At 39.3% G+C, this 144,179-nt stretch overlaps 1 protein-coding gene across 1 annotated transcript; it reads right to left on the bottom strand.

Moving 5' to 3' along the window:
- Positions 1-29,299: 29,299 nt before the first annotated feature.
- Positions 29,300-92,813, bottom strand: LOC122111735 (protein Jade-3-like). Its single transcript, XM_042684470.1, has 11 exons — positions 92,768-92,813; positions 91,935-92,020; positions 80,304-80,461; positions 75,842-76,032; positions 72,507-72,718; positions 67,373-67,540; positions 47,291-47,407; positions 36,328-36,798; positions 33,348-33,465; positions 29,869-31,098; positions 29,300-29,828 (listed from the first exon to the last, which is right to left on the bottom strand). Exons 1-10 carry the CDS (start codon positions 92,811-92,813, stop codon positions 30,263-30,265), a joined length of 2,403 nt encoding a protein of 800 aa, XP_042540404.1. The 3' UTR covers positions 29,300-29,828; positions 29,869-30,262.
- Between the last annotated feature and the right edge of the window lie 51,366 nt (positions 92,814-144,179).

Genomic DNA, 144,179 nt, shown 5'->3' with positions numbered 1-144,179 from the left:
ATTGAGGAGTTGTTGAGATACATCTTTTTCATCAATACCGCCGGCTATTTTATTAAATAAAATAAGGGCTTTTTGTAGTTGTTTCTTCTTTCAGAAAGGAATATTTGCTTCCATGGTTTATTTCCTCTTTTAATAACAAGTTTCTATAAATGTTATGCAATATTTTGTTCATTACTTAATCAGAACAGCATCTCTTTAAGTGAAGTGTTGATGGTGAATCACAGTTTTTAATTTGTATGTCTATATACATAAAACACAGTGTCAGTTTTCTATTTTAGAGATTTTGCTTATTTAGAGGTGCTGGGCACCACACTCAGGTCTTTGAAAATCCTAGGCAAAGGATTTATCACTGAGTGACATTCCCTGTCCCTTGTTTTGTTTTTTCAACTTTGGTTTTGTTTTTGGTGTATATTTTAGAAATAGGTTCACTAGCAGCACTAGCTGGTCTTGAGCTTGCTAGGTAGCCAAGCTGGCCTCAAGCTTTACTTCTTCCTGTCCCTGCCATAGATATTTAAATGCAGTAGGTTGTTTGAAAAATGTCCTGAATAAAATTTATCTTAAGCTTCTTCCAAAATAATGAGAAAATAAGACAAATTTATTTTCTTTAATTAGGTAAGCAAAACTCAGACATGGAAAAGTGTCTGTAGTAAGTTGTTTCTGCACAGAATATTGGAAGTTGTATACTACCATCTCACAAATCCTGGTAGATCTAAGACCCCACCTGTGGAAACACAATCAGCTTTCGTCAATGTATAAGTACACCAAATGGACCTGGGACTATTGTTCCACTCGTTCTCTGCTTGCACATGAGTTTAACTTACAGAAGGCCTTCTGGCCACTAAGACAAATCATTTGATTTTGCTCTGCCATTCAGTTTGGGTTTGTTTCATCACTCTCATTGGGAGATCTAGGGCCTGAGTTGATAGGGCACACTCTGTCATAGTTTGGGCTACTGCGCATTATTCCCTTCAGGGCAATATGGATGAAAGAATGACTCCGACAGCAACATTTGTAGATGGTTGAGGTCCTAACTGCACATGAGTTTCTGTTGGCACCACTCTAGGAGACAACACAGTCCTAAGCAATGGTCTTGGTGTCAGAGTTGAGAGGTCTAATTCTTGTTTAGTCAGGACATAGTTCCTCCAGATAGTAATGTGGGATATGATAAGTACTTGTTTGGGAGAAGTTTTAAAGTGCTAAATCTGTCTTTGTGATTATGCTGTGGAGTGTGATGAGGGTGATTTTGTCTGGGTATGTATTGAGAGGGTTGGTTGAGTACACCTCTATAGTTGGTTCAGCCTCCCTGCTGGATCATGCCACCAAACAGTGAAGAAGGAAAATATTTCTCCTGGCTGCTTTGTGTCACTAGGAGTTGTTTCTTCTAAGTTGCATTAAAGTGCAGATTTCTAAATCCTATGCAGTATCAGGAACGTATGTAGCAAGAGAGAATGGCGGTGGAGGTGGTGATGTTAGAGAATTTGGTGGTGAGCCTCTTCATTGTCTCCTGCATTGTCTCCTGATGCCTTCTGGGGGCACTAGAAGTCCTAACCAATCAGGAGATCTACCCTGGCAGTAATCTCCAGTGGATGAAATTACTGCCTAGATGTGGCAGGGTATAGTGTCCAATTCTTAGATCAGTTTGTTTAATGGTGCCACCAGGGAAAGAAAGGAATGATAAGTGGAAGTTGGAGAACAGGTTGAAAGCGCTAACTGTGGCTTCCTTGGTCTGCTGTGGTGTCCTGGGTTCAGGGAAACAGTATTGCTTTCTGAGTTTCTAATGATGTTAGCAGTTGGGCAGAATACATTTTGTGCTTCAGGCTGGTGCAGTTGGGTCTTCAGGTTGCTAGAGTATGAGGCTTCCAGGAAGGGAGAGAAAAATATGTGGTCCCATATCTCTTCATACAACTGGGTGGTTTTTTTTTCCATTTCTTTTTTTTTTTTTTTTTTTTTTTTGCTGAATCTCAGGTAGTGAACTCTGAGATGATTAAATAAGTTCCATCACCAGACTTCAGTCTCTGTAAGAGGATTGAAGATTCTAGCCTGTCTTGGTCTGTGGGGGCCAGGTGGCAATATGTAAAGATCTAGTCCTATTGAGTAGGCAGTGAAAGTAGGGTATTTATTGTAATAATTGTGTTTCTAGTGGCTGTAGTGACTGATTTGTTTTCCTAGCTATTTGGGGAGCAAAGTTACCATGGCTGATGATTGCTTGAGGGCAGTCCAGACAATGTACTAGAAGCCCAAGGTTGCCTAGGGAAAATGCTGAGTCCTCATTCAAAGTGTAGTGCAACTAAAAGGATTAGGAGTATAGGTACAGTGCTTCGGTGTTTACTCAGTACTAAACCTAAAGCACCAATTTTCCCATCCTTCTGTCTGTGTTTGGTTCCTTATTCTAATTGAGAAGGTGAGAAGCAAGAGTTGCTGTTGGCATGTAGTGTGCAAATATGGACTTCTAAATTCTTCCTAGGGGGAGGGAGATAGGGTTTGTATGGGGGATGGTGAATTCATGACTGCATTTTCCATAAAGCACCACTGGGAGTACCAGAGGTCTTATCCTGGTATGAGCTATCTTCTGGTACCATTGAGGCTGAGGGAACTGCCTCCTATCCATTTGCCATCCCCTCCCCTGATTATGAAGATCTGATCATCAGTTTTTCTGGTGGTCATGCAGACAAGTTGGTATGTGAGGGATGGCAAGTGCATCTTTAGGAGCAAGAGGTTGAAAGTGCCAACTGTGGCTTCCTGCTTCTGCTATGGGGTCTGGGTGTCAAGCAGTCTGGGTTGCTGCTGTGCTATCTAATGAATTGAGCAGTTCTGTATTATATATTTCCCTTTGTACATGGTCTAATTGGGGTTCAGGCTGGCTCTTGGCTGATATGAGAGCCAGTGCATTTAAATATTATCCCGGGCTGCTTGGTGCCATGGAGTCTCTCATCTGATTTAGGATCATGCCTCCTGAGAAGATGAGCACAATTCTACCACCTGGATACAGCCTTCAAACAGTATGGAAGTTTATTTTTTTAATGTACTAACTTTTTTTTGTCGGTTATGGGGCCTGAACTCTGGACCTGGGCGCTGTCCTTCAGCTCTTCAGCTCAAGGCTAGGACTTACCACTTGAGCCACTTCCAGCTTTTTCTGCTTATGTGGTACTGAGGAATCAAACCCAGGGCCTCATGCATGCAAGGCAAGCATTCTACTATTGAGCCACCTTCCCTGTGCCCTAATGTACTAACTTTTTTTTTTTTTTTGGGTCCGGCTGTGGGGCCTGAACTCTGGGCCTGGGCGCTGTCCCTCAGCTCTTCAGCTCAAGGCTAGCGCTCTACCACTTGAGCCACAGCGCCACTTCCGGCTTTTTTCTTTTTGCTTTATGAGGTGCTGAGGAATCGAACCCAGGGCCTCATGCATGCAAGGCAAGCACTCTGCCACTGAGCCACCTTCCCAGCCCCTGTACTAACTTTTAATATATGTGCATAATAATGAAATATTAAATAGAGGAAGTGATTCCTATAAAGAAAAATATAAATAATCAAGTGGTAAAAATGAATTCAAATATTCTTCTCTCATTTTCTGTTTCTGTTTCTTTTCTTTTTCTGTTTTCTGTTTCTGTTTCTTTTCTGTTTCTTTTGAGCCCTGATGCTTTTTGAGCCCTGAATTTCTTTTGCTCAAGGCTAGCTTTTTCTGAGTATTTGTTGGTGGGAAAAGTATCACAGCCTTTCCTGCCCAGGCTAGCTTCAAACAGTGATCCTTAGATCTCACTCTCCTGAGAAGTTAGGATTATAGGCATTAGGCCCCAGGGTCCACCTTCTGATTTTTATTTTGAAACAAGGTCTTCTTATTCAGCCCAAGTGGCTTTGACCTCTCCATACTTCGTCCTCTGCCTTCATGTTGTTATGATTAACAGGTGTACACCAACACATTCATTATATTTTTGAATATTTGTCAGGTGAAATTATGGTTTTATGCTTCTGTAATGCATGTAAGATTTTAAACTATTTTTCCCTGCTTGGCTTACTCCTCCTATCATGGCTACACTTGGGGTAAAGATCCTGAGGAGTGTGGTTTGAGATCATCTAAAGAACTTAATTTTTAAATCTCATCTCAATATACAGTAGTACGAAGTATAGTTGCCTATACAAGCAGTATCTCTATGCTAATCTGGGAAAATTAAAATAAAATTGGAAAATACAGATACAGAAAATACTATTGGACATCTGACTTCAGTGGTGGAGTGCATGCCTCCGAATTCCTTTTTTTTGTCAAAATTAAAAGGCATCAAGTATTTTCTCTCTTTAAGTCTTTAGCCCACTTATTAATGGGCAGTTGTTTCTTTAAGGATTTGTTTGGGGGGGTTAATTTTTTGAGTTCTAAGTATATTTTAGATATGAGGACCTTGTATGTTGTATGGCTAGTGAAAATCTTCTCCCAGGGTATTTTTAAAATATAGTCAATATAGCTGCAACACCCATATCAGTAACTCACAGGGAGAGCATGGAAAAGCACTAACATCCTCAAGCACTTTGTTTGCAAAGGGACACTTGGGTTGCTAATTGTCCCTTGGCTTTATTATAGGCTCTCCAACCCTAAAGGACCTCAATCAGGAGTGCACTTGGAGTTTATGTACACCCACCAGCCCTTCCCTTCCTTTCAAGTTCGCCAGGAGCAAGCAGACAAGGCTGGGTTTGGACAGCACTGAGGCTGAGGCTTCTCCACCTGGTGGTGCCTGGCACCTAGCTGTACTTTCACCTCCTTGGGAAGCCCCGCCCCACCCTACCCCACCCTGCAGGAGGAGCAGGAGAACACATCTGAAGCACAGAGCCCAGCTGTGAACTGGACCTAGTGGGTGGAGCCTGGACAGGAGGCACTGGGGCCCCAACTCAATCCTGCAGAAGAGCACAAGGCTGACAGGAGGGCAGGAAGCGAGCAGGCAGTGAGCAGACACCTTGTGAGCAGCAGGCAGGCGTGCAGGAAGTTTTCAGGTAGCAGGTGTGCAGCTGGCTAGGTGTGCAGCTGCACACATGTGGACAGAGGGCCTGCAGTCAGGTGTCAAGCTGCAGGAGTGCAGGCAGTGAAGCAGTGTGTGTGTGTGTGTGTGTGTGTGTGTGTGTGTGTGTGTGTATGTGATAGAGTGGAGTTTATGTGTAGTAGAGGCTATGTATTTGTGTGTATAGGTATGGTGGAAGGAAGTTTTGTGCATCTGTGGTGGAGGAGTGTGTTGGATGGGAATGTGTGTGAGTGTGCGTGTTTGTGTGGTGTTAGGTATTGTGTATGTGCTTGTAGGTTTGTTGCAGAGGGGAGAATGTGTGTATGTGTGATGAAAGGGAATGTGTACATCTGCGTGTGGTAGAAGGGAGTGTGTCTATGCACATGTATGTGTGTTGTGGAGTGTGTGTGTATGTGTGATGGAGGGATGGAGGGGAGTGTGTGTGTGTGTGTGTGTGTGTGTGTGTGTGTATGTGTTTGTATATGTGTGTGGTGGAAGGGAATATGGAGATCAAGAAAGGAGAGGAAAAAGCCAGAGTGTAGGAGGGCACAGGGAACAGTGCTACCTGTGCTTTTGCTTGAGCTCCTGCTGTTACTGTTGCTCCTGATCCAGGGTTGGCTGCTGCTCCTGCTGCTCCTGCTGCTCCTGCTGCCACCTCTCAAATTCTGCCCTCCATTGACAGGTTGAGGGCCATGCTGGGCAGGCAATGATAGAGGTCAGGAGAGAATGAGGATTGTGTGTGTGTGTGTGTGTGTGTGTGTGTGTGTGTGTGTGTGTGTGTGTGTGTTTGGTCCAGTGGCATCTCGATGGATGTAAGTGGTACATAGAGGCTTGGAGGAATATTGGGGACCAGAACTAGGATGGCTCGTCTAGATAGTGGGCATTGTGGGGATTAGTTTTCACTCTTGAGTGGATCCACAATAAAGGTTGCTTGGGAGCTCAAGTGGAGCTCCTCAAATCTGCGCAATTCATTTCTCCAAGTCAGGTATCACAGAGGGTAGGCATGGTATGCGTTTGGTTAGGGATCCATCAAAGGGCCAGGAATCTGGGTGACTACTGGCAGACAAATCTGAAAGAAACTTACCTACTGTTAACTAGCAAAAAGCTGGAAGTGGAGGTTTGCATCAGGTGGTAGAGTCTCAGCTTCAAGCAAAAAAGCCAAGTGAGATCACAGGCCCTGAGTACAGGCACACACAAAAAAAAGCCCACTACCTTACATAATTAATATGCCCTAATGAAATAAACCTGAATTTGCAATATGAATGGAGAAATCATATTGGTATGGATTCTATAGAAAATCTAGAGATTCTTATTCAAGGACATGTGCACACATTACATAAATCCACATACATAATAATATCTATGGATTAAAAAGAACATGAATATAAGGGACAACCTAGGAGAAGGTAATGTGAGTAAGGGGCAAAGATACAGGATGAGTAATTTTGAAAAAGAATGCAAATACATATGGAAACAGAATAAACAAGCTTAATGAAAGTTGTTATCACTAGCTGCTAGGTGCAGAGAAAAAAAACTAATGAGTAATACATCCTATAGACTATATAGAATAAATGATGTACTTGGATTTCATTTCATAATACGCTTGTGATTTTCTTTGCTATTAGAGATGTGGGCTTTGGCATTTTCAGGTTCCAGAAGTTAATTTTTGTTTATTTTCTATTTAAAATAATTGCTTGAATAGAAAAGGATACAGCAAACAACTAGTATATGTCTGAGACAAATAGAAACTGTCAGACAAGTTGATGTTAGGTGAAATGAACCCCCAAATAAGGATTCAAATGTTTTTTTTTCTTTCTTGTGATTGCTTCCAACATATTTATAAGATGATTACTTTGTTACTTTGTATGTACCTCCCCCAGTGTATAAGCCCTGCTTTCACTGTATTTGATGTTGATATAATTTGTGGAGGGGAAGGGAAAAAACAAACTGCTTAAATATGGTTACAGGTGGACCCATTACAACAATGAGATGTACGAGACTTTATGTCGAAAAAAGAACTTTATGACTTTGGTGGGGTGGGTGGTGGGATAGAGGGGGTGGTAGAGGGTAGGGGGGTGGGGGGTGGAGAGGGGAAGGTAAGGTATGGGGAAACAAAGGAGGAGGCAACAATGCTTGACAAGAAATGTACTCACTATCTTGCCCATGTAATTGTAACCCCTCTGTATGGTATTTTCACAATAATTTAAAAAAAAAAGAAAAGGATACAGCATGTGGTGATGTAGACAGCTTCTACAACTTCACAGATATTCAGATGGAGTGTGAAACAGTGGGACCAAGAACTTTGTATTCAGCTGTTTTCAATTTTTATATGCTGAGTTTAACACTAGGTTTCTGTGCACTTTTTTATGAATGCTAAAGTTATTAAAGGGTAGTTAAAATAACTAGTTGAATACTGAATCATTGAAAACATAGTACATTTAAATTCACTAGTTTCAATCAATTTTAAAGCTACTGAATTCTCTTCCAGTAAGCTCTTCTTAGAAAAGCCAAGTGACTGCCACTTCATGACTTTAATCCTAATTAAATGTTCTTTCAAATATAACAATTTCAACTATTCAGCTCCATGATAGTTGTTTAAGAATACATCTCATTGTTTATGTATCACTTAGATGGATAACTGGCTTCTTAATGAAGTAGAATGAAAAGCTAGGCACAGTTTTCAAGATACATGATCATTGCTTCCTACTTGCTTTATTATATGGCTAATGATATTTGAGACACAGAGTTGACATAATGCTTTGTACAACTATTTTTTGAGGGCTTTAATGGAGACTCAACTCAGGAGCTCACACTTGCTAAGCAGATACTCTACCAATTAAGCCATACCTCACCCCATTAATTTAATTTTTTAGGCAGTTGAAAGCTGGGTGTGATGGTATCTGCCTGTTATTCCAACTACTTTTGAGACACAGGCAGTTGTGCACTTGGGCCCAGAAATCCTTGCCAGTCTGAACAACATAGCAAGACCACATCTCAAAAGAAATAAGAAAGAAATAGGCATTTGATAAGGAATTTTGCAAATACTCCTACTGAGGTAGCTATGTTAAGAAAACTTCAGAAGGCTTATTGCTATTTGAATAAATTCCACATTATTTCCATTTGTTTTGGTGGTACTGGAATTTGAACACTGGGACTCATAATTACCATGTTTATGTTCTCAATGTGAGCCAGGCTATAGTCTTATGTTTAGCTGGTTATTTTGAGGATATAAGACACTCTTTTTAAGATAGGTTTCATGTCTTGCCTGGGTGTGCACTTGGATATGATGCTCCCATGTTACTCTTGCCAATATAGCTAGGATAGCATGCACACCACCATGTGTAGCACTTCCTTGAGAAGAGAGCTCGAAAACTTTTCTGCCCTAGCTGGCCTGGAGCTGTCATCCCCCCATTTTCAGCCTCTCAATTGGCTGAGAAATCAGTGCCTGCCATTGTATAGTTTGTGTTGATGTTTTCATTTTTGAAGTTTAGTGGAGGGTTTTGGTAGATCATTGGGCTAGAACTGATGGCCTAGGCACTGCCTCTGAGCTTTTTTGCTCAAAACTAGCAACAGCTTCACTTCTGATATCCTGATGGTGAATTGGAGATGAGTCTCATGGACTTTCCTGCCCAGGCCGGCTTCTAGCCAAGATCTTCAGAACTCAGCTTCCCGAGAAACTAAGATTTCAGGTGTGAGCCATCAGTGCCTGCCTATTGTTCTCTTAATGAAACCATATGGCTTTTCTGTTCCCTGATAAGTAAAGGTGTATGGAACATAAAAACTTCAGAGCCAACTCACCAACAATTTTTACAAAGGTACTTATTGTTTGATCACCTTTTGTGGTTATCAAGAAAATTAGTCAGGCATCAGGGGCTCATACCTATAATCTAGGTATAAAGGAGGCTTTGAACTGAGTATCAGTCCAAATACAGGCCAGAAGCAAAATTCTCTGAGATTCTTATGTCCTGTTAGCCAGCAAAAGGCTGGAAGCTCAACCATGGCTCAAGTGTCAGAGTTCCAACCCTGAAAGAAAAAGCTAAGTGACAGCACCCTGGCACAGAGTTCAAACACCAGACCTGACACAAAACAAAACAAAAAACAAACACAAAAAAATAAACGAAGGGTTAGTCAAAACCCTGTGACATTTATCTAAGAAATAACTAAAGTAAATTTTTAAGCATGATGATAAACTCTGTAGGTTATTTTGAAAACTTGATAGCTGGCAACTTGGGACTCACAGGTCTAATTCTACCTATGCAGGAGACTGAGGTCTGAATGGTGATCATCCAAAGCCAGCCTGGCAGGAAAGTCCATGAGACTCTAATCTCTAATTCATCACCAACAAGCAGTAGTAGAGCTGTGGATGATGTGATGGAGTGTTAAACTTGAGCCAAGATGTTCAGGGACAGCATCCAGGACCTGAGTTCAAGCCTTAGTACTGGCATTTAAAAAAATACAAATCAGGATAGATCTGATTTTCATCTTATTTGCCATCCATATCAAAAATATTCAAGTATAATAATTTGTTTTCTTCAAATAATTTTTCTCAAATCTACATAATAACAGCAACTTACCAGAGTCAAGAGGAGGGAATGCTATTTGCTCAAAACTTCCTACTGTTACTAAGATGCTGGTGGCTCATGCATGTAATTCTAGTAACTCAAAAGGCTCAAAAGATATGAAGATTGTAGTCTGAAGCTAGTCCAAGCAAGAATGTCCTTGAGACTATTGTCTCCAAATTAACCACCAGAATACCAGAAGTGGAACTGTAGCTCAAAGTGGTAGACTGCTAGCCTTGAGTGTAAATGCTCAGAGACAGTGGCTAGTCTCTGAGTTCAAAACTCATGAATTAAAAAAAAATTAATATATAAAACCATAAACTGGTCAGGTCATTCTTGAAGCTGCTCCCTGGGCTGTCCACACTCAGTCTGCAGGGGAAACTAACTGGGGTGTGCTGATCCCAAGTAATCAATTTAGAAGGTGTCACTAGGTTGATCATGTGAGCATGTATTAAGCATGCTATTCATAGCTATATGGCTGCTAATAGGGAAAACAGCTTTCACAGATTCAGTTTTTGAAAGGAATTTATACTTCTGTTTTGATAGAATAATACTGAAATTGGTCACTTATAAAACTTGTATCTAGGATGGTTATTGAGAATATATTTCCATACTTAAATTGTTCTGGGGTGATTTAAAATACAACCTGTAACTATTACATTGAATTGTGGAGTCATGGACAGAAATCATTCTTCCCAAGGCTTTTAATTTTGAGCAACTTCACCAAGCCTGGATTCGAGAGCACTGCTAGCATCATCCCATTTTTTTAGAAAAGTATTCTGTTCTATAAATCAATATGATTTCATTTTGTGTAAATAAACTTTGCTGACAAGTTTTATGTAATTTTGATCATAATGTACCCAAAATCTCTGCAAAAAGTGGCCAGAGGATATTAACGTTTGTCTTAGTTAAGCAAAAGTTAAGTGTATGCCTTCCTGTCTTGATTATATTATTGAACACCACTAATCCCAGCTAAAATAATCACAGTCATTTTCTTTTGTATACTAAAACACAATGCTATTCAAGGTTATGAATTAAATGTTTATGGTATTGTAGCAAATATGCAGAAATAGTCATTTAAGGGAGATATGCAATTTCACTTTGTCCACTAAATATAGCATCTGTTAACCACAGACTAAAGTTTTGTATTTTAGTGAGATTGAGCTAATCCCAGGTGTGAGTTGTCTTTAAAGTTACTCATTTGGCTTCTAAATGTTTCATAGATTTTTAAAAACTGAGTCATGCTAAGATGGACATCTCTGTCATTTTAAAGGGAAATAGTAAAAATCAGAATGTATGATTTTTCTTTTTTTTAATTTAATTTTATTTTATTTGAGAACATACTGTACAGAGGGGTTACAATTACATGGGCAGGATAATGCATACATTTCTTACCAAGCATTGCAGCCTCCTCCTTTGTTTACCCTTCACCTCCCTTCCCAGCCTCCCCCCTCCCCCACACCCAATCCTTCCCCCCCTCCCCCCCACACCGACATTGTAAAGCTCATTTTTTTAAATTTAATTTTATTTTATTTGTGAACATACTGTACAGAGGGGTTACAATTACATGGGCAGGATAATGCGTACATTTCTTACCAAGCATTGCAGCCTCCTCCTTTGGTTTACCCTTCACATCCCTTCCCAGCCTCCCCCCTCCCCTCCAATCCCAATCCTTCTCCTTCCCCCCTTCCCCTCCACCCCCCGCACCGACGTTGTAAAGCTCGTTTTGGACATGACAACTTTTGTACTTCTCATTGTTGCAACAGGTCCACCTTATCCTTAAACAACTGGTTTTTCCCCATCTCCTCCACAAGTTATACTGACATCAAATATAGTGAAAGCAGGGGTTATACTGTGGGGGAGGGACATACAAAGCAACAAAGAGATAATCTTATAAATGCGTTAGAAACACATGCATGAAAGAAAAAAACATTAAAATACATATCTAAGGGTTCATTTTCCTGACATCACATTATCTGACCTTTTCCGCTTGACTCATACATATACTAGATATTGCAAATAAGGGAAACCATGGGACCTATGTTTCTTTGGGCCTGGCTTACTTCACTTAATATAATTTTTTCCAAGTTTTTCCATTTCCTAACAAATGGGGCAATGTCATTCTTTCTGATGGAGGCATAGAATTCCATTGTGTATATATACCAATTTCTTGATCCATTCATCTACTGAGGGGCATCTGGGTTGGTTCCATATCTTAGCTATGGTAAATAATGCTGCAATAAACAAATGGGATTGCATAAAGTTGCAGAGCTTCTGCAGGGCAAATGACATAGCTAGCAAGATCAATAGAAAGCCCACGGATTGGGAGAAGATCTTTACTAGCCATACAACGGACAAGGGTCTCATATCTAAAATATACTTGGAACTCAAAAAATTAAACCACCCAACAACAAATCCTCAAAGAAACAACTGCCCAATAAGTAAGTGGGCGAAAGACCTAAAGAGAAGCTTCTCTGAAGAAGAAAGAAGGATGGCCAATAGACACATGAAGAAATGTTCAACATCCCTAGCCATAAAAGAAATGCAAATCAAAACAACATTGAGATATCACCTCACTCCAGTTAGAACAGCAAAAATCAAGAACTCTAACAACAACAGATGCTGGAGGGGATGTGGACAGAAAAGAACCTTACTTCATTGTTGGTGGGAATGTAAACTTGTTCAACCACTTTGGAAAGCAGTATGGAGGTTCCTCAAAAGACTCCATATAGAGCTCCCCAATGACCCAGCAATCCCACTTTTGGGCATTTACCCAAATGACCACAAACAAGGCCACACTAAAGCTACCAGCACAACTATGTTTATTGCAGCATTATTTACCATAGCTAAGATATGGAACCAACCCAGATGCCCCTCAGTAGATGAATGGATCAAGAAGATGTGGTATATATACACAATGGAATTCTATGCCTCCATCAGAAAGAATGACATTGCCCCATTTGTTAGGAAATGGAAAGGCTTGGAAAAAATTATATTAAGTGAAGTAAGCCAGGCCCAAAGAAACATAGGTCCCATGGTTTCCCTTATTTGCAATATCTAGTATAGGTATGAGTCAAGCGGAAAAAGTCAGAGAATGTGATGTTAGGAAAACGAACCCTCAAATATGTATTTTAATGTTTTTGTTTCATTCATGCATGTGTTTCTAACGCATTTATAATATTATTTCTTTGTTGCTTTGTATGTCCCTCCCCCACAGTGTAACATGTGGAGGAGACGGGGACAAACAAGTCATTTAAGGATTCAGGTGGGCCTGTTGCAACAATGAGAAGTACAAAATGTCATGTCAAAACCAGCTTTACAATGTCGGTGGGGGGGAGGGAGGGGGGGTATGATTGGGTGGGGGGGAGGGGGGAGGCTGGGAAGGGAGGTGAAGGGTAAACAAAGGAGGAGGCTGCAATGCTTGGTAAGAAATGTATGCATTTTCCTGCCCATGTAATTGTAACCCCTCTGTACAGTATGTTTTCAAATAAAATAAAATAAAATAAAATAAAAAAAAAGAAAGCCCACGGATTGGGAGAAGATCTTTACTAGCCATACAACGGACAAGGGTCTCATATCTAAAATATACTTGGAACTCAAAAAATTAAACCCACCACCAACAAATCCTCAAAGAAACAACTGCCCAATAAATAAGTGGGCGAAAGACTTAAAGAGAAACTTCTCTGAAGAAGAAAGAAGGATGGCCAATAGACACATGAAGAAATGTTCAACATCCCTAGCCATAAAAGAAATGCAAATCAAAACAACATTGAGATATCACCTCACTCCAGTTAGAACGGCAAAAATCAAGAACTCTAACAACAACAGATGCTGGAGGGGATGTGGACACAAAGGAACCTTACTTCATTGTTGGTGGGAATGTAAACTTGTTCAACCACTTTGGAAAGCAGTATGGAGGTTCCTCAAAAGACTTCACATAGAACTCCCCTATGACCCAGCAATCCCACTTTTGGGCATTTACCCAAATGTTTACAAACAAGACCACACTAAAGCTACCAGCACAACTATGTTTATTGTAAAGCTCGTTTATGACATGACATTTTGTACTTCTCATTGTTGCAACAGGTCCACCTGAATCCTTAAATGACTTGTTTGTTCCCATCTCCTCCACAAGTTATACTGACATCAAATATAGTGAAAGCGGGGGTTTACACTGTGGGGGAGGGACATACAAAGCAACAAAGAAATAATCTTATAAATGCGTTAGAAACACATGCATGAAAGAAAAAAACATTAAAATACATATTTAAGGGTTCGTTTTCCTAACATCACATTATCTGACCTTTTCCGCTTGACTCATACATATACTAGATATTGCAAATAAGGGAAACCATGGGACCTATGTTTCTTTGGGCCTGGCTTACTTCACTTAATATAATTTTTTCCAAGCCTTTCTATTTCCTAACAGATGGGGAAATGTCATTCGTTCTGATGGAGGCATAAAATTCCATTGTGTATATATACCACATTTTCTTGATCCATTCATCTACTGAGGGGCACCTGGTTTGGATCCATATCTAGGCTATGGTAAATAATGCTGCAATAAACATAGTTGTGCTGGTAGCTTTAGTATGGTCTTGTTTGTGATCATTTGGGTAAATGCCCAAAAGTGGGATTGCTGGGTCATAGGAGAGCTCTATATGGAGTCTTTTGAGGAACCTCCATACTGCTTTCAAAAGTGGTTGAATACTTGTTCACCAAGTGTTACATTCCACCAACAATGTAGTAGGGTTCCCTTTTGGCCACATCCCCTCCAGCATCTGTTGTTATTAGAGTTCTTGATTATAGCCATTCTAACTGGGGTGAGGTGGTATCTCAATGTTGTTTTGATTTGCATTTCTTTTATGGCTAGAGAGGTTGAGCATTTCTTAATGATATGTCTATTGGTCATTCTTATTTCCTCTTCAGAGAAGTTTCTCTTTAAGTCTTTAGCCCACTTGTTTATTGAGCAGTTGTTTCTTTGAGGATTTGTTGTTGGGGGATTTAATTTTTTGAATTCCAAGTATATTTTAGATATGAGACCGTTATCCATCGTATGGCTAGTGAAGATCTTCTCCCAATCTGTGGGCTTTCTATTGATCTTGCTAGCTATGTCCTTTGCCATGCAGAAAATCTGCAGCTTCATGCAATCCCATTTGTTGTGTTTCTAGGTCTCTATTAAGGTAATTTCAGCCTGTGCCAAGGAGATCTAGGATTTCTCCTATTCCGTCCTGTAATGTTTTCAGGGTGTCTGCTTTGACTTCGAGGTCTTTGATCCATTTGGAGTTGATTCTGGTGCAGGGTGATATATAACGGTCTAGATTTAGTTTTCTGCAGGTGTTTAACCAATTTTGCCAGCACCATTTACTAAAGAGGCTGTCTTTCTTCCATTCTATTTTTTTAGCTCCCTTATCGAAGATTAGATGGCTATATGTCTGTAGGTTCATTTCTGGGTTTTCAATTGTATTCCATTGGTCCTGAGGTCTGTTCTTGTGCCAGTACCAAGCTGTTTTGATTACTATGGACTTGTAGTAGTGTTTGAAATTTGGTATTGATATTCCTCCAGCAGTGTTCTTTCTGTTGAGGATCATTCTTGCTATTCGGGGTCTTTTATTGTTCCATATGAATTTTTGGATTGCCTCTGCTATTTCCTTGAAGAATGAGGTTGGAATATTGATAGGTATCGCATTGAATTTGTAGATAGCTTTGGGAAGTATTGCCATTTTCACGGTGTTGATTTTTCCAATCCAGGAGCATGGGAGTTTTTGCCACATTCTAAGTTCTGTTTTGATTTCCTTTTCAGGTTTTTAAAGTTTTCATCATACAAGTCCTTCACTTCTTTGGTTAAGTTAATTCCTAGGTATTTTATTTTTTGTGGTGCTATTGCAAATGGAGTTTCTTTCCTAATTTCAGCCACACTTTTCTCATTGTCGGCATACAGAAAAGCCCTTGATTTTTGAGGGTTAATTTTATACCATGCTACTTTGCCAAAGTTTTGAATCAGCTTGAGTAATTTGGGAGTGGAGTCCGGGGAATTCCTTAAATACAAGATCATGTCATCTGCAAAGAGGGAGAGTTTTACTTCTTCTTTCCCTATTTGGATCCCCTTTATGTTTGCATCTTGTCTTATTGCTGTAGCTAGGCATTCTAATACTTGATTGAAGAGAAGTGGAGAGAGTGGACATCCTTGTCTCATTCCTGAGTTAAGAGGAAATGGCTTTAGTTTTTCACCATTAAGTTTAATGCTGGCTGTAGGTTTGTCATATACAGCCTTTATTGTATTGAGGAATGTTCCATGGATTCCTAGTTTTTCCAGAGCCTTCATCATAACAGGGTGCTCTATCTTTTCAAATGCTTTTTCTGCTTCTATTGAGATAACCATGTGGTTCTTATCCTTGCTCCTGTTGATGTGATGAATTATATTGATTTGTTTGTGTATATTTAACCAGCTTTGCATCCCTGAAATGAATCCTGTTTGATTCATGGCATAACTTCAATGTTTCTGAATTTGGACAATTTAGTTTGTGACTTTAAATGTGGTCTATTTAGGAAAATGTTCCGTGTGCTGCTGAGAAGAAAGTGTATTCTGATGCTTCTGGGTGAAATACTTGGTAGATATCTGTTAAATCTATGCAGTTGTTTAGATCTGTCATATCTCTGTTGAGATTTTGCCAGGTTGATCTATCTAGTGGGGACAGCAGCGTGTTAAAGTCCCCAACAATTAATACCTTTGGATCTGGTGAGATTTGAGGGAAAGTAGTATTTCTTGGATAAATTTGGGTGCTCTGTTGTTTGGTGAATAGATATTTAGAATTGTAATATCCTCCTGAAGAAGAGATCCCTTAATTAGTATGTAACAACCTTCTTTATCTCTTTTCACTAATTTTAATTTGAAGTCAGTTACTTAAGTCAGTTTATTTGAGCAGGCAGGAAGAAGCTAGGACTTTGTGATCCTCCTCCAAGGCTAGTTCAGTGTGAGTGAGATCTGCTTTGAGTATCACAAAAGAGGGAAATGGCTGTTTCCTCTAACTAGGAATTGCTGTGATGAGGGTAGGTTCTGAGTAGGGTTGAGGCCTATCAGCAATCAGTAGCTTTTCCCTGAGGGGCTAGTTCCTGAAACACTCTCAGAGCCCAGCCTGAAGCCATTCTCAGGTTTTATGTATACTGAATTTCAATTGTTTGTCTTTTACCCCTCCGGTTGCTGGTCATGCTGCCAAGGCTGCAGAGGGGAAGGGAAGCCTCTGGCTCTGTTTACCCAGTGAAGAAAGTCACTCCTCCAGGGCAGAGTTTTCTCTGCTTGGGAAGAGTGACTTTCCCCTGGGTGGAGCTAAGCTGGTCAGGTCAAGTCAGGTTCCTGTGACCTGTTGAATGATTCCTATTATTTTCTTCCAAGGCCTGAGTTGGACTAGCTGCTCGGACTTGGCCTTTGTCAGTATCAAAGATGGAGATCTCTGGTGGTGGGGGAGGGGCTAACTTACCTCTGCTGCTTCTTGAGAAGGAGTGAGGATATTTTGGGGGTACTCACGCCACCCTCTTGGTTTCTGGGCCATCCCTAGTCTGCAATCAGCAGGATGAAGATTTCTGCTCCTTGTCAGTTCTTGCTGGTGGCGAATAGAATCCACTTGCACACCGCGTCTGGCACCTTTGTCCTGTGGCGGCCTCGGCAGCAGACACTGCCACCACCGCGGACACGGGCAAGTGCTCAGATCTGTCTCCTTGACCATGCTGCCTGTATTTTTCCTCTCTGGCCAAACTCTCTGTACTGTAATGGCACACTTGGTGTGATTCTCTAGCCTAGGACTGTTCACTGGAACACTAAAACTACTTTCGATGTGGGAGCTTGTTTAGCCTCCAGCTTCTCCTCTGCCATCTCATGAGATTCTTATCTACAATTAACAAGCACAAAGCCACAAGGGAAGCTGTTGTTTAAGTAGTAGAGTGCCAGATGTAAGAAAAAAATCAGTAAGGAACAGTACCCAGGCCCATGGTTCAAGCTCCAGTATGCACATATAAATACCCTTGCACATGCTCATGCATGCCAGAGTATATGTAATTATGCACATCTTTTTAAAGAAACCTCACACACTGTACAGTTAATATGTGCTAATAAATATGTAACAGAGAAGACTCTCAGCTCTTGGCATATATGTGCCTGATTGCTTGAGAACTTGCCTAAAACTCCACGTTTCCCCGTACTGCTAACCAGGAACATAATTTGATCTAAGAGACTGACTTTCAATACGAGGTTTCCTTTGCATAAAAGAATCCACATTTCTCTCTAAGGGGATACCTGCTAGGATCAGGGGCTTTCTCATCCATATTTTAAACAAAAATTGTGCTGAGAAAATTTCTATCTAAATTGTCCCTATCCTAGCCCATAAATCAAAATGATTGAAAGTGAAGAAATTTAGTTTTGTAAATTACATGGATTGATTTTATTTCTGCTTATAAACGTTCTACGTATACATTGTGACCCTTTAGAATACTGTGAAAAACAGAATTCTAACACAATAATAAAATGACTTCTTATTGGATAAATCTTGGTGTCTACATTTTGTTTTTCTCACAAAGGATATTTTTATTGGTTTTCTTATGGAAAGAGAAGAGGACACATGTACACAAAAGAGGAGTTTTGTGTTTTGGTTTGTTTTGTGCAAGTAATGGGGCTTGAAATCAGGTCTTGGTCTCTGTCTTTGAGCTATTTTGCTCAAGGCTACTGCTCTGCCACTTGAGTCATAGTTCCACTACTAGTGTTTTGGAGGTTAACTGAAGGAAAGAGTCTCATGGATATTATTATCTGGAATGGCTTCGAATTGGGGTACTTAGATCTCAGCTTCCTGAGTAGCTAGGATTTGAGGTAGAACTCATCTGTACCCAGCTAATCACATGAAAGTTTGAGAAGCCCATCCTATACTGTTAGGTCTCCAAGAACCCAGAATCAAGCTTTCTTCCAAACCCATTCTAGAAAACACTTCTTTATTCAAAATAGAAAAATAAAAAAGCTAAAGCTAAGGTGAAGTAGAGCATTGTGCTATTGTTTGGGTCTGGGTTGGTCTGTAAAGACCATGTGTTAAAAGTATGGTAACCTGACTGTGGACTGTTGGCAAGTAGCAACACCTTCAGGAGCTGGGCATTGCCAGTGTGCCCCTCATGTCTTAATCCACTTCTGAGCCACGATGATGTGAGAAGCTTGGCTCCACTTCACATTGCCTCATCCTGTGCAGAACAGTCCATGAGATTCAAATCTCCAACTAACCAGCAAAAATCTCATGCCACAACTCACAAAGAAGTGGGCTGATCAAGTTGGGACTGAGTCCTTTGAAACAGTGGCTCAAAAGAAACTTATTGGAGAAGGGAAAGGTAATTACACAAAAGGTGGGACAAAGGGTAAACCAATACAAGAGAGATACTCACTAGACACTATGGGGGAAAGGAACTTTACAAATTGGGTGGGGAGAGATGAGTCAGAAAGGGGAAGTAGGAGAATACAAAGGAGCGGGTAACAGTATTCAAAAAGAAATATACTCATTACCTTACTTATGTAACTGTAACCCCTCTGTACATCACCTTTACAATAAAATTATAAAAAAAGAAAAAGAAACTTTTCCTACAAAAGTTTACCTATGCAGCTAAACCCAGGGCCTGATTGTTGTCCCTTGGCTGGTTTATTTAAGACTAGCACTTTACCACTTGAGTCACAGCACCACTTCTGGCCTAAGGCTGGTTAATCCGTGATAAGTTTCTCAGAGACTTTCCTGCACAGACTGGCTTGAAACAACCATCCTCAGATCTGAGCCTCTTGAGTAGCTAGGATGATAGCCATGAGTCACTGGTTCCCATTTACTTGTATTGTTTTTTGAACAGAGGCTACACCTGCACAGTGGGACCAGCACCATCAGCATCACCTAGAAACTGGTTGGAACCTTGTGCCCCACTCCGAATCTCTTGACTATGTATTTGCCAAAATATATTCACGTAACTCACATGCACATTAAAAGGGTGAGAATTCCATTCCTCTTAGTTTTGAAGTTCTAGAATCAGGGTTCAGAAATCTTTATATTCCCAATATCAGGATCATTAACATATATTTAATAAATGTTTTTGATTAAATGACTCATAAACCAGGCCCTTGTTATACAAAACCAAACATTAGTCTCTTGTTTAATTCTTCTCTTCATGTATACTCCTTGATTGGTTTTAAAATGAAAAAAAGAACTCACATGAATCTGAATTTGCCTAGGGCTCATCTCTCAAATGAAAACAAACAGCTTTCTTTACCCATTTTAGGTGACAAGGTGTTAATAAGTCTCTTGGAATTAACATGTATCTGTAGAACAAACAGGAATGCTATAGGAAGTGCAGTACCTGAGGCTCATATTGTATCCTTCATACTGAATGTGACAGTATTGAGGTAAGTGCTGTTCTGATTGTTATATCAGCATTAAATGTCAACCACAAGACACATAGTACGTGCTCACAGTTTCTCCTCTATAATATTTGCCCTTGTTTCTCCTCTATAATATTTGTATCTGTGACTATCACTTCTCAAATTATACTATTATCAACACATGTTTTAAAATATAACTTGGTTATTAAAATAAACACAAACTGAACTATACAGGAATTTCACTACATACATAGGTTACACATTCATTACATCCATTCACCCTGCTTTTTCTATGTCCCTCTTATCTCTTCCCAGCCAGCCTATATGTTCCCTAGTAACCACTCTTAAAATATACACTCAGGAGATGGATGCCTGGAAAACATTGTGCTTTCTTTAAAAGCTTTTAATACAAAAATATAAAACTCCAATTCTACCCAATTTACAAAACATATAATTTTTGTGGCAGTTTAAGTGTAAAATCTCACCCTTTCTCATGACTAGCATGCCTCCATTGAGTCATATATTCATCTTGGCTTTTAAATGGTTATTTTAGGGATGAAATCTAGTGAAATTTCTGCCCAACTCAAATCTTGACATCAATTCAAAATCCTCCAGATGTCAGGCTCCTCAGTAGCTAGAGTTACAATCATGAGCCACTAGAACATATTGATTACATAACAAGTTTTAAAACATAAACTCATGCTCACTAGTTTTTAATTACAATAACATTGTAAGAAAAAGAAACACACACACATGCTGATACAGGTTCTAAAATGTTTTAAAGTTCAACGTTTGCATTTATCTCCAGGATATGTTATCTGATGAGCTGTACCATTTTACCTGTAAAGTTTTCCCATAGATGGCAGTTGGAATTCTCAACACAAGTGTGCTTTCTTACTAAAGGCTTTGTTTCTCTGTGAGGTACAAGATCCTTCAACACTCACACATACTTTGACACTTTTTCAGTCTGATGGATTGCTTTCTGTGATAAGTCAGGGAAGACTGATACCACAAGCCTTCCCCACACTGTTCATATGTAAAAAGGCTTTTCTCCAGAATGAATTTTAAGTGTCCTCTAAAATGGCTGTGTTCCCTGAAGAGTATCTAACTGCAAGGGCACTTATAAAGTCTCTACCCAGTGTGAAGTTTTCATATACAAGAAGACCATACTGGCCAAGTGCCGGTTGCTCACACCTATAATCCTAGCTACACAGGAGACAAAGATTTGAGCAGCCCTGGCAGGAAAGTCCTTGAGACTCTTTTCTTCAATTAACCACCAGAAAACCGGAAGTGGCACTGTGGCTCAAGTGGTACAGCATTCACCTTGAGCTGAAGGGCTCAGGGACAGCCCCTAGGCCCAGAGTTCAAGCACCACAAACGACAAAAGAAAAAAAAATACTTTGATCTATAGGCTTTTCCACAATGAACACTCCTCAAAGGTGGTTCTCTCAATGTTTATTTTTCAGATATCTCTTAAGATTGGATGGATGGTTCACATACAGTGGCTTCATAAAATACTTTACAATCTGATGTGGCTTATCTTATGTTTAATAAGGCATACAACAGTTTTGCGTTTGATTTTTTTTTACTTTATTTGTAGTTGTGGCTTAAGTGGTAGGGCACCAGCCTTGAATGAAAAAAACTGAGTACCAGTGCTTAGGGCCTGAGTTCAAGTCCCAGTACTGCCACATGTGCATGTGTGCACATGCACACACACACACACACACACACACACACACACAAACACACACACACACAGAAATAAAAACACCAAAAATGCTGTGATTAGGAATATATATAAACATTAAGGATTGCTATGTCCTCTTGATGCATTCACTTTTGTAAGGTATTAATCTCTCCAGTTTCTTAGGGTTAGCATGGTATATCCATTTCCATATTATTAATATTTTTTATGGGTCCTGGGGCTTGAACTCTGGGCCTGGGTGCTGTCCCTGAGCTACTCAGCTCAACGCTAATGCTCTACCACTTTGAGCCACCACACCACTTATGGTTTCTGGTGGTTAACTGGAGATGAGAGTTTCACGGACTTTCCTGCTTGGGCTGGCTTTGAACCGCAGTCCTCAGATCTCAACCTCCTGAGAAGCTAGGATAACAGGCATGAGCACCAGCGCCTGGCCATACTACTATTTTTAATATAGGTTCTCTTGCTATAGATCCTAGATAGGCTTCAAACTTTTCATCCTTCTGTGTGCTGAGATCATAGGAATGCACCATTATATTTGGTCCTGATCTTTCAGTCTCACAGATTTCCCTGCTTGAGCTAGTTTTGAACTGTGATACTCAGATCTCAGCCTCCTGAGTAGTTAGGATTGCAGGTGCCAGCCACTGACGTCTGGTAGCACTGAGGTTTGAAATGAGGGCCTTGGGCTTGCCAGGCTAACACTCTACAAGTTGGACCACATACTCATTTCTTTTTGCTTTAGCTAATTTTTAGACAGTGTTGTCCTTGGAATCCAGTCCTCCTGCTTCTACCTTCTGAGTAGCTGAGATTACAAGCATAAATCACCAGCACCCAGACTGGTTTGTTTTTCAGATAGGGTCTTGCTAACATTTTTGTTATCAAGTGCCTGGGCTGCCATGCACCCATTTTAGGCTTCCTGTTGCCATTAAGATGACAGATGTCATCCTAATTATGATGCACTGCTTTGAATGAGAAGGGGTACCAGGAACTTTTCTGCTTGAGCTGGACTTGAACCATGATCCACCAATTCTAGCATTTTAACTGACTAGAATTATATGTGTGAGCCACCATCACCCAGCTCTTTCAAACATCTTCTTTTTATTTTTATTTGAGATAAAATAAATTTAGCTTTGTCCTGGATGGCCTTGAATGCTTCACCCTCCTGTCTCTACTTCCCGAATAGCTGGAATTAGAGGTATATTGTCACTATGCATGGCTCAAGAAGGTGTTTCCATTAAAAGTGTAAGATAAGGTGCTGGGAATGTGGCTTAGGTGCTTTCATATCATTTTTGCATGAAGCCCTGGGTTTGATTCCTCAGTACCACATAAAGAGAAAAGGCTGGAAGTAGTGCTGTGGCTCAAGTGGTAGAGTGCCAACCTTGAGCAGAAGGAGCTTAGGGAACAATGTCCAGGCCTTGAGTTCAAGCCCAGGACTGGCAAAAAAAAGTTGTATAAGTTAAGGAAGACAGAGGGTGTAAATATGATCCACATGTACACACAAAAGGGTGAATGTACAACACCAGCTTATTATAGCCCAGATGAGCCTGGCAAGAATGAGGAAATGTTCTTGAAACAGTAAGAAGCACTTGGTCTTGTGCCCAGTATATACATTTTCTTTTTCTTCTGTGATAGATTACTACCAATTTAATTGTTTTAAAACAATACAAATGTGGCCTGGATTACAGGTAGTTCACAGGAGGCTACTCAGGAGGCAGAGATACACCATGGTTCAAATTCAAACTGGGCATCAGAGTCTATGAGACTCTGATGTCTAATTAACTACCAAAAAGCTGGTTGTGGAACTGTCTCTCAAGTGGTAGAGCTCTAGCCCTAAGCAAAAACACTCATAGAAAGTGCCCAGGTCCTTAGTTCAAGCCTCAGTAATGGCATAAAAACCCAATACAAATCTATTCTCCTATAATTTGGGAGGTCAGAAGTCTAAAATCACAATATGGCCAGGGTTGAGTTCTTTCTGGAAACTTCTTGGATGTGTTTGCTTTTTTTAGTTTCTGGTGGTTGTTGGCTCTAAGTTCTTCACACTGCTCCAATTTCTTCTATAGTCATATCTTTTCTTAGTGACTTGCACCCTTCTGCCTCCTTCTTCTAAGTATCCTGGCTGGCCCTAATTATACAGGAAACTGTTTGGACTCACAGCTATTGACTTTATGTTTGCAAAGTTCCTTTAACTCTGTAAGGTAATTAATATTCACAGATGCAGATGTCTTTGGAGAACCATGGCTTAGATTGCTATAGCCAGTTTACAAGTTGGACAAACTATGGAGAAGGCAAGTCCACTAGGACTTAGATATACTGTATATGTTAGTCTAGATTGCCTACACTTGTATGGCTTATACTGTTCTTTAGATACAAGCCTCTCAGCAGTTAGCCTTTGTGCAACTAAATTTGGCTTAATGGTAGGGATTAAGTTGTACCAAATCCATGATTAAACTTCCACACAAGTTGCTTTCTTTGGAGAGAACCTGAGAAAGATTGCTGAGAGAGGGAGCTCTGGACACAGGAGTCAAGCAAAGTGATCAACAGTATGAGTTGTATAGATGACAGGTTCTAATCCTGACTGTTGTAAGTGTAGGGCGCTGACTCCCTTAAATATTTGGCTTCAGTTGTCACATGACAAATGGAATTAGCAATGTCATCTCCACATGAGAAATTGGGGATAGTTAAAGGCCTGGCACAGAATAAGGACTCCATGAATATCGGGGCTCTGTGTGTGTGTGCACGTGCGCACACGCATGCACACACACGTACATTTTTATTGAGGCTTGAACTCAGGGCCTTGTGCTCTTGCCTTTTTTGCTCAACTTTGGCACTCTACTTCTTGAGCCACAACTCCATTTCCTGGTTTTAACTTTCTTGAAGGCTTGACTGCTTCCAAGCATGTTTTTCTGGCTTGTCCTACCAAGCATTTTGATCTTGGTTGTGCTCCTAAGAGGGCTGTCCTTGAGCTTTCTTGCGTGAAGCTAGTGCTCCATGAGAGCCACTGGAAAGTTCCACTTCTGGCTTTGTTTTTTTGTGCTTAAATTGGAGATGAGTATTAGGGACCTGCCTGCCCCAACTTGCTTTGAACCATGATTCTAAGATCTCACTCTCTGAGTATGTAGTATTACAGGTGTGAGCCACTGGCACTCAGCCCAAGTAGTTGTCTTGAAAGTGACCTTTAGTCTGGTCTTTGCCTGTGTGTGTTACATTCCATTTTTGAGGACCAGAGAACAACTGCATAAATTCTAGCCCAGAGACTACAGGCAGCCCTGTTTGACTTCCTGATGCCTACACACAGCTATGCAGTCAGCAAATGTTACAGCCAACAGCAGCTTTGTGAATACCACCATTGGGTTTATCCTTCTGGCTACCCTGCAGATCTAGGAGGGGCAAGAACTTAACCAGAGATCCTAGTTTGCAAAGTAGACATGAATTTAGGGTGACATTAGAAAAAAGTCTGTTAATAGTATCCTGGTGCCTATGGCAGGCTTTTTTGTTTTTGTTTTTACTGTCATGGGACTTCAACTTGGGTACTGATTGCTGTCTCTGAGCTCTTTTGCTCAAGATTATCATTCTACCACTTTGAGCCACAGCACCACTTCCTGTTTTTTGGTGGTTAATTGGAGGTAAGAGTTTCAAGCTCTTTCCTGCCTGGGCTGGCTTCCAATTAAGATCCTTAGATCTCAGCCACCTGAGTAGTTGGGATTATAGGTGTGAACCACTAGTGTCTGGCCTATGAGAAGCTTATTCAAACCAGGAATAGTAATTTTTCATCCATTAAGATCTAAAATGGTGAACTGTCCAACTGGAGGTGTTTTTGAGGCTGAAGTGATTAACTCAATGCAATTTGTGTTTCTCCAAATTTCAATAATTTAGTTTTTTAATTATGTGAGAAATGACTAAAATGAGATGCATGATTTGTACATGTGCTGAGTAGAAGGTCATTTTGTAAGTGCTCTCAACTCTAGCTATCTCTCCATCATTTTTTTTCTTTTGGAGAGGGTCCTGGGGCTTGAACTGAAGGGTCTACATGTTGCCACTGAGGGTTGTATTTTTTTGTTGGTGGTGGGGCTTGAACTCTGGACCTAAGTGCTGTCTCTGGGCTCTTCAGGTCAAGGCTAGTCCTCTACCACTTTGAGCCACAGAGCCACTTCTAGTTTTCTGGTAGCCTTTCCTGCCTGGGCTGGCTTTGAAATACAATCCTGAGTTTTCAGCCTCCTGAGTCTCTAGGATGCAGGCATGAACCACTGGCGCCTGGCATGCCAATGAAGTTTTTTGCTCAAGGCTAGTACAGACCACTTAAAAGACATAGTTCATTTCTGGCTTTTTTCCCCCTCTAGTAGAATTTTGGTGATAGTCTCATGCACTTTCCTGCCCAGGCTGGCTTTGACCTGTGATCCTCAGATCTCTGCCTCCTGAGTAGCTATGATACTAGTGCCTAGCTAGTTTGGTTTTTTTTTTTTTTTTTGGAGGGGGGGGGGTTGGTCGTGGGGCTTGCACTCTGGGCCTGGGCTCTGTCTCTGAGCTCTTCAGCTCAAGGCTAGTGCTCTATCACGTGAGCCACACTGCCACTTTGGTTTTCTGGTGGTTTATTGGAGATTAGAGTCTCATGGACTTTCCTGCCTGGGCTGGCTTTGAACCATCATCCTCAGATCTCAGTCTGCAGAGTAGCTAGGTTTACAGGAATGAATCACAGGCTCCAGGCTTCACTAGCTTGTTTTAAAAACTAATCATTGATATTATATGAAATGGAGAAAGGGTGAAAGGAGTAGTGTGGGGGAGAGAAGGACTCTCAAGGTTTGGGATAGTCAGGCCGAGAAATGTTCACAGCTCAATCCACCTAAACAAGATGAAAAGCCCAAGTTTATCAAGATGATTCATGTATTTAGGAAGTATGAGGTATAAGAATTTAGCAACAATGAAAAAGCAAAATATCGGACTTTGGATTTGTAAGCTTCCTTAACTTTTTTTTTTTTTTGGTCAGTCATGGGGCCTGAACTCTAGGCCTGAGCACTGTCCCTCAGCTCTTCAGCTCAAGTCTCAGTGCTCTACCACTTGAGCCATTTCCGGCTTTTTCTGCTTATGTGATGCTGAGGTATAGAGCCCAGGGCCTCATTCATGCAAAGCAAGCACTCTAACACTGAGCCATCTTCCCAGCCCCAACTTGACTCATTTTTAAAGACGATTATCCTGACATCTTTCAGCAATAGAATCTGCTCCAGTTTATGAGGAAGAAAAATCAATGGAACTCCCAGAAGCTCTGCATAGGACTTACAATCCCAAGTGATAGGTCTTTATTATAAAGGAAAAGTTACTTTAAAAATATTAATATATATGAGCTGGGAAGGTGGCTCACATTCCCAGGCTAGTGCTCCATGTGAGCCACTGGAAAGTTCCACTTCTGGCTTTTTCTTTTGTGCTTAAACTGGAGGTAAGTGTGAGAGACCTTCTTGCCCCAAATGGCTTTGAACCTTGATTCTAAGATCTCACTCTCCCGAATAGATAGATTACAAATTGAGCCACTGGCACTCAGCCCAAGTAGTTGTCTTGAAAGTGACCTTTAGTCTGGTCTTTGCCTATGTGTTACATTCCATCTTTGAGGACTGGAGGACAAGACAACTGTACAAATTTTGGCCCAGAGACTGCAGGCAGCCCTGTTTGACCTCCTGATTCCTGTGTATTAACATAATACATGATGCCTAATGTATTAATAAAATCCAAAGTTCATCTTTCAGTGGAAATGTACACATTGGTATAAACCCAATTGGGTTTGTTGGCTAGTTATGGCTAACAAACTGTAGTTTCAGTTCTTTAGAATGAACTACGAAAAGAGAAGAAAAAGGGGAGAACGCTTTCATCACTACTGATTTACCCAATGACCTTTCACAAGTTCACTTTGCTAACATAATGAAAATATTTATGATAGCTTCTGAGTACCTCCCAGGATATCACATAAATCCTATATTATTATATGTAGAAGACTCCAAATGGAACAAACACTGTAAAGAATACTTACTTATATGATCCTCAATTTACTGAATTTTTCTGAACCTTGTCACTTTAGATAGGACCCATCTCTCTGGTGATTCCTATTGATGATTCTAAGGTCTTTATCTTCCCAGCCTGATGAAATCATAGTTTTTGGGTAAAGTCCAAATAAGTACCTAGAATTTTCCTTGGCCCCCTGTATTGATATGAATCATGAATCTGTCTTTTTTTGCTTGTTTGAGATAGGGCCTAGGTATGTAGCTCAGCTAGCCTTTAACTAACAGTCCTCCTTAGTCAGCCGTCTGGGTGTTGGGACTACAGATATGTGCCACTATAATCAATTTGGGCTTCTCAACATTCAATTCCTCTGTTTCTAAAAACTCAATTCCTCCTCTTCATTTATCTCCCCATCATTAATTTTTCTTAGTGAATATAATTTTAAGTATAAAAGGAACACGGTAAGGTTTTCTTAAAACAAGTATGCTAAAATAAAAAAATGACAGTAGTTATTTTCATAATTTAATGAAAAAGTATTGGTAAAAAAGGTAACTCTGAAAACAGATTGTAGTTATATCTCAAAAAACCAGACTTTCTAAGATAAAAATTAATAAAGGCAAGAGGTAATACTTCAAACAAAATGCAGCAAATGCAATCTGGGGCAGTTGAAATATATACAATGGAAGACTCCTTCATTTATTTAGAAAAATGCTGCAAAAATATTATTACTATATTTCCCTGATTGAAATGATGCTTAGTCAACATTCTCCCATGGCACTGCATATGGAAAGTGAGTGAAACATATTGTTCCCAATTGCTTTCTTTCCCATGCACACAAAATGGAAAGGCATGACAGGATGAATATAAAATCCTATATTGGCCTCTAACACCAAGAGGCCTTTTCAACATAATTTTCTTAAATTTTGTTACCATCAAAGTGTAAAATTTTTATCCACTAGTCAGGTGTAGGGGCAAGTTCTCGCTACCATTTTTCCATTCAAACACTCTACATCATGCATGTCATGGCATATTCACACTTGTACATAGGTACAGAAGAAATATTCTGAAGACAGCCAAGCAACAGGTAAAACACAAAAGTTTCCAGAAAGGGATAAAAGCATAAGAACCTTTTTTTGACAAAGTCAGAACAAAAGTGGGGTGAGAAAAAGTGAGTTGAGTTTTCTGTAGCCACCGAACCAGCGTAGGCTTCACTCACTGGCACCTGATCAGAACCGGGCTATTTCACCAGTACAAAACTTTAGAAATTGAAAATGGCCTCTTCTGTCTGAAAATTGTCACTACATTTTTCCAAGCTAGAAAAAAGAGAATATTGATTTAAGGCTAATAACAAGAGAGCTGAGCATCCCAGTTTACCTCACATATTAAAACTTATATTTTGCCCCCTTTTTAAAATGGAAGCAAACATGTTTCACCCCTTCCCCTGAAGTGTAATTATTCTCTTCCTCTAGAAAGACGGAACCAAGGCTGAGAGTTTTGGAGCAAGGTATACAAACAACCTGTGAAAAATGGCTCCAACCTTTTTGTTTGGAAAATTGCCTTGGATTAAAAAAACGGACACAAAGTTAAATTATGTCCATGTAATAAACACATGAATTCAAATTGTTTGAAAATAAAAATGTTTCAAAATTAAAACAAATAATAATAGTTAACCTCTGTGCGCTTCATTATATTTTCCTTATACCTCAATAAAATTTTTGATAAACATTAAACGAGGAATACAAAAACTGTCAGCCAAACTCATTCGAAAACAACACAAAAACCCTGATCTGGTACAAATATCCCAGAAATTAGCTCACTTTGGGAAAGACTGGGATTCTTCACAAATCCCTAAACAGAGAATCAGAGCATCTTCCTTGGAAGTAGTACATGTGTACTTGTGTAAACACTATTACAAGTTAGCCTTTTATGCTAGTTAGCTGGGTAAAAGAGTTATGAGTGTGTCCCCAACAAGCAGGTCTAAGAACAGGCACTGGACACTTTAAGCATTAGGAGAACTCCACCTTTCTGAAAGCAAAGGAAGAGAATAGTGAGCTTGACAGTATCTGACAAAGATGATCTCTCCTAGTCTCTCCTTTGAAGAGGTTTACAGACATCAATACAGTTAGAAACTTTCCAGAGACTGGAGCTCTGGGAATCATATTGTAGTTTCAAATAGTAAGTAGATTTAGTGTCTGATAATCATGGTCTCTTGTAAACCACTGACAATTTAAGGACCCTTAATACATAAAGAGAGACCACTAGCAATGTAAGGACCCTTAATGCATAAACTTAGCAGTACGTTAATGTAATTAGAAAGCTGTCCCTGTGTATTCACTGAGCAAATAACTCAGGACCTAACTGTTTCCAAACCAACTTCTGACAAACCAACCTCCAGACATCATCTGTAATTCTTACTATGTGCTTGTAAAAATTAAAAGAGTTGAAACCTTTTCAAATACTGCAATTCAATTTACTGTGGAAAAAATTCCCCTTTCCTGTATGTCCTCCTAATATATGCCAGAATCCTTTGGTGTTTGGATTTGTCCCAGTAACTGGGGCAAATATTGGACTACTGGCAGTTTCTAATCATCTCTGCATTGAACCATGGGGAAAAGGATGTACCTCACTTTCCCTAAGGAGGACTTTCAGAATCCTAAGGAGGACTTTCCTTGTCTGAGCTATCTTTGTTTACAAGGGCTTTTTCCTTACTTCCATCACTTTCGCTCTCGGAATCACTCAGTTCCAAATCTGGGCAGTAACCATCGGTCTCTGGATATGCCGCTTTCTCAGAGGATCGCCTAAGAAGCTTCCTACCCCGGAACTGATCTTTAGGATTTATATTCTTAGTTGGTTTCACATAGCATTGGGGGCCGTCAGTGCTCCTTCTGCATTTTTTGGTGGTTTCTTTAAAGGATCTGAATTTTTCCACAGTTGATTTTCTAAAGCTACTCTGACCAGCTAAGTGGGAGCCTACCATGGGCTCCTGGTTATCGAGCATCTCACTAGCACTAGCTTCCTGGATGACATTCATAGGCAGATTGTCCTTAAGGCCATCTGACTTGGCAGACTTGGGGCTAGGCTCACTATTTCCATTGTTGGCACGAGACTGTCCATAGAGGACAGCCTCAAAGACTGGAGACTTCTCCACCTCCACTGATGGCCCATGAGAAAGCTCAGAAGATGGAGATTTCTGAGTAGGACTGGGACTGTTGGCTTCATTCTGAGAATGGCTGTCCAGCAAACAGTTATTCTTGCTTTCTAGCAGAGGCCTTGAAGACGATTTCACTTGCAGGTCCAGTGGCTCTTCAGGCACCTGTAGGCTTCTTTTACCGAGAGTAAGCAAGCCACTGTCAGGAGAGCAGGGTCGATGATCAGTCTCTATGGTGCCATTTCTGCAATCTTCTGGTATTGGTCTGGCCCCCGAACTTAAGGCAACTTTTGATGGTGAGGAAAATAGTGCGTTCTCCAGTGCATCTGTCAAAGGAGATCCTGAGATGGAAAAGAATGATTTGTTTTAACAACTGATTTAAGTAATAGTTTATGTGCTTGTGGCAGAGGGAGTTGATGGACCCACTCTTCCTAGTGTTCACCAAAGATCTATCACGGTGTAAGTGGTGAAAGTGGTACTGGAGGATGGGGTGAAGGGTAGTAGTCTCAGTAGTGCAACTCTGTTCCATGGCTCCCAACTTCCTTACCTCTCTTTTCCCTATCTGTAAAAGGATTACAAAGACTAGTATGCTGCTCCTTGTACCCCTAGTCTGCCTCTTTCCCCTCCAAATACAAGGTCACTAGCAGGGGTTTGCAATTGACACTGTCTACTTGTGTGTCTTGGCTTATACAAGCATAGGTAATGCACGGCACTGCTAAAGACATGCCTTGAACATGGACATCTCAGATCCTATCCCTCCCTTCTCTCCTGGCCTTCCTCATAAATGCAGCACAGGTTTTGGTCAGGAAGAGTACATGTATGTTGTAACCTGTCATTAGACATGGGTGGTTCCCATGAAGTTTAAGCTCTTAGCCTATAATAATATCCTGAGTACAAGTTACCATGGTAGAGATTACAGGGAGGTTTTAATGTAAGAATCAGGTAAGAATCACATTCCCACCTTTGGCCAGTTCCCTGGCTATGTCATCATATGATCATAGGTCTTAATTGTGTGAACACTTCCAAATTAAAAAAATATATACTACCAAAAATTCATCCATGCATATGGACTTAACCCTTGCCACTATCATCTTATTGAAGCTTTGCCAAAGATGTCTCCCGTGGGCAGTGTGTGAGACCCACAGCCCCCATTTCTGCCACCTGTTGATGTTGCCAGCCACTCGGAGGCTATGACTTCTACAATAAGAAGCCAAATGTCTAAAGTCTTCTCTTCAGCACACAGGGGCTTTTCCTTGCTGTTCTTTGGTTCTTCTTGCTTTGCTAGCCAGTCGCATTGTCCTGTAATACTATCACTGTCTCCTGCTATACCACTGTGCTTCTTCCTGTTATCACTCACAAATACCCCAAAGCCTCATTTGGCTGAGCCCCGGCAGGAGCTGATTCTGCATACCTATCTCAGTGACCCCTAGTGGCCTAGGCTGTTACTTATCTGTGTTAAATGAGAAGCACAGAGGCTACAGGTATTACTGAATGTGACCGTCATTACTTCAGCTAGGCTTCCATACAAGAAAGGATCCTGTCTAGCTTAGATCTTAGTCCCTAGTAGGTGCTCAACAAATGTTAATGAATAAATGAAAAGATAATATATATTTCTCTTAACTTCTGGCTAGGATTTTATAAACTATTGGTGAATAACCCTGGAATTAAATCCTGTCTAGGAACTGAGATTCAATCTTATCATCATCATCATCATCACCACCACCATCATATTATTATTATCATAACCATACCCCAATTTCCAGCTTTTTTATGGTTAACTGGAGATAAGAGTCAGACTTTCCTGCCTGGGCTGGCTTTGAACCACTATCCTCAGACCTCAGCCATCTGAGTTGTTAGTATTATAGGTGGAATCTCAACTATTGAGATTTTTTTTTTTTTGCCAGACTTGCGGCTTGAACTCAGGGCCTGGACACTGTCCCTGAGCTTCTTGTGCTCAAGGCTAACACTTTACCACTAGAGCCACAGTGACACTTCTGCCCTTTTCTGCTTATGTGGTGCTGAGGAATTGAAACCAAGGCTTCATGTACACTAGGCAAGCACTTTACCACTAAGCAACATTCCCAGCCCATATTGAGATACCTTAATGAATTAGATCATTACAGAATAAGTTCATGGCTCCAACTAAAGGCTTCAAACATCTGTTTGGGGTTTAGAGACTTGCAGTTTCCAATTCTATCCTGAGATTTCTGGCCTCATAAGACAACATGAGCTATGTTCACATCAGGACTGGACAGAAGCAAATGAAATATCTGACAAGAACTTTAAAATATTTTAAGTGGAACATTTGACAATATTAAATTATTAAAAAGGACATAACCAGAGTCTATATATTTGCTAGGACATTTTTTTTGTCGGTCATGAGGGCTGAATTCTGGGCCTGGGCAGTGTCCCTCAGCTCTTCAGCTCAAGCTAGCACCCTACCACTTGAGCCACAGCACCACTTCTGGCTTTTTTCTGCTTATATGGTACTGAGGAATCGAACCCAGGGCCTCGTACATGTAAGCCAAGCACTCTACCACTGAGCCAACTTCCCAGCCCCCTGCCAGGACAATTTTAACAAACAGCTTACCTGTAGCAATTTCGTCGTGAATTATCTGGGCCTGCAAGTTGAAGATCTGCTCCTGTAACTTATTCTGTGTGAGTTTCAGCTTCTCTCTTCGGCTTATCATGTAGCACAGATTTTGAACCTAAAAGACCAATCCCCAGAAAATAGATGTTTGTCACAGTAACAAAATTTGACAGTTAAAATTGTTTAAAATGAAGATGACTAAGATTGAAGAAGGGGATAGGTAAGAATGATGACTGACTTCAAGAGCCACACAGTGAGAGAATTCCACAGGAATTTCTGCAGTCATCATGGGGCATTAATTCCATATTAATCAGTAGCAAAAGCAAAATGCTCCAACGCTGCCTTCTGAAATCTGTTTTCTTTTGCAGCAACTTTGAGGTTTAAACTCAGGGCCTTGTACTTACTAGACAAGCATTCTACTACTTGATCCACACCCTTTGGCCATCTTTTTCTAAGCTATTTTCTCATAGGGTCTTCATGCTTTTGCCTGGGCTAGATTTGGATCATAATCCTACTATCTATGCCTCCTGTGTAGCTGGAATTTCAAACATGTACCATCATGCCTGGTGTGGTGAAAGGGGGTCTCACCAGCTTTTTCCTCCCAGACTGGCATTAAGACAGCCTCCTCTCAGTCTTTGGGGCCTCCTGAGTATCTGGTAGTATAGGTGTAAGCCACTGTGCCCAACTTTAAAAGTCTATTCTTTCTGTGGTGTTACGAGCTTAATATTTACATGCACAATCAGAATGGGAAGAATGTCTACTGATTTAGCCTTCCCTTTCAGTCCCCAAATACAGATGATGGGAGTGGAGGAGAACGGTCTGCTTCTAAGATTCAAAGTAGCTTCTTATTTTTGTGCTGGTCCTGGGGACCGTCCTTTAGGATTTTGCTCAAGACTAGTGCTCTCCCACTTGAGTCACAGCTCCACTTTGTTTTTCTTAGTGGTTAATTGGAGGTTAGAGTCTCATGGACTTTTCCTGCTAATGCTGCCTCTGAACTGCAATTCTCAGATCTCAGTGTCCTGAGTAGAAAGTGGCTTTTTTGCTCATACCTTCAGTTTAGTCAAGTTTCCACACTCACCAGCGGGTGACCCCTCACCTGTTCTATGATCTAGTTTATGCGTTTATAAATGGAGGTGGTTAAGTGTTTTCTTCCATAAGCAGGTTAGGATTAACATTTATAAAATGTTTAGAAGAGTGTTTATAACAACAGTAATACCAACAGGGACTCTATGTATATCTTAAAATTTTTCATATTTCACTGAGATAAAATGAGGGAGAGGGTGAAACTGTTCAAATAGAAATGTGCTCAGATTGGGTGGTGGGAGGGTAGGGGGGAGGTAGGGAACGGATGTGAATGGTAAACAAAGGAGGAAGCTGCAATGCTTGATAAGAAATGTACGCATTATCCTGCCCATGTAATTGTAACCCCTCTGTACAGTATGTTCACAAAAAAAATAATAAAATTTAAAAAAAAAAAAAAAAAAAAAAAAAAAAAGAAATGTGCTCAGGTTGGGAATGTGGCTTAGTGGTAGAGTGCTTGCCTAGCATGCATGAAGCCTTGAGATTGATTCCTCAGTACCATATAAACACAAAAGGCCAGCAGTGGTGCTGGCTCAAGTGGTAGAGTGCTAGCCTTGAGAAAAAAAAAAAAAAAGAAGCTTAGGGTCAGTGTACTGGCCCTGAGTTCAAGACCCAGGACTGGCAAAAAACAAAAAACATATTTTTTAAGGTCTCATAGTTTTTGGAGTTTTGGTAGCAGAAGGGACCCCCCCCCCCCCGCACCTAGCCATTTCTATAACTGCACAATCAATTTAAAGATTCTTCAGGGTAAACATAGCACCTAGTTTACCTTTGAACTCCTATAGCACCTAACTTAGTGGGCACTTGAAGAATATATCCTGAGTTAAATTATCTGGTGGTATGGCTGTCAACCTGAGGTGGTGCTGACTGCCACAGGCTTGCAGGACTCTGGAGCTGTCCTTAGCTACGGGCCACACAACTACGTGTGGGGAGTAGTGGAGGCTAGCAATGCTGCCACGTATCTTATATTACCTCCTATAATTGAAAGCAGTGCCCCACAACATACAATCCATACTATTCAGTCTAAAACACCCAGAGTGCAGCTAGCACTTTCCTGCACCTAAAGTATACTCTTTCCTCAGCTTGCAGTCTCTAAATTGTGTAAGTAAATACAGTCAAGCCAATTTGGGCTCAAAATGAACAAAAAGTAAACTAAAGCTGGGTGTGGGTGGCTCATGTCTGTAATCCTAGCTACTCAGGAGTCTGAAATATGAGGATCATGGTTCAAAGCCATGCTGAGCAGGAAAGTCAGTGACACTCTTATCTCCAATTAGTCACAGGAAAAGGTGGAAGTGGCACTGTGCCCCAAGTGGTAGAGCATAAAATAGATGAGCATAAAAAGCTTAAGGACAGTGCCCAGGCCAAATTCAAGCCAGGACCAACAAAAAAAAAAAAAAGAATATATAATTTTAAAAAAACAACAAAAATCATATACATGAGGCCTTGCCAATCCCCTGAATGTGCTAATCAAAATTTCAAAGGTGCCCCAATGTCTCCAGACCATAATAAAATCAGAAGACAGGCAAAGACCCAGGAGTGCACAGACTTTTGAGGTGGTTCTTTTTTTTTTTTTTTTTTTGGTGGTGGTGGTGGTGGTGGGGCCTGAACTCTGGGCTTGGGCGCTGTCCCTCAGCTCTTCAGCTCAAGGTGAGCACTCTACCACTTGAGCCACAGTGCCACTTCCAGTTTTCTAATGGTTTATTGGAGATAATAGTCTCACGGACTTTTCTGCCAGGGCTGGCTTTGAACCGTGATTCTCAGATCTCAGCATCCTGAGTAGCTAGGATTACAAGTGTGAGCCACCAGCACCCAGTGAGGTGGTCCTTTTTAAACTGGAAGTAGGACTTTCTATTTTTATGCAGACTGTGATCTATGCACTAGTCAGAGCCAGTCTCCTTACCTTCTCCAAGTCCTGCCGCAGGTGCATAAACATTCTCATGCGAGTGTGAATATTTTCTTCTTTTGGCTGTAGCAGGGTGTTTTCTTCTTCCAACTTTGGAGGAAATAATGGTTTGTTGAAGTTGCTTTTGCGCTTCAGTTTCCAGTAGTTATAGATAAAGTCCACAGTTTCCACAGATAGTGCTAGTTCTGCAGCCACATCTTCTGCTTTCACAAAGGAATAGAACTCTTCTTCTAGCTCACGAAGCTTCTGTGCCCTCACGTTATTTTTCTCACTCTTGGTCTGGCTCAGTTTGGCAGCTCTGTGGTTGTAGGGCTCAACCTCCCCAAGTGACTGCCTGTTTTGGCTGTGCTTGAGACAGAATGACTTGAATTTTTCTTTGTTGCTATCATCTTGGATCCTCTTCATCTCTAAGTTGTGCTCAAAGGCACAGGTGACATGAAAAGCTATGGTGCAGCTTTTTACAGAGCACTGTGGAAGAAAGGATGGTTAACGGCAACAGATTTAGGGGTGGGGGGCAGGGAGAGCCCTATGTCAAGCATATACTGAACTTGTAGGAAGCCAAGGAAAGACAAAGAAAAGGTATGACCATGAAAATTATTTACCATGTACCTAGGAAACCTGTAAAAAATGTGTCCAATTCCCATTTTAAGGTTTCAGCTCAAGCATTTAAACCTTGAATTTTGAGTTTTGCTGGGCCACCTTCCTTAACTCCTAATCAAGTTATGTGATTTCTTTTCTGGACCTTTCACATTACTTTGTATATGATCTTATACTGCTACTTTTTGCATCATACCTATAATGTAACTGTCAAATCCTTGGCCATAGGTCTTAAAGAGAGAAGTTGTGCCATTCATTTTGGCATTGCTATCAACTATGGAATGAATAGTAAAATGCTTCTAAAAATGAAAAATAAAGTCAGTATTATTGCCATGGCAACCATGGTTCTACAATGGTTGCATCGACTGCAATAACTAAGTAACCTAACTTTTGTTCTTGTACTTATTGCCTGGTTAGCCTGGGACTGTGATCTATGCCCACATGCATCTGAAATTATAGGAATGTTGAGACAGGGTCTTGCTAACTTTTTTTGCCCGGACCAACTTTGAACTGGGATCCTCCAAATCTCTGCCTCCTGAGTAGCTAGATTACAGGTGTAAACCACTGTGCCTGGCTTGAAATTGCTCATGTAGGGCTGGAGACATGGCTTAGCAATAGAGTGCCTTGCAAGAGCAAAGGCTGGATTTCAAATTCTAGTAGTAGCATTTCAACCATTTTGAACATCAGCACAGATATAAAACACTTCCATCTGAAAGTATGGTGATATATGCCCATGTTTCCCTGGAGGTATGAGGAAAGCAGGGAGACCAAGAGAGGAGTGGCTACAAGGGGTCCTGTAGGCTGGGTGTAGGTGATGGTTTGCCTGCCTGTCTGTCTCTGTATGTGAGTTCCAAAGAAAGTGTGGTATTTGTTCCTCCTCATCCTCTTCTGAAAGTGTTTTTAAGCACTTGACTGTGGGAGAAAATCTTGTATTGAATTCCCCCCTCACCTCTCCTTTTCTCCCAAGCACAAAGCTTTGTGTTCACAGGAGACACTGCCTGTTTAGAAGAGCAGTGTAGCTGGGTTAGCCTGGGGCTTCTCTAGAGCACATACTTCTGATGCACATGTGGGTTCCCATTCCCTAGCAGAGCAGAAGGAAGTCCGTGCTGGGGGCCCATCACACAGGGCATAGGACAGCTTTTGTCTAAGGGCCTTTGTGAACCCAGATTGCTGCTTTAGGTGTCAGTCTCCACGCTGGAGTGCACATGTACCCAGCTATTCTTCCTGTTTATGGCCTCAAATCAGCTCATCTTCAGCTGTCCTGGCATCCCCAACTGCTGCCTGTACATCCCAGGTGCCCTTCCTGTTTCCCAACACAGGTTTTCTGCCTTGATTTAGCAGAGCCTTCATCAGCCACTATCAGTCTCAGTCCTGTCAGTCATCCTGTTTGTTGGCTAAAAGTATCAGGCACTTTGGTTGCCTTTCCTTTCTGTGTATATCCTTAAGGAGAGGTAAGCTTCTTACAGAAGGCCAGAGCAAGTACAAGTCTGGTCCACGGCTTCACCAGGGCCCCAGGAGTCTATCAGTGCCACTCATTCTCTCTCCCTGAACTGGTGTGGCTTCTTAGAACTGCCTAGAGTTCCTCTCTACTCCCTGCCTAGTGGGGTGGCAGGCAGTTGTTCTGCCCTTCTTAGAATCTTCACACATGGCAAGCCCCCTCTGAGCAGAACCACCAGTGTCTAACACCCTAGAGGTAAGGCCAGCAATCAGCCTTAGGTGATCAAAATGATTTTTGGCTTCAGCCCAGTTGAGGAGGACTATTAGTTTGAGAAGAACTTGTCTGTGCATAAAGTGAGGTGTATGGGTGTGTGTGGGTGGGTGGGTGTGGGTGTGCATGTGCATTTATTTGGTTGTGTACGCATGTGTACATTCCTTTTTCTTTTGCCATGGGGATGAGTTTGAGACATTTTTCCAGAATAGCCTTCTCTCCCTGTAGTAAGGACTGGCTGTAAGTCCATTATAGCACATGTAGCCTAGAGAGAACCTCAAGCTGGTAGCCCAAGGGTGACCAGAGTGGGCAGTGGACATGAGGGTAAAAACCTCCAAGAGCCCTGAGAAGAGAGGCTAGAAAGGTTTCTAGGGTTCTAGTCCTCCCCCTAGCCTTGCTGGATCCTGGTGGCCTCAGTGAAATGAATGTAGGAGCAGCTCTGGCTTCCCCTGTGTGTGTAGCCATCATTACTACCTAACTCCAGAACATTTTTCTCATCCCACAAGCAAATTTGATGCTCATTTGCAGTTACTCCTTTTTTCTAACCCAGCTTCAAGAAGCTGCTAATCAACTTTCTATCCCTACATTGTTGCTTATTGAACATTTCATATATGTGAAGTCATATAAAATATGACAATGTCTGACCTTTTCCATGTAACACTACTTTATGGTTCATCCTTGTTGTAGCATGTATTAGAAATTCAATGCTGTTTATGGCCCAAAACACCTATTCCACTGTATTTATCCATTCATTAATTGATGTGTACCAGGGTATTTTTCACTTTTGGAGATTTTATGAAATAATGCTGCTATGAAAACTTGTACAGAAATTTTGTATGGATGTCTTCATTTATCCTGGGAGATACCCTCTCAGCCCAAAGAGTTGTCTTTGTTTACCTAGAGGCCTTGGGCCAAATCAGATGGCCTATGTTACCAATGGAATTTATGCTGCAGCCTTCGGGCTTTGCAGTATAAGCTTGGCCTATGGAGGAACCTGACTAAGGTCAGCCACAATGATGGCTAGCTGTTTCTATGAGGCCAGCCCATAATATCATCTTTGGACACTAAGGCTTAGTGAGTTTTCCTGCTTGCCAATATTCTGCTGTATCCACTGAGTCAAAATCCTGATGTTATCCTAACACCTATTTTCTTTTATACCTCCTATATGATCTATAATAGCTCCTGTTCAATCGAACTTTGTCATTCATGCAAATTCCAGCCAATTCTTACCACCTTCAGCCCTACCACTGTGGGATAAGCAACCATTTTCTCATGAATTGCTATAACAGGCTCCTAATTGCTTTTCTGGTTTCTAAACTTCAGTCTTCATAGTCTATTTTGAGTAAAACTGTCAAAATAGTTTTCTTTTTCTGTGTGTGTGTGTGTGTGTGTGTGTGTGTGAGAGAGAGAGAGAGAGAGAGAGAGAGAGAGAGAGAGAGAGTAATGGGGCTTGAACTGTACCTGAACTATTTTGCTCAAGGCTAGTACTTTACTGCTTGACCCACAGCTCTACTTCCAGCCTTTTGTGGTTAACGAGATAAAAGCTTCACAGTTTTTCCTATATGGACTAGCTTTGAACTTCAATCCTCAGTAACTAGGATTATAGACGTGAACACTGGTTTTGTATTTAAAACCAATTCTCACTTACCTACATACGAGATTGTCGCTCCCTATGTAGTCTAGGCTGAACTCAAAGTTTCTATCCTTCTGATACAGCTTGAGTGCTAGGACTAGAGGTATGCACTACAATACTTGTGTTTGGATTTGTTTTTAAAGTGTTAATAGGCAATTTTTAAAATTTACATAACAGAACACAGTGATAATCCTATATAACATCATCCAGCTTCAATGATTATTGGTACATGGCTGATCTTATTTTATCTTTATTCCTCATAATTGTTTCCAAAACATATAAATCATTTCACCCATCTGTACAAAACTTGCCAAGGGCTTCTTAAGCACTTAAAAAAACACACCAAAATCGTATAAGGGTACTGAAAAATCTTATCAGGAGACTCAAAAGCCAAATGAAGCTAGTCTCCCATTTTTATGTTGTCTGTGAGCTAAGAAATTTTTACATTTTTTAATGGTGCTGGGATTGAACCTGGGTCCATGTGTATGCTAGGCAAATTACTATTAAGCTATGTTTACAGTTCAGTTTTTACATTAAAAAATTCCACACAGAAATGGAGGGACAAATGGCAAACAAATACAACAGTGGTACTCACTAGACACAGTATTGAAAATGAACTATATAAATTGTGGGTAGGGATGAAAGGGAAAAACTCAGAGTAAGGGAAGGGGTGACATTGTCCAAAAAGAAATGTACTCATTGCCTTGACTTATGTACGTGAAGCCCCTCTGTATATCACCTTTATAATAACAACATAAAAATTAAAAATTTTTCCCAAGGGTTGGCAATGTGGCTCAGTTGGTAGAGCACCAGTAAAGCATCAGGTACCGAGTTTGAGTCCTGGTCTCACAACAAAAAAAAGGAAAAGAAAAAATTCTAAACATTTTTTACGTTTTAAATAGTGAAGAAAAAAGTCAAAAGAATATTTTGTAACATGGGAAATTTAAGTTTTGTTGGAATAGAGCCAGTTAGAATATAGTAATGCTCCTTTGTTTAAAGTATCATCTGTGGCTGCCTTTGTACTGAAAATGTAGTGCTGAGTAGTTGTGAAAGAGACTGTACAACTCACGAAGCCTAACATATTTGCTATATGGTCACATATAATAAGTCTGCTAGTCCCTTTCCCTAACCAATAAGCCACCCTCCATGTAATCTCTTTGACTCTCTCTTTCCACATATCACATTCTGATCTTGCTGGCACTCATATCTCATAGTCTTTTCAATGACCATTCCTCCCACTGTCTGGAGCATTTCTACTGTCTGGAACATTCGTATTGCTTTTTATCTTGCTTTCCAATCTTTGCTCAAATGCTACCTAGCTCCAAGATAGACTTTACCCTTACCACCTTGACTTAAACTAATAACCCATGCTCCTTGCCTCACATTTCCTATCTTTCCACTGAGTTCCACATTTTTCTTTTTTTATGGCATGTAACCACCTTGTAATATCTTTTTAATGCCTATTGCTTATAACCTTATTATCTTGAATAAATGAAATTCCATATACTTGGAAGTTTGGACTGGGAAGATAGGTCAGTGGTAGGGTACTTGTCTAGCATGTATGAAGTCCTGGGTTTTACATAATGACATTGTAAAAAAGAAAAAGAAAAAAGGGAAAAGAAAAGCCGATCATGGTAACTGACTCATACATGTAATCCATGAGACAGAGATCAGGAGGATTGCAGTTCAAGGTTAGTCCAGGGAGGTCAGTGAGACTTCATTTTAATAAACAAGCCAGATATGGTAGTGCAGTCGAAGCTACCAGTGAGACCCTATGTGAAAATAACCTACAGCAAAAAGAGCTGGAAGCTTAAGTGGTAGAATTCAACCTTAGAACTGATAAAAAAAAAAATAATGTGATCTCAAAGGTCTAATATCCATTATATACAGGGAACTCAAGAAACTAATCCCTCCCAAATCTATCAAACCAATCAATAAATGGGCAAGGGGGCTATAGAGAGATTAACATGGCAAAGAAACACACAAGGAATTGTTCATCATCCCTGGACGTAAAGGAAATGCAAATAAAAACAACCCTGAGATACCACCTTACCCCAGTCAGAATGGCCTACATCTTAAATTCAGCCTCGCTGGGATGTGGAAAAAGAGGAACCCTACTGCATTGCTGGTGGGAATGTACATTAATACAACCACTTTGGAAAGCAGTCTGGAGGTACCAAAAGCTAAATATAAACCTCCCCTATGCCATACTACTCTTAGGCATCTACCCTGAGCAACAGGAACCAGGACACAAGGACACATGCACCATCATGTTCATTTCAGCCCTGTTCATAATAGCCAAGACATGCAAACAACCAGATGCCCCACTACAGATGAATGGATCCAAAAATTGTGGTACCTATATATAATGGACTATTATGCAGCCATTAGAAAGGACAAAATAATGGCATTCACAGGGAAATGGATGGAACTAGAACAAATGATATGTGGATGTTAAATCAAAATGTAAGGAGATATAACAAAGTAAACAGGACTCAAGAAACAAAGGACCTCCCCTCAATTTGTTATATCATTCCTAAATGACTCCATATGACCACATATATGGTGTGTGTGTGTGTATGCACATCTGAGGGAAGCTAGGAGGAGGGCAAAGAATCAGAGGGAAACAGGGGAAAATATTCAACAGAGGGGCCCATTAGTGCACTGGACATTGATGACGATGAACTAAGCAACTCAAGGGCAGCGATGGGAGGGAGGGAAGGAGAGGGAAGGAGGGAACAGCTAACTCTAAGCAAAAGGAAAGAAATGTACATATCACCTAACACAGAAGAAATAGTTGTATTGTCAAAGCTTATAAAATTCACAAACTTTATAGACCATGATAATAACAATTTGCCTGTGAAGGTTAAAATGTGTTTGTGACATTAACTAAGAATCATTATCCCCAAAAATGTGAAATTTATGTAATCACTTAATCTCAATAAAAATTATTTTAAAAATGTGTTGTCTCAATTATGACAGGGACCATAGCTCATACTTGTAATCCTAGCTACTTAGGAAGGTTTAGATTGGGAGTATTGTGGTTTGAGGACAGCCCAAATAAAAATTATCGGAGACCCTATCTCAACCAATCAAAAAAGCTGTGTGTAGGCTGGGCACCAGTGGCTGAGATCTGAGGATCACAGTTCGAAGCCAGCCTAGGCAGGAAATCTCTTGAGACTCTCATCTCTAATTAATCATGAAAAACCTTAAAGTGGAGCACTAACCTTGAGTGGAAAAGCTCTGGGACAGTGCTTAAGCTTGTGTATGGCACATACACAAAAAGTTGAATACATTGCTTGTGTTAGTCACACCAGCTATGTGAGAAGCATAAATACAAGGACTATAGTACTGTCTGGGAAAAAAAAAACTAAGATTCTATTAAAAATGTAACAAAACCTTGGGGTCAGTACCTCATGCCTGTAATGCTAGCTACTTAGGAGGCTAAGATCTGAGGATTGTGGTTCAAAGCCAGTCTACACAAGAAAATGGGTGAGGCTCTTATCTCTGATTAGCCACTAGAAAACTGGAAGTAACGCTGTGGCTTGAAGTGGTAGAGTGTGCTGGACCCAAGTGCAAAAGCTCAGAGACAGTGCCCAAGTCCTGAGTTCAAGCTCCATGCCTGACAAAAAAAAGTAACAGAAGCAAAAAGGGCTGGAGGTGTGCTCCAGTTGTAGAGTACGTGCCTAATAATCATAGGTACAATCTGAATTCTAAATAATGAAATTAACTATTGCCCTTCAGATGAGAAAGTTCCACTTATACATCTGTTCTTCAGCCTACTATTTCTTGTCTGTCTTCCATGTATTAGAGTGTTGGAAATCTAGGAATAAAACAGTCTGAGCTTACAGCCTCTTCGAAAAGATAAAATTCACAGATGAATAACTAATGAAAGGCACATAGAATGTGGTAGGTAAAAGGTGGAGTGCAAACTTAAGACAGCCAGTGCCAAAGCTTATGTTTTCTTACTACAGTCAGTTACTAATTAGTAAGGTATAAAAATATGTGTGTGTGTGTGTGTGTGTGTGCGCACGCGCGTGCGCGCGCACACACACACACACACACACACACATATTCGCGCGCACGCGCGCACGTGCTAGTTCTGGGGCTTGAACTCAGGGCCTGGATGCTGTTCCTGAGCTTTTGTGCTCAAGGCTAGCCTTTCACTACTTGATCTACAGCTCCACTTTTGGCTTTTTACTGGGTAATAGGAGATAAGAATCTCATGGATTTTCCTGCCAGGGCTGGCTTTAACCAAAATCCTTAGATTTCAGCCTCCTGAGCAGCTAGGATTACAGCCATGAGCCACTTGCACCAGGATTAGGTTCTTTTTTTTTTTTTTTTTTTTTTTTTTACTAGGTTGGGGGTCGGTTAGTTGCTGGGCTTAAAATCAGGGCCTCAGAGCTGTTTCTGGGCTATTCTTGCTTAAGGCTAGTGCTCTACCACTTTCGTGTTTTTTTTTTCCTGGTGGATACTTGAAGACAAGAGTCTCACACACTGTCCTACGTGGGCTTGCTCTGAAGTGTGATACTAAGACCTTAGCCTACTGAATAGCTAGGATTACAGGCATGAGCCACCAGTGCCTGGCTAGAAATAATGTTGTTGTTGTTGTTTTGTTTTTGTTTTTACTAGGCCTGGAACTTGAACTCAGGGCCTGGACACTGTCCCTGAGATTTTCTTGCTCAAGGCTATCACTCTACCACTTGAGTCACAGTGCCACTTCTGTCTTTTTCTGTGTATGTGGTACTGAGGAATTGAACCCAGGGCTTCATGTCTGCTAGGCAAACACTCTACCACTAAGCCACATTCCCAACCCTAGAAATAATGTTTTAAAACAGCAAAAATAATGGAAAATGCAGATACCACAGTAAGGACAATAATTCAATGTCTGAAACAAAATGATTAATAGTAATTATGAAAATGTGGGAAATATTTTACTTTTTAGAGAGGGAAATGCATATCACAAACTAATCTATAGTGCAATAAATGAAGATGTATATACTCAATACTATTTGAACATTTATACGGGGCAGGTACTTTATTTCATGCCACGACAAAGTCACAGAATCTTGGCTTTCAAGGGGACCGCGTACAAGGTCCAACAAGGAGACAATGTACACAGAAACAGGAAATGTGTCATTGTAGAGTCTAGATAAACAACTTCCTTTATATGTTACAGTGCTGTAATTAAGGTGAATAGTTAGCCAAATAAAAGTTTCTAATTAGCAAAGGAAGCATTCAGTTTTGTCAGATGAGTCTAGAACATGACATGACAGTAAGGAACCTCACAAAAAACACCTAGAACTACTATCTTAAGCACTGGCATTTTATATTCCCTTTTCTACAAAGAAAGTTAGAAGGCATATCCAACTCCAACCACTTGCAGCTCACATGCAGGAGACCTAAGGAGTAGAAGCTCAGTTGTTCCTTCACTTTTACCAGCAGAGCCACCAAATTACATTTGGACTAAAATGTAAAATGACATTATGAAAAACAAAACTACAAAGTCAATTTTTGTGTCTTTTCTGGAGGCAACTGCCCTTTCCATCTTATTCTTGTTTTTTTGTTGGTGCTAGGGCTTGAACTCTTGGCCTGGGCACTGTCCCTGAGCTTCTTTTTGTTTAAGGTCAGTGCTCTACCACTTTGGATGCAGCACTACTTCTGGCTTTTCTTTTCTTTTTTTTTGGGGGGGGGGGGGGCGGTCCGGTCATAGGGCCTGAACTCTGGACCTGGGCACTGTCCCTCAGCTCTTCAGCTCAAGGCTAGCGCTCTACCACTTGAGCCACAGCACCACTTCTGGCTTTTTTCTTTTTGCTTATGTGGTGCTGAGGAATCGAACCCAGGGCCTCATGCATACAAGGCAAGCACTCTACCACTGAGCCACCTTCCCAGCCCCTACTTCTGGCTTTTCTGGAGTAGTTTATTGGAGATAAGTGTCAGGTATTTTCCTGCCTGGGCCTGACTTTCAACTGTGATACTCAGATCTCAGCCTCCTTAGTAGCTAGGATTATAGGTTTAAGCCATTGTGGCCTGGCTTTCCATCTTATTTATTTTTTTTGGGGGGGGGGGGTTCGGTCGTGGGGCCTGAACTCTGGGCCTGGGCGCTGTCCCTCAGCTCTTCAGCTCAAGGCTAGCGCTCTACCACTGGAGCTACAGCGCCACTTCCGGCTTTTTTCTTTTTGCTTATGTGGTGCTGAGGAATTGAACCTAGGGCCTCATGCATGCAAGCCAAGCGCTCTACCACTGAGCCACCTTCCTAGCCCCTCCATCTTATTTATTTTTGTGTTACCTTCCAACTGTTGCTTCTGGGTGCCACCACAGCAACTATTTCTTCATTACTTGAATTCCTGTACCTCAGACGTCCCAGAAAGCTTTACTTATACCACAATATATAACAAATGTGCTTATGAGAGTGACTTGCAAAAGATAACCACCAGATTTTATCCATTCAAGTGCATCCCTACCAAAAATGGTCACTCAGTCCAAAAACAGAATAATCTATCATAACATCGAAATCATCTTGGATCTCAAGTGCATTTACAGTTAGTAGGTAAATAATACAATATCATAAACTGCATGCTTTATAGTTCTATCTAGCTTATTTCCATCCCAAATAGTATCATAGCTTGGTGTCAAGAGTTCAGTTAACTCATCAGCTCTGACAGTAAAAGACAGAGATTAACTACTGCTACAAATACATTTTTTTAAGACAGGCTGGCTTCAAATTCCTAGACTAAAGTGATCTTCTCATCTCAACTGCTTGAGTAGCTAGGCCTACAGGTAGTCAGCTATAGGTGTACACTACTGCACTTGGCAAACTATGAACAGAAAGAATAACCAGAATGGTCTAGAGGCAACACTCAAAAAAGTGATTTCCAGAAGTGGTTAGAATAACATTAGCACTCTAGGTATGGGTGGGAAGCCTCTTGAGTAATTTTTTGGCTAATGAAACACTTGTACTGGAAGGGTAAGTATGGCCAATCTGGTTTTAGCTCACTCTACCACTTTTCATGGAGACTTACCTGAATACAAGCTCCTGTCTTCAACTTGCACAGGGTGCAAACTAAGGCCCATCTGCTGGGTGGTATGTGGGATATCTTTATGATCGGTTCCATCCTTTCAGGACAAGCAATGCTGACCTACAAATAAAATACCACCATAAGACAGAAGAATTAAGCTTGGCATCAGTGACTCACTCCTGTAATCCGAACTTCTCAGGAGAATGAGATCTGAGGACTGTGGTTTGAAGCCAGGCTGGGCAGGAAAGTCCATTAGACTCTCACCTCTAAGAAACTAATCAGAAAGGCCCAGAAGTGGTGCTGTGGCTCAAGTGGTAGAGAGCTACCCTTGAGTAGAAGAAGGTCAGGGACAGCACCCAGGACCTGAATTTAAGCCCCAGGACCAGCGAAAAACCAACAACAAAAAAAACTAAGGCATTACAGAAGTTCCTTTCATAAGCCACAAATGCTGTTATACAGGAGGCTCAGAACATCACAACAGTGAGTGAGGTAAGCCCCCATCTTGCAAGGTTAGTATGGAACCAAGAATAAATAAAACATTATCTCTAACCATTTCTCAGTCTTTCAATTGTGTCCACAAATGCAAATGATTCACATATGGGATGAAAGGGTAAAAATGTACACTGAGCATGGTTATCAATGAATCAAAGACATTCATGTTTAATTAGGAATCAGAGAAGGCTAAGGAAAAGAATTCAAATTCACAAATCCTACAACATTTGTCATATGTTAGAGATGGTGCCATGTTCCTTGCTGATTCATTTTATCAGCAAAGGAGAAAAACTGTGCAGTGATATTTCTTTACATTTGGTTTATAAAGCCTAAAATTGCTGGAAAACAGCAGAAATTTTATGTAAGGAAGAATTTATAGCATATAAGTAGAAATAAAGATAACATATCAAAGCCAAATCTTTCAAACCACTAACTACTATTGGGTGACTCTACACCTTCAGCCAAAGTAGCTTCAAAGTGAAATTGGTTTTTAGGATAATGATAAAAAGGGATACTTTAAAAAAAGAGATGGACAAACTCTTTTCTGTATGAAAAATAGAGTTCACATAATTTTACAAATATAGGCACAACTATGAGAAACAAGTTAAAAAGTGAATAACCGTCAAAGATGGCCAAACTAGCACAAGTTCTACCTAGAATAGTTCAAAAGGTACTGGAAAGTGGGAACTAGGAGCCATAAGAAAATGCTTCTCTTTGAGAAAGTTTGCTGAATTTTTTTTGTAGGTCATAGGGCTTGAATTCAGGGCCTGGGCATGGTCTCTGAACTTTCTTGCTCAAGGTTTCCAGTTTTCTGGTGTTTATAATTGGAGATAAAAGAGTCTCAGACAGAACTAGAGGGAATCAGGGAAAAACATACAACAGCGGGACCCATCACCTGCACTGGACACTGACCAAAATGAACTAAGCAACTCAATGGCAGTGATGGGAGGGAGGGAACAAGTGGGAAAGAGGGAACAGCTGACACTATGCAAAACAAAAGAAATGTACATATCACCCAATGTGAAAGAAATAACTGTAATGCAAACCATATTGCAAAGCTCATAGAACTCATAAACGTTATAGACCATGATAGACAATTTGCTCCATGAAAGTTAGAATGTGTTTGTGACTTTAACTAAGCATCACTATCCCACAATACTGTGAAATTTGGGAAATTATGTAACCACTTAATCACAATAAAAATTTGAAAAAAAAAAAAAAAAAAAGAGTCTCATGGACTTTCCTACCTGGGCCAGCCTTGAACTGCTATCCTCAGATCTCAGCCTCCTAAGTAGGATTATAGGCATGAGCCCCTGGTGCCCTGTTTGTATTTCACTTTTTTAAAATAATGAATTTGTTTTATTATTATTATAAAGGTGATGTAAAGAGGGATTACATGAGTCAGGTAATGAGTACATTTCCTTTCATACAGTATCTTCTGTTCCCTCATTATCTCCCAATCTCTCCCTCCTATCTCTACCCACCAGTTGTGTAATTCACTTTCTTCCTTGTCCAGTGAGCTCAACTGATGCATTTTTTTCACCCTTTTCTCCTTGAGTTCTCCCTCCCACCCCCCTGAAGATAAACACTTGATTATACCATACATAAAGAAGACGGAACCATCAAAAAATAAAATTAAAAAAGAGATTTCTTATTTCTGTATCTTGGAGTTTTTTTTTCTCTCTCTAATTTTATAAATATGAAGAGGCATGCAGACATTTTGCCTTTTTATCTCCTAAGAATATTCTCTTTTGATTAGTTTGGAAGTATCTACAATCCTGTATAACAGCATATCCCAGTGTCTTCTGCATTTAATTTCTACATATCGGAAAGAACGTGCATGGTTTTTCTCTCTGAGCTAGGCTTACCTAACAACATTATTTGATCTAGTTTCAGCCATTTCCCTGTAGATGACATTATTTTATTCTTTCAGATGGCTGAGTAAATTTCCATTGTGTATAGATAGGTACCACATTTTTTGATAAACATGTCTATTGTGAGGCATATGGGTTGTTTGCATATCTTGGCTATTGTTAATAGTGTGGCAATGAACATGGATGTTCAGGTGTCCTTAGTATATGCTGGCTCATGATGTTCAGGGTAGATATCTAATAGTGGTTATGGCTGGGCCACAAGGAAAGTCTATGTTTATAAACAGACTTTTGGGGGACTTCCAGACTGCTGTCCAGAGTGGGTGTACTAGTTTATGTTCCTACTTACAGTGTTATAAGGTTCCTTTGTCCCCACATCCCTGCCAGCATTTGTCATTCAAACTCACAATGTTGGCTAATCTGGGGTGAGATAGAATCTCAGAGTAGTTTTGATTTGCATTTCCTTTATGACTAGAGATGTTGAGCATTTCCTCATATGTTTCTTTGCCATTCTTACCTCTTCTTCTGAGAAGTCTCTCCTTAGCTCCCTTGCCCATTTAAGTGTTTAGTTTATTAGGTTTGAGAGGGATTAGTTTCTTGAATTCTTTATATATATTGGATATAAGACCTTTGACTGATGTATTGCTGGTAAATATATTTTCCCAGTCTGTTGGCTTTGTTTATAGTTTACTAACTATGTCCTTGGCTATGCAGAAACTTTTATTTTGATGGAGTACCCCTTGTCAAGTCTCTTTCCTATCTGTTGTGCCCCTAGGACTCTTTTCAAGAAGTTTCTACCTATACTTGTAAGTTCTAATGTTTGTCCAACTCTCTCTTGTAGCAGTTAAAAAACATTTCAGGTCTGATGTTGAGGTCTTTGATCCACTCTAATTGATATCTTTGCATGGTGATAAAAGGGATGGACTTTTTATTTCTCTGCATATGTATGCCCAGTTTTCCCAACACCAACTATTAAAGAGTATTTTTTCACTGCATGTTTTTGGTTCTCTTATCAAATATCAGATAACTGTAAGGGTATGGCCTTATTTCTGGGCCTTTTAATCTATTCCATTGATCTTTGGGTCTATTTTACTTTTGTTGCCAGTCCTGAGGCTTGAATTCAGGGCCTGGGAAATGTCCCTGAGCTTCTTTTTGCTCAAGGATAGAACTCTACCACATGAGCTAAGCACCACTTCCGGCTTGTTCTGTTTAAGTGGAACTGAGGTTTCGAACCCAGGGCTTCATCAATGGTAGGCAAGTACTCTACTAGTAAGCCACACTCCCAGCCAATCACAATGGAACTTCTGGGATACAGCAAAAGCACTGCTGAGAGTTCATAGCTGTAAGCCCACACATAAAGAAAACAGAAACAGCTCAAGTAAATAACCTCATGAGGCAACAAAAAGTGCTAGAGAAAGATCACACCAAGTCCAAAACTACTAGATGGAGAAAAGATAGCAAAGATTGGGGCAGAAATCAATGACATAGAGAATAAAAAAACTACACATAAAATCAATGAAACAAAAAGCTGGTTTTTTGAAAAAAAACAAAATTGAAGGAGCACTAGCAAGACTGATGAAAAAAAAGAGATTCAAATCAATAAAACCAGAGATGCCACAGGAAACAAACATTACAACAAACATCCAAGAAATCCAAATGATTATGAAGGACTACTTTCAGAACCTATACTCAAAAGAAGGAAAACCTAGCAGAAATGGACAAATTTCTAGAGACATACAAACAGCTTAAGCTGAACCAAGAAGATATAAACCAGTTAAACAAGCCGATAACACATGATATTTAAGAGGTAATCAGAAGTCTTCTAACAAGGTAAAGCCCGGGCCCAGATGGATTCACTGGTGAATTCTAATAAGACTTTTAAAGGTGAACTAATACCAGTATTTCTCAAACTTTTCCATGAAGAAAACAGAGGAAGCAATTTCAGAGTCAAAACCATATAAGGATCCAACAAAAAATAGAACTATAGACCAATTTCTTTGACGAACACAGATGTAAAACACTTCAATAAATACTAGCCAACAGAATCCAGAAACAAGTAAAAAAAAGTCATACATTATGAGCAAGTAGTCTTCATCCCACAGATGCAAGGCTTGTAATTGGCCATATCAACAGAGACAGAGACAAGAACCACATGATCACCTACCTCAATAGATATAGCAAAAGTCTTCGACAGAATGCAACGCTCATTCATGTTAAAAAAAAACTCTGGAGAAGGTACAAATAGAAGGAACATTCCTTAAAACAACAAAGGCTATTTATGACAGACCAACATCCAACACCACATAGAAAGGTGAAAAACTAAAACCATTTCCTTAAAATCAGGAACAAAGTAAGGATGTCCATTCTCTACACTCAAGATAAAGGAGATTCACAGAGAAAAAGAAAAAAATTAAACTATTCCTATTTGCAGATGACATGATCTTAAACCTAAAGAACTCAAAGACTTCATTCCCAAGCTCCTAGAACTAACCAACAACTTTAGCAAAGTAGTAGTGTACCAAATTAACCTACAAAAATCAGGAGCATTTCTGTATGCCAACAATGTACAAGCAGAAAGAGAAATCCTGAAAACAAGTCCATTTGCAATAGCCTCAAATAAATAAATAAAATACTTAGGAATAAACCTAACCAAAGTTGTAAAAGATCTTTATAGTGAAAACTATAAAAATCTGAACCAATCAGAAGATACTAGGGAATGGAAAGACATTTCATGTTCATTTTTTTGTATTGCAAGCATAGGTCCAAAAAGTTTATTTTAATGCACATTTTCACTATCACTTATTGCTTTCAAATAAAACATGGCCTCTGCCATGTTTTTTCCATTTTAATTAAAATAAAGAAAAGCTCCATCAAGAAATCACATTCTATGAAACCATCATATTAATAAAATGCTTACCAAGTATTACACTCAACCTGTAAAAATACTATAAAGAGAAATATGGTATATAAGAGCTTTTTTTTTTTTTTTTTACATTATCACACCCCTAGGTCTATTCCTTCAAAACTGCAGTTGATACTATTATAAGCAATCATGGGGATGGATAACAAAGTAGACACTTACACCCTCCTAGAATTAGAATTAATAATTCCCACTGCATGCCCACAGAAAGCAACAGTGCTTGCATTTTCAGCTAGAGACTTTATGAAAATATATTCTTTGCCACTATACCTCTTAACCTAACAGTTGACCAAAGTCTTTCCTTATTAAATGAATCCTGATCGTGATTTATGAGATGTTTCTAGTGTATTTATTTCTGTGGCCTCTATGTGCTGTATAACTTGATTATATTCCAATTAAAGTACAAAGCAATAAAAGGAACACTGTTCCTTATGTTCATGAGGCTTGAGCTTGTTGACACAAGGTTTATAAGACAGTGTGCTACCTGATATGACTTTCTCAATAATCTTTCTTTTTGTTTTTTGTCAGTCATGGGGGCTTAACTCTGGACCTGGGCGCCGTCCCTCAGCTCTTCAGCTCAAGGCTAGAGCCCTACCACTTGAGCCACAGCGCCACTTCTGGCTTTTTTCTGCTTACGTGGTGCTAAGGAATCGAACCCAGGGCCTCATGCATGTGAAGAAAGCACTCTGTAACTGAGCCAACTTCTCAGCCCCTTTCTCAATAATCTTAACACCATATAAACACATGTATAATACCACTTGGATTACCTAAAAGAGTTAGCTTAATTTGGAAAGCTTTACATACATAGACAATTCCTGAATTAATACTACCTAGTAATCTACTTGAGTTGTTATACTGACCATTTGTTGATGAATATTTAGATTAATTTGAAAGCTTCTAAGAAAGACAGTTACCTTGTAATTCTATTTGATCTACTATGGGGACATAAGAATTGTGGTAGTCTGAGTATTCTAAAATTACATTCTCAAGAATTTCCAAGAATTTCCCTCTCCTTGAGGGAGTGAATTTTCCAGAGACAATGATACACACATTATTTTACTTGCCTATGACAGTCACTGCTACTGCTGCCACAAATTGCTGTTTTGCTCCACATCAAGATGTGGCCATGTACTCTTGACACAGTACTTCAGTTACAAATTTTAAGGAATGAAGTATTTCACCAACTTATGCTGAGTATAGGCAATTCTGGGAAAGTTTGCATCTTAGACTAATCTAATTTAGGTAAGTGAATATAAAACACTCCCCTGGACTACTTGCTAGTAAAGACTTGCAGTAAAGGATATTGATTTGAGAGTGTGCAGAACAGACACTGAAGTGGAAATTTACCAGCAATCTACTTTAATGATGATTTTTGAGAACTTCCGAAATATTCTCAATATTTACAGAATTGATTTAGCAAGTAAGAGGAAACTTTCTATGAAGAAAAAATTCCATTAGAACATTTGAGTACCCTATTTTTTCATGGATCTCTCTACCAGTATCTATATTGAAAACCTCAGAAAACTACTCTTGCCTCATGAATTTATGAATGATGCTATTTAATTAACAGTGCAACTTTCTTTTGCTTCTAGGTTTGTTTTTCTCTTGAAAGAAAGTAGATACAACTTATACATCATGTTTCATGAGGTCTGTGCCAAACTCTCTCTCTATACACACACACACACACACACACACACACACACACACATATACACATATATGTATATATATAGTAAAATATTGTACATTGGGGTTACAGTTACATGAGTAGGGTAATGAGTATATTTCATAGTGAGCATTGTTACCTCCTCCTTTGTTTCCCCCCCTACCATCACTTCCCTCCCTACCTCCCCAACACCTCCTGCCCCCCCCCGACATTTTGAAGTTTGTTTTCAACATAGTGTTCTGTACATCTCATTGTCATAATGGGTCAACCTGCACCCCCATTTAAGCATTCTGCAATATCCTTGTCCTCCTCAAATTACAAAAATATATATACAAGATGCAGAACACCAGCATCAAATCCAGTGAAAACAGGACTTTTACCGTGGGGTGAGAACAAACAAAAGAAACAAAAGAATCACATATTACATTGTAAGTACATTAAAAACATTAGCAAGAAAGAAAAAAACACTTGTGTCCCTGTCTTGGGGTATATTTTGCTTAATATTATCTCATGTGGTCATATGTACATAGCCTTTGACCTTCTCTGCTTGTGCTAGACATGTACTAGTCATTGCAAACAAGGAAAACCATGGGACCTATGTTTCTTAGGGCCTGGCTTACTTCACTTAATGTATTTTTTTCCTAGTCTTTCCATTTCTTAACAAATGAGGCAATGTCATTCTTTCTGGTGGAGGCATAGACTTCCATTGTATATCCATTCATCTACTGAGGAGCATCGGTGTTGGTTCCGTATCTTAGCTATGGTAAATAATGCTGCAATAAACATGGTTGTGCTGGTAGCCTTGATATAACCTCGCTTGATTGTTTGGGTAAATGCCGAAAAGTAGGATTGCTGAGCCTTTTGATGAACCTCCATACTGCTTTCCACAGTGGTTGAACAAGTTTACACTCCCACCAACAATGCAGTACGGTTCTGTTTTGGCCACATCTCCTCCAGTACCTGTTATTACCAGATTTCATGATTATAGCCTTTCTAACGGGGGTAAGTGTAATCTCAACGTTGTCTTGAGCATTTCTTCATATGTCTATTGGTCATTCTCATTTCCTCTTCAGAGAAGTCTCTCTTTAAGTCTTTAGCCCATTTATTAATCAAGCATTTGTTTTTTGAGGATTTGTTGTTGGATTTAGTTTTCTGAGTTCTAAGTATGTTTTAGATATGAGATCCTTGTCCATTGTATGGCTACTGAAGATCCTCTCCCAATCCGTGGGTGCCGCGGACCGGCTCTGTCGGGACGATGGAGGACACCTAGTGGAGGAACTGGAATAGATGGGGAGATGGCAAACAGACAACTCACACACAAGAGGAGTAGATGCTGAGTGCGATTTAAGGTAGAGGATAACAAGCTTTTATAGCAAGAGTCTCCATGAGAAAGGGCAAAAGGTTACACAATCTTGTTGTAAGGCTTTGTTCTTGGGTGGTCACCAGCTGGTCGCCTGATCTTGTTTTTTGGATGACGAGCTATGACGATAGGAACTTGTTTTTGGCTTTATCTCTATTTTTAAGAAATACAATGGTTTTTGATGTTTATCACCAATTAACCATTAACCAGAGCATATGGGCAAGATGTTGAACAGAAAGGCATGAACTCTAGTACTTCATAGTTACTTTTGTTTAGTTTTGTACTTTACACGTTTTAAATCTTTTCTAAGCAATTGTGCTTAGAGGGTCCCCAATTTGTGGCCAAAAATCATGATATTCAGTATACTTAGTTAAATCTGGCCATATATCAAATTTAAGCTCATAGTGTCTTTTTTGTAACCCTTTTACATAATCGTTTACTCTTTTTTATAGAGGCCTTAACTGTCTCATAAGATCTTTCTTATTCCTTCTTCAATAGTAAGCACCAAGGAGACCTAGATTTAGCAAGTCTCTCAGTAAATGAAAGAGAGTAATAGGAAGTTCTTTTTCCTAAGTAGTTTTTCCAGCGATTGCCACCCTTATTATACACACCTGTAACAGGCTATGGATCTGGGGGAAGTCTCTGGGGTCCTCTAGATAATGGAGGATCCCACCATTTTCCTCTGATAAGCCATTGCCACCTTTTATCTACCAACCTTTTTAGGAATCTTATTTAGCTTTTGGTCTAAATATCCCTCTACATCTTTCTTATCTACAGGATAGCTATATGAATCTATTGTATATGTTTTAGGATTAAAGGAAAGTCTCCAGTAGCCATACACTCTTTGTTCTAGCCGTGCCTACAGCTTCTTGTAAATCTCTTACAAACAATTCCTTCTGCTGAAGTGACATCATGAAACCTCCAATACTTTTATATTTACTTATGACTTGTCTACTAGCCTCCACAAGAGGGGCTTTCAGGGTAGCATTTAACTCTGGTGAGTTAGTCATATTCTTAAGACACTCATCAGATGTTGGAGTCGTCAACACTTTTAAGAAAGAGCCTTGAATAAGGGAACGTTGAGCATGAGTAAGTACAATGAGCAGCAGGAACAGTAAAAGATTAATAGGCACTCCTATACAGTGAAGAAAAGAAAAACAGGAACAGAAACACATCTTTCCCAGGGGCTTGCCAGCCTTTCCAGGAGTTAGGCCTCTTTGAAGCCCCATTCTCAGATCTGAAAGCAGGTTTCCCATGCTAAGCAGACTCCACCGGAGTAGGCATGGCATTTGCCCCTTTTTTATTTTTTAGATGTGCCAGAGAAATTTTTTCTCATATAGAGGAGATGGAGCGGAAGACTAGTTTGAAGAGGACTGGAAAGACAACAAGAATACATATAACAATTAGTATTATGACTCCAAATGTATCCAAATAGTGCCACCAATTTAAAGGATTAAGACTTTTTAATCCTTTCTGTAAGTCTTCTGCCAAAGATTTATTCCCACGGTTTTCAAATGAGCTTAACTAAGGGCTGAGATGTCTTTTTGTAGTTGTCCTATATCATGAGTTAAGCTATTGTCCTTTTAGATTTTTTGTAAATGTACTTTGGTAGCTTCCCAATCTAAGCTCTCATTATAAGGCAATGGGGAAACACAAATATATTTAAATGGCTGATGACATCTAGTTGTCAGCTGGGTTTTTAGATTATTGACTTTAGTCCTTAACTTTAAGACTACTTTCTCCAAAGCCTCTAGTTTGCTTTCTAATTTTTGATCAATAATTTGTTGTTCTGTTAATGCTAGAGAAACATTCTTATTTAACTCATCGACAAAATACGCCGAGCCTTTTTACATAATTTCTTGATCTGTCCCCACGTAGGTTGTGTTGCGTTTTTTGTTGAATTATCTTGTGGTGGTGATAGAGAGAGAGTCTTTATCTTTTGTTCCAGTACTTTCTCCTGATGTATTTTCATTTTTTTCCTGGCTCTTTTTTGGGCCCGAGAAAGGCCTGATGAGTTTGTTTGGGACCCAAATGGGGGATTTTGCATCCTATGGAAAAACACAAGCATAGCCTCTCCCAGATGTTAACAGGATGTCTGGCCCACGCCAGGTTCCAGTGAGTAGATCTTTTCATTTTACTAAAGGAAAAGTTGTAGTTTTCTCCATGCCCCAATGTCTCATCATCGGGGTTATTCCTTGCTCATCAACATTGAAATGATTAAGACCAGTAAAGCATGGTTAAGAGTGTAATGGAGGGAGTATTGCTTTCCTCCTCCTTGTCTAATTCTTGTCAATTGATTTTTTAAGGTCTGATGAGCCCGTTTTATGACTGCTTGGCCTTGTGGATTATACGGAATCCCTGTTTTGTGCATGATTTTCCATTGTGCACAAAATTGAGCAAAAGCTTTAGAGGTGTATGCTGGTCCATTGTCTATTTTTATTTCCTTAGGAATTCCTAGGTCCACAAAGGCTTTAACCAAATGTTGAATAACATCTTTTACAGCCTCTCCAGAATGGGCTGTAGCAACCATAGCATGAGAATAAGTATCTATAGTAACATGGACAAAGGAGAGTTTCCCAAATTTTGTTACATGGGTAACATCCATTTGTCACAAAATTCTAGGCTTTAAGCCTCTAGGATTAACTCCCATTTTTTGTGGATGAAAAACTTCTGGGCATGCCTCACATTCCCTAATAATTTGTCTTGCCTGTTCTCGGGACACTTGAAACATCTTTTTTAAGGCATTAGCATTTTGATGATGTAGTCTATGACTTTTCTGAGCCTTTTTTAAAGCTGACATTACATGACTTCCCTTAGTTAATAAGTCTGCAAACTTGTTCCCTAGAGACAAAGGTCCAGGGAGATTACTATGCCCCCTGATGTGTCCCACAAATACCTTTGTCTTTTTTTGTTGTAATAGCTGTTGTAATTTTATTGTAAAAAAGTAATCCTGTAAGTCTATTATTATTATATATCTACCCTGTGGGACTGTAACAGGAGAGGGTAGACCTGGTTGAGGGGCTCCCATGTCATGCATGGTCTCATTAATTGTCCTTAGGTATTGTAATAATCTCCATTTTCCTGACTTCTTTTTTGTTACAAAAATTGGAGTATTTTATGGACTGGTAGTCTTTTCTATTTTTCCTTGACTCAATTGTTCTTGAACTAAGTCCTGTATGGCTTGAATCTTTTTTTGAGTTAGGGGCCACTTATTAATCCATACAGGATCATCATTTTTTCATATTATTTTGTCAGCATAAAGCTGTTTTTCAGTGGCCCCTATGAAAAATTTTGCTCTTTTGATGAGGAGTCTATTTGTCCTATTTGTATCTTCATGTCTTGCATGATGTCTCTGCCCCATAAAGAAAAGGGCAAGCTGGGGATAACATAAGGTTTGAAGTGGCCTTGCTGCCCTGCCCTTCACATACCCATTTGAGTCTCCGAGCTGACTGAGCTACATTAGAAGCCATCCCTAGTCCAATTAAGGAAGAAGTCTCCTGCACTGGCCAGGCCGTAGGCCAATCTTTTCCAGCTATACAGGATCTGTCAGCCCCTGTGTCTAAGAGTCCTGTCATTTTTTTTGCATTGACTTTAATGGCCTTGTAAGGCCTTTTATCTGTAATTTCCTGAACCCAGGCTACAGTATCTGTGGTGCCAAACCCTCCTTTTCTGTTTTGAGTCAGTGTGGGATTAGGCAACTTTAGATATGAAAGTAAAAGTATTTGGGCTATCCTCTGCCCTTTATGAACTTGAATAGTCTCTTTTAGAGACCTCATCATGATCTTTATAGTGGTAGGACTGTCTGAGTCTATTACTCCTTGTAAAGCCTCAAAATTCTTTTTATAGTTTGAACTCCGGCCTATGATTAGGTCCATTACTCCCGAAGGGAGTTTCCCTTTTATGTTTGTCTCTATCAGTACAACCCCATTATCTCGGGTTATGATATGATCTTGAGTGGCAGCCAAGTCCAATCCAGCACTCCCTGGAGTGGCTCTAGGCAAGTCATGAATAGTTTGCTTTAGTTTCTCTCTTCGGGAGGGGCTGAGAGGTTGCCCCTCTGTCTCTTTTTTGTTTCCTCTTGAAGAGGAGTTCCGTCCATCTTTATGGAACTTAGATTTACATTCATTTTTCCAATGGTTCCCTTTTTGACACCGAGGACATAAGCCTGGTGCTTTTCCTGATCCCTTCTGTTGCTTTTGAGCTTTATACTCCTTTTGAAGGTAATCTGGTTTGCCACAATTATGACATACTCTTTGTCCAGGATCAAATCCTGAGCCTCTGGTTACCTTTTTCACATATGTTTGAAAAGGCGTTTCTTTCACGGCAGCAGCATACGCAAGTCCCTGTGTCATAGGGACTGATGCTGAGCCATGAGCTTGGTAGAACTTTTTTATCCCTCGTCCTACCTTTTTCCAATCTTGTAGAGAAAGGCTTCCTTCCTCCGGGAACCAAGGATTAAGTTTATAATACAAAATCATAAAATTCTCCCACTGCTGCTGTGGAGGCTTTAATGCCTCGTGCTTTTAGCATATGTTTTAAAATAGAGACAACCATATCCTTATTCTTAGAAGATGAACTCCCCATGATTCACTCGTTATCTTTCCCAGCCGCAGCTGAGGGGACTGCAGCACCCCAACGAGTATTAGACTAACTATTCCAGGTGAAAAGAAAAGAGAAAGATATTTACCTCCCAAGGTTCCTTGACTGAAGAGACTCCTTCGAGTCCCACATTGGGCGCCACCTGCCGCGGACCGGCTCTGTTGGGACAACGCGTGGGCTTTCTATTGATCTTGCTAGCTATGTCCTTTGCCATGCAGAAGCTCTGCAACTTCATGCAATCCCATTTGTCCAACCTTTCTTTGATTTGTTGTGCTTCTGGGTCTCTATTAAGAAAATTTGGGCCCGTGCCAAGGTGACCTAGGGTTTCTACTATTCCATCCTGTAATGTTTTCAGAGTGTCTGCTTTGACTCCGAGGTCTTCAATCCATTTGGAGTTGATTATGGTGAAGAGTAATATATACAGATCTAGTTTTAGTTTTCTACAAGTGTTTAACCAATTTTGCCTGGAAAATTCACTGAAAAGGCTGTTTTTCTTCCATTCTATTTCTTTAGCTCCCTTGTCAAAGATTAGATGGCTATAGGTCTGTGGGTTCATTTCTGGGCCTTCAGTAGTATTCCACTGGTCCTCAGGTCTGTTGTTACGGCAGTACCAAGCTGTTTTGATTACTATGGCTTTGTAATACAGTTTGAAATTTGGAATTGATATTCCTCCAGTACTGTTATTTCTATTAAGGACTGTTTTTGCTATTTGGGGTCTTTTATTGTTCCATATGAATTTTTAGATTGTTTCTTCTATTTCATTGAAGAATGATGTTGGGATATTGATAGGTATCACATTGAATTTGTAGATAGCCGTTGGCAGTATTGCCATTTTCACAATGTTAATCCTCCCAACCTAGGAGCATGGGAGCTTTGTCCACTTGCTTAGTTCTGCTTTAATTTCCTTTTTCAGGTTTTTAAAGTTTTTGTCATAGAGATCCTTCACCACTTTTGTTAACTCCTAAGTATTTTATTTTTTGTGGGGCTATTACAAAAGGAATTGCTTTCCTAATTTCAGCTGTGCTCTTCTCATTATTCGCATACAGGAAAGCCACTGATTTCTGAGGGTTAATATTATACCCTGCTACTTTGCCAAAGTTTCTGATCAGCTCAAGTAACTTGGGAGTGGACTCCATGGGTTCTTTAAATACAAGATCATGTCATCTGCAAAGAGGGAGAGTTTTACTTCATCTATCCCTATTTGGATCCCCTTTCTGTCTGCATCTTGTCTTGTTGCCCTAGATAGGCATTCTAATATTATGTTAAAGAGGCTGGAGAGAGTAGATATCCTTGTCTTGCTCATGAATTTAGAGGAAATGGCTTTAACTTTTCACCATTGAGTATGATGCTGGCTGTAGGTTTGTCAAATATAGCCTTTTATATTGAAGAATGTTCAATGGATTCCTAGTTTTTTCATAGCTTCTATCATAAAGGGGTATTGGATCTTGTCAAATGATTTTTTCTCTATCTATTGATATAATCATGTGGTTCTTATCCTTGCTCTTGTTGATGTGATGTATTATATTGTATTGCGTATATTGAACCAGCTTTGCATCCCTGAAATGAATCCTGTTTTATCGTGTTATATGATTTTTGTGATGAGTTGTTGAAGTCAATTGGCCAAGATTTTGTTGAGAAGTTTTGTATCGATATTCATCAAAGAAATGGGCCTATAGTTCTCTTTCTTTGATGAGTCTCTGCCTGGTTTTGGGTTGAGGGTTATGCTGGCTTCATAAAAAAGTGTGGTACCAAGTTCAAGCCTCATGACCGACAAAAAAAAAAAAAAAAGGTATAGTGAAGTGTGGTAGTGAATTTTTGCTTTCAATGTCATTGAAGAGTTGGAGGAGTATTGGTGTGAGTTCTTCTTTGGATGCCTTGTAGCTGTAAATCTATCCAGTCCTGAGCTTTTCTTGGGTGGGAGGTCTTTTATTGCTGCTTCTATTTCGATGTTCGCTATGGGTCTTTAAAATTGGTTTAAATCATCTTTGCTTAGTTTGGGCATGTCAATATTTGCTAGAAATTTGCCCATATCTTTTAGATTCTCAAACTAATTAGCATAAAGGTTTGAGAAGTATCCCCTTATTATATTCTGAATCGTGGCTGTTTCTGCAGTGATGTTTCCATTCTCATCTATTTGTGTGTGTTCTTTTTTTTTCTCCTAAGATTTGCTAAGGGTCTGTCAATTTTATTAATTTATTCGAAGAATCATCTCTGTTTTGTTCTTTCTATAGTTTTTTTGGACTCTAATTCATTTAATTAGGATTTAATTCTAATTATTTGTTCCATCTACTGGATTAGTGTTTAGCTTGTTTTTCTTTTTCAAGGAGCTTTAGATGCCTCATTAAATTGTTAGTTGTTAAGTCTAGTTGATCTATGCAGGTGTTAAGATCTGAGGTTTCTCTGCTGAGTTTTTGCTGGGTTGATCTATCTAGTGGGGATAGTGGTGTAGTAAGTCCCCAACAATTAATGTCTTTGGATCTAGGTGAGATTTGAGGGAAAGTATTGTTTCTTGGGTAAATTTGGATGCTCCATTATTTGGTGAGTAGATATTTAGAACTGTAATATCCTCCTGAAGAAGAGATCCCATAATTAGTATGTAGTAACTTTCTTTATCAGTTCTCATTGATTTTAACTTGAAGTCTATTTTATCAGCTATTAGGATTGCAACTCCTGACTTTTGCTTGATAGATTTTATTCTATTTTCAGAATGTTTATTTTTGTGGGCAATGTTTGTCTGTTGAAGACAGTAGATCGAATGATCTTGCCTTTTGATCCAACTGGACAATCTATGTCGCTTAATTGGAGAGTTAAGATCATTAATATTGAGGGTTAGGACTGAGAGGTGTTTGTCCCTACCTTTTTATCCATTTTTTGGGGGGGAGAAAGCTGTGCCTTAGCTGTTCTTGTTGTGATTACATATTTCTCTGTTTGTGGACTGCTTCATTGCCTATATTCTGTTCTTGTTGGTTTTCTATATGTAGAACATCTTTGAGGATTTTTTGTAGAGCTGGTTTAGTAGCAATATATTAATTCAGATTTTCCTTGCTGTGGAAGATTTTTATTTGTCCTTCTGCTATGAATGAAAGCTTAGCTGGGTAGATTATTCCTGGTTGGTAGTTATTTGAATTTAGGGCGGGACATATATCTTTCCAGGCCATCCTTGCTTTTATAGTGTCTGCTGAGAAGTCTGAGGTAATTCTGATTGGGTTACCTTTATATGTGATTGTTCTCTTCTCCCTGGAAGCTTTATGAATTCTTGCCTTTAGTGGCTATTGATCTTGTATGGATTGTAATGTGGCGGTGGGATGACCTGTTCTGGTCTGGTCTATTTGGAGTTCTAAAAGCTTTTCGTATCTGGATGGGCTTGTACTTTTGTATATTTGGGAATTTCTCTGCTAAGATTCTACTGAATATATTTCCTAATCCATTGGCTTCCCTTTCCAGGCCTTCTTGTATACCTATAATTCTCAAATTAGGCTTTCTGAATGCATCCTGTATTTCCTGCAGTGATCTGTCATGCTTCTTAGTTTTGTTATGAATAATTGTGTGCTCTTTCACTATGAAGACTAAACTGTCTTCAGCCTCTGATGTTCTCTCTTCGGCCTCTTCCATTCTACTTTCAAGGCTTTTTACTTTGGTGTTTATCACCTTTCCTTCTTGCTGGTCTTTCTTAATGATGGCCAGCTCTTTATTAAAATTTTCTTTTAAGTCTTAAATATATTGCCTTATCTACTGGAGTTGGTTTTCGGACTTCTCTTTCCACTCTTTTATCTGTGTTCCTATCTTCTTATTAGATTCTTTCTCCCTCTGCTGGAGTTCCTTTATCTTTTATTTGTGAAGTCATCTATTAACTTCTAGTTGGCCTCATCCTGTTCTCTGACAACCCTATGCAGGGCATCCAATTTTTCATTCAGCTGGTTTACCAGCCATGCTTTTAATCTATCTTGAGCATTATCCTCTAGGTCATTCTGGGACTGCTCTGTAGCTTGTTTATGTGAAAATGGTGTTGGGGTTTGTTGATTGGCCATATTTCTTGTGTTTCTGCGGTTAGTTCTACCCATTTGGAAACAAGAACCACACTTGTACAACAGTAGGACAGTCTTTTAGGACCAGAGCCAACCCAGTATCGTGTAGATGTATAGATCTTAGGGTTTCAGAGTTACGGGTAGGTGTTTTCCTATTTAGCTCTCTTTTTATTTTTCTTGGAGAGGGATATTGTGGCTTCAGGGTTGAGATTACGTATAGTTGTAACTTTTGAGACAATCTGGGTTTGCCTGATAGGTAGTCTGCTCCTTAGAGTTAACACGATGTGCCTCTTGTACTCAAAATAGTCAAATGGAACCAATTTTGTAGTCAAATATAGAACTAGCTGTAAGTTGGGTCAGATACAAACTTTTAGGGATCAATGGGCTAGAGCAGATGGAGAAGTGAAGGGTTAGGATTGGAGAGATATGAGTTTAATTTCAGAAGAGAACTTGGGCATAATGATGGTAGAGGGGTAAGAACAGCTTAGGGGAGGGGTATATGTAGGAGGAGAATAAAGACCTTGTTACCGAGTGTAAGAAGTGGAATAGAATTCGAAGAAAGGTTATGTAGGGAGTAGCTTAGAGATCTAGGTGAGGATAAGAAAGAGAAGTTATATGTAAGTGTATTTTGGAGACTTGCTGAGATTAGAAAAAGATTGTTCAGATATTATTGGAAAGTCGCTTAATCTGTTAACACCTGTAATTATTGTTTACACACACAGAAGGAGGCCTTACTTTGTGTACAGAACTAGACAGGGTAGCTCTGATGGAGTAGTAGTAAATGTGGAGAGAAAGGAGAAGGGGAGAGTGAGAGAAAAAGAAAGAAGAAAAAGACTTACAAATTAGGAAATAATAATAATGGAAAATAAAAACTAAGTGGAATAGCAAATCCTAAATCACAATACACATAAATAACACATAGAAATAAAAACAAACAACAAACGATCAGACATAAAACAGCAAAACAAAAACAATAAAAAACTAAAGAATGTATTTTTCAGGTTCTTTGGGGGAGCTTTAGTCTCCCCATAGTCCTCAGAGCCGATTCTTGATAGAACCTTGTATGCCTTGCAGTAGTCCACTTTCCTTGTGGCTTGGTTGGGAGCAGATGGCCTTTTGATGGGGGAGGGTACCTGCTATCTAAAGTCCCACTCTCAGGCCTGGTGGCAGGGAGTTTTGGGGGTTTCAGGTTTGTAGACTGCTATCCTAGGCCTGGAACTGTGTTCCCAGGCTTTCCCAGGTAGCCACAGGAGCCTTAGTAACAGAGCTTATGTCCATGTTCTGTTCTGGTGTGATCCCTCCCTTTTGGAAGGGGGCTTGGGTCAGAGGGCTTTGGGATCCCGCAAGGAATTGCCACCCCCAGGAAGTGGACCCAGTTGGGTTACTCACAAGGTTTGTAGCTGGTGGTGTGCTGGACCACAGAGCCTGTGCTGTGATGGGTAAGATGGAATTGGCAGGTTCTCAGAGAGTCTGGGTGTTGGCAGGTCCAGGTGGGGGGTGGCTCTGATGATGCTGAAGGGTCTCCTCTGTGGTGGCGTGGGGAGTCCTGGCACTGGGAGGACCAGGTGGAAGTTGGTGTGGCAGGCTGGTGTGGACTGCAAGGGGACATGGTGGTCTGCAGCAGATGCAGTGGGAGGTGGCGGGCAGCAGCAGGCAGCCTTGGGGGTGGCTCCCTGAGGCTGCTAGGTGTGTCAGCGGAGATGCCTGCAGCAGCTTGGTGATGCACTGACTGTGAGAGCCTGGGGTCTGCACCCAGGGAGGGAGCAGGTCCCAGCAGAGTGCCCATTTGGCAGGGCGGTCAGCCCTTAAAGCATAAAGGGAAGAATTGGCTATGGCTGTGATTACCTGGGGGCCTTTTGCTGGGTTGGTGGGGGCCCACGAGGATCCCACCAGCGCTGCAGGCATGGGCTGACCTTGGGGGCTTACCCGGTGGTGCCAATTTCTGGCAACTGTAATGGCAGGATTGCTGGATTCGCTCCTTCCCTGTATCTGTCCTGGGGGGAAGAGGTTGGGGTGGGGGCTGTTGGCAGACGTGGAGGTCTTCACCAGCTTCCCTCCTCACTTTCCGTGGGTCTAGTGTTAAAAGCTTTCTTCAGTTTTTGGGTTCTCCTCTGCTTAAAGTCTGCAGAAACTCACAGCGTGGCGTGGAGCGGAGCCCTGTGGTGCAGCAGCTCACTGTTTCTCTTTTCCCTTTCCTTATTTGCCTGTTAGGATAGTCCTCTTGTAGTAGAAAAAGTCTTTAGGTATTTAGATTTTGATTGGAGTGTATCTCTTGAGGTAAAGTGTGGCTGTGCCCCTAGATCTTCTTTTGGTCAGAGACACGTAGTGGGGCTACCTGTGAGAGCCACCATCTTCCCTTCCATGTTCATTGGTAGGTAGAATCAATATTGTGAAAATGGCCATACCACCAAAAATGATATACATATTCAACGTAATATTCATCAAAATCCAATTGATGTTGGGATTTTTTTTTTGCCAGTCCTGGGGCTTGCACCCAGGGCTTGGGCACTGTGCCTGAGCGTCTTTTCCTCAATGCTAGCACTCTACCACTTGATCCATAGCACCACTTCTGTTTTGTTGGTTTTTTTGTTTATGTGGTACTGAGGAATCCCAGAGCTTCATGCATGCAAGTCAAACACTCTACCACTAAGCCATATTCCCAGCCCTGATGTTGACATTTTGAGAGAACAATCCAAAAATTCATATGAACAACAAAAGACCTAGAATAGCAAAAGTAATTTTAGGCAAAAAAAAAAAAAAGTAATGTAGGTGGTATCACACACCAGACTTCAAACTACAGAGCCATAGGAACAAAATAGCTTGGTATCCTGCTATTTTCTACTTTTTTTTACAAGACTTTAACACCACTGGGAGTACCAGCTACAGCAATCAGCATGTATGTAGGTTTGTGTGTGTGTGTGTGTGTGTATGTATGTGTATATTTTATTCACACACATATACACACTCTGGCATCCATGAGACATCTAATTTAGCTTAAGTGGAAGCATATACAAACATGCATTTACAAACATGAGTGAGCAGGAAGTATCTACATGCTAAGTCTTATCTTAGTAGGTATAAACATCATGGGAATGATGGATTGAGGGAGGAGACCTTGGAGCAAACGGCATTAGGCTGGGATGTTTTCTTACCTCTGGAATCCATAGAGCACAACTGACATGAACCCATTTACTCCCACTCCTAGTAGATTTCAAGGCTCCACCTTTCTTTGGACACAATAGACACTTTGGACGAATACCCAGAACACAGGAACTACACAGCCAGTTGTCTGGTGGGATCTTGGGGATACCATAGCAGGCCTGGAGACATAAGAAGGAGAGAGAAGAGTCGACATCTACACATACATCTGCTCTGATGCAGAAAACAGCACCCTTCACTATTGTGAGAGAGGCAAATTAAGCCCAAAAAGCTTCTTTCCAGGATTCGTTTAAAAGCAGTCAAAAAAACAATTTTCAGTATCTCAAAGATTAGCATATCTGTTCCTAAGAACTGTCTTTAAAGACAATAGAGTAAGATTAGGAAGGGATACTCTCAGCAGCTAGCTTAACAGTCATCTGAGATCTTTTTAGTTGGCTTGTATTCTAAACTTTCTACCATGTTTATACATTATAATTAGCAAGCTAAACACTTATTAAGCAACTTCTACATGTCTTGCATGGTCGTGATCAAGAAAAAAAGTATTAAGAAATAAACTTCTGAGAAGCAAATAAGCTAATATCTTAAAGGGCTTAATAGTGCCCAGTGCATAAACATCATTCAGCAAATTGTAGTTTTTACTTCAATTGAAGAAAAGGGGAATTGGATTGAATCTTGAATAGAATACTATACTAATTGCAATAATTTATGAATTCTGGAAGCTCCTCAAAATTCTTTATGGAATCAAACTGGAGAAATAAAAAAATAATGAGATGGGAGATTACAGTTTGGAAAATATGCCAGTGTTATTCCTCTTGGTAGGAAAATGCTCTACCACTTAAACCATGCCCATCAACTAGTCCTTTCGACTTCTATTTCCCTATGTCCAATTTTACCCATCTTTCCTTCCTTACTGTTCTACTATATTTGGGACAAAACCTAAAAGACAGTTGGCTCTCTCTGTGATCTAGCAAATCTTCCATCGCCAACTGATTCAACATAGCAACATAGCAGCTTCAGAACTTCTGTAGGCCCTAGGAGATTCACACCCCCCCCATCAGATACAAGTTAGAATAGTTACCATCTATCCACCATATCTATCCACCCCTGCCCCTCCTGCAACCTACTGTTTCCAAACTCCTTTCCATATCTAGCCATGTTCCCTTCAGATCCAGATGAAACTTTTGGATTAGAATACCACTTACCTTCATCCAGTGGCCGGGTGTTTGCTATTCTTCCCTCTAGAGTGGTCCAGAGATTCTGACCTTACTTTCTACCATCTATCCCCACCACTACCATTACTGTTTCACCTAAGTTCTCATCACACCATGTTCGGGTTATTTCTAAAGTCTCTTCCTCCACTTTCACACTTTCTATCTTTCCTCTATTAAAATGCAAGATTTCATATTCTTGAACAGCATCAAAACCCTTCAGGGATTTCTTCTACTCTCATCTACCTCTTCCCCCAGCCATAGTAGTACTGGCTATGTCCCTCAACCTGTTTTGTAAGGCGAACACTAAGATTTGTTTTTATATCTTAAAGGGTGGTAAAAAGAAAACAAATCTATGTAACAGAGGCTGAAATATTTCTGACCCTCTAAGGTTTGCTGACTTCTGACCTAAACCCACATGTTCTAACATTGTGCTATTGGTTCCCATTCCCCAGCCCACCCAAACTTAGACAAGTAGGCCTCTTCCTCTGTAATTGGCCATTTAAATTGTCATGTCTGTGTGTCTGTCTAGGTAGTTTCCCTGTGCTACCTGGTCAACTCTGTGTCGTCAAATCTTTGTCATCCTTCCACAGCTAGCTTAAACTCAAGAAAACTGCATAGGCATTTTTTTTTTTGTCGGTCGGGGGCTTGAACTCTGGGCCTGGGCACTGTCCCTCAGCTCTTCAGCTCAAGGCGAGCGCTCTACCACTTGAGCTACAGCACCACTTCCGATTTTCTGGTGGTTTATTGGAGATAGGAGTCTCACAGTCTCTCCTGCCCAGGCTGGCTTTGAACCGTGATCCTCAGATCTCAGCCTCCTGAGTAGCTAGGATTACAGGCGTGAGCCACCAGCGCCCGGCGGCATATATTTTACATGTAATTTCAGGGCGTTAATAAACTCAGTGTCAAGTGTTATATTCATAAACCATGAGCACATACTTTCATGCAAATTTAACTCCACTTTTAATCTAACTATGCAATATTTTGGCTAAGTAGAAAATGGGTATGAAAGAGACCTGGATGGTCTTAACTTTCACATTTTTTGCCAGTCCTGGGGCCTGGGCACTGTCCCTGAGCTTCTTTTGCTCAAGGCTAGCACTCTACCATTTCAGCCATAATGCCATTTCTGGCTTTTTCTGTTTAAGTGGTACTGAGGAATCAAAACCAGGGTTTCATTCATGCTAAATAAGTACTCTACCACTAAGCCACATTCCCATCCGTCAAATTTTTTTAAAGAAAAAAAATTTTAGTGGAATATTAAAATCTCAAAGTACTAGTATACTTCTAAAGTACTGACTGTGAGAGTATCTTTGTCACTGAGGAACAAACATTGCACCAGATATGGTAAGAAAGAAAAATTTGTTCAATAATTTCAGATGGCAATATGCCCCTTTTCTATTAGGGAGTAAACGAGATCTTCCAAATTGTTTGATGATACTGTGGTTTCTCTTCAGATGGGATAGATCTTTGGCCTTTTACCAAATTGTTTTGTCACTTTTCAGTCAACAGAGGGAGTTCTAACCTACGTAGCTCTTTAGAATCCAAATGAATGTACAGGGGAATAATCTGAATCTGTCTATAGTCATTATTGGATGCTTTAAAGAACAAGCATACTATTAGGGAGAATTATGCTACATTTAATTTTTTAAAACAAAAAAATCTGAAAATAATTCTTTATTACATTGTGTCCCAGATGTAATAGGGAATTGCAGAATATATAAACAACCTTTACCCTATTCCCCTCAAGCCGACTACAGATGTACAATCATTTATCTGAAACCCCTTTGAAGATAAACATTGGAAAGTTCAGAATTGATCACATTTTATCATATGCAACAGTAACATGGTATATTACCAGTGAGATATAGGGCAGTATAACATAATCAAACACATTAGCATTTCTCAAAAAAATAGTATTTTAACAAAATGGGTAAGGAATATAAATGGTCTCATATTGGTTTAGTTCTGATGTTCACAAATTAGTTGTGGTACAGAACTTCAGGCAAAAGTGTAGTCATTAAACGCTTTCTAATTTTGGAATTGCAGGGAAGGGACTGTGAAATGTATTGAATACTTAAGTTTATAGTTAAATGGTAAAGAATTTCTGCTCTCACTGAAAGTGTGTCTTAAGTGCCAATAATTGATGGAACTCATAAACTTTCAAAATTCACACTTTTAAAGGACACAGGTAAATGAAGAAATTGGTCACAGAAAATTCTGAATACTTTTGACATACAAAGATATAAGTTAGGTAGCCCTGGAGTTGAAGTGTCAACTGCTGGTTCATTTCTTTCTCTCCTATCTAGTCATTTCAGTTTTTTTATTTTTATTTTATTTTATTTGTGAACATACTGTACAGAGGGGTTACAATTACATGGGCAGGAATCACAAATCCTATCTTTTAGGGTTGATAGGAAAAAAGATATTCAGTAGTTTGTTAGAAGATCCTTCACATGTATTCCCTTTGCCTTTCTCTGTCCTCAATCTTCAGGCCTTCCCTGTTCCACCTTTCCATTATGAAGTAAACAGAAGTGTCTTTGACATGATTATCCCACTCTTACTACTTGCTATCAGTGTGTTCTCCTATCTGCCTGAACATATTTTGCTGGTTCGCCTGACCTCTCCTTTTGGTCATTAAGATTTGGTAGGGCTGCCACTTCCTGGGAATTTTCCTTGACCTTCATTCCCTTCTATGCATTTCTATAGTAGCATGAATTTATATCTAAAACGACCCCTTGAAGTACCATGCTAAATTGGCAATTCCTTGTAGTAGTTACACTAGACTATGATCTTCCTGGGGGGGGCGGGGGGGGGGGCAGAGAGCATGTCTGCCTCTTCATCACTGATTGTCTTCAGCATGCAGTATAGTCCAGGTTCATGAATGATGCTGAATACCTACAGTGCTTGCTAGATAAAGTAATAATATGAACACAACACAATAGATTCACTTAAGATAAAGGTCAGGAAAAGATTTGAACTTGATCTTGGAAGATATGTAGATTTTTGACAGCTGGAGTTAGGACAATACAGTGCCAGCAATATTCATCAATACACTTGTGGGGAAAGAAAACTGAAATGAGTCTTGCAACAGTAACATTGATATTATTAGGCAATGTGATAGAAAGAATAACAGATAAATTTATATAATGTTTTCTTGCATTGTGTGTACAACTAAGGGGTTAAGATAATATTTTAAGCTAGGTATGGGGCTCACGCCTATAATGCTACCTACTCATGAGGCTGAGATATAAGGATGTTGGTTCAAAGCCAGCCTGGATAGGAAAGTCTTTGAGACTCATTCCAATTAATTACCAGGAAAACAAACAAACAAACATAAGTAGCATTGTGGCTGAAAGTGTTAGAGTGCTACCTTGAGCAAAAAAGCTCAGGGACAGCACCCAGGTCCTAGGTCAAGCCACACACACACACACACACACACACACACACACACACACACACGACTGTCCATTAGATTTCTTCTTAAATCACAGGGTGAGGCTAGTTGCCTGACAGTAGTGCATAGGAAGAGCCTGGGTTACCAAGATAAGTAATGTAGCTTTCCAATGTGGCATGAAGTATAAACAAATCAAGGTTACTACCTATAGGAATAAACCAATAATATCACAGTGATTTTAAGGCAGAGCAGATACTCCCAGGCAGGAAGCATGGGACTCCTTAGGAAAACAAGGTAATTCCAATGGTCTGGATATGAAGTAACAAACTAAAGATTTGGGTTTAGCCAAGTTAGAAAGTTAGTAGCTAAGATATCAGAGATTTAAAGTATTGTTTCCAGAGGAAGTACTGAAGAACAACTAGCCAAAGTTCTACTTTTACCCTTAAATATACATTGCTATCTGATATGGGCGATAGATATCATCACTGAGCTTCAGAAAGGCTGGTGGACTCCAATCGTACTAACCTGATGCACACAGACGTTACACTTATCACAGAATACCATATCATTCCCTTCTTCACTGTCTGGAGAATGGCACACATCACAGACCACATCTTCTTCATACTCTATGTCTAGTCCTTCCATTGTCTTAATAGCATGGCTCATGCGTTTATGGCAAAGACGTTCCAGGGCTTCTATGACCTTTTCCATAAGTGTTTCAGTAACTGATTCTTGACCTGTGCAGAAATACAAACAATCAATCCATCAGTCAACTATTATTCCCAAGTCACCTATTGTGTGCCTAGAGCAAGAAAGGGTTGGATTCATTTATTTAAAGCATTTTTTTGTGCCAGTCCTGGGGCTTGAACTCAGGGCACTGTCCCTGAGCTTCTTTGCTCAAGGCTAGTTGTATTTCAGCCACAGCTACACTTCTGGCTTTTTGTTGGTTAACTAGAGATAGTCTCACAAATGTTCCTGCCTGGGCTGGCTTTGAATCACAATCCTCAGATCTCAGCTTCTGAGTAGCTAGATTATAGGCATGAGCCATTGGTACATGGCATTTTAAACATTTTTTTTAAAAAAAGAATATATTAGTTTTTATAAACAAGTGGGGTTTCATTGCAGGATTCTAAAGGCTGACACTATCTTTGCTCTCAAACAATCAGATTTCAAAGTTTTTTAAAATAATGCTTCTCCAAAATTTACCTATAACAATATTAGTGATTGACACATGAGAGGAGAAATACATTTCATTGTGTTCCTTTAAAATAATTTTTACTGATACTTTCAATTTTCTATCTAAACCACAGCCAGTCTCCTCCTAACTCTCATATTTCAATTGTGGAAGGAAATAGTTAAGCTTTGTAATTTTGAATATTAGTTTGTGACATAAAATACATTATATACTTATTTGGATACGAATGATTCTCTGAGAAAATTGGTTTCAATAAACACATCTAATGATTATACAAGGAAATAGTCATACAAAATGTATTAAGCCATAAAAAGCAAGATTTAGGTACTATGTGTACATAATTATACATATGAAATACTCACTTTTCAAACCTGACTCTTTTGTTGGTTTGTTGGTTGTGAGGCTTGAACTCAGGGCCTGAGTGCTGTCCCTGAGCTTTTCTGCTCAAGGCTACCACTCTACCACTTTGAGCCACAGCCCTACTTCTGATTTTCTAGTTGTTAACTAGAGATAAAGAGTCTCACGGACTTTCCTGCCCGGGCTGGCTTTGAACTGTGATCCTCAGAACTCAGCCTCCTGAGTAACTAGGATTACAACACCCAGCTGTTACAGTTCTCTTCGGATAATCTTTTATGTTATCTTTACTTTAAAAAATTGAATAGCATTTGTATTTTAAAAGCCAGGTTAGAAGCCAGGCACTAGTGGCTCACACCTGTAATCCTAACTACTCAGGAGGCTAAGATCTGAGGATTGCAGGTCAAAGCCAGCCTGGGCAGAAAAGTCCCCATGAATCTTTTATTTCAAATTAACCACTCAAAATCTGGAAGTGGAGCTGTGATCAAAGTGGTAGAGTCCTTGTTGGGAAAAAGCTCAGGGACAGCACCCAGGCCCTGAGTGAGGGAGAGAGAGGAGAGAGGGGAGAGAGGGGAGAAAGAGAAGAGATGGTGAGAGAGGGGGGAGAGAGGAGAAGGAGGAGAGAGGGGAGGGGGATTACAGGTGTGAGCCACCAGTGCCTGGTTTCTAACCTGGCTTTTAAAATACCAATGCTATTCAATTTTTTAAAGTTAAGATAACATAAAAGATTATGAACCCAAAGAAATTACTCAGGTCTCTGCTTCACTTTTCCAGTCAAGAAAAATTATGAGTTAAGGAGTACAGTGTTTATTTTTATAAGGGAACTTGTATTCAAATTCCAACTGTATCTCATATTTGTTACACAAACTTTGAAAGTTATTTATATTCTTTAGGGCTTAGTGTTCTTATCTATAAAAAATATTAAATGCGATGATTTGTTGTAAGGATATCATTTTATACATTATTTAGTATGACAACTAGTATACAGTAAAAATTTAATTCAAAATTAATCTAAATCAAAAATGCTTAATAGATTTTTCAAATTTATTTTAAACTTAGTATCATGTACCCTAAGAGAAAACTGAAAAAAGGCAACATCTTTAAAAACTCTTCCAATCTTAAATGCAATGCAGTGTCTTGGATAGGATCTTGAATAAAAAAAGGTCAGCAGGGAAAAAAACAGAATCTCAATAAAGTCTAGAGTTTTTACTTAATGGTAAATACCTATGTGTGTGTAAGTATATGGGCACCAGTACTGGGGCTTCTGACTAAGACCTCATGTTCTTGCTTGGATTTTTTTGTTCAAGATTGGTGTTCTACTATTTGAGCCACAGCTGTTTCCAGTTTTTTTATGATTAATTTAATCCATGAGGTAAGAATCTCATGGATTCTCTTGCCCAGGCTGGCAGGAGAATCAGCCTCCTGAATGGCTAGGATTACAGGTATGAACTACCAGCACCCAGTTACCTGTGCTGATAAATGTAGTATGGCAAAGTAATACAGTAATATTAGGAAAACTGAAAATGTTTTATGAGTACCTGAATACAGGCTGTACTGAATGTACAACTTTTCTGTAAAATGAACTATTACAAAATATGAAGTTTCTTTTAAAAGCCTTATCTAAATGGCAAAATTCCGATAGTTTCATGATAAAAGCAGTATTGTAATGATTGTGATCTTTGGATATAATGTACTTCCTAAAGTACAAAAATACATGGTAGGCCATCATTATGCTCTTAATTCTGATTTTCTGCATTTGTCAGTGTTTTTATTCCCTTCTTTTTTGTGGTTTCCACCCTCTATTGATCTACCTGCTTTCTCCACTCCTAGAGAATAACCTCATGAAACTTACATGCCATTGTTGATCTGCTCATTATACCTTTCTGAGAAAGGATGTTAAGATTGGAATATTACTGCTCTATTCTATTATACATTTGAAAGAATATCTCATTAAGATAAGATCAAAGATAAAAACAGATTTAAATTCTACAAAAAAAGATGGGCGAAAAAAATGAAAGCAAGTGCTGAGAATGTGGCTTAGTGGTAGAATGCTTGCCTAGCATGCACAAAGCCCTGGGTTTGATTCCTCAGTACCACATACACAGAAAAAAACCGAGTGGCACTGTGGCTCAAGTGGTAGAGTGCTAGCCTTGAGCAAAAGAAGCTCAGGGACAATGCCCAGGCCCAGAGTTCAAGCCCCAGGTCCAGCAAAAAAAAAAACCTGAAAGCAAATTTAAAAGGTCCTAACAACTTTGAGGAAAAAAAAATCATGGGTTTGAATCAACTTACTACTTATAAGAAAACAACTTACCCATTTCTGTAAGGTCATGATTGAGTTCTTCAAGCCAAATGATATCCATATCATCCAGATCATAGCAACATGTAGCTGCTGACAACTCCATGATATTGACAAAGCCTGGCTCTTCAGGGTCTGAGCTGGAACAACGAATGTATTGTCGAGGTAGGACGAAGGGAACACTATTTACCTTCTCAGATATAATCCTACAAAGGCAAGAAAATGGTACAGGTGAGATTTAACAATTGGCAGGTCCCAGGCATGGACTGAATGGGCCCGACAGTATTAAGGCTATTGAGTGGAGCTGGGGCACTCTATGTATATGACTTGCACTGCCCTCTGGGAAGTATGGAAAATCTGTTTCTAGAAAATGAATGGTTCTGCAAATTGTATTGTGCTTTGCTGTGAATTCACTGCTATGCTTCATTTACCTTCATAGATTCAAAGACTACTATAATGCTACTGTATATAATTTTGTTCTTGATGCAAGGGTCATTAAGTGTATTTAGAAAGGGAAGGATGAGAAAGGGTGATATCTGCACAAAGGTATGGCCAGATTGCACATCGAAGATATATTTGAGCCAAATTCAGTTTTCTCTCATGGAGACAATGCTGGATGTTGGTACAAAGCACAGGCTTTCTATTTACACAAGCCTCTTGTTTTCTGTCACTCACTTGGTATGGTGATTCAGGGAAATGATTTAAGGTGCAGGTTTTTTTTTTTAAATGAAAAAAGTAGGGACAATGATAAATTACGATTACTATCAAATCACATGACTATTATATAAAATAATGTGTTTGGCTCAATATATAGTAAAAAATGGCTGGTGTCAGTAGCCTGAGTGAGTGTTAGATGTATTATTTTCACTATGCAAAACTCAAAGCATTTATCAACTGTAAGTGATAGCAATCATAAGTCACTTGAGGCCAGGAGTTCAAGACCAGCCTACACAACAGTGCAAAACCTCAAATCAAAAAAAAAAAAAAACATGTGGGCTGGAGGTGTGACTGAAGTGATAGTGCTTGCCTAACAAATGCAAGACCTTAGGTTCAAAACTCCATTATTACCAACAAAAAAGATAACAAAAAAGAGTTAATAGTACTGAACTCAATTTGTATGAATATGGGATCCACCTTCCTCCGCTTTAATCTCAGATAGCGTTAACAACATATGGTTGTGATAGCCAGAGGCTGGTGGCTCATGTCTGGAAACCTAGCTACTCAGGAGGCTGAGATCTGAGATCACGGTTCAAAGTCAGCCTGGGTGGTAAAGTCCATGAGACTTTTTTGTTGGTGGTGGTGGTGGTCATGGGGTTGAACTCTGGGCCTTGGCACTGTCCCTTAACTCTTCAACTCAAGATGAGTGCTCTACCACTTGAGCCACGGTGCGACTTCCAATTTTCTGGTGGTTAATTGGAGAAAAGAGTCTCATGGACTTTTGTGCCCAGGCTGGCTCTGAACCTCAATCTTCAGATCTCAGCCTTGTAAGTAGTTAGGATTACAGGTGTGAACCCCAGCACCCGACTCCATGAGACTCTTATCGCCAATTAATCACCAGAAATGGCTCAAAGTGGTAGAGCACTAGCCTGGAGCAAAAAGGGCTCAGAGACAGTGCCCCAGCTCAGAGTTCAAGGCCTATGACCACCACCAAGAAAAATGGTGGAAATAATACTGTGGCAGTTTCTGAGCACAGACCTTCAGATGAGCAGCTTCAACTTTTTTTATGGTATTGGGATGGAACCTACTGCTTATGAACACTAGCCAAGTGCTAAGCTGGCAAGCCACATCCCCAGATCAGCTTCTATTTCTTATCTCTTAGAATAGTCACTGTTGGAATATTTATTTTTCTTTTGGTGGTTGTGGTATTTGAAATCAAGGCTTTGTAGTTGCCAGGGCAAGACTGTACAACTTCAGTCATGCCCACCCTGTTTTGCTTATTTTTCAAGTAGGCTCTTGTGCTCTTTTGACTCCAGAAGCTCTGAGGTGAAGTTAACAAGTCCTCCAGGAGATTCTGATATACCCTAAAACTTGAGAATGAAGGCTGCATACTACAGACAAATGCTTATTGATGCCTTCTAAGAAATAGAGAACAATATATTCCACCTATCAAGAGCAACCAGTTAATGCTGGGTGCCAGTGGCTCAAGCCTGTAATCCTAGCTTCTCAGGAGGCTGAGATCTGAGAACCGTGGTTCAAAGCTAGCCCGGGCAGGAAACTCCGTGAGACTCTTGAATAAACCACCAGAAAACCAGAAGTGGTGCTGTTGTTCAAGTGGTAGAGTGCTAGCCTTGAGCTGAAGAGTTGAGGGACAGTGCCCAGGCCCAGAGTTCAAGTCTCACGACCAACAGCAACAAAAAAAAAAAAGACCAACCAGTTAAAAATTTAATAGCTAATAATTTAATAGTCTGTTTTGTTTAAAATGAAAATTTTCTATGATTGGAAACGAACTATGAGAAATAAGGGATTTAGCAGAAAATTCATAGCACTAATGGTAACTATTTTAGATGCTTAGAACAAATAGAGCACTGAAACCTTATATAAATTGGGGAGTATGTGCCACCAACTCTAAAGCCTTCAAATTTACTCTTTTTAAAATGCTATTCCGTTTTTGTTTGCTTACTTATCATTTCTCAAATGGTACATATGACATTTTCCATTTAACCTGCAAGAATAATATTACCTCCATTTAGTGACAAATGATACTGCTTTTGAATCAAAACCAAGACTGAGTTGTTTCAATAATGCTTGGATTGGAATAATCCTCCAGCATTCTAATCCAATGGAATGGAAGACAAGCAAGCTTGTCATATTTATATAAAATGCTCACAGCAAGGACATGAAAATGCTCATCTCTAGTTTTCATTCATGTTATTCTGACATTTAGGAGGCAGAAGATGGTGTAAATGACAAGTGAAGTTTGTGTTGAAGAAGTCAATGGAACTTTCCTTCAGTGTGCACAACCTCTCTGTGAGTTGGGATACCCTGGATTGCTAAAAAGTGATTTTACAAGCATTTCTGGAGCATGGGTAGGATCTAAGAATCAGGTACTAGAAACACAGAATCCAAAGAAGATTATGTTGCCCTTTAAGAAGCTAATACATGCCAGCTTCGGTGGTGCATGCCTGCAATCCTCACATTTGGGGAAGGTGAGGCATGATTACAAGTTTGGGGTCAGTCTGGTCTGCATAGTCTCAAAAAAAGCCTAATATAGGGTAGAAACAGATGTACAATGAGATCTGCAATTTCTCATAGCAACCAGCAGGTCCCAATAGCCTCTTTGCCCAGGAGCTCTATGCTCTATTTATTCATTCCTTCATTCACTCAATCTTATACTGAACATTTTTGTGTAAAACACTGAGAACACAAAGACTGGTAAAAGAAAATGTTTTCCAAAACTAGCCACAACTCTTTTAAAAATTATCTTTAAGTAGTTGTACAAATGAATTGTCATTTATCAAAGCAGTTTATGAATACAATGCATTTCGATCAATGTCATCCCTTTCAACATTATCAACCATCCCTCCCAACCCACTCTTTCTCTCACTTTTCTTTTTTTTAGAATATACACTGGCAGGGCGCTGGTGGCTCACGCCTGTAATCCTAGCTACTCAGGAGGCTGAGATCTGAGGATCGCGGTTCAAAGCCAGCCCGAGCAGGAGAGACCGTGAGACTCCTATCTCCAACAAACCACCAGAAAACTGGAAGTGGCGCTGTAGCTCAAGTGGTAGAGCGCTCGCCTTGAGCTGAAGAGCTGAGGGACAGCGCCCAGGCCCAGAGTTCAAGCCCCATGACCGACAAAAAAAAAAAAAGAATATACACTGATTCTTGACTGTATGAAATTTATAAACTATATGAAATTTATAAACTGTATGCTTTGGCTTTATATTTAAGAAAATCACCAGAGGCTTCTATTATATTGAGGCAATTTCTCAGGAGGAAGGTTTAATTAATGATCTTTTTCTTCCAGGCCTAATAAATGATATTGATTTTTTTTTTGTCATGGGGCTGAACTCTGGGCCTGGGCGCTGTCCCTCAACTCTTCATGAAGCTCAAGGCTAGCGCCCTACCACTTGAGCCACAGTGCCACTTCCAGCTTTTTCCTGCTTATGTGGTGTTGAGGAATTGAACCCAGGGCCTCATGCATGCGAGCCAAGCACTCTACCACTGAGCCAACTTCCCAGCCAAATATTGATTATTGAGACAGATTTGGAAATCTTGGTTCCCAAAATCCTATCATGAATTCAGATTGGACTTCAGTTTCATGCTATGAACAGGCTCATAATGCATTTCTAAAGAAATGACCTTGACTTACTGATCTATCATGATTTGATACAATGTGTCACTCGTTTCAGTGAATTGGTAAACATGATATGAGAACAAGATAAGTCATGTCCTCCCCACGCTCCTGCCCTCACCAAAGCATACATAGCCATGAGAGTATTCATACCATAAGTCAAAGAGGCAAGTATGTAAATACCTGACACTAGGCTGTGGCAGAGTGTCCAGATTGGCTGGGACCTGGACTCCCTTTTCCCATTCTTTTTTCCATGTGTCAGTAAAAAGGTAATAGCTATCAGGATTAATGTGTTCAGTATCTGGAATTTTCATAGCGCTGATGAGGTCCTTCCGGAATACCTGGGAAGATACATTGCATATACCTTAGAAGACCATCCCCATGAATTAACACTGTTTTTAATGTTCTCCTTTTGAAAAGAACATTCTCCACCACTGTCTATTTTCAAACAAGTATCTCCAACACACTGACAAGGGAAGCCAGATTATTCTTGATAAAAGAAACCTCTTTTGATTTATTCTTGGGCTCCTTGAATTTAAACAAACAATATAGGTCACTTTAAAACAGCTTGTATAAACTTGGAACAGAAGAGGGAAGGGGCGACACAGTCCAAAAAGAAATGTACTCTTTATCTGACTTATGTAACTGTAACCCCTCTGTACATCACCTCTATAATAAATGTACTAAAATAAAAGAAATAACCCTTAAGTTCCTAAAATAAGCAACAAATATCCATTTATAACCTACTGGTTTCATTACCCATCACTTCATTTAAAATTACTTAGAAATAATTCTATACTTAATGAATGCCTCAATTTTGTCTGATACCATAATCACTACCACTGCTGCTTTTGTTTCAATTTTCTTAGTATATCTTTATCTATCCTCTTTTTTAGTCTGAGTAGGTATTCCATGTATACTTTTTTGTGTTGCTGGGAATGGAACCCAGGAGCTCCTCCTTGCTAGGCAAGTGCTCCATTTTGTGAGTCATATGAAAATATTTTTTGTGCTGGTCCTGGGGCTTGAACTCAGGGCTTTGGTGCTGGCCTTGAGTTTTTGTTTTTTTGCTCAAGACTAATGATCTACCACTAGAGCCACGGGCTCTTCTTCCTGCTTTTATGGTACTTAGTTGGTGATAAGAATCTCACCGAGTTTCGCACCTGGACTGGCTTCAAATCTAGATCCATAGATCTCAGACTCTTGAGTAGTTAAGATTATAGGCACTGTAATCCCAACGTATTTTTCTTTAATAGGTATTAACCCATACCTATTTATTGGTATGGCACATGTTGATCTCAACTCTGTCATATTTTGTAATTATACATACTATGCTATCTTTACTGTGCTTCTTTCTCAACAGGTGTGTTTTCTCCTTTCCTTGCATCTCGCCTTCACACCTATACATACACCACATACATAGTTACCTTTATATTTAGAACTTAAATAATAATCTTAGTCTCATTTTCTTTAGCCTTTTACCTATCTGGTTTATCAAAATAATTTTTTTGCTATTAGTGAATTCCTCAAAGATGAGGAGGACAGGAATGATAAGGGTACTGTAGCAGCTAAGGGGCTTTCAAATCGCATCCCTAAAAGAGATCCCTCACTATGTGGAAACTTTAAATATGAGACTTAGGGGATGATGATAAATGGGTACAACTACAACTCAGAATTTTGTGATCATTTGATTTAACAGGTCTGTGAGTAACTAAAGGGCAAAGAAAGGTGTGCTTTAGCTTGCAAACATGCATGACTAAAATAGCAATGGCAGCCTTAGCTTGGCAATTCTGTCTTTTTCAGCAAATGAGTTTGTGTCCTTAAGTATATGTTCTTAAGCTAACTCAGAAATGAGTTCAGTAGCCGGGTGCTGGTGGCTCACGACTGTAATCCTAGCCATTCAGGAGGTTGAGTTCTGAGGATCACGGTTCAAAGCCAGCCCGGCAGGAAAGTCCATGAGAATATCTCCAATTAACCAGCAGAAAACCAGAAGCAGCGCTGTGGCTCAAGTGGTAGAGCGCTTGCCTTGAGCTAAAGAGCTGAGGGACAGAGCCTAAGCCCAGAGTTCAAGTCCCACGACTGACCAAAAAGAGAAAAAAGAAATGAGTTTAGTAACAAAAGTCTAGATAACATCTAAACAATTGACTGTCACATAAAAGCATGCATATATTGGTCTATGCTTCACTAATTAATCGCTAGTATGAAAAAATCATACTATTTTCATGCTAAAGATAAATGAGTTTGCCTACATTTTTGTAAGAACAAAGAAAGCTACGCTATCAAGGAAATATTTTAGTCTTTAATGCTTATTTTTCTAAGGAGAAAAATTGTCCAAGTTCTTTTTTAAATGAAAGCAAAGGCATAGAATATGATCTCATAAAGCAACTAATTCTCAGGAGGTATAGTTCTGTTTAAATTGACATTTCATAGAGTATAGGACTGAATAGTAATATAATTGAATGATGCCATTTAAATGAATAAGAGTTATTCTATTCATTCCTTTCATGGACAACTTGAAAAATGTTTAAGGAAAGTGTAGTATCAATAATATGACTAGAACCAAATAGATAAGAATATGTGTGGCATGTATCTTATACATCAGGTGGTCAGGTGGGGACAAAATGGCCTTCCTACTAAGAATCTTGATGAATTAAAGTGAATTGGTGCTACAAAGGAGAAAGCTAACAGGAAACAAAAAAACCTGAGATTTATTACATAATACTTTGCACGTGGGTAAGAGGGGATCCGTTAATATGTTTAGGACAGAGTTTATTGTTTGGAGTGTCTAACAGGAGACAATGACTCATTTTGCTGAATATTCCAACCCATGTCTATAAATTATTAGAGTGCCTTAACAACGTAGTGGTTAAGCAGTGGTGGCAATTGACAGTTGTACTACACTAATAATGTCTTAGCAACAAGGCAGTGCTGTGGTAAATACTACATTAAATCTGGAAAGACTATTAGAGCCATATATTTTTCGTTCAAGCACCAGGGCCTAGGTACTGTCCCTGAGCTTCTTTTGCTTATGGCTAGCTCTACCACTTGAGCCACAGCACAACTTCCAGTTTTTCCTGTGTATGTGGTACTGAGGAATCCAACCCAGGGCTTCATGCATGCTAGGCAAGCACTCTACCTTAAGCCACTTTCCCAGGCCCTTATTATTTTTTTGGGGGTGTGGTGTTTCTTAAACTCAGGGCCTGGGCACTGTCCTTGAACTTTTTCTGCTCAAGGCTAGTGCTCTACCAGTATGAGCCACAGGTCCACTTACAATGTATTTTTAAACATTCCAAAATATTTATTTTCCAAGTGACACATTTAAAAATAAGCCAACTCATCATATGGCATAAAAGTAATGTTTTTACACATGACACATCTGCTTATGAAGTCTGTTCTATATAATTTCCTAAGTATCTTGAGAATATGTTATAGTAAGTTGAATGGAGCTGCCTCCATCCCCAAGATACTTTTATATTTCATTCCCAGGACCTGTGGATGATGCCCTTTTGGGAGAAAGGCTATTGATGCTAAGTTAAACATTTTGATGAAGAACTGATTCTGGAATAAGTTGATGGGGGCTAAAAGCAATTAATGGCCTTATAAGCCAAAGGCAGAGGGAGATTTAAGGCAGAAGAGGAATCAATGACTAAATGATACATTCACCTAAAGAAATGAATGTTGATGGCCCTGGAAGTTGAGTTTTCCAATTCAAAGAGTCAAGACTAACTGGTTTTGGATTTCTGACCTCTAGAACTTTAAGAGAACAATATGCCAGTACTGAGGCTTGAACTTAGGGCCTGAGCACTGTTCCAACACTTTTTTTATCAAGGCTAGTGCTATACCATTTGAGCTGCATCTCTACTTCTGACTTTTTGGTAGTTAATTGGATTTAAGAGTCTCATTAACTTTCCTTCTGGAACTGACTTTGAACCCTGATCCTCCTATTTCAGCCTCCTGAATAGCTAGGACTATCAGCTTGAGCCTGGCAAATTCTTGTCATTTTAAGACACTTTCTTTGAGATAATTTGTTACAACAACCCTAAGAAGCTAATATACTTACAAAACTTGAAGACTGTAGGCAAAGAGATATAGAGGTCAGTGATATCTGGTTCATTGCTTTAGAAATACCAAAATCACCAAGGAATATGTGAAGTCTGGGAAATCTGTAAAGTCTGGGAAACCTCAAAGTATACAATACCAATCAACTCATACCTGTTTTTCTTTTTTTGTCCCAGTCCTGAGGCTTTAACTCAGGGCCTATGTACTGTCCCCGAGCTTTTGTGCTCAAGGCTGGCACTCTAACATTTGAACCAGAACTCCATGTTTGGCTTTTGGGTAGTTAACTGGAGATTAGAATCTCCTGGAATATCCTATCTAGGCTGGCTTCAAATTGCAATCCTCAGATCTCACCCTCCTGAGTTGCTAGGATTACAGGTCTGATTCACCAGAGCCTGGCACATACGTGATTTTCTTAAGCAAAGTCAAAGCTAAATCCAATGATTATTATAATTTTCCCTCCCCATTAGAGAAAAACAGCAGATTTATGTGATAAAGCCTAGTTTCAATTTTGCAGCTATTTAAATTAAACAGTGTCAGATTCAAGTTTTCTAGGAAAGAATTTTCCCTTAGGCAGAGAGTTGGAATATGTCTTATATTGCTGTGTAAGTCAAGCATCTCAAACATGAGACAGGATATAAGATGATGAAGAGGGAATGAGAATGTAAGTTTAGCACTGAAGCAGATTTATGCAAAGTAGTGTGGAATATATTTACCACACTTATCTAATGATCCAGTTTCTGGTAAGAAAAGGCATTTTAAAGGCTTTAAAAATGAATACAGCCAGCCACTGGTGGCTTATGCTTGTAATCCTAACTACTCAGGAGGCTGAGATCTGAGGATTGTGGTCCAAAGCCAGCCCAAACAGGAAAGACTATAAGACTCTTTATTGCCAACTAACCATCAAAAACCTGGAAGTGGAGCTGTGGGGCTCAAGTGGTAGAGCATGGCCCTTAAGCTAAAAATAAAGCTCAGGGATAGTGTCCAGGTCCCAAGTTCAAGCCTCAATATTGGCACCAAAAACAACAAAAACCAATCAACCAAAAAAAAAAAACTCACTGTATATAATCACCCTGCCCCAAACATGTCCTGGCTGTTGATGGGTTTTTTTTATTGTGAAAATACTGTTTTATATATATACATATACATATACTTGCATATATTTTCATAAAGAAAATTTAAAAAGGATGAAATTTAAAAATCTGCAGAGGAAAGGAAAACAGGATGAGGAATGTTTTATTCTATTTTGTGCTATTTTAACAATAGCTAAGATGGAGTGATTGATTAAAGAACAAATTTATTTAGCTCAGGGATCTAGAATCTTGAATCTCTGGTGATTTTTCTGTTTATTCATCATGGTGAGTTGTGCTATATCATACTATATGGTAAAAGGGCAAACAGAACGAAAGCAAAAGCAAGATTTTGTAACAAATCCACTCTCATGGTAACTCATTCTTTTGGTGATACATTAATTAGAGCAGTGCCCTCACAACCTAAACATTTATTCAATTCCACTGCTAACACTGGTGACTTGGGGATTAGTGTTCCAAGACATGAGTTTTGGGAGACACATACAAACCATAAAAGAGAGGGGAGGGAGGAGGAGAGGAGGAAATAGAGGGTGAGAGAGATACAGAGAGGTGGAAGGAAAAAAGACAAAGAGCAGAAACAAAGATAAAAACTCCATCTGGCTGTGTACTGGTGGTTTATACCTATAATTTTTATCTACTCAGGAGATTAAGAACTGAGGATCATAGTACAAAGACAGACTAGACAGAAAAGTCAGTGAGACTTATCTCCAGTTAACAAGCAAAAAAAGCTGAAGTGAAACAGGCACTGGTGGCTCATGCATGTAATCCTACCTACTCAGGAGACTGAGATCTAAGGATCGCGGTTTAAAACCAGCCCAGGCAGGAAAGTCCATGATACTCTTAGCTCCAATTAACTACTCAAAAACAGGAAGTGGTGATGTGGCTCAAGTGGTAGAGCACTCGCCTTGAGCTGAAGAGTTCAGGGACAGCACCCAGGCCCAGAGTTCAAGCCCTAGGACCAACCAAAAAAAAAGCCTGAAGTGGAGCTGTGGCTCATGTCATAGAGCCTTGAGTGAAAAGCTGAGGGACAGCATCCAGGCTCAGAGTTCAAGCCTCAATGCCAGCATATGTGCAAACACACACACACACACACACACACACACACACACAGAGCTATATCTGAATATATTTTTATATTTTGATGTTTAAACCAGGATGGTATTTGATATAGTTAACTTTTTTTTAAAAGAAAAGAATATGGGATGGGCGCCAGTGGCTCATACCTGTAATCCTAGCTACTCAGGAGGCTGAGATTTGAGGATTATGGTTCAAAGCCAGCCTGGGCAGGAAAGTCTGTGAGACTCTTCTCTCCAATAAACCACTAGAAAAACGGAAGTGGTGCTGTGGCTCAAGTGGTAAAGCAGGAGCTTTGAGATGAAGAGCTGAGGGACAGTGCCCAAGCCCAGAGTTCAAGCCCCATAAACAACAAAAAAAAGAAAAAGAAAAAAAGAAAGAAAAGAAAAAAGAACATGGGTTCTCAGATAGGCTACCTGGGTTAGTAATGGTTTCATTACTTGGTAGCTTTTAGCAAATTATCAAAATTTTCAATCTCAGTTTACTCATCTGTAAAGTGGAGACAGTAATAATGCATATTGCATAGTGCTTGTTGTAAGGATTAAATAGGCAATCTTGCATATATAGCATGATATTGGAAGAATTGCAACTGCTAAAATACTAGATGAAGTAATTTTATTATAATCATCGTCTTCTAAAATCACAAAAAAGCATTTAGTTGAGCTCTATCTAATCCATAAAATAATTGTTGATGGAGTAGGAGAAACATAAGTTTATTATTCAACTAAGGTGCTCATAATTTATCTGTAAAAACTTGCAGGATTCCCAAGAAAATGTCCTATCAAGAAGAAACTTCACAAAATAAAACATGGGCAATTGTTGCTAAACTTAAAAAGATCACAAATGATGCATATGGCAGTGATCTTTCTAGGTAATAAACTTGAAAAGTTTTACAAGTTCTTTTTTTTTATTGTGAAAATACTGTACAGAGGGGTTACAATTACATGGGCAAGATAATGAGTACATTTCTTATCAAGCTACAAGTTCTTAATCATGTGCCTATTTTGCATGCACTAATGGTTTCCCCAACAATTTCTGAAACAGAAAGGCTTTGTACTTAGTAGATAACTACTTATTTATGGTCAAAGGGGTGATTCACAGGCTCACACAGAGTCTTAGAAGCTATGCCAAATCCAACACTGCATGTGCATCTGGCCTTTCAGATGCTTTCATTAACAAAGGAGGTCTCCCTATGAATTCAATTAAAAAAAACCAATGCTTAGCCTGCCAGAGCCACAAAATGAAAATGCCCTTCATGGAAAACTTTGGCTTTTATTGTTCTTATTTACATCTTTCAGTGGGCAGTTTTTAAAAGCATAGTTACTCTGGACCTTTGTGTGACATTTTTAGAGGAAAAGTCAAAACACATTTACTTCCTGTGTGACACAAAGGAGACTGTCATCTGGCCTGTATCAATGAAGCAGAAAGGTAGATCAGTGTCAATTCATATTCACCTAAATCTAAAACCATACATAACTGATCACCAACTCTGTATCACTCCAAACATACAAAACAGCTGCAAACATGGCTATTATGTTTAATCAAAGGGCACTGATCAATTATACAATCTTAAGGCAGAAAAATATTTCCAGGCTACCTATATGGACCAATCATTTAAAGTAAAGGAAACTTATCAAGACAGAGGTCTTGCTATTATAGCTCAGCCTGGCCTTGAATTTATGATACTCCTGCCTCAGCTTCCTGAGTGGTGGGAGTATAAGCATGAGTCGTCACATCTGGCTCTATGCCTGAAACTTAATGTAGTTCAGTGGTAGAGTACTTGGCCAGCATACCCAAAGTCCTGAGTTTAATCCTTGGCACCATAAAAAGAAATAAATGGAACATTTTGATAGGCATGGGTGACAACAATAAGAACATCGACTATAAAATAGTAAACATTTACGGTTCTTAGATTAAGTTGTATTATTCCCCTCACCTCAAACCAAACAATAAGAGTACAGTATGTATTCTTGTAGTGAAAAAGGGGGAACAAAGTCAAGGCAGACTTGGGGACCTAAGCAAATTGCATGTTAGACATGGTATTTGAGGATTATATTCCAAGTCATTCTTTCAATGACCCCCACCCCCTTTTTTTGTCGGTTGTGGGTCCTGAACTCTGGGCTTGGGCGCTACCCCTCAGCTCTTCAGCTCAAGGCTAGTGCTCTACCACGTGAGCCACAGTGCCACTTCTGACTTTTTCTGTTTATGTAGTGCTGAGGTATCGAACCCAGGGCCTCATGCATGCAAGGCAATTACTCTACCAGTGTGTCACATTCCCTGCCCTCAATGACCCTTTTTGTGTAAAAGATTACTTCATGTTTTTATTGGTAATAGAGCAAAAAGCAAAAGAATTAGGTTTTTAAGAAACACAGGCAAAATGATGTAAAAAAGCTCTACTTGAATGTAGGTAGTATTCTCTACTACATTAAAATATAAGAACATTCTGTTGGGGGTGGGACAAAGAGGGTGAATATAGTTGAAGCACTATATATGTATATGTGAAAATGCATATAGAAAACTGCTGAAATTATACGAGAAGGGAGAGTGATAGAAAGGGTATGAGGTTGATGAGGTACATGTCATGCATGAAAATGTCACATCATTAGATGTTAACATGCTGAATATCTAATGGCTAATAAGAATCTTACTAAAATTAAAAATAGTAGCTTTTACTTTGTTGCTATGACCATCTTAGATTTAAAAAATGAGACTATAGGAGGAGGACACAGAACTAGAGGTAATCAAGGAAAAACATACAACAGTGGAACCCATCAGCTCTACTGGACATTATCAAAACGAACTAAGAAACTCAATGGCAGCGATGGTAGATAGGGAACAAGTGGGATAGAGGAACAGCTGATGCTGTGCCAAAGGAAAGAAATGTACATATCACCTGATGTGGAAGAAATAACTGTATTGTCAAAGCTCATAGAACTCATAAACTTTATAGATCATGATAGACAATTTGCCTCAAGAAAGTTAGAATGTGTTTGTGACTTTAACCATGACTACCCCACAATACTGTGAAATTAGTGAAATTATGTAATCACTTAATCACAATAAAGAATTTGCAAAACAATAAACAAAAAAAGTCAATCTGCCCTCTTCTCCCAAACACACACACACACACACACACACACACACACACACACACACACACACACACACACACACAAGCACACAAGACTCTAGGTCCAGATCATAGGTAGTCAATCTTTTACTATTAGATGAAAATATGCAGGGTTATTTTGGGAAGAATGAAAGATTTCTAAATACATTCAAATTGGTTATTTAGTACTATGTCCATTTTCTAGCAATTTTTTACAAAATATCTTGAAGAATATGGGTCTTCCAGAGAAGCAGATCATTATCTCAGGAAAAACAGTATCCCAATAGGAACGTACCTGCTAGGTGCTGGTGGCTCACACCTGTAATCCTAGCCACTCAGGAAGTTGAGATCTGAGGATCATGGTTCAGAGCCAGCCTGAGTAGGATTATCTGTGATAATCTTTATCTCCAATTAATCACAGAAAGAGCTAGCATAGCACTCTATCATTTTGAAGGGTAATTATTGCATCAATGGATATCAACTGAGAAGGTATTTACATCCATTCTCATCCAGGAATACTTAGAAACCAATTCTCCTTAATGTGATGTTAGTAGGGATATGTCTGTAGCCTGAGCTATTACTATTACTAATCAACAATGTAGTACCCCTCACTAACCTCACCTCCACTATTAGTAAACAAAGTAAGAATTTCCCTCTTTGTTTCCTATAGAGATATCAAGAACAAAGACAGGGGGCCTAGGTATTTTTCAACTGGTAAAGAGTCAACACCAGTATTCCCACTGGTCTGATTACTGTGGAGTATTGATAAAAGAGAAGATTTAAGTGAGGCTCAATATCTTGTAATATGACACCAAAAAAGTGCAGAGTACAATGGAAAAATCATTCATCAAAGTAACTGGAAATGAGAAAAGACCCTCAACCACAGGTACCAAGACAGCACAGATGTCAGCATAACCTAGCAAATATTTGACAGCATCCAAGATAAAAATGTTTCAATAAAATTATTGTTTGTAACTGGAAGCCAGGGGCTCATATCTATAATCCTAGTTATTCATGAGTCTGAGATATGAGATTCACATTTCAAAGCTAGCCTGGGCAGGAAAGTTAATCTCCAATTAACCATCCAAAAAGCCAGAAGTGAAGCTGTGACTCAAGTGGTAGAGCTCTAGCCTTGAGCACGAAAGCTCAGCAACAATACCCAGTCCCTGAGTTCAAGCCCAAGAACTGGCACACTTTTCGAAAAGAAGAGTAGGGGAGTAGTTAAAAAAGTATAATAAAAAGGTGAATTTAATTAAAGTACATTGTATAAACATATGGAAATATCACAGTGAAATCCCTTTGTGCAATTAATTTATCTCAGCAAAAAAGAAATCGTAAACACTTGGAGACAAAAAATAGAAAGACTCAGCAAAGAAATAGGGACTATAAAGAATAATTAAAAAAGAACCAGAGAACAACAGAAATCACTCAATCTGAAAAGATCATACAGTGAAAAACAAAGAGGCAGAAGGACCTGTAGGAAAATAAAGAGTATCTAACATTCAGGCAATTTACCTTTAAGGTAAAGGTGAAAAGAATATTGAATGGCTAAAAACTTGACAGTTAGGAAGCTTCCTCAACTCAAAATAAAGTAAGTCAAAAGAAATCCATGCTTAGGGACATAATCTGACTTCTGAAAATAAAAGAAAAATTCTGGGAAATAATTTAAAAATAAATGACTAGTTACCTATAGTGGAACAACTACTTGAATGCTATCAGATTTCTCACTAGAATAAATGGGAGGAAAAAGCACTATTTTTTAAGCTGAAAGAAAAGTACTATCATTTTATATCAAACAAAAATGTCCTTTAGGAAATAAGGAAAAATGACAACATTCTCAAACGTAGGAAAAACTAAGAGAATTTACCAGCCGTGTTACCCTAAAGAGTGACTAAAGGATGTTCTTCAAACAGAAAGGAAATGAACAAAAAATGGGGAGAGATGGGAAACTAAGCTGGTAGCTCACACTTGTAATCCTAGATACTCAGGAGGCTGAGATCTTAGGATCACAGTTCAAAGTCAGCCTGAGTAGAAAGTCAGTGAGGCTCTTATCTCCAATAAACTACTCAGAAAAAGCTGATTGTGACACTGTGACTCAAGTGGCTGAGCACTAGCCTTGAACACAAAATAGATCAGGGAAAGCTCCTAGGCCCTCCCTGAGTTCCAAGCCCCAGGATTGGCAAAAAAAAAAAGAGAGAGAGAGAGATTGAGGCAGTGAATTAAAAAAAAAAATGATCCAAGTCTTCAAAGCAAATGAAATTACCAAAGAAAAAAGGGCATCACATTATGAAGAAAAGAGTCAATTTGTCAAGTAGACAAAGTAATTCTAAATGTGTATGCATCTAAAATCAGATTCAAAATATGTTGAGGCAAATCCATTGGTATATATGTTACTCTACACATTTTCAGATTATGGGTATTTTAATTATATAGGCAGGACATAACTTCCTATGTTTTTTAGTCTAAAAGTAGAATAACTGATCTCACCTCAGTAGGTTTCTTTTGTTCTCTTTCAGTTTTTGATTTGATTTTGCTTTTATACAGTTTGCCAGGAAAAAACGAAGTAGAAGGACCTGCAAAAGACAATTAGAAAAAAGTGCCAAGACGTAATACTTACTAATGTAACTAAATGTCATCCAAAAAAATTATGAAGAACTAAGACCATGATCTTATACTACTAAAGAAATTAAGACAGTTTCATATGCAGTCTAATGGTATTTGTAAGTCATCTCCAAAAATATAGATGATTCAAACAATGCCAAGACTGAAAATAACATTATTTTTTATAATAACACCTCACAATATTTTGAAATAACGCAATTCATATTCCATCTTGAAAAAGTATCTGCAGAAACAGCTAGGTAAACTAAAATTCTGGAGCAAGTTATCTGTGTAACTTAAATATTTCCCTGAAGGCTGGTATTAAGGCTTTTTACAAATAATTGACCTATAATCAAACATTACTAACTATTAAAACATTACTACTAGTACCTTAGATACAATTAGAATCAGGGCCTGCAGTTTAGGTTCTCAATTTTGTTTTCCTTTCCAGAAAGGCTTTCACAGCATTACTACACATTTGGATTTTATTATTTGAGTTAATAGAGTAAAAACCAAAATGCTACATGTCATACTAAACCAATTCTTATTCCTAATTTACCTATTTATTACTAATTAAAGTTTAAAAAAAGGGGGACCCTGACGATTTCTTCCCAGAAACATTTTTAACTGTTGAAGGAAGTATGAAATGGATTATTTTCAAGGAAAAGACAAGATTCTTAAGGGGCAGAGATTCCCAGCTGTCAGCCAGTTCTACTCACAGTCATCTGAACTCTCATTGCTGCTAGAAGGCTTACTGCACTTCATCTTGGAGCATCCTAGGAAAGAGAACAAAACTGATTTTAACAACCAATACACACTTGTCCCTGAGGGCAGTTGACACTATTCCAGAGACCCTATAAATAGCAGCCAGCAAATTATAAAAAGTGAATGATTTCTGTTAAGAACATTCTCAAATGACCTAAGGTAAAAGAGAAAAAATACTAACATCCTATACTACCAAGTGTCTCAAAGATTAGGCAAAGGCACAAAGAGCTGATGTAATAAAGGATGAGTGGTATACTATGACTTGAGCCACAGATGTGTCCACTCTTCACCCAAACTAAGTGGTGACACAAGGGTGTGATCTGTAGCCTGAGAACCCAATAAGGGAGGAACAACAAAGGAAAAAGCAGTCACAAAGGCAGGGTTGTCAAAAGTCTAGGCTAAGCCAGATGCTAGTGGCTCACTCTGTAATTCCAGTGACTTAAGAAGCTGAGATCTGAGGAGTGCAGTTCAAAGCCAACCAAGGGCACGAAAGTCTGTGAGACTCTTATCTCCAATAAATCACTCAGAAAAAGCCAGATGTGGCACTGTTGACTCAAGTGGTAGAGTGCTAGCCTTGAGCACACAGAGGCTCAGGGACAGCACCCAGGCCCTGAGTTCAAGCCCCAAGACCAGTGGAAAATGGCTGGCTGAAGAAAGAGTAAGTGAAGCACATTTCATCTTTAAGAGTGTGAAGGCAAACCAGGTGCCAGTCCAGTGGCTAATGCCTGCAATTACTAGCTACTCAGGAGGCTGAGATCTGAGGATCATGGTTTGAAGCTAGCCAGGGCAGGAAAGTCTATGAGACCCTTTTATCTCCAATCAACAACCAATCCAGAAGTAGAGGTGTTGCTCAAGTAGCAGAACATGAGGTTTGAGTAAAACAGCCCAGAGATAGAGCCTAGGCTTTTAGTCTGAAATTCAAGTCCTAGGACTTGCGTGTGCTCGTGGGTGTGCACGTGCACACAAACACACACGCACACAGATCACTACCCCATTGTTTTTCTGAATATATTTTCTCTCACTTTCTCTTTCTTTCTCCATTCTCATCTTCCAAACAAGTAGTCTAATCTGAAATTATAACTCCATATAAACTACAAAGTTGTTCTTAAAAGTCCTTATATTCATTTAAGCCAGGCACCTGTGGCTCATGCCTGTAATCCTCGCAACTCAGGATGTTGAAATCTGAGCAATGCCGTTCAAAGCCAGCCTGGGAAGGAAAGTCTGGAGCTGGGACTTACGTAGTAAGAGCACTAGCCTTGAGTGAAAAGCTAAGGTATAGCAACTAAGCCCTGAGTTCAAACCTCAATACTGGCACAGAAACAGTCCTTATATTATGAAACATGAATGTTTTGAACTACAACTTTTTTTTCTTGCCTCAGGGTCTTGCTAGGTATCCCAGTCTGGCTTTGAACTCTGAATTCACTCAAAATACTAAATGCTCCAAATCCCCACCTGAAATATTGAAGCTATAAAAATACATCATTGTCATTCAAGTTAGACACTAACCAGAACTTGAAAAAAATAAGAAGAATGCAATCATTTGGATAGTGAAGGCTCTATATCATGATGATAGTCCAAAAAGTACAAACTTTGCAGTGTGGAAAATCCAAGAATCTAGGCAATAGTTCTCAACTGAAGGCAATTTTGGGTCCCAACCCCAGGGGACATTTGGGAATATTTGGGAGACATTTATTGGTTGGCATTTTGTAATTACAGTTGCCAGCATCTAGGTGAAGAGGCCAGATGGGATTACTGCTAAATATCCTACAAGGCACAAGATAGTGCCTTACAATGCACAGACTTATCTGGGCCAAAATGTCAAATGTGGAATTGAAAAAAATCTTGTTCTAAAGGAATGAAACAAACTAATAAGCATCAAAAAGAGTGTAGAAATGATTGACTTGCACCTTAATCACAGAATTAAGACACAAAGGGGGCAATGTCAGAAACCTAAAGACAATTCTAACAAAAGGAAAACAGGACCTTCAATAAGGCCTATGGAACTTAGCAAACTATCAGCTCAAGAAGTAGAACAGTATAAAAATGTAAACAGGTTCAAGGTCTAAGCTAAAACCAGGGAGGATAAACCTGGTATTTAGAAGAAACCCTTAAGTAAAGAAGCATCTACCCGAATGATCATTAACAAGGTCATACTAAGGCTACCAGCACAACTGTTTATTGCAGCATTATTTACCATAGCTAAGATATGGAACCAATCCAGATGCCCCTCAGTAGATGAATGGATCAAGAAAATGTGGTATATATACACAAGGGAATTCTATGCCTCCATAGAATTTGTTAGGAAATGGAAAGACTTGGAAAAATTATATTAAGTAAAGTAAGCCAGGCTCAAAGAAACATAGGTCCCATGGTTTTCCTTATTTGTAATAACTAGTATGTGTCTTGAGACAAGCAGAAATGGTCAGATAAGTTGATGTTAGGCAAAATGAACCCCAAGATAAGGACTCAAATGGTTTTTCTTTCTTGCTATTGTTTCTAACATATTTATAAGATGATTTCTTCACAATAAAATTTTTTTAAAAAAAAGACGATTTCTTAGTTGCTTTGTATGTCCCTCCTCCATTGTCTAACCCCTGTATTCACTGTATTTGATGTTGGAATAATGAGATGTACAAAACGTTATGTCAAAAAACGAACTTTACAACTTTGGCGCAAGAGGGGGGGCGGATGGAAGGGCAGAGATGGTAAGGGGAAACAAAGGAGGAGGCAACAATGCTTGATAAAAAAATGTACTTATTACCTTGCTCATGTAATTGTAACCTCTCTGTACAGTATTTTCACAATAAAAAAACTTATTAATATAAAAAAAGTCCACATATCAGGAAGAAAAAAAAGAAGCATCTAAAGGTCTTAATCCTTGGCTTTCGGGAAAATATCCTTTACATTCATTATGAGATACAAACATTAGAGTTAGGCCAATGGTCAGATGAGATTAGCACATTTCTTATATCCTTGTGGGTCAACTCCTGCCCATGTGAACAAAGAGCCTTTTAAACTACTATTTTAACTAATATACTAAGTGCTATGTGTCCTTTGAACTGACTGCCTCTGGTTTGAAGGTAATACTAACATTACAGTTAAGAGTGCCATGCCTGTGTTTTAATTCCAAATTTACCTCTTTATATAAAACAAGTCAACCTATCATTGCTTCAATGTCATAGGAAAAAACCTTTTCCCTTCAAGTCTGTTTACCTTGCATATTCATTTCAGTAGTCTAGAGATTAAGGGCAAAAATATCTATCCAGAAACACAACAAAACATCAGCAAAGAATACATTCTATATATTTTATTGCTTTTCCATACACCAACAAAACTTTGTGTTTATAAAAAACAAACTTTTTGGTACTCTCTAAATGAAAGCGATCTTCATCTCATCATGTTAATGTTTTAAAAAATAAGTATGTATGATGTGACTCATGAGTCTCCTGTGCCCACATTAGGGGTCAGGACGTCAATTACGTTTTTCTTTATTGGACTACTAGTACTGGGACTTGAACTCTGGGCCTGGGTGCTATTCCTGAGCTCTTCAGTTCAAGGCTAATACTCTACCCCTTTTAGCCACAACTATACTTTGGGTTTTCTGATGGTTAATTAGTTATAAGAGTCTCACAGACTTTCCTGCCCAGGATGGCTTTGAACCTAAATCCTCAGCTCTTGGCCTCCTGAGTAGCTAGGATTATAGGCATGAGATACCAGTGCCCCACAAGTCCCCTGCTTTGAGAGGCCCTTTACCATTTAAGCCACATCCCCTACCCAGTCATGGAGGTCAACTCTCTAAGTCCTCGAAAAGAATGAAAAGGATGGGCCCCAGAAGCTTGTGCTTCATGCTTGTAAATCCTACCTACGCAGGAGGTTGAAATCTGAGGTTGAAGTTTGAAGCCAGCCCAGGCAAGAAAGTCTGTTAGACTAATTTCCAATTAACCACCAAAAAGCCATTAAGTGGAGCTGTGGCTCAAGTGGTAGAGCATTAGCCTTGGAAAAAAAAGTTCAGGGATAGCACCCAGGACTTTAGTTCAAGTTCTAGACCAGGAAAAGAAAAAACAATAAGTAAGGAACCAAAACAAGTAAAAAAAGCATACATTTACCTAGAGTGGATTTGGATTCTACCACTGAAAGAAGTATTGTTATATCAACCAACAAATATTACTGCCAGCACCATGAAGCAGTCTTATCTTTTTTTCTTTTATGCCGGTCCTGGGGCCTGAACTCAGGGCCTGCCTGGGTGCTGTCCCTGCCCTTTTGAGCTCAAGGCTCATGCTCTACCACTCTGAGCTACAGCGCCAATTCTGGTTTTCTGGTGGTTAATTAGAGAAGAGTTTCATGGACTTTCCTGCCTGGGTTGGCTTCAAACTGCAATCCTCAGATCTCAGAGTACTAGGATTACAGGTCAAGGCTAAGGGCACCCAGTTTTACCCTTTTTAATATATATTTGGAAATTTCAACTCCTGAGCAGAAATCATCTGTTTTTTTGTTTGTTTTTCTTTAATTTATTGTGAAAATACTGTACAGAGGGGTTACAATTATATGGGCAAAGTAATGAGTACATTTCTTACCAAGCATTGTTGCCTCCTCCTTTGTTTCCCCTTCCCATTCCTTCCCATCTCCCCCATCCCCCCACTCCCCCAGCACCACCACCCCTGTGCCAAAGTTATAAAGTTCGTTTTTTGACATAACCTCTTGTACATCTCATTGTTGCAATGGGTCCACCCATATCCCTATTTAAACAATTTGTTTTTTCCCTTCCCCTCCACAAATTATGCCAACATCATATACAGTGAAAACAGGGGTTATACTGTGGGGGAGGGACATACAAAGCAACCAAGAAATATCATATAAATATTTTAGAAACAATAGAAAGGAAGAAAAAACATTTGAATCCTTATCTTGGGGTTCATTTCGCCTAACATCAACTTATCTGACCGTTTCTGCTTGTCTCAGACATATACTAGTTATTGCAAATAAGAGAAACCATGGGACCTGTGGAATTCTATGCTTCCATCATCTTTGTTAGAAGGCTAAATTCATGCTGTGTGATAGTGATTCATGCCTTTAATCCTACCTACTCAGAAAACTGAGATCAGGATTCAAAGATAGTAAGAGCAGGAAAGTCCACAAGACTGCAATTAAACAATTAATCTCTAATTAATAAGTGAAAAGCTGAGTTTGGAGGATTGTTTGAAGATATAGTCTCAGCCAAGGAGGTATGCTGGCTAAGCTTGAAGGCCTTAGTTCAAACCCAGGTAACAGAAACAAGGAGAAGAAAAAGATTTTTTTAAGGCCGAATAAAATAGAGGTCAGCAAATATTTTTTGTCAAGTTCCAGGTAAGGAAGATTTTTGGATTTGTGGACCATGTGGTCTCTGTTGAAACTAATCAAATCTGCCATTATAGCATGAAAGCAGCCATAGATAATACATAAACAAGTGAATGTTCCAATGAAATTTTATAATTATTATATTTAAGCTTTATATAATTTTCATGTGTCATGAACTACTCTTTCTTTTTTTATTTTTATTTTTTTTGTTGATCCTGGGGCTTGAACTCTGGGCCTGGTGCTGTCCCTGAGCTCTTCAGCTCAAGGCTAGTGCTCTACCACTTGAGCCACAGAGCCACTTCCAGTTTTCTATTGGTTTTTTGGAGATAAGAGTCTCATGGACTTTCTTGCCCATGCTGGCTTTGAACCACGATCCTCAGATCTCAGCATCCTCAGTACCTAGGATTACAGGCATGAGCCACCAGCCCCTGGCTCTTTCCTTCTTTTTCAACCATTAAAAATCTAAGACCATTCTTCATGGTTCATAGAACATACCAAAATAAACAGCAATTAGATTTGATTCACAGAAACAATTTGCCAAACTTGGGTCTACACTACAAGAAATATTTCTGATAGTGAAAGTATACTGAAAATTGGAATAATAACTGAATTACCATCCACTCACCTAATACTCTCCCAATCTCATTCCTACCTCTAACCTCTTAGCCTACTATTTGGATAATACAGTCCCGTCATTCAGAATGTTTTATCCTGGGTGGTCTATTTTGTAATGTTATTTTAATGGTTCTAACTTGTTCTACATTAAAATCTCAAAGACAAAGCTCCAGTTTCTGGTAGCTTTTGAAAAATATGTATTACATTCTGTTTTTAATGTATGTATGTACGTATGTATGTATGTATGTATGTACACAAAAAATTAAGTACCTAGGTATATAGGTTTGGAATCTTTATAGTTTACTTTTATTTATTTTTTGCCAATCCTGGGGCTTCTTTTGCTCAATGCTAGCACTCTACCACTTGAGCCACAGAACTACTTCTGGCTTTTTTCTGTCCACATGATACTGAGGAATTGAATCCAGGGCTACACACTCTAGCACTAAGCCACATTCCCAACTCGGCATCTTTTTCATTTAAAAAATTATCTTTAAAGGAGTTTCAATCCACCACATTGATTTAGGTTTGGCATGTTAGGAATCACTTTTATTATTAAACATATAATTCTTTCTCAAGATGCTCAAAAGTTTTTTGTTCTAGTACTGGGGTTTGAACTCAGGACCTTGTTTTGCTTTTACTGTTCAGTGCTCTAACACTTAAATCACATATCCATTTCTGGCTTTTTAATGATTAATTGGAACTAAGAGCCTCAAGGACTTTTTATTTTTGATACACCATCTTGCTATGTACTCCAGGTTGACCTCATCTTACATTATTTCTGTCTTTGTCTCCTGAATGTAGTCATTACAAATACACATTACCATGATCAATATCCACATTTTTATTTTTTCGGTCATGAGAACTGAACTCTGGGCCTGGGCACTGTTACTCAGCTCTTCAGCTCAAGGCTAGTGTTCTACCACTTGAGCCACAGTGCCACTTACAGCTTTTTCTGCTTATTTGGTGCTGAGGAATTGAACCCAGGGCCTCATGCATGCAAGGCAAGCACTCTACCACTGAGCAACCTTCCCAGCCCCACTTCCAGATTTTCAAAAGAACTTTCTGTAATGGTCCTGGGCTTGAACTTGGGTCTGAGCGCTGTCTGTGTGCATTTTTGCCCTGAGCTAACACTGTATCACTAGACCTACAGCTCTTATCTGGCTTTTTAGTGGTTAATTTGAAGATAAGAATGTCAACTTTCCAGCCAGGACTGGCTTCAAACCATTTGATCCTAAGATCTAGGCCTTCTGAGTAGCTTGGATTACAGGTATGAACAACTAGAGCCAGACTTTGCTCATTTTTTAAAGCTGGTCTTGAAATCAGGGCCTTTGGCATTTTCCCTGAGCTTTTTTGCTCAAGGTTAGTACTCCACCACTAGAGCTACAGGTCTTCTCCAGGCTTTTTAGTGATTACTTGAAGATAAGAGTCTCACTACTTTCCAGACTTGATGGTCTTCAAAATGTAATCTTCAGATATCAGCCTCTAGAGTAACTAGGATTATAGGCTTGAGCCTCTGGCACCAGGCCTCACTCACTCTTTAAAACCCTTATACCGTTACATTTAGTAACAGACTGAGATGTGTCCACTGCATCCTCCAGAACAGAAGTTTGCTTCTTATACTTTATTTCCAACTCCTGTATAAATTTACTATCTCAAAATCTCATATTAGAATTAAAAAAGTTATCTCAAAATACTTAAAAGAAACAGGCTGGAGGAGTCCACAGGAAGATGGCAGAGGAGAAGCTGGATGCTAAACAAGCTCTCACATAGAAAGCAGTTTTAGTGTTCCAGTGAACAGTCCTATGCTAGAGAATCACACCAAGTGTGCCATCACAGTACAGAGAGTTTGGCCAGAGAGGGAAAATCCAGGCAGCTTGGTTAAGGAGACAGATCTGAGCACCTGTGTCTGCAGTGGCGGCCACAGTGGCCACAGCTGCTACAGCGGCCACCATATCAACAGAGACTGGGACAAAGGCGCCAGACGCAGTGTGTGAGCAGATTCTACTCACTACCTGTAAGAACTGACAAGGAGCAGAAATCTTCATCCTGCTGATCACAGACCAGGGATGGCCCAGGAACCAAAAGGCTTGCATGAGCACACTCAAGACATCCTTACTCCTTCTCATGGAGCAGCAGTGGGAAGGTAGCCCTTCCCCCACCACCAGAGAAGATCTCCATCTTTGATACTGACAAAGGCCTGGCCAGAGCAGTTAGCTCCATCTCAGGCCTTGGAAGGAAACAAGAGGAGCCATTCCACAGGAACCTGACCTGACCTGCTGGCTCAGAACCACACATGGAAAAGTCATCCTTCCCAGGCAGAGAAAGCTCCACCCCAGAGAAGTGACTTTCTTCACTGGGTAAACCGAGCCAGAGGCTGACCCTCCCTATTGCAGAGTAGAAATCAGGAGAGATAAAAGACAAACAATTGAAACTCAGTAAACATAAATCCTAAGAATTGCTCCAGGCTGGGCTCTGAGTCTCAGGAGCTAGCCCTCAGGGAAAAGCTACTGATTGCTGATAAGCCTCAACCCTACCCAGAACCTAGCCTCATCACAGCAACTCCAAGCTAGAGGAAACAACCAAGTCCCTCTTTGTGATACTCAAAGCAGATCTATCTCCCTCCCACTTAACTAGCCTGGGAGGAGGATCACAAAGTCCTGGGAAGGCAAAGCTTCATCCTGCCTGCTCAAACAAACTGACTTAAAAAACCAATCAAGCCACAGGAAAACCAACCACCACAAGCAGACCAGAGATTCCACCAAGAGAAAGGTTACGGACACAGGGAAGATACAAGATCTTCCCCCTACCCCCCCCCCCCAAAAAAAAACCAAAAAAAAAAAATCAAAGAATTCTTTTTTCTACCTACTTTTTAAATTTTTTAATTGCTTTCTATTTTTTTTCTCTCATAATTTTTATTTTAGGTGTGTGGGTGGGTTTTTTTTTAATTCTCTTTTAACCTTTTCGTCTTTTTTTTTCTTTTAAGATTTAATTGCCGTTCTGCTCATCCCCACATATATACCTGTCGTCAATTATTAAATCTTTTTTTTTTTAATTTTATTTTATTTTATTTGAGAACATACTGTACAGAGGGGTTACAATTACATGGGCAGGATAATGCATACATTTCTTACCAAGCATTGCAGCCTCCTCCTTTGTTTACCCTTCACCTCCCTTCCCAGCCTCCCCCCTCCCTCCCACCCAATCATACCCCCCCACCCCGCCCCCACCGACATTGTAAAGCTGGTTTTGACATGACATTTTGTACTTCTCATTGTTGCAACAGGTCCACCTGAATCCTTAAACGACTTGTTTGTCCCCATCTCCTCCACATGTTATACTGACATCAAATATAGTGAAAGCGGGGGTTACACTGTGGGGGAGGGACATACAAAGCAACAAAGAAATAATCTTATAAATGCGTTAGAAACACATGCATGAAAGAAACAAAAACATTAAAATACATATTTGAGGTTTCGTTTTCCTAACATCACATTATCTGACTTTTTCCGCTTGACTCATACCTATACTAGATATTGCAAATAAGGGAAACCATGGGACCTATGTTTCTTTGGGCCTGGCTTACTTCACTTAATATAATTTTTTCCAAGCCTTTCCATTTCCTAACAAATGGGGAAATGTCATTCTTTCTGATGGAGGCATAGAATTCCATTGTGTATATATACTACATCTTCTTGATCCATTCATCTACTGAGGGGCATCTGGGTTGGTTCCATGTCTTAGCTATGGTAAATAATGCTGCAATAAACATAGTTGTGCTGGTAGCTTTAGTGTGGCCTTGTTTGTGATCATTTGGGTAAATGCCCAAAAGTGGGATTGCTGGGTCATTGGGGAGCTCTATGTGGAGTCTTTTGAGGAACCTCCATACTGCTTTCCAAAGTGGTTGAACAAGTTTACATTCCCACCAACAATGAAGTAAGGTTCCTTTCTGTCCACATCCCCTCCAGCATCTGTTGTTGTTAGAGTTCTTGATTTTTGCTGTTCTAACTGGAGTGAGGTGATATCTCAATGTTGTTTTGATTTGCATTTCTTTTATGGCTAGGGATGTTGAACATTTCTTCATGTGTCTATTGGCCATCCTTCTTTCTTCTTCAGAGAAGCTTCTCTTTAAGTCTTTCGCCCACTTACTTATTGGGCAGTTGTTTCTTTGAGGATTTGTTGTTGGGTGGTTTAATTTTTTGAGTTCCAAGTATATTTTAGATATGAGACCCTTGTCCGTTGTATGACTAGTAAAGATCTTCTCCCAGTCCGTGGGCTTTCTATTGATCTTGCTAGCTATGTCATTTGCCCTGCAGAAGCTCTGCAACCTTATACAATCCCATTTGTCCAGCCTTTCTTTGATTTGTTGTGTTTCCGGGTCTCTATTCAGAAAATTTCGGCCTGAGCCAAGGAGACCCAGGGTTTCTCCTATTCCATCCTGTAATGTTTTCAGAGTGTCTGCTTTGACTCTGAGGTCTTTGATCCATTTGGAGTTGATTCTGGTGCAGGGTGATATATAAGGATCTAGCTTTAGTTTTCTACATGTAGTTAACCAGTTTTGCCAGCACCATTTACTGAAGAGGCTGTCTGTCTTCCATTTTATTGTTTTAGCTCCCTTATCGAAGATTAGATGGCTATAGGTCTGTAGGTTCATTTCTGGGTTTTCAATTCTATTCCATTGGTCCTGAGGTCTGTTCTTATGCCAATACCAAGCTGTTTTGATTACTATGGCTTTATAGTAGAGTTTGAAATTTGGTATTGATATTCCTCCAGCAGTGTTCTTTCTGTTGAGGAGCGTTTTTGCTATTCGGGGTCTTTTATTGTTCCATATGAATTTTTGGATTGCCTCTTCTATTTCCTTGAAGAATGAGGGTGGAATTTTGATAGGTATTGCGTTGAATTTGTAGATAGCCTTGGGAAGTATTGCCATTTTCACGATGTTAATCTTTCCAATCCAGGAGCATGGGAGGTTTTGCCATTTTTTAAGTTCTGTGTTGATTTCCTTTTTCAAGATTTTAAAGTTTTCATCATAGAGGTCCTTCACTTCTTTAGTTAAGTTAATTCCTAGGTATTTTATTTTTTGTGGGGCTATTACAAATGGAGTTGCTTTCCTAATTTCAGCCACAGTTTTCTCATTGTTGGCATACAGAAAAGCCATTGATTTTTGGGGGTTAATTTTATAACCTGTTACTTTGCCAAAGTTTTGAATCAGCTTGAGTAATTTGGGAGTGGAGTCTATGGGATTCTTTAAATACAAGATCATGTCATCTGCAAAGAGGGAGAGTTTTATTTCTTCTTTCCCTATTTGGATCCCCTTTATGTCTGCATCTTGTCTTATTGCTGTAGCTAGGCATTCTAATACTAGATTGAAGAGAAGTGGAGAGAGTGGGCATCCTTGTCTTGTTCCTGAGTTAAGAGGAAATGGCTTTAGTTTTTCACCATTGAGTATAATGCTGGCTGTAGATTTGTCATATACAGACTTTATTGTATTGAGGAATGTTCCATGGATTCCTAATTTTTCCAAAACCTTCATCATAAAGGGGTGTTGGATCTTGTCGAATGCTTTTTCTGCGTCTATTGAGATAACCATGTGGTTCTTATTCTTGCTCCTGTTGGTGTGATGAATAATATTAATTGATTTGCGTATATTGAACCAGCTTTGCATCCCTGAAATGAATCCTGTTTGATCGTGGTGTATGATTTTTTGGATGAATTGTTGAAATCGGTTGGCCAAAATTTTGTTGAGAAGTTTTGCATCAATGTTCATCAAAGAAATGGGTCTATAGTTCTCTTTCTTTGATGAGTCCTTGCCTGGTTTTGGGATGAGGGTTATGATGGCTTCATAGAATGTGTTCGGTAGTGAGCTTTCTCTTTCAATTTCATTGAAGAGTTGGAGGCGAATTGGTGTGAGCTCTGCTTTGAAGGCCTTGTAAAATTCCGCTGTGAAACCATCAGGTCCTGGACTTTTCTTAGCTGGGAGGTCTCTTATTGCTGTTTCTATTTCAATGCTTGATATGGGCCTGTTAAGATAGTTTGCCTCATCTTGGTTTAGTTTTGGCATGTCAATATTTGCTAGGAAGAGGTCCATTTCTGTCAAGTTCTCAAACTTATTAGCATAAAGTTTTGAGAAGTATTCCCTTATAATGTTCTGAATCTTGCTTGTTTCCGTGGTGATGTTTCCATTCTCATCTCTGAGTTTAGTCAATTATTAAATCTTATCCCTCATTGTGTACATACTTAATTCAGAAATTTATTACACAATTCACAACCTCTTAGGTTTAACTTTTTTTAATAGTAGTATTATTTCTTTATACCTATATAATTTTAAGTATTCCATTTTTAAATTTTTTTATTTTTTATTTTTTCATTTTTCCTTTTTCTCTCCTCTCATCCTATCCCTTTCTTCTCTCAATGTCATTTCTTTATACATACATAAGTTTTAAGTGTTTCATTTTTTTATTTAAATTTTTGTTTTTACATTTTTTTTCTTGTTTCTCTCTCTCCCTTCATTCTGTCCTATCCATTTCCTCTCTGAGATTAGGACTTGGTTAAATTCATATTTTCTTTTACATCTTCACATCCCTCTAATCCTATTTTTCCTCACAATTCTCCCTTAACCTATCAATTTCTGGTCTACAGAATCCCTCTTGGATGTTCTTAGCCAATTAATTCATAGTTGTTTGATTTTAAATAGTTTGTATCTGTTGAACTAGATTGTACTACCTATCAATTTCTGGTCTGCTGAATCTTTCTTGGATGATCCTAACCCATTAATTCATAGTTATTTGATGTTGAACAGATTGTATCTGTTGAACTAGCTTGTACCTGCAGCCATTTTGACTGTGCAACTACAGGAAGCTGGTTGATGCTTACCTTAAAAGAGCGTTCTAGCACAAAATTGGTGTTACATTCATACCAAATGGGCAGAACTAGCCAGAAAAACACAAGAAAAATGGCAAGTCCAGGTACCTGAACTCCCATTCATGATAATCAGGTGAAAGAACAGTTAATGAATAATCCAGAGGAGAGTTCCCAAAAAGCTCTACAAATACTACGGGTCAATATGGTGAATGAAAAGACTGAAAGCCTGCAAAGGACGCAGTGTGAGAGTCATAGGGAGTGATATGAGGCTAACCAAAGATTAATATAGGAACTTCGAGAGCATGGTGAGGCTAACCAAAAATTAATGCAAAAATCTCGAGAGTGTGAGGAAGCTAATCAAAGATACAGGAATTGTGACAGCAGGCTGAGAACTGTCAAAGACAAATACATGAGCACTGCGTGAGCATGAGGAAACTAATCAGAGTAATATAGGAATTGCAAAAGCAGGATGAGAACAGACAAAGATCAGTAGAGGCATTCATGGAATCCATAAACAGAAGCTGAAGGAATCCAGGGAGACCACAAAGGGAATGCTGAATGGAGCCCATCAGAAGGAATGGGAGTCCAAGGAAACCATAAACAATCAACTAAGTGATTTGAGAACAAACACTGAACACAAAATTAAGGAAGTAAAGAAGTCCATACAAGACTTAAAGTTCCAATAAAGAATTTGAAGCCATCAAATCTGACCAATTAGAAGGAAAGGAAATAAAAAACAAAGTAGAAAGGCTTAACAGTAGGTTAGACCATGCAGAAGATCAAATCTCTGGGAGTGAAGACAGCCTAGATATTGTAGAGAAAGAACACAAAACTATCCAAGACAAATCCAGGAAATATGATAGACTTATTCAACATTTAGAAGTCACCATCAGAAGGGCCTAATCTGAAGATAATGGGTGTAGAGGAGCACCTAGAGACAAAATTAATGGTCTAGAAAATTCACTGAACAGGATCCTAGCAGAGAACTTCCCAAACATGCAAAAAGATAGGCCTATTCAGATACAAGAAACTTTTAGAACCCAAATAGACCAGACCGGAACAGGACATCCCACTGTCACATTATTATCCACACAGGATCAATTCAGACCAAGGAACGGATCCTTAAAGTTGTCAAGGAGAAAAGATCAATCACCTATAAAAGGAAACCAATTAGAATAAACTCAAATTTCTCAGCAGAGACAAAGCAAGAAGAGCCTGGAGTGATATATGCCACACATTAAAAACAGCTATCAACCAAGAATACTGTACTCAGCTAAACTCTCCTTCATAATGGAAGGTCAAATAAAAACCTTCCATAGTAAAGATAAACAAACAAAATATCTCCACCAAACCAACCCTACATAGAAAACCAACAAGACCACAATAAAGGCCAAGAAACTGCACTTAAACTGAGAATCCAAGATACATAGGAACAACCCAGTTGTCACAGACCCCAAGAAAGGTGATAACATGGCAGGAACTACCAAACACCTCTGAGTCCTAACTCTCAACATTAATAGACGTAACTCTCCAATTAAGCAACACAAACTCTCTAGTTGGATTAAAAAGCAAAATCCTTCTATCTGCTGCCTTCAAGAGTCACACTTTGCCCATAAAAACAAACATATTCTGAAAGTGAAAGGTTAGAATAAAATCTACCAAGCAAACAGCCCCCATAAACAGGCAAAAGTTGCAATCCTAATATCAGATAAAATAGACTTCAAATTAAAATTAGTGAGAAGAGATAAAGAACATCGCTACACACTAATTAAGGGATCTCTCCTTCAGGAGGGTATTATAATTCTAAATATCTATTCACTAAACAATGGAGCACCCAAATTTATCCAAGAAACAATATTTTCCCTCAAATATCATCTAGATCCAAAGACATTAATTATTAGGGACTTTAACAAACCAGTATCCCCACTAGATAGATTAATTCAGCAAAAACTCAAAAGAGAAACCGCAGATCTAAACAACTGTATAAATCAACTAGATTTAACAGACATTTAGTGATTATTTCACCCAGCAGCATCAGAATACATCTTTTTCTCAGCAGCACATGCAACACTTTCCAAAATAGACCACATTTAAGGTCACAAACCAAACTTGTCCAAATTCAGAAACATTGAAGTTATGCCATACATTCTCTCAGACCACAAGGGAATAAAATTAGCACTCAACACCAAAAGCCACCAAAGAAAGTCCTATAACATGTGGAGGTTGAACAACACACTGTTGAATCACCAGTGGGTCATGGAAGAGATTAGAAAGGCAATTCAAATGTTCATGATAGTAAACAAAAATGAACACACAAATTACCAGCTCCTCGGGGACACAGCAAAGGCAGTGCTCAGAGGCAAGTTTATAGCTCTGAGTTTCTACATCAACAAATTGGAGAGATCTGAAACCAACAATTTAATGAGACATCTCAACATCCCATAAAACAAGCAGCAAGCTAAATCCCAATCCAGTAGATGGAAACAAATAATTAAAATTAAATCAGAAGCTGAACACTGGTGGCTCACACCTGTAATACTAGATACTCAGGAGGCTGAGTTCTGAGAATCCAGGTTCAAAGCCGAGCCAGGCAGGAAAGCCGGTGAAATTCTTTTTGTTGTTGTTGTTGGTTGTGGGGTTTGAACTATGGGCCTGAGTGCTGTCCCTCAGCTCTTCAGCTCAAGGCGAACACTCTACCACTCAAGCCACAGCACCACTTTCGACTTTTTCGCTTATGTGGTGCTGAGGAATCGAGCCCAGGGCCTCATGCATGCAAGGCAAGCACTCTACCACGGAGGCACCTTCCCAGCCCCCCGTAAAATTCTTATCTCCAATAAACCACCAGAAAACCAGAAGGGGTGCTGTAGTACAAGTGGTAGAGCGGTCGCCTTGACCTGAAGAGCTGAGGGACAGCACTCAGGCCGAATTCAAACCCCGTGACCATCCAAAAAAATAAATAAATTAGAATTAAATGAATTAGAATCCAAAAAAAAAAGAATCAACAAAACAAAGAGATGGTTCTTTGAAAATATTAATAAAATCAAAATACCCTTAGGAAATCTTATCAGAAAAAGAAGAAAACACACCGAAATAAACTCAGAGATGAGAATGGACATCACCACAGAAACAACCAAGAATCAGAACATTATAAGGGAATACTTCTCAAACCTTTATGCTAATAAGTTTGAGAACTTGGCAGAAATGGACGATTTCCTAGCAAATATTGACATTCCAAACCTAAACCAAGATGAGTTAAACCAACTTAACAGACTCATATCAAGCACTGAAATAGAAACAGCAATAAGAGACCTCCCATTTAAGAAAAGCCAAGGACCAAATGGATTTACAGCTGACTTCTACAAGGCCTTCAAAGCAAAACTCACAGCAATACTCCTTCAAATCTTCACTGAAATTGAAAGAAAAAATGCACTACCAAAGTTTTTCTATGAAGCTATCGTAACCCTCATCTCAAAACCAGGCAGGGACTCATCAAAGAAAGAGAACTATAGACCCATATCTTTGATGAACATTGATGGAAAATTTCTCAACAAAATTTTGGTCAATTGACTTCAACAACTCATCCAAAAAATCATACACCATGGTCAAACAGAATTCATTTCAGGGATGCAAAGCTGGTACAATATAGCAAATCAATATAATTCATCATATCAACAAGAGCAAGGATAAGAACCACATGGTTATCTCAATAGATGCAGAAAAACATTTGACATAATCCAACACCCCTTTTGATGAAGGCTCTGGATAAATTAGGAATCCATGGAACATTCCTTAATACAATAAAGGCTGAATATGACAAACCTACAGCCAGCATTATACTTAATGGTGAAAAACTAAAGTCATTTCCTCTAAACTCAGGAATGAGACAAGAATGTCCACTCTCTCCACTTCTCTTCAATTTAGTATTAGAATGTCTAGTTACAGCAATAAGCCAATATGCAAACATAAAGGGGGTCCAAATAGAAAAGGATGAAGTAAAACTCTCCCTCTTTGCAGATGGCACAATCTTGTATTTAAAGAATCCCACAGACTCCACTCCCAAATTACTCAAGGTGATTTGAAACTTTGGCAAAGTAGCAGGGTATAAAAGTAACCCTCAAAAATCAATGGATTTTCTATATGTCAACAATGAGAAGAGCACGGATGAAATCAGGAAAGCAACTCAACAATGAGAAGAGCATGGATGAAATCAGGAAAGCAACTCCTTTTGTAATAGCTCCACAAAAAATAAAATACATAACAATTAACTTAACTAAAGAGGTAAAGGACCTCTATGACTGAAATTTTAAAAACCTGAAAAAGGAAACCAAAGCAGAACTTAGAAACTGAGAAAACTTCCCATACTCCTGGATTGGAAGGATCAACATCGTGAAAATGGCAATACTTCCCAAGGCTATCTACAAATTCAATGTAATACCTATCAATATTCCAACCTATTATTCAAGGAAATAGAAGAGGCAATCCAAAAATTCATATGGAACAATAAAAGACCTGAATAGCAAAAACAATCCTTAACAGAAATAACAGTGCTGGAAGAATATCAATACCAAACTTCAAACTCTACTACAAAGCCATAGTAATCAAAACAGCTTGGTACTGGCATAAGAACAGACCTCATTACCAATGGACAATTGAAAACCCAGATATGAACCCACAGACCTATAGCCACCTAATTTTCCATAAGGGAGCTAAAATATATATATATATATATATATATATATATATATATATATATATATGATGGAAGAAAGACAGTCTCTTCAGTAAATGGTACTGGTAAAATTGGTTAAATACCCGTAGAAATCTAAAGCTAGATCCTTATATATCACCCTACACCAAAATCAACTCTAAATGGATCAAAACCTCAGAGTCAAAGCAGACACGCTGAAAACATTACAGGATGGAATAGGAGAAACCCGACGGAATAGGAGAGACCCTAGGTCTCCTTGACATAGGCAGAAATTTTCTTAATAGAGACCCAGAAACACAACAAATCAAAGAAAGGTTGGACAAATGGGATTGCATGAGGTTGCAGAGCTTCTGCATGGCAAAGGACATAGTTAGCAAGATCAATAGGATTGGGAGAAGACCTTCACTATCCATACAATGGAACAGGGTCCCATATCTAAAATATCCTTGGAACTCAAAAAATTAAATCCCCCAACAATAAAGCCTCAAAGAAACAACCACCTGATTAATAAGTGGGCTAAAGACTTAAAGAGAAACTTCTCTGAACAGGAAATAAGAATAGACACATGAAGAAATGCTCAACTTCGCTAGCCATAAAAGAAATGAAAATCAAAACAACATTGAGATTCCACCTCACCCCAGTTAGAATGACTATAATCAAGAACTCTAATAACAACAGCTGGAGGGGATGTGGCCAGAAGGGAACCCTATTGCATTGTTGGTGGGAGGGTAAACTTGTTCAACCACTTTGGAAAGCAGTATGGAGGTTCCTCAAAAAATTCCACATAGAGCTCCTCGGTGACCCAGCAATCCCACTTTGGGCATTTACCCAAATGATCACAAAGAAGACCATACTAAAGCTACTAACACAACTATGTTTATTGCAGCATTATTTACAATAGCTAAGATATGGAACCAACCCCAATTCCACAATGGAATTCTATGCCTCCTTCAGAAAGAATGACATCGTCCTATTTGTTAGGAAATGGAAAGAGTTGGAAAAAATTATATTAAGTGAAGTAAGCCAGGCCAAAGAAACATAGGTTCTATGGTTTCTCTTATTTACAATAACTAGTATATGTCTGGGACAAGCAGAAAAGGTCAAAAGCTATGTACATATGACCAGATAAGATCACGTTAAGTGAAATTAACCCCAAAATATGGACAGAAGTTTTTTCTTTCTTGCTATTGTTTCTAACATATTTATAAGGTACCATGTGATTTTTTTGTTGCTTTGTATGTTTCTCCTCCACAGTATAACCTGTTTTCACTGTATTTGATGTAGGTATAATGTGGGGAGGGGAAGGGAAAAAATGTTTAAATAGGGATACAGGTTTGACCTATTGTAACAATGAGATATACAAGACACTGTTGAACAAAGAACTTTACAATTTAGGTGCTGGGGTGTGTAGGGGGGGGAGTATAGATGTCAAAGTGGGAGGGAAGGGATGGTAGGGGAAAGACAAAGGAGGAACCAGAAATGTACTCATTACCTTGCTCATGTAACTGTAACCCCTCTGTACAGTATTTTCACAATAAAAAACATAAAAAAGAAAGAAAGAAAGAGAGAGAGAGAGAGAGAGAGAGAGAAAGAAAGAAAGAGAAAGAGAGAGAAAGGAAAAAAGAAAGAAAGAAAGAAAGGAAAGAAGAAAGAAAGAAGAAACAAACAAACAAGCAGTTACAGCACCCAGGGCTAGAGTTCAAGAACCATGACCACCGAAAGAAAGAAAGAAAGAAAGAAAGAAAGAAAGAAAGAAAGAAAGAAAGAAAGAAAGAAAGAAAGAAAGAAAGAAAGAAAGAAAGAAAGAAAGAAAGAAAGAAAGAAAGAAAGAAAGAAAGAAAGAAGAAAATAAATGGGTAAAATGTGCAGGCTTAGAATCAGTTGGGAGGACTCCTATCTATGGACCCTTAAAAAAGCTAATGAGAGATAAGGTGGAAGATGGCGGTGTTCTCACAGTTCCACTACGTGTCTCTGACCCAAAAATCTTGGGGCACAGCCATACTTTACCTCAAGAGACACACTCCCATCAAACTCTAAATATCTTAAAGACTTTTCCTACTACAAAAGGACTATCCTAACAGGCAAATAATGAAAGTGAAAAGAGAAACAGTGAATGGGACGTCCCCCTTGTAGAGCAGCTGCACCATATGGCTCCATGCACCAAGAAGGGACTTTTTGCAGACTTTAAGCAGAGGAGCACCCAAAAACTGAAGAAAGTGCTCAACACCGTACATGAGGAAAGTTAGGAGGGAATCTGGAGAAGACCTCCAAGTTGGCGAACAGCCCGAGCTCCAACCGCCGCACCCCTCCCCCAGGACAGCTATGAATAAGGAGCAAATCCAGCAATCCTGTTATTACAATCTCCAGAAATTGGCACCACTGGGTAAGCCTCCAAAGTTAGCCCGCACTTGCAGCACTGGTGGGATTCCCGTGGGCCCCCGCCAGCCCTGCACATGATCCCCAGGGAAACAGCTACAACCAATCCCTTGCTCTACAGATGGACTGCTCTGCCCATGGGGCGCTCTGCTGGGACCTGTTCCCTCCCTGCAGCTAGGCGCAGACCCTAGGCTCTCACAGCCACTACGGCATCACGCTGCTGTGGGCACCACCACTGACACAGCTCCGAGCCACAGGCAGCCACCCCCAAGGCTGCCAGCAGCCTCCCACCCATCCGTTGCAGACCAGCATGGCCGATGCTGCCCACACTAACCCACCAAACCAAGCTCCATCTGGTCCTACCAGTGCCAGGACTCCTCAAGTCACAGAGGAGGCCTTTCAGCTACTGTAGACAGCCCTCCCCCACCCCCAACCTGGAGCTGCCAACACCAGGACCCTCCAGTTGAGAACCCACCAACTCCATCCTGGCCGCCACAGCACAGGCTCTGTGTTCCAGCCAACTACCAGCTACAGACTCTGTGAGTAACCGAACTGTGTCCACTCTCTGGAGCGGCAACTCTGTGGGATCCCAAAGCCCTCAGACCCAAAACCCCTTCCAAAAGGGAGGAATCACATCAGAGCAGAACACAGACATAAACTCTGTTCTTAAGATCCTGTGGCTACCTGGGAAAGCCTGGGAACACAGCTCCAGGCTTATGATAGCAGTCTACAAACTTGAAATCCCCAAAGTCCCTGCCACAAGGCATAAGAATGGGAGTCTAGATAGCAGGCACCCTCCCTTGTCAAAAGGCCGTATATTCCCAACCAAGCCACAAGGAAACTGGACTACTGGCAGGCATACAAGGCTTAATCAAGAACCGGCTTTGAGAACTACATGGAGACTCAAGCTCCCCCAAACAACCTGAAAAACCCATTCTTTAGGGTTTTTTCGTTACTTTCTCTTTGTCTGATCATTTGTTGTTTGTTTTTATTTCTGTGCGTTACTTTTGTGTATTTTTTTAGGATTTGCTATTTCAATTAAATCTATTTTTCATTTCCTAATATTTAATTTTTTTCTTCTCACTCTCCCCTTTTTGTTTCTCTCCACATTATACTACTACTCCATCAAAGCTGCCCTGTCTAGTTCTATACATAAAGTATGGCCTCCTTCTATGTGTGTAAACAATAATTACAGGCGTTATCTTAGATTAAGCGACTTTCTGATACTCTTTGAATAAAACTTTTCCTAATCTCAGCAAGTCTCCCAAATACACTTATATATAACTTTTCTTATCTTCATCTAGATCTCTAAGCTATTCCCTACATAACTTTTCTTCCAATTCTTTTCTACCTCTTATACTTGGAAACAAGGTCTCTGTTCTCCTACTACTACCTCTCATCTAAGTTGTTCTTACCCCTTACTATCATTATACCCAAATTTTTTCTGAACTTAAGTTTATAATCTCTCCAATCCTAACCCTTCTCTTCTCCATCTGTTCCAGTCCATTGATCCCTAATGGCTTGTATCTGACTCAACTTACAATTGGTTCTATTTTGACTGAGTATAAGGGCCCCATCTTGTTAACTCTAAGGGGCAGACTACTTATCAGCCAAACCCAGATCATCTGAAGAGTTCCAACTATACATAATCTCTACTCAACTGTATGTAATCTCTACCCCAGAGCCACAACATCCCCCTCCAAGCAAAGAAAAACAGAGCTAAATAGGGAAACACCTACCCATAATTCTGAAACCCTAAGATCTATACATCTACACGATACTGGATTGGCTCCAGCCCTAAAAGACTGTCTTGTTGTCGTACAGGTGTGGTTCTTGTTTCCAAATGGGTAGAACTAACTGCAGAAACACAAGAAACATAGCCAATCAACTAATCCCAACACCATCTCCACATAAACAAGCTACAGAGCAGTCCCAGAATGACCTAGAGGATAATGCTCAAGATAGATTAAAAGCATGCCAGGTAAATCAGCTAAATGAAAATTTGGACATCCTGTATATGGCTATAAAAGAACATAAGTCCAACCAGAAGCTAATAGATGACTTCGTGGCCTCCACAAATAAAAGGATAAAGGAACTCCAACAGAGGGAGGAAGAATCTAATGAAAAGATATAAACCCAGATAAAGGAGTGGAAAGAGAAGTCCGAAAACCAGCTCCAGTATGTAAAGCAAACCAACTCCAGGAGGTAAGGCAATCTATTCAAGAGTTAAAAGAAAACTTTAATAAAGATTTGGCCACCATTAAGAAAGACAAGGAATAAGGAAAGGGGATAAATAGCAAAGTAAAAAGCCTTAAAAGCAGAATGGAGGAGTAGAAGAAAGAATATTGGAGGCTGAAGACAGTTTAGACTCCATAGAGAAAGAGCACACAGATATTCATAACAAAACCAAGAAGTATGACAGATCACTGCAGGCAATACAGGATGCATTCAGAAAGCCTAATTTGAGAATAATAGGTATACAAGAGGGCCTGGAAAGGGAAGCCAATGGATTAGGAAATATATTCAGCAGAATCCCAGCAGAGAACTTCCCAAATATACAAAAGCACAGGCCCATCCAGATACAACAAGATTTTAGAACCCCAAATAGACCAGACCAGAACAGGTCATCCCACCGCCACATTACAATCCATACAGGATCAATAGCCATTAAGGCAATGAGGTGTACAAGACGTTATGTCGAAAAATGAGCTTTACAACTTTGGTGGGGGGGGGGGGGCGGCAGGGATGGTAAGAGGAAACAAAGGAGGAGGCAAAGACAATGCTTGATAATATACTCATTACCTTGCTCATGTAACCCCTCTGTATGGTATTTTCACAATAAAAAAAAAACTTATTATTAAAAAAATAAACAGAGGATGGTATAATTGCTACCCATATACACCTATCAGATTTTAAACTGTCAGTTTTTCTATATCTGTTTTAAGCTTCTAATAAATTCTTTTAAAGTAAATAACTGATATGACAATATCTTACCTCTATTTATTTTACTACGTGACTCTGAAAGGCTCCTTATTCATTTTTAAAATTGTTAATATAAGACAGATGATGAGTACATTTCTTTTTGGACAATATCACCCCTTCCCTCTCTGTCTCCCAGATTTTCCCTCCTACCCCTACATACAAGTTCTATAGCTAATCTTCAACACAGTGTCTTTTTTTGGGGGGGGGTCCGGTCGTGGGGCCTAAACTCTGGGCCTGGGTGCTGTCCCTCAGCTCTTCAGCTCAAGGCTAGCACTCTACCAATTTGAGCCACAGCGCCACTTCCGGCTTTTTTCTTTTTGCTTATGTGGTGCTGAGGAATCGAACCCAGGGCCTCATGCATGCAAGGCAAGCACTCTACCATTAAGCCACCTTCCCAGCCCTTCAACATAGTGTCTTGAGCACATTTGTTCACCCTTTATTCTCTGCAATTATTGTGCCCCCTTCATAATCCTGCCAAAGAAAAACAAGACAAAAAAGAAAACAAAAACAGCAACAAAGAAAAAAAACCTCTATTTCTGTTTCCTGGAGTTGTTTCAATAAATATTTTTATATGCTCAGATGCATATAAATATTGCACCTTTGTGTTCATCACCTAAGAATATTTTTCACTGGTCTCACTGTGTGTGGACTGTCTAGAGTTCTGTTGAAATAGCCAAGCTTCCCAGGGCCCGTTAGACTCGATGCCATGATCACCAACACTCAGTCAATAGGGCTAGGAATCTGACCTCCACTATACCAACATAGTGAAGACCAGCAATAAAGTCAAAGAACTCAGGTATTTAAAGGCAAGATCCAAGGGGGAGAGGGACCCACTCGCAGGTAGCTAGTGGTAGTTTCGTGATCGGAAAGAAGCAAGTTACAGAAGCAGAAATAGCAGTTAGTGACTACAAAATGGCGATTATGATTCTTATGACCAAGGCCATAAATCACAAGGCAAAGTTCTTATCCCAAATCTTCCCTTTAAAGAAGCAAGTTAGTTAACACACCCCAAAATAAAACCATCTTCCAGATTTTCTGGCTCTAGTTTCACTGTATGTTCCAGTGTAAAAGTCTCCTTGTTTATTTTGTATTTTTCAAAACTATTTGTCTTTTCCTCCTCGGTACTGCGGATGGAACCCAGGACATTACCCTTGCTAGGCAAGCAAGCGTTTTGCCATGGAGCTACATCCCAGCCTAGGCTTCTTATTTTTGAAACCTATAAATTAACTGGGGGAAAGCAAAGGAAGTGTGACATTGTCCAAAAAAAGAAATGTCCTCTTTAAGTGACATGAAATGGTAATCCCTCTGTATCACACTTTAATAATAATAAAAATTATATTAAAAAAACATAAACTCAAGTTTGTAGGCCTCCTTTGTCTGGCTCAGACTTCATAATCCCAACATTAATATTCTGTCAGAGTGGCCTGTGTATAGAAACATCACTAACTTGAACTATTTTTGTTTTTCTGTTTATCCTGGGGCTTGAACTCAGGGTATGGGTACTGTCCCCTAAGCATTTGTCCTAAAGGCTAGCATTCTACCTCTTGAGCAGCCACAGCTCCAGTTCCAGCTTTTTGGCAGTTAATTGGAGATAAGAATTTCACTTACTGCCCCCGCTGGCTTTTAAGGGGGATCCATAGATCTCAGCCTCCTGAGTGAATATTATAGGCAAGAGACATTGGCACCTGGCTAACTCAAACTTTTTAACCACAAATAAGTATCATAAATCTCCAACTAAAATATGAGTTACCATCAGGTATGGGCTAGATCTTTAAATTTATGTGCTGGATGTTCATTATCTTCTTGAAAAATCTTATTAAACTTGTAAGTTATTTTAAAATGATTTTCTCTACTCTTCTGTGTGTTTGAAGGTTTCAAAATTGATAGCTTAAAATAAAGTGAGTTTGAAGGTAATTCCCAAAGGAGTTGGACATGTATTTTGAGTAAGGGAATAATAGCAAGCTTCCAATAAGAATGTTTAAAGATAAGGTTAAGAAACTGTTTTACAGTTGTGCCTAATGACTGCCTACAAAGGACATAGGTACCAATCTAGGAATTAATAATTCTCAGCTATTCCACTCTACCTAGACTATGGATTACAGTGCCATTGTACCTTAGAGAGCAGGCCTTGGGGTTATAGATTTCTTTGGAATTATTCTTCCAAGAATATCTATATTAAAAACAAACACTTACTTTGATAACAGGCAAATATGTCACACCTCATTGTAAGGAATGAGGATTTTAGAGCCAATCAAAACACATAGCTTCCTTTAGGAGTTGTATTCCACTTATCAGACACAAAGTAATTGGCCTGTGAGTCCCCAGTGTGGTATTAGGTCTCTCTACCTATGTCTCAAATTTCTTGCTCAGATCTGAACACCATGTTTCTATGTTCAATTTGCACACTGCAAATAGGTCATCATATGCAGATTTCAGAGTGTTCTTTAGTGCAAAAAGAGATGGTTGACAAGTATGCTGATCAGTCAGTGTAGGCTTAGTGGCAGTTGGGATATATGTGTGTGTTCTTGATTCTTATTCTAGTTTCTTCTATTTTCCTTGCCTTTAGAGTTACAACCAGATGGCTAGACTGTCATCTCTGTGTCTCTTGTCAGTCAGAGCAGGAGAAACCTCATAGGCAGCTTTCCTAGCCCTGCATGTGTGACTAGATAGTGAGGCAATGCCCTGCCAGGTTCCAGGGTAGCCACAACAAAACCCTGTGAGAAGGCACAGGTGCACTGGCTAACTGGCACACTCTCAGGCCACAGTCAACACCACATGCTCAGAACAGAGGCTCATTTTAATCCTTCTGAGACACCATTTAAGAGATCAGTCAATACACAGACATACAGTCAATGTAATACTTTTGCATGTTCTTGTGGATCTAAAACTGTTGAATTTTCTGCACCAATATTTTTAGAATTTTCTACATAGAAAATTTTGGAATATCCAAGACAAATATAAGTGTAACCTTTTCATGATAAGCATGTTTCATGAAAAACACTGCATACAGAATTTCAGTTTCAGTGGTCAGAAGATCCTGTGCTTTCTGGCTTACTGTTAGAAATGTAAACCAGGAACAGTACTTCTGTTCCTTCAGTACAGGATGTTTTACTCCTGCAAAGATTTTTAAATTAAGATTTTAAATCTACTTTAAGGTGCAAAACCAGCTTCTACTTCCAAGATTATTGCACAGTCTAATTAAGTTTTCCCTTAGGAAATGCCACCCTGACTCACCAAGAAAGACAAAACAATGATAGCAAATCGTCGAAACAGAACTATTTAATTTTTACGAACTGAAAGACTATAAAATTAAAAATGTGAAAACTTTGAGGATTTGTTGTTGGGGGATTTAATTTTTTGAGTTCCAAGTATATTTTAGATTTGAGACCCTTATCCGTTGTATGGCTAGTGAAGATCTTCTCCCAATCCGTGGGCTTTCTATTGATCTTGCTAGCTATGTCCTTTGCCACACAGAAGCTCTGCAACTTCATGCAATCCCATTTGTCCAACCTTTCTTTGATTTGTTGTGTTTCCGGGTCTCTATTCAGAAAATTTCGGCCTGAGCCAAGGAGACCTAGGGTTTCTCCTATTCCATCCTGTAATGTTTTCAGAATGTCTGCTTTGACTCTGAGGTCTTTGATCCATTTGGAGTTGATTCTGGTGCAGGGTGATATATAAGGATCTAGCTTCAGTTTTCTACATGTAGTTAACCAATTTTGCCAGCACCATTTACTGAAGAGGCTGTCGTTCTTCCATTCTATTTTTTTACCTCCCTTATCAAAGATTAGATTGCTATAGGTCTGTAGGTTCATTTCTGGGTTTTCAATTCTATTCCATTGGTCCTGAGGTCTGTTCTTATGCCAGTACCAAGCTGTTTTGGTTACTATGGCTTTATAGTAGAGTTTGAAATTATATTAAGTGAAATAAGCCAAGCCCAAAGAAATAAAGGTCCCATTGTTTCCCTTATTTGCAATATCTAGTATATGTATGAGTCAAGCAGAAAAGGTCAGATAATGTGGTATTAGGAAAATGAACCCTTAGATATGTATTTAAATGTTTTTTTTTCTTTCATGCATTTGTTTCTAACGCATTTATAAGATTATTTCTTTGTTGCTTTGTATGTCCCTCCCCCACAGTATAACCTGTGCTTTCACTATATTTGATGTCCGTATAATTTGTGGAGGAGATGGGGAAAAACAAGTCGTTTAAGGATACAGGTGGACCCGTTGCAACAATGAGAAGTACAAGTTGTCATGTCGAAAACGAACTTTACAACTTTGCCCATGTAATTGTAACCCCTCTGTATAGTATGTTCACAAAAAATAAAAATAAAATTTAAAAAATGTGAAAACTGGGGCTGGGAAGATGGCTCAGTGGTAGAGCGCTTGCCTTGCATGCCTGAGGCCCTGGGTTCGATTCCTCAGCACCACGTAAGCAAAAAGAAAAAAGCCGGAGTGGCGCTGTGGCTCAAGTGGTAGAGCGCTAGCCTTGAGCTGAAGAGCTGAGGGACAGCGCCCAGGCCCAGAGTTCAGGCCCCACATCCGGACCAAAAAAAAAAAAAAATGTGAAAACTATCTCATAGACAGTAATCTGCAGTGATGTAAAATACCACTATTCATAAGAAAGTGATTAAAAGTTCCTATTCACTTACTGTTTTCCTAAGTTCTAAAGTCAGAATTCCACATTCCTGCTTTGATAGCTTACAGAAACACAACTACCTAAAAACAAGTTCAGAGCACTCTGTTATAGGCAGTATAAATTATGCTTAGTTTTTGCAGGACCTAGCTTAGAAGTAAAGGCAAAGAGGAACTGGATTTCACAAATTCTCTCTCGCAGGGCACAAAGAAGAACTCAATAAAGATTTGCTGATAGAACTTGGGCTGGAATTTGGGAAGCTTAGATGTTAGACCAAATTTCTTTTCTATTAAAAGCTATTTTTTAATTGTAGTGGTTTTAAGTTTTAATCCAACAAAGCAAATTTCTCTTACAATATTTTCTGATTCTTGACTATCAGTTTTTCCAAAATGCAGATCTGATCATGACATTCAGTGTAAACCTTTCTAATGCTGCTCAGGGCTCACAGACTCCTTTCCAGGAGTAGCTTATAGAATAAAAAGTACATGTTTAGAGCCAAAGCCAACTGCTCAGAGGGTGAATCAGTCCCATCACTAGCTGCCCTGGTTCCTTGTCAGGCATATTCTCTCCTTGGGAAAAAAGCATACAACAGTTGGCTGCTGGTGGCCCATGCCTGTGACACTGGCTACATGGGAGATTGAGATCAAGAGGATCATGATTGGAGGCCAGAAAGAAAAGTTTGCAAGGACCCCTTTTAACCCATAGCAGGGCAAAGTGGTGTATACCTGTCATTTCAAGCTATGTAGGAGACTGAGATTGGGAAGGTTCCAGGCCAGCCTGAGCAGAAATGTCCATGAGATTTCATTTCCAGGGAAGGGACTCTAGATGTATGTTTGTGATCCTAGCTACTACCCAAAGCTTAAAGTAGGACTGCAGTTCAGGTACTTGGCCAGGTGAGACTGTCTTAAAAACAACCAGTTCAAAATAGAGTTGGAGGTACAGCTCAATTCCTAAAGTGCCAGTCTATCAAGCCTGAGGTCTTGGTTTAAACCCCAGTACCACCAAACAAACAAATTTAAGTGTTCAACGAACTGGTCATGGAAGCATCGCCTGTAATTCTAGCACTTGAAAAGCAAAGGCGGGAGGATTGTGGTTTTGATGCCAGCTTGGGCTACATAGTAAGTTCCAGAAAAGCCTGTACACATATAAAATACAACATATATATATAAACATATATATTGCAGAACTCTGTCTAAAAAAATGCATCCAGTAAATATTTAACAATGGTTTTGTAAGGGTGCTGTGTAAAGGTCTTCAGACCACCCTCAGATTCTGTAATTTATTGAGAAGACTCACAGGGTTCAGCATATAATCACTCATGGATATGACTTGTATAGCAAAAGGACACAAGCATTAGGAAAATAAAAGATGCATGGACTGAAGTCTAGTGGAGACCAGGCTTCCAAAAGGCCTCTTCCAGTGTATGTATACACAAAGCCTAGTAACAAGTTGTGACAACACATGTGAAATATCACCTACTAGGATACTCATTAGAGAGACTCTGTTACCAAGGTTTACTGGCAGTGGTCCCATAGATGTCTTTTCTGTGTGGCACATATTAAAATTCCAGACTCAAGAAAGAAAGCAGGTATTGAGTATAAACCATATTGCATATAAACAGTTAAGGTACAATAAGCTATCCTTATTCAATCTAGGAATGTCAGGTCCCTCCTGAAAACCAAATTCCTAGATACCAAATCTAGGGCCAAGAAGTGAAATAGGCCTTTCAAAGTCAAGCATGCAGCATCATGCTAGGGGTTCACATCTGTAATCCTAACTACTCAGGAGGCTGAGAGTTGAGAATTGTAGTTTGAAGTCAGTCCAGACAGACAAATTGGGGAGACTTTTTTTTTTGCCAGTCCTGGGGCTTGAACTCAGGTCCTAGGTGCTATCACTGAGCTTCTTTTGCTCAAGGCTAACACTCTACTGCTTGAGTCATAGTGTTGCTACTAGCTTTTTGTGTTGATGTGGTATGGGGGAATTGAACCCAGGGCTTCATGTGTGCTAGGCAAGCACTCTATCACTAAGCCACCTTTCCAGCCCCGAGACTCTTATTTCTAATTAGCCAGCAAAAATCTGGAAGCGGAAGCATATTTCAAGAGGCAGAATCAGCATTGAGGGAAAAAGCCAAGAGAGAGTTCAGGCCCTGAGTTCAAACCCCAGTACTGGCAAACACACACACACACACACACACACACACACACACACACACACACACACACACACACACACACACACACACACACACACCACCGCCACCAAAAACAACAATATTAAAACAAGTAAAGTCAATCCTGCTATGATAACACCTTATTTTTGTTCAGATGACAATCATTAGCTTGGCTAGGCATACAGACTTGAATACAATAAACAAAACTGACAATACTCCAAGCAGGGGCTAAGGAAACAGGAATGGAGTACATGGCAAGAAGGCAGGAGAAATCAGTAGTGAGTGCTTCTTAGGAGAGGAAATGCCTGAGCCAGGTTTGGACACATGACAAGACACTGTGGTATGCTTAGATTTAAATCCCAATCAAGTAGGTACACTTGGCTAATTAATTAGATGAAGCTGCATCTCACATAGGGAGCTACCTACATGAACTGGAGCTATTAATCACTAGGATTCCTTAGCCTCTTGCATACTAGGTAGCTTTGTAAGAGGTGGTGCCAACCTTCTCCAGTCCCACCTTTCAGTCTCTGTGACACAACCATCCTGGCCTATTTTCAGTGCCTGATGTATACTCCTTTATTCTGTAGCTCTCTCTGAATATACTATACCATCCTCCCACTCTGCACTGTTCATTACTCTGCCCTGTTTCACATAGCTCATTTCCACTCATGTCAGACTGCAATCTAAACACTTCATTAGAGCAGCCTTTCTCACTCCACAATAGGTTAAAACCCTGATCATTTACTTTATAATAGCACCAGTAACTACTCATTGATCATTGAGCACATTAAAATTTATTTTTTAATGAATCTACACTTTAAGAAAGCAGAGATCGTGTTTCGTGTTGTTCATGAATTCCAGAGCCTAAAACAGTTCTTAGCACAAAGTGAGTGCTCAGCCCAAGTATGAATGAAAAAAATGGATGAGAGTTTACTCACAGTTCATGTGATTTGAGTGAGGATAATCTTCTCTACCCCAAAACATACATACCTTCTGGGTCTAAGGTGTATGTACCACCCTGGCAAGATCAACAAGTCATCTGAGGATTTTTATGTAACTATTGGGAAAGAGGCATTGCATCTGCTGCAGATATTCTGGCTGGAAGAGTAACTGAATCAGAATAAAAAGGAAGAGTAGGAAATTTAGGGATCAAATGAAAGCATGAATGTAAACCTTGCTAAAAGGAAGAAGGCCTTTTAGAAAGTTTACTTGCTAGGGGCTGGGGGGTTAGCTCCACAGAAGAGCACCTGCCTGAGTTCAGTCCTCAGCTCTGGGGGAAAAAAAGCTATAAAAGACCAAAAAAAAAAAAAAACAAGGCAACTTGCTAGTAAACTTTCATTTTGCTCCTTAGGTTAATTTAAGTTAGGATTCTGAGATGTATAAGAGTCCTTATACAAAAATAGAAAGTGGAGCTGGCCTACATATTTAGATGACTAACAACTGGAGGATCATGGCTTGAAGCCAGACAGGACAGAAAGCTCAACATTCCACTTCCAATTAACCAGAAAAAAAATGGAGCTAGGGACATGGGTTCAAGTGGAAGTGGTAGAGAGCTGGCCATGACTGAACTGAGCAAATGCAAGGCCTCTGAGTTCAAACCCCCATATACTGACAAAAAAAATTTGAATCAGACATAGAGTTGGTAACAAAGAACAAGATGAAGTCCATGAGCAAGCCTACCTTGTATGATGAATCAAACTGGACTAGAGAATCCCTAACAGTTCCTTAGATATTAGGTTAGGTTCTGGTACAGAAAGAAAAGACGACGGTTATGAGTATAACTTAAGTGGTAGAGCTCTTGCTTAGCAAGTACAAGGCCTTAAGTTCAAACCCTAGTTCCGACAAAAGAGGAAGAAGAGGAGGAGGAAGAGGAGCATGTCGAGGAGATGATGGTGATGATGATGAGCTTGCTCTGGTGGTATACACCTGTAATCCCAGCTCTTGGGAGACTGACAGGAGGATCCAGAGTTCAAGACCGGCCTAGAGGGATATATGAGCATGGGCATCCTGCCTGTTATCCTAAAAACTACATTAGTCATGGAGTTCAGAAACTATACCTCACAATTGGCTGGAAAGAGGCAAAAATCTCTATTTTCAATGGAACATATAAATCATAGGTAAACCTATAGGCAAAAAGCTGGACTCTCCAAAGTAAATTCTAGACCAGATTAATCAAGCCTTTGTTGGATAAGCACTGAAAAAGTAGTTATTAGCAACTAGCATAAAACCTCTGAAAAAATGACATTTCCAACTTACTCCAGACATTTTTTCATTCCAATCAACTCATTTAAAGAAAACATTTACAGATTATATGTATATGGAGGTGGCTGACAAAGATCATCAGGGTTTTTTTGTTGAGAGGATGAAAATTTTAATCTATAGACAGGTAAACTGGAAGTAATGCGTCATGTGGTAGAACACAGTTATACTTTTAGTAGTGTCTTGAGCAAAACTTTAATCAGTAACATAAATTAACCTATAATTATTATCCTTAGGAGAGAGATTTAATAAGAGGAAAAAGGGAAATTTAAAAGCTAGAACTATAAGCAAAAACAAGATATAATTTGTCTAGAATGTGTAAAGTCACAATTTCAAAATACTTATTTTCTAACTATAGTAACAGTTCAGAAGTTTTTTTGTTTTTATTTATTTATTTTTATTGTGAAAAAACTGTACAGAGGGGTTACAATTACATGGACAAGATAATGAGTACATTTCTTATCAAGCATTGTAGCCTCCTCCTTTGTTTCCCCTTCCCATCCCTTCCAAGCCTCCTCCACCCACCCAATCCTCCCCCTACCCCCCCACCAAAGTTGTAAAGTTCATTTTTGACATGACAACTTGTACTTCTCATTGTTGCAATGGGTCCACCTGTATCCTTATTTAAACGACTTGTTTTTCCCCTTCCCCTCCACAAAATATACCGACATCAAGTACAGTGAAAGCAGGGGTTATACTGTGGGGGAGGGGCAAACAAAGCAACAAAGAAATAATCATATAAATGCGTTAGAAACAAATACATGAAAGAAAAAAACATTTAAATACATATCTTAGGGTTCATTTTCCTAACATTACCTTATCTGACCTTTTCTGCTTGACTCATACTAACTATTGCAAATGAGGGAAACCATGGAATCTATGTTTCTTTGGGCTTGGCTTACTTCACTTAATATAATTTTTTCCAAGTCTTTCCATTTCCTAACAAATGGGGCAATGTCATTCTTTCTGATGGAGGCCTAGAATTCCATTGTGTATATATACCACATTTTCTTGATCCATTCATCTACTGAGGGGCATCTGGGTTGGTTCCATATCTTAGCTATAGTAAATAATGCTGCAATAAACATAGTTGTGCTGGTAGCTTTAGCGTGGTCTTGTTTGCAAACATTTGGGTAAATGCCCAAAAGTGGGATTGCTAGGTCATAGGGGAGCTCAGAAGTTTTTGATATCAGCAAATACCACAGTGTAATGCAATTACGAAAGCCAAATTCAGAAATCAAATGCCTACCACATTTGAACAACAACTAAACAACCATATTCCATAGGGAAAAAATGACCGATAAAATGGTATCCAGAGCTGAGACCTGAGGATTGTGTTTCAAAGACAGCCTGGGCAGAAAAGTACATGAGATTCTTATCTCAATTAACCAGCAAAAAGCCAGAAGTGGGGTTGAGGTGACTTAGTGGTAGAATGCTAGCCTAGCATGCATAAAGCCCTAGGCTCGATTTCTCAGTACCACATAAACAGAAAAGGCTGGAAGAACTGCTGTGGCTCAAGTGGTAGAGTGCTAACCCTGAATGAAAGAAACTTAGGGAGAGTGCCCAGGCCCAGAGTTCAAGCCCCAGGACTGGCCAAAAAAAGCCAGAAGTGGAGCGGTGGCTCAAGCAGCAGAGTGAAAAAGCTAAGGAACAAAACCCAGGCCTTGAGTTCAAGCCCCACTGTTGGCACCAGAAAAAGGAAATGAAAGGGAAAAAGGAAAGGAAAGGCAAAAAGGACAACTTGTAAAGCAATGACAAAAACTGAAAATGAGCCAGCAATCCTATTTAACATACACATCCTGGAAACAATCTCCAAATTTGTGAAGTGATATACACATAATCATTTATAAAAAGAAAATTAAGTAATTAAGTATTTCAAGCAATGGGAGAATGGTTTAACAGAAGTCCACAATCTGAGTGTCTTAACACAACCAAAGACTTATTCTATATGCTTAAAGTGAGTTGGAATACGAGCTCATTGCACTTGTTCTAGACTCAAGCAGTCAGAGGCTCCATCTCTATCTGCCAGGAAAATAGGAGGTAGTAAATCTTATATTGGCTATTAAAGCTTCCACCTACTACTTTCACTGACATTTTATTGACCAAACCAAGTCACACAGCCACATGTAACTTAAAAAAATGACAGGAGCTCACTCCTATCATAAGATGAAATGGCAGATAGCACCAATGTTATAATCAATACAACATATAGTATAGAAATGTAATAGGAAACATGAAAAGATCCAGGCTGTTTTAGAGTATGGAAAAAACACAGATCTGTATAATAGCACCATTTATTTAAATTTAGATAAAACATAAATCTATGTGCTTTTTCCATTTTGGCAAATATTAATTTATATGTCCAGAGGCACATAGGCACTTTGTGTTCCTCCCCTAAGAATATCCTCACGTGGTCTCACTGTGTGTGAATGCCTAGAATTCTGTATAATTTATCTTTCCCGGGTATATTTTAGATCTAGCTTCCACATGAGATAAAACATATGCCATTGTTCTATCTGAGCTTAGCTTAGCTCAAATCTATGTATTTATATATGTATTAAAGTGAGGAGAAAGTAAAACACTAAAAGAAGTGACAAAAGGTAAAATAAACATTTCCATGTTGTCATTTCCTTATTTAAGAAAAACTATAAAGTAACAAGATGGGGTGAGTCTAGTCAAGGTAGACTATATGCATATATGGACATGTCAAAGTAAAACCTCTTTGTCCAAGTAATTGACGCTAATAAAATATGTGGAAAAACAGAAAATAAAAGCCAGGCACCAGTGGTTTAAGCCTATAATCCTAGCTACTCAGGAGGCTAAGATCTGAAGATCATGGTACAAAGCCAGCCCACGCACTCTTGTCTCTAATAAAATACTCAGAAAAAGCTGGAAGTGGTGCTTTGGCTAAAGTGGCAGAGTGCTAGCCCAGGCTCTGAGTTCAAGCCCCAGGACTTGCAAAAAAAAAAAGGAGAAAATCTTATTGATAAATCTGCTTACTATTGAGTAAAGTGCTCATCACAGTGAAATAAAAGGTTGTTGAGCTGGGTGTTGGTGGCTCATACATAATCCCAGTTATTCGGGAGGCTGGGATCTGAGAATCATGGTTTGAAGCCAGCCTGGGAGGAAAGTCGACTCATAAATCCAATTAACCAGCAAAAAGCTAAGAGACATCTCCTTGGCCCAGCGCTACAGTACTTGTGTGTGTACATATGTGCATGCACATGTGCACACATACACACACAGAGTTGTTGAAATAACAACATTGATTAGACATTGATCAATAGACATTGATTTTGAACTGAGGGCCTTATTCAAGGTAGTGAAGGTGTTCTACCACTTGAATCATGTCTCTAGCCCTTTTGAGTTTTCATTATTTTTAAGGTATTTTAAGAGGCTTGAATCTGGCCTAGGCCCTGTCCTTGAGCTCTTCAGTTCAAGGTGAATGTTCTACCACTTGAGCCACAGTGCCACTTCTGGTTTTCTGGTAGTTACTTGGAGATAAAAGTGTCACAGACATTACTGCCTGGGTTGGCTTTGAACCACAATCCTCAGATCCTGAGTAGCTAGAATTACAGGCGTGAGCCACCAGCATCTTATGTGGCCTTGTTTTTCAGGGAAGTACCATTCTTCTGCTTACCCTTAGCAACTTTTGTCTTACTACATTTTCCTTTTAAAAATTATCTTCATATAGTTGTACAAGGGGTTTCAATTTAACACGCCCATTTATATGTACGTAAGCATTACATTTCTGAAACCACTATTTCAGATTAAATACTTTGGGGTGATAATAAACACAAAACGTTCACTAAAATATCAGTTAAGGGGCTGGGAATGTGGTTTCGTGATAGAGTGTTTGTCTAACATGCATAAAGCCCTGGGTTCGATTCTTCAGTACCACATAAACAGAAAAGGCCAGAAGTGGTGCTGTGTTCAAGTGGTAGAGTGCTAGCCTTGAGCAAAAGAAGCTCAGGGAGACTGCCTAAGCCCTGATTTCAAGTCCCAGGACTGGCAAAAAAAAATCAGTAAAGACATTGGTTAAGTTAAGACATGTCAACTCTTCTATCCACTAGACACAACTATAAAATTGGTGAAAAATATATGCCAGGGCTGCAAATGTAGCTTAGTGATAGGGTGCCTACCTAGCATCTTCAAGGCTCTGGGCTCAATCCACAGCATGCATGCATGTATGCACATATCTATACATGTATAGACTTAGACACACAGAGAATGCACAAACGGCTACTACAGAACTCTTCAAAGTATTTAACAATAGAGGATCAGGAAAGGATACAAAATAAGTAAATATGCAGTAATTTTTACCACTTTTATTCCTCTAATATTCTCTGAACTTAACACAACCAAATCTGAAGGCAAGCACTGTGCTATATGTTTGGTATCTATCCTGGGGTTTGAACTCAGAGCCTGGGTGCTGTCCCCTGAGCTTTTGTGCTCAAGGCTAATGCTCTACCACTTGAGACATAGCTCTACTTCTAGCTTTTTGGTGATTACTTGGAGATAAAGAGTCTCACAGACTTTCCTAACGAGACTGGCTTCAAACCATAATCCTCAGACATCAGCCTCCGGTAACAAGAATTACATGTATCAGCCACTGGCACCTGGTTTAAAAGTGATCTTTTTTCCTTTCTTTTCTTTTTAAAAGAAAGTACTAATGCCCAGATGCTTATGGAAAAGTAGAGAGAAATTCCCCTGATTTTTCCTCTCTTTTTTTCCCTTCTATTTCATGCCTGAAAAATTCTATGGAGGCAACAATGAAAGTGAGTCACATAGGGACACTGTAGGAACTAAGACTCTGAGGGAGAGCAACCTTCCATTCCATTTGGTGGAACTATTAATGGCTACAGCAAAGCCAATTATCTTCGTTTTCCCCCTTTATTTTCTTCTTAGAAAAATTTCTCATTGTCCAGTTATCTCTGGTAGCCTATAGGTGGTACAGTATAAAAATGGGCCATTTCTTAGTGAAGGAAATAAAAGGAGCACCCTAGGAAACCAGAAATACCAGGGAAATAAAGAGAAGAACTCAAAGGCAAACCTATGAAGATGTCCGGAAATCATCTCCACATGCTATACGTACACTGATCTTCATTAGTGTATCAAAGACTTGGAGAAATGAGTTAATCACCCAAGACTCTGACTGAGCAGTACATGACCCACATGAAGTAGATCTACATAGCACTGACAATACTGACTGACAGTAGAACTGAAAGAAAGCAAGTTGGAAGTCAGAGTCCAAATCAAACCAGGTGGATTGCTGCTAATAAATATACCAACACTATTGCATTGAGACAAAACTCAGTCTTATAATATTTAAAATGACAGGGAAAAATAGGTAATAATTTGGTATACAAAGAACCACAAAATGCTCATTTAAGCCAGGCTCTGGTGGCTCATGCCTGTAATCCTAGCTATTCAGGAGGCTGACATCTGAGGACCATGGTACAAAGCCAGCCCAGGGAAGAAAGTTTGTGAGATTCTTATCTCCAATTAACCACCAGAAAATCAGAAGTGGCACCATGGCTCAAGTGGTAGATAGGCTCGCCTTGAGCTGAAAAGTTCAGGGACAACTTCCAGACCCAGAGTTCAAGCCCCATGACTGACCACAAAAACGCTAACTTACATGGGGAAAAAAAAAACAGATGCCAACAAAGATGACACAAATGCTGAAATTATTATTCTTTTTCCTCAGGCAAAAATTTTAATCGAAGGAAAAAGGAGCCATGGAAAAGAGGGTACCACTGACTACCAGAGATTTAGGCTTTTCAAATGTTGAAATTATCTAAAAAAACAACAACAACAAACTTAAAAACCTATTATATAAATGCTAAAATCAACAATCATTCACTGTAAAGTTAAAATAGAAAGGTATCAGTAAAAAATGTAGAAATTTATCAGTAAAAAGATGTAAATAATAACCAAATGGAAAATTTAGAAATGGAAAACACAATAACTAATATAAAAATTAACTGTGAGAGCACAATAGCAGAATGAAAGAGAAAGTAAACTTAAAAATGGATGAAACAATCAGTCAGGCCAGACGTCAGTGGCTCATGCCTATAATCCTAGCTACTTAGGAGGCTGAGATTTGAGGATCACAGAAGCCAGCCCACGCAGGAAATCCTATCAGATTCTTATCTTCAATAAACAACCAAAAAGCTAGTAGAGCTGTGGCTCAAGTGGTAGAGTGCTTGGCCTTAAGCAAAAGAAGCTCATGGACAGTGCCCAAGCCCTAGTACCCGCAAAGAAAACAAGACAAAAAAAAGTCAATTCTAAAAGACAGAAAGGAAGATTGGATAAAAGAACAAAACTTTGGGAATACAGAGGATAACAATAAAGGATGTAATATTTATATAATTGGAGTATCAGCAAATGAGAAAAATGAGTGTTATATTGAAAAAAACTTTCTAAGTCTAAAATAGTAGAAAACTGCCAAGCTGACAAACAATAGCAAAAACAAACAGAACAGATACAAAGAAATTCATACCGAGACACTTCCTAATCAAACTGCTAAAAAGTAAATACAAAGAACTGTGGAAATAATCCCAATAGTTTTAGTTTAATATCCCACTCCTGATAATAAATAGGACTAGAAAGAAAACTGTTAAGTATATAGGAAGCTTAGGCAACACTGTAAAAAATACTGTGAAAGCAAAGAATCCACTTAACTGACATCTAGAAAATACTCCTTCCAGAACAAGGAAAATGTTTTTTTTTTCTTTTTTAACTTCTTGTTGTTTAGAGATGACATACTTCATGTTACCTTTGCATACTGTCATAAGTTCCTTCATTCTCTCCCATTCTATCCCTCCCATCTCCACACACAAGTTACATAGTTCACTTTCATCAATGTCCACTGCAGCCAGTGCTCTGCTGCTGCACTTTTTCACCTTTTTTCCTCTGGTTCTGTCCCTCCCCCACCCTCCCACAGATGTGCCCATGAATACACCATATAAAAGGTAAAGAATACAGTCATCAGAAAAAGAAAAAAAATAAGAAATCCTTTATTTCCTTTTCTTTGGAGTACATTTCAGTATTATATTATTTCATATACATATGAAGAGGTACTTTGGTATTGCACCTTTGTGATTCTCTCCTATTCTCTTTTGGTCTCACTTTATGTGACTATCTAGTATACAACTACAACCACTAGGATTTGCTAGTGGGACAATAAAAGGATTCTATTTATTAGGTAAGAAGTTTGATAGCTTCTTTTAGAAGTGAAACAAAACAACAGAGGCTGTCAAGGATGTGAGGTAAAAGAAATCCTCAATAAGCCAGATGCTGGTGGTTCATGTCTGGTATCCTAGCTACGCAGAGGCTTAGGGTCACAATCTGAAGCCAGCTCCAGCAGGAAAGTCTCTGAGATTCTTATCTCTGCTAAACTACCAAAAGCTGGAAGCTGAGCTATGGCTCAAGTGGTAGAGCACTAGCCTTGAGCAAAAGAAGCTCTGTGTTTAGGCCCTGAGTTCAAGCTCTAGGACTGAGGGGGGGTACAGGAAGGAAGAGGGGACAGGGGAGAGAGAGAAAGACCCTTAATACAGCTGGTAGGAATGTAAACTAGTACAACCGCTATGAAAAGCAATATGTAAGCCCCCTACCCCCCGAAATAAATCTAAAAATAGACCTACCTTATGACACTACCATACAACTCTTAGGAATATATTTGAAGAAGTGTAAGTTGCTATACAACGAAATTGCCTGCATACCCGTATTTACTGCAGTTCTGTTTATAACAGGCAAACTGTGGGATCACAAAGTTGCTCAAAAGCTATGGGGCTGTTTGAAATGATAAAGGGATGGGGGAGAGGAAAACAGAATGATGGAGAGCAAACAGTTTGAAATCCGTTGTGTCTATGTAAGAAAATAGCATGGGGAATCATACTGAAGGCTACTGAATAGGGAGAGAGGGTGGGGAAAGAGAACAAAACATGGGATTATTTAAAACATAATTCATACACATATGAAATACCAAGATGTAAATCCCTTGGTGCCATTAATATACACTAAAAAGTGACAGAAAACTAAAACAGGATCTGTTGAGGGTAGGTACCAGCAGGGGAAGTTTGGGTGAGTAGGACTGGTATATTTATAAGCATATATAAAAACAGAATAATGAATACTGCTGAAATTGTTCTAAGAGAGGGAAGGGAAGAAAGAGTGGTAGAGGAGGTGGATTTGATTTAGGTGTACTGTACACATGTGGGAAAGTACCATAATGGATCCCCCTTGTATAACCAATGTATGCTAACAAACAATATAACAAACAAAAAGGCAAAACATAACTTTATTATATTGCACAGCAATTGTACTGCTAGGAATTTACCCAAGGTAAATGAAATGTATATGTCTATAAAAGGGTATGTATATTGGTGCCTGTATCCTAGCTGCTTGGGAGGCTGAGATTGTTGAGATCATAATTTCAGGCCAGCCCAGGCAAAAAAGTTCTCAAGATACCCTCTCAATGAAGCACGGAACATGGTGGACTGAGATTGTTATCCTAGCTACAGCCTAACAGGTGAATAGCACCCAAGCACTGATTGAGGAAGGAAGTGAGACCCTGTTTCAAAAATTACCAAAAAAAAAAAATAAGGCTGGAAGCATGGCTCAGTATTGATAACTGCATATCAAGCACAAAAACAGGAGTCCAAACCCCAGTTCCACTGAAAAGAATGTTGCATATAAATATGTACATATGTATTTTAAATGTACAAACGTATTACTACGTATATACAGGAATATATATATGCATGTATATATGTATATGTATATAAACACATATATATTCAGTTGTTTTCCTAATTTTTCAAACTAAGAGAATATTTTTAGTCCTAAAAATCAACCTGTATTTAAGATTGTTTTTTCTAGATTATTTCTTAGCTGATCCACTTAAAAAGCTTAAATTTCAATGGGTAATAGAAATTAACCTGTTCCTAGACACATACATAATACAGAATTGATTTATTTGGTTCTTGAGTTGGAGGAGAGAAAAGGGAAAACGGTTGGGAGAAACGGTTTATAGACATCTTAATGGTGCCAGCAGCAGGCCTAGAAGAAAAATATGCTACAGGCTGAAGGACAATTTCAAGCTGGGAGCCTGATCAGAGTTAGGCTTTCTTATTTACTAAAAAGTGACTAGCCACTGCCTCTCACTAGCCACAAGGGAATACTCACAAAAGTTAAGAGCTGGACTCAGTGGCTCACAAAATCCTAGCTGCTCATGAAGATATATCTGAGAATTGTGGTTCAAAGCCAGCCTGGGCAGGAAGGTCACTGAGACCCTTATCTCCAATTAACCACTAAAGAAAGCCAGAAGTAGAACATTGGCCCACATGGTAAAGCACTAACCTTGGGCTTTTTTAAAAAAGCTCAGGGCCAGTATCCAGGCCCTGAGTTCAAACCTAAAATTGGCACAAATTAAAAAAAAAAGAAGGGAAGTGGCACTGTGGCTCAAGCGGTAGAGCACTTGCCTTAAGCTGAAGAGCTGAGGGACAGCACCCAGGCCCAGAGTTCAAGCCCCACGACCGACCAAAAAAGAAGGCAAGAGAAAGAAAACTTGGTAATCAGACTTTTAAAATCCAAACTCATAATTAGGAAAACAGAATTTTAAATAAAAGCCTTTACTCCACCATACAAGAAAAGCCTTCCTAAATCTCTCAAACTTTTTCAAATAACTAGATAGAAACAAGCTCTGACTTTTCCTCCAATTAATTTCTCTTGAAGAGCTAATTTTAAAAGTACAGATAGGGCTGAGAGCTCAACTCAGTGGCAGAGTGCTTGCTTGGCATGAAGAAGACCAGTACTGAAAAGAATTGTATACAATACATGAAATAGTACTTTAGGACTAAAACAAAAAATATCAGACCTAAAGTGAGAGAACAAAAATTCAAATATACTTGGTCACTTCAATAATCCTTCTTAATATAAAGAACAAGTAGTGGATATGGATCAAGTGTCAGCTAGCAAGGTCCTAAGTTCCATCCCCAGTTAATACCAAAAAAAAAAAAAAAAAAAATGAGCTGGTGTGAACACTATCTGAACCAAGAATAATTAAGCTGACATGTATAGAAAATTCCACTCCAAAAGAAAATTTATGTTCTTCCAACAAGAACATTATTTTGAGTGGTAAAATAAACTGGCTCAAAGATAAGAATTATACCTTGACCATAAAGGAAATAAAATAGAAATCAGAAAAAAAAAGATAGAAAAATCTCCAGCTGGATGCCTATAGCTAATGTATATAATCATAGCTATTCAGCAGGTTGAGATCTAAGGATCACAATTTGAAGTCAGCTCAGGCAGCAAAGCCCACGAGATTCTTATCTCAAATTAACCATCAAAAAGCCAGAAGTGGAGCATGTCTCAAGCGGTAGAGTGCTAGCCTTGAGTAAACAAAGCTCCGTGATAGTGCCTAGGCCCCAAATTCAAGCCTGAGTATGAACATCAAAAGAAAATTTACTCTTCCAGAGCAGAAGTTAGTCTAAGTGATAACATTTTTTAAACACCTTATTCTAGAACATTAAAGAAAGGCTTTAAAGTTTTGTTTTGCTTTCAAATAATCAACAGGAAAAATTAGGTTGAAATTTTTCTTCTACTCACATCAGTTCATGTCTTCCTCCTCCCTGTTATTTCACATCCCTGGTTCAGACTGTTTCTTCAAAGACTGTCCATACTGCATGAAAAGTTGGTACTTTGGTCTTTTGTATGAATGAGCTCATATCAGATTGTGTTTGAATTTTTATTTTAAGGTATTTGTTTTAGCCAAGTCCCAATGGCTCATACCCATAATCCTAGCTACTCAGGAAGCCAAGATCTAAGGATCATGGTTTGAAACCAACCTGGGCAAGAAAGCCTATAATACTTTTATTCCCAATGAAACACCAAAAAAGAAAAACTGGCTCAATTGGTAGAGCACAAGCCTTAAGCAAAAATGAGATACTTGTTTTATGCCTCTTTCAATTAAGTTTTAAGATGACTCATTATTTATAAATACCAAATCTAATCAACTGTTTCAACTTGCTCTTTTTTCTAAGAATTTTCAAATTTTTGTGTTTAATATTCAATGGTCTTGCAGATAACTAAGCTTTTGATTAATATGAAAAAGATCTATTGTTTTGATTAAATCTATTTTGAGTCCTTTGGAAGCTGACAAAGCAAGGCTGCAATTCTCCATTGAGGCTCTGTTCTTCAGACACCCGGACAACTGCAGATCAGTGACTGAAACTAAGTGGCGCCTGTATAGGATAGGGAAGAGTGGTACACAGGGTCAAACACAGTGCCCACAACACTGGGCACTTGATGAACCTGTTGATTTGATTATGTCGCTCAGTAGTGTGGCAGCAAAGGGTTAAAATAAACCTGAGGCCAAATTACAAGTTGTAGCTGCCAAAGCTATCAATTTTATTTTAAGGTGTTAGTAGTCTGTCAATTTTTGTTGTTACCATTTAGTTATTTTATAGCCATTACTAGCCAAAGTAGATTATAGGAATAATGTTTGATAGGGAAGGGTACTGTATGTCTGCTCTGGAACTCCTAAAACAAAACATCCTTAATGTCATCTTCCCAACTTAGATAATATATTAAGAACACAAGGGCTATCAGTATCCCTTTTTATGAGAGTAGTTTCAGAAAATCTTTCTGCCCTGTACTTGCAGAAGTATCTAGTCTTTTTTCCCTGTGAAGACCTCTTCAATTACTATCATAATAATAAAGGTATTTGAAGCACCTGACACCAACTCAAAATTAGTATCCAGTTGGGTATGGATCCAGCTCATGCCTATAATCCCAGGAAGCAAAAGAAAGAGAAACAAGAGTTGAGGCTGAGGAATGACTTATAGGCAGTGTTGTAGGATGTATGGATAGCAAAATAGAATTTTCATCTGGGCTACGAGTGGCTCACACCTGTAATACTAGCTACTCAAAAGGCTGAGACATGAGGAATGTGGTTCAAAGCTAACAAAGGCAGGAAAGTCTGTGAGACTCTTATTGCCACTAACCTACCAAAAAAACCTAGAATTGAAGCTATGGCTCAAGTGTTCAAGTGCTGCTTTGAGCAAAAAAGCTCAGGGACAAGGGCTGGGAAGGTGGCTCAGTGGTAGAGCGCTTGCTTGCTTTGCATGCAGGAGGCCCTGTGTTCAATTCCACAGCACCACATAAGCAAAAAGAAAAAAAGCCAGAAGTGGCGCTGTGGCTCAAGTGGTAGAGTGCTAGCCTTGAGCTGAAGAGCTGAGGGACAGCGCCCAGGCCCAAAGTTCAGGCCCCATGACCAGACCCCAAAAAAGAAAAAGCTCAGGGACAGCAACCAGGCCCTGAGTTAAGACCCAGGATGACACCAGTGCACACACACGCACACACACACACACACACATGAATATATATACACACATACATACATATATTTATGTAAGTATATGTATATAAGTAACTTTCAAAATTAAAAATGTGACAGATGAACAAGAAACACAGAATGAAAACATTTCAAAGATTTAAAGAACACGGACAGTCTGTAAAGCTAGCTCAATGCATACTTGACAGGCTTAGTATATACAGACATTAAAAGTAAAAATGTTAGGGGGCTGGGAAGGTGGCTCAGTGGTAGAGCGCTTGCCTTGCATGCATGAGGCCCTGGGTTCGATTCCTCAGCGCCACATAAGCAAAAAGAAAAAAGCCAGAAGTGGCGCTGTGGTTCAAGTGGTAGAGCGCTAGCCTTGAGCTGAAGAGCTGAGGGACGGCGCCCAGGCCCAGAGTTCAGGCCCCACGACCGGACCCCCCCCCCCAAAAAAAAAAAAAAGAAGTAAAAATATTAGAATAGATTTCTAAATTATACAGAAAAGTGGTTATGCCCTATAGGAGAATTAATACAAAGTCTTTGGGATCATTTCTTCTACCAAATAAATTTTTGCATCGCTACTAGACAAAAATCCAGAGGCTGACAAGTGATTTTCAGAGTCTAGACCCAATAATTAGTAAGCAATCATCCAAACAAAGATGTGATATCCTAGAGAACTAATAATTCTTGACTAGGCCTCTCAGCCAGTGGGGCTGATTACCTGCAGATAACATTAAGGACATTCCATCATCCTTTTTTGACTTTTTTATTTGTACTTGAACTCAAGGCTTTGTGATCTCACTCAGCTATTTTGCTCACAGCTGGTATACATTATTTTGTTGATTAACTGGAATTTAAAAATCTCATCATATGTCTGTTCAGGCTAGCTCTGAACCTCTATTCTCTGTTTCAGCCTTTTGAGCAGGCAGGATTATAGGTCACCATTGCCTTGCATAAATTATTTTTAATTTTCAATTAATCTGTTAGTAAGGGGCTAATAGTTTATTTATACCTGAATTTAAGTCTTTGAAATTGAAACTACAGACCTAGGGTATTACCACCTTCTGAACAGTGTGGTTTTGTTTTCAGTTTTTACTTTCCATAAGCATTCTAAAACATTTACTTACCTTCCAAACCAATCAAAGGATCTTAGAAATCATCTGAGATTCAGCTGTCTCCTACAAGGCAGCTTTCAATAGTTGCTTTGAAAGATGATCATAAAACATTTGTGTGCAAGGAAGGAAGAAACTTACCTTACTGAGTGACTATCGTGCAAGTTTATTTTCAGAAAACCAAATTGCATTTCACACAGTAACATACACTTAGTTATATGTATCAAATAGATTTATTCAGCATAATTGCTGTTAATTATCTTAATTAAAAATTATATATAGTATAATTTTCCCTTTCCAACATAGTTCAAGTTGGCAAATGAAGTTGTAATTATACTACAAACAAGATATAGAACAGTACTAAGCATAATTGCTTTTAAGTATCAATGCATTTGCTAGCCTTGAGCTGAAAAGCTGAGGGACAGCGCCCAGGCCCAGAGTTCAGGTCCCACGACCGGACCAAAAAAAAAAAAAAGTATCAATGCATCAACAATTATTTACTGACTACTGATGCATCTGGTGGTTACTGGCATCACTGAATGGGGATAAAAAGGGGGAGAGTAAAAAAGTAAAAGGTATACCCTCCTCAAAAGAATTTCCATAGGCTAATTAATAATGCAGTTTTTTAACACACCTGAAACAAACAGGTAATGGAAGAACACAATACAAACAACTAGGTAATAATCTGTCTAAGATATTGGTTTTAGTTTAGACACTGCTATCATCCTTGTTTTTGTCTCTATAATTGGACAGGATTTGTTCCCATTTCTAAGGTCCATCAAAATTATAAGAACATGTTCAGTTAGTAAGAGCTCAGAGTGATGACTGAAGGCTGATAATACAAAGAACAGCTTTCTAGCACCAAGGTGTTCAGTGGGAGGTTCTCTAGAGTAAGTGAACAGGGATAAGTAGGAAGGATGCAATAAGGAGTTGATGGAGAGAACGAACTGTCAGGATATTAGAGCTGTGACGGAATAAATGGATAAATGTTGGTCCACTGGAGTAAGGAATCAAACTGTTCTGGAAAAATGTGTTGAGGACAAGCTTGGAACTGTCCTGAGTGCCAGGAAGAGAAATGAGGACTGAGAACTATGGTTTGTCTATTATAAAAAGACAGGAATGACACTACAGTGACACCACAATGACAGTGACCTACAATCTTACTGGGAAAACTACCATAGACATGCCTGCAAGGTCTTGGCTACTGGCCAAACCCTGCCCTTTCAGTTATTCATTGTTGTGTAAATCATACTAAATTTTAGTGGCCAAGTAAAAGCCGTTTTATTTGCACACAATTCTATGGGTTAGCAATTTGGATTGGAATTGAGTGGGTGGGCAGTCTAATCTTTCCTAGGGCTCTTCATGCAGTGACAGTCACCTTATAATATGACTAGGGCTGAAAAGCCAAGATGGCCTCATTCATATATTAGATGCTTGAATGTTGACTCGGGTTTTCTCCCCACCTCAACTCTCTTCTTCCAGCAGGCTAGCTGGGGACTCTTCACACACCTTCACATGACTCAGGGAGCAAGAGAAAAGATACCACTCCTTGAGACCTAGGCTATTTGTCACTCAGCGAAATTTGGGGTGACAAAATACTGTATTTTAGTACAATATTAAAAAACTAATAATAAAATGCTGTATTTTATTGGCCAAAGCAAGTCAGAAGGATATTCCACATTCAAGGACTAATGACTCCAGCAGTTGATATGAGGAGCTTTAAAGTCACACTGTAAAGGGGTGGGCTGGAAAGATGAAATGACATTGTGGCCATTAAGTACTCTATCACACTAATTTATTTGGGCAGTATACATTAAGCATATTTAGTCCATTGGGGCTCTAGAGGTGGGAAGGAACCACTGAAGTGGAAAAGATAACTCTTAAGAAATATCTAGGATGGAAAAAAACCTGAAGGAATGGAGAGAACCTTCTAGGCAAAGACAATAAAAAGTGAGGAATAGGAAATCTAGTAGTATGATATATTTATAGACTGGTGAAAGAAAACATGGATGAAGTGGGTAGAAGACTTGAGAATAGATGAATATGGTGAGATACATAATGACATGCCTATTGGACTCTCAAGTGTAAGGATACTATTGTGCAATGGACAGCCAGAACTCAATGGTAGCTTAATAGCAAGGAAAATGATCAATGTGTAAGGAAGAGACCTTTAGAATGTGTAACTATAAATAGGATGCATATTACTAAGATCACAACAAGAGAGCAGACCTGAAAGAGCACAGACACATACTTTTCACACTCACATACACCAACCTCTGTTTATAAGATGTGAGTTTCATGTGAGGCAAACAGGATATAGCTATTTACAGTTAAGTTTTGTCTATTTTAGAAAATGCAAAATTGCCTGGTTTTTTTTTGTTGTTGGTGGTAGTGGTAATAGGGCTTGAACTTTGGGCTTGGGCACTGTCCCTGAGCTCTTCAGCTCCAGGCTAGCTCTCTACCACTTGAACCACAGCTCCACTTCTGATTTTCTGGTGGTTAATTGGAGATAAGAGTCTTATGGACTTTCCTGTCCAGACTGGCTTTGAACTGCGATCCTCAGATCTCAGCCTCCTAAGTAGCTAGGATTACAGGAGTCAGCTACCAGCACCGGGCTTGCCTGGTTTTTTTTTTTTTTTTTTTTGTTAACATTTAAGTAAATAAGAAATCTTGATGCAGACAAGAAACCATGATTACACTAGGGAATGCTGCCTATAATCTAATTTTGACTCCATACTCTGCCTAGGCAGACTATGTTACCATACCTTTCACAGTGGCAATATGGCCAAGGAATAGATGAAACTATCTGCAAATGTACACTGATTTTCCACAGGACTTATGTGGCTTTAAGAACATATTACATGTAGTTTTTACAGAACATGAGAATTAGTGTTCAACTTGTTAACTGAATAAAGTAGTGTATAAAATTCAGTCGATACAATGAGGACAAACACCCTTTCTTTCAATGTGTGTTAGCACAGTTTTGTAATATTTGGTTGTTAATTGAAGAGTAAGCAGCAATTTTCTGTCATGAATCTGTGGAAGATATAGAGAACTTGATGATTTCGTATCATTCTGCAAGTGTAAGTTTAGTTGTATAACTGCAATTAATTCATATACAAAGAAAGAAAACATGGAATCAGGCACCAATGTCAACAGAAAAGACAGTATTTAATGAGGGAATATAGATTAAAGGGTAGTGTACAATAGAAAAGTTTGGGAAAGTAGAGTGGTGTGTTTCTTGCCGAGCTAGAATTTGCAGGAACTTAGAAGACATGTCCTAGGTAGGACTGGCAAGGCAAAGAGGGAAGGATATCCCAGGTGTGAGAAAAGGGTCAAAGGAACATGAACATGAGTGTTGGATCACTGATGGTATGAAAAGAGTAAGGAAAATAACTCAGAGGTGAACCCTTCCAGACTGTGCTTGAGACTTCTTATTACACCTAGTTCTCTTGGAATCACAGGTGAAGAACTATCTGCAGTTGAACTGTGTCATCTGAAAACACTATAAAAACTGAACAGACAAGTAAGGACATTTATACTCCTTGTTCCATGTACTGGATTTTATCCATTGCCTGGTGGGTAAATCGGTGGTGGCACTCTATATATGGGTTATACAGCATAGGGAAAATTCCCCTGAAGGAACCTATCTTCTCTTCCATAGGTGTCTGCTCAAACTGAGCTAGGCCAGACTGTAACGTACCCATGTGAAAAAGAGATCTTTGTTGCATTTTCTAATGATAGAGATGTTTAGAGAGAGATCTGAGTGGGCATGGCATTTTTTCCCTCAATGTTCTTCTCAAAATTGGGGAGATTTCTTATAAAAAAAGGTTTTAATAAAAGATGTGAGAAATCAGTTTCGGGAACAAGCTTTGTAATAATCAACAGTTAGTTTCTTAAACAGTATGGGATGCCTATCATACAGTTCAAATATCAGTTCAAAATGGGAAAAAATCTTGATGTAAGACCTAAAACTTTGAACCTACAATGGGATAACACTTAAAGGTAGAAACATAGGCAAATATTGACTGAATAGGATAATCTCCCAGTAAATAAGAGCAAGATTTGACAAATGAGACTACATCAAGTTAAAAAGGTTTGCACATCAAAAGAACCAATTACCAGAATAAGACAACGTACAAACGTGAGTTAATCTTTGCTAGCCATTCACTGAATAAAGAATTACTATCCAGAATATACAAAGACTTAAAAATTAAATACCAAAAGAATAACCCAACTAATAAATGCACAAATAAATTGGGCAGTTCTCAGAAGAAGTACATAAAGACATGATCAACACCTTTAACCATAGGAAATGAAAAACTACACTAAGAGTCTATCTCATTATAGTCAAAATGTTTTCCAAACCAGAAATGCTGGCAAGGATATAGGGATAAAGGAATCCTTTAAACACTATAAACTAGTGCAACACTATGGAAATCATTGTGGAGGTTCATCAAAAAACTAAAAATAAGCTGGGTGCTGGTGGCTCATACCTATAATTCTAGCCACCTTGGAGAGCCTGTGCTCAAAAGATCTTGCTTTGAGGACAGCTTCAACAGAAAAGACCATGAGACTTTCATCTGCAATTAGCAAGCAAAAAGCCAGAATTGGAGATGTGGCTCAAGTGTTAGAACACACCAGGATTGAGTAAAAAGGCCAAATGTGATTGCAAGGCACTGAGTTCATGCCCCAATATCACCAAAACAAGTCATAATGAAACCCATTGTATAATTAATGTATGATAATAAAAAAGGCAAAAAAATGTATTTACAGTACATGCCTAGCAGGTCCAAGATCTTAGGTTCAATCCCCATCACCAAAGTATAAAAAGTATAAAATATAGCTTAGTGATTTACAAATTGCTTATTTTGTGGGAAGTACATTTGAGGAATTGAGGATTATAGCATCTGGAGCTTGATATTTAGACAGCAAGCACTCAATAAGCATTGACTGATTCTGTTATACTTTTTCCAGCTTGGTGTATGAAATATGGTAATACTCCCCAATTTTTTAATATGAGTCTTCAATGTTGGGAGGGCAAGTTAAGAACCATCAAAAATGGACATCTGAACCAACTTTTGGATGTTATACAGGATTCTTATACATTAATCCATGGTCCTTCCCTACATACTTTTAAGACTAAACACACTGTACACATACATATATACACATATCATACACACATATACAATCAAACATACATTTGTAAATTGATTTCCTTGGTTTAAAAACAAATATTTATCACATGATTCTAATATTTCGCAAGTTACAACATCCTTAACTCAACAGGAATTTTATAGCCCTTGGGGAACCCTGTGCTATTCTACTTACCAGACAGGATTGGATTCTATTCAGAATGTAGGATGTTGCTCAGGGGACATTCAACTCAATTGTACCTAGCAATGTAAAGGAAAAAAAATGACAGCTGTTATGAATACTAACAAAACAATCTAAACAGACAAAATCACACTCTAATATTTAATCAATTGACAAGTGCCAACAACATGCTCAATAATTACAAAGTACACATATCATTGTTTCTGCTTCTCTATAACATTCAAGGAGGCAAGGGACAATTAAAGAAAAATGAATCTGTACCAAGTTTCTATATGTCATACACTGTTTCAGCAATTTATATAGATTAAAAATTACTTTAGATACCACCTTACCCCAGTCAGAATGGCCTACATCCCAAATTCAGCCAATGACAAATGCTGGAGGGGATGCGGAGAAAGAGGAACCCTATTGAATTGCTGGTGGGAATGTACACTAATTCAACCACTTTGGAAAGCAGTTCAGAGGTACCTCAGAAAGCTAAATATAGACCTTCCCTATGACCCAGCCACACCACTCTTAGGCAGCTACCCTGAGCAACAGGAACCAGGACACAAGGACACCTGCACCTCCATGTTCACTGCTGCACTATTCACAATAGCCAAGATATGGGAACAAACCAGATGTCCCACTACAG

This window comes from Dipodomys spectabilis, unplaced genomic scaffold, assembly GCF_019054845.1.
Source record: "Dipodomys spectabilis isolate Male_0828 unplaced genomic scaffold, ASM1905484v1 ptg000087l, whole genome shotgun sequence".
Lineage (NCBI taxonomy): Eukaryota > Metazoa > Chordata > Mammalia > Rodentia > Heteromyidae > Dipodomys > Dipodomys spectabilis.
Note: the sequence above shows the minus strand (reverse complement) of the source record. Positions and strands in the feature narration are given on the sequence as shown.

What these genes read in the sequence shown, in the direction of transcription:
- LOC122111735 (XM_042684470.1), bottom strand. Translation starts at nt 92,813, where the DNA reads ATGAAGTGCAGTAAGCCTTCTAGCAGCAATGAGAGTTCAGATGACT. An exon ending in CAATGAGAGTTCAGATGACT is followed by an intron (nt 92,021 to 92,767) that starts GTGAGTAGAACT and finishes TGTCTTTTGCAG; the next exon opens with GTCCTTCTACTTCGTTTTTT. An exon ending in AGACAGGAGCTTGTATTCAG is followed by an intron (nt 36,799 to 47,290) that starts GTAAGTCTCCAT and finishes TTTCTTCCACAG; the next exon opens with TGCTCTGTAAAAAGCTGCAC.